At 44.8% G+C, this 144,179-nt stretch overlaps 2 protein-coding genes, 1 non-coding gene and 1 pseudogene across 3 annotated transcripts; 1 reads left to right on the forward strand and 3 right to left on the reverse strand.

Annotated features, from left to right (window-relative positions):
- The first annotated feature begins 22,323 nt into the window (after positions 1–22,323).
- CCDC149 (coiled-coil domain containing 149) lies at positions 22,324–118,615 on the forward strand. The gene is given in 14 exon segments (XM_033421598.2): positions 22,324–22,578; positions 55,665–55,826; positions 57,284–57,322; positions 69,700–69,807; positions 87,374–87,490; positions 88,309–88,481; positions 89,195–89,267; positions 90,675–90,759; positions 92,988–93,132; positions 101,410–101,486; positions 102,818–102,850; positions 107,576–107,692; positions 115,782–116,167; positions 116,170–118,615. Coding segments are annotated over 14 exon segments (1,608 nt in total). The 5' UTR covers positions 22,324–22,530; the 3' UTR covers positions 116,215–118,615.
- TRNAQ-CUG (transfer RNA glutamine (anticodon CUG)) lies at positions 44,965–45,037 on the reverse strand. Its single transcript has one exon. It is a non-coding gene; the product is annotated as a tRNA-Gln (tRNA).
- LOC117200085 (uncharacterized) lies at positions 76,156–76,333 on the reverse strand (annotated as a pseudogene).
- A 5,947-nt stretch (positions 118,616–124,562) lies between the features above and the next one.
- Positions 124,563–130,286, reverse strand: SOD3 (superoxide dismutase 3). Its single transcript, XM_004266200.4, has 2 exons — positions 130,131–130,286; positions 124,563–126,266 (listed from the first exon to the last, which is right to left on the reverse strand). Exon 2 carries the CDS (start codon positions 126,248–126,250, stop codon positions 125,516–125,518), a length of 735 nt encoding a protein of 244 aa, XP_004266248.1. The 5' UTR covers positions 126,251–126,266; positions 130,131–130,286; the 3' UTR covers positions 124,563–125,515.
- Positions 130,287–144,179: the final 13,893 nt, after the last annotated feature.

Below are 144,179 nucleotides of genomic sequence, written 5' to 3' on the forward strand. Positions count from 1 at the left end.
AATGTCTAAAACAGAACTCTTTATGCTTACTACCCCTTACCCCAAACCTGCTCCTCTTATGTCTTTTCTATTCCAGTAAATGGCACCATGATTAACACAGCTATTCAGGTCAAAAATTTTGAAATCAACCTTAATTCTGCCCTTTGTCTCAGTTCTATATCCAATCTGTCACAAGCCTTGCTGGGCCTAACTTGAAAATATGCCCAGAATCTGACACCTCCATCACTTCTACTATACTCTCAACCACCATCATCTCTCCTGGATGACTGAGGAAGGCTCCCTGCTGGTCTCCCTCCTTCCACCTCTACTCCTTTCCTCTAGCCCATTTTCCACACAGCAGCCGGTGTGATCCTTCTAATACATACACCATTTCATGTTACTCTTCTATGAGAACTTCTCATTATATTTGGAACAAAATATAAAGACCTAGCCATGACCTTCAAAGCCCCTGGTAATCTGACTGCATCTCTGTCTCCTTCAATTGCCTACTTAACCTATTGCTCAGTCTTCTTTAGCTACTTTCCCTGCATCTTTGACCTCTTTGACCTTTTTATTAGTTCCCAAACACATTGAGTGTATCCCATCCAAAGGCCTTTGTCCTCATGGTTCCCTCTGTCTAGAGCACACCACCCCGCCCCCTTCTTTGCCATGGCTCAGCCTCTCTCTTCATTCAGGTCTTTGTTCAAATGTCGTTTCCTAAGATCATTTTAACTAAAACAGCCTGGTCCCCCAACTCCAGTCAATTTCGGTACTAGGCATTTTCCAGCGATGGCTGCCATAGACTCTGCCCATCAGAAGGTAAAGTCTACCCTTGAGTCTGGGCTGGTCTTGTGACTTGCTTTGACCAATGAAACACAGAAAAGGTGGCAGAGTGCCCGTTCCAGGACTAGCCTTTAAGAGATCTGGAAGCTTCCACTTTTGTTTTCTCAGAGGAAAAAACAAGCTGCTATGCTGTAAAGAAGATCAAATTGGCCTCCTGAATACCGTGTAGAGAGACAGCACACATAGAGGAGCATCTAGGCAACAAATGTAGGAATACATTCTTGGACCTTTCAGCCTAGTCCACTGCCAGCTGAATACGACCAAGTGATTGACTCCAGCTGATGCTACATGGAGCAAAAAAACCAGCCACCTGAGCCCTTCCCAAATTTCTGACCCACAGAATCATGAAACATAATAAGTCATTGTTTAAAGCCAGTAAATGTTGGGATATTTTGTTACAAAGCGATAGATAACTGAAACACTTTCTAATTCCTCACTCTGTGATAGATTGAGTTTGTCCTCCCCAAATTCATATGTTGAAACCTCTTCCCCAGTGTGATGGTATTAGGAGGTGGGGCTTTTGGAAGGTGATTAGGTCATGAGGGCAGAGTTCTCATGAATGGGATTAGAGCTCTTATAAAAGAGACCCCAGAGAGTTCTTTTGTTCCCTTTCCACCTTATAAGGACACAGGGAGAAGATGGCCATCTATGGACCAGGAATTGGGCTCTCACCAGACACTAAATCTGCCAGCACCTTGATCTTGGACTTCCCAACCTCCAGAACTATGAGAAATAAACTGTGTTATTTATAAGCTGCACAGTCTACAGTATTTTGTTATACCATATGTTTATGTATTTTGTTATAGTAGCCTGAACAGACTGAGACACTGCACTGCTTGTCTTCTTCATAGCAATTATTTCAGTAAGAAATTACACAATTATTACTTTATCTGTCTGTTGTTTATTATCAGGCTCTCCCTCAGAATATAAACTCTTTGAGGAAAAGGGCTTTGTTTTTTTTTTGTTCACCACAGCATTCCCGGTGCTTGGAACAATCCCTGGTCTATTTCAGGACTCAACAAATATTTGTTGAATAAATGAATATACCAAGAACCTGACTGTAGTGATAACCCTGACAGCTGGTGGTTTATTTTTTCTTTTTTGTATTGCGACTGCCTGACTTAAGCTTTGATTGCCGAGGCATCCACTTCAAAGAGGTGACCACTTCTAAGACGTGACCTCCAATAACACATTGCCAGCCATGGACTTGATAGAGAGGTAGGCCACCTCCCCCCACTGAGGTTCCTTTGCTTTAGAGATCTTGACTGGTTTTCATAACTGACCATTTGGGCCGCTTGTTTTTCTTCTCTTCCCATGCTCTAAATTCCCATGCTTATATTTTAGATTCACCAATAAAGAGTGAGTCTTCAAAACCCTAGGCCACCACCGTTGACCCCAGTAAAGAGTCAGAACCCCAGGCCAATGCTCGGTTTCTCTCTCTCTCTCTTTCTCTCTTTACCCCAGACCTCACTGTGTGGCCCCAGCTGTACTGTATACTTTCTAGGTCCTGTAAGTAATAAATCTTTATTTTTTCAGTTTCCTGATGGTTATTGCTGAAGAGCATCTTGCAATTATAATAAGAACCACAAGGGCTGGTCCAACCACAACACTGGTTATTGACAGCCTGAGATGGACACAGAACGCTGATACATCAGCCTTCCTTTTCCCCAAAATTTATATCCATCTTATGGAAACATTTTCTTTTAAATCCCTACAGCCAATGACATTTGCCTTTTAAACCAGAGATCTCTATCAGGTTACTATTAAAATATCAGGAATTTTTTTTAGTCCAGAAAAGACATTAAATAGTCTGCAGTGCATTTTAAGATGACTTGGACATTAATACCATTCACTGGATAGTGCAGAAGAAACCTGTGGGTGGTTTAATGACAAAGTACCACTTAGTCCCCTATTTTCCCAGGATAGACTTCTGGTGCCACCAACCCCTCCCATTTAAATACATACAAGTCCCCACTTACAGGATAAAATATCCGAGCAGGGGCTGATAGCTCCTTACTAATTCCTGAGATCCCACCAATTTTTCCATCAAAACATGAGAACAGTCCCTCTCTGTTAGTCACTGGAGATCCTTTTCTAGCGATTTTCCTCCCTGACTCACCGGCCCTCACCGTGCATGACATCGGACGCTGTCTCATTGGGGAATGCCTTCCTCTGGAATAGGTTTTACTGTGATTTCTTTCATGCCTGGTTGGAACACAGAGTCATAATTAGAATGAGGCTCTTCTCCCAGCTCATTGCTCTGATGCTTCTAAATTGGTTCGCACAACCCTATTTCTTTCTAAATGAACAAGATCTTTGCCTTTCTGATTGTAGACGTGTGAGATTGATCGAGGGTCCCTGCCACTTCCCTCTGATGAACATTTTACCCCGTGTTTTCAGGTACTCTGCCCCGTACATTTCATTTGGGGAGCCACATTGCTTGGCTGTAATTTAATTTTTCTAAATTTAGTTTGTAGAAGGTTCACGGCCAGTGGAAGGGGATTACAGTTTACTGGGAATCCACAGTTGAGCAAAGGAAAGTCCCCTCTGGGGATGCAGATTTATTTACGGGGTTTGGGGGCTCAAATGAGGACCACATAGACTGAGGAGCCACCCTCCCTGCAGCTCTGTAACAATCTCTTAAGCACAAAATCAAACACAACATAAATAAAGTGGCTCGAGTCTTTCCTGAGTGTCTTACCTTAACTTCTTCTGCCTTCTGTCTTGCTGTCCCCTAGATGTCCCCAAAGACCCCCTTCTATCTTCTTGAAAACCTGTAGCTGTTTAAGGAGAAACAACTGCATCTCCTAAGATGCTTCCTGATAACCTTAGAAGCAATCCAGCAATGCAGAAAGTGGAACTACTAAAAGTAGACGTGTTGAAGTAAACTGGCTGGGCTAGAATTCTGTTAGAATACTTAGTCTTTCTGTGCTTTAGTTTCCTTACTTGTAAATCAGAGAGAGTAAGAGTAGCTACCTCATAGGGTTATTATGTGGATTTAAATGAGTTAAGAAATGTCAAGAGGAGAGTGTCTGACATGTAGTCAGTGATTTCTATTTTATATAGATATAGATATGGAGGTGGGTATGTGTGTGAGTATCCATACAACTAGTAAATACTTATTACAAGAAAGGGACACGTACAGTGCTCTCAGAATTCAGAGGCAGGAGACGTTGTTTGCAGATGGAGGGAACCAGGGAGGCTTCCTGGAAGAATGGCAAAGACATTAATGTTCACTCAGTATTACATTTGCTTTACCTACTTTCCTGCTCTTTGGTCAGGGTCACATGAGAAGTCGAGATATGTGTGAAAATGCTGGGCTTATTTGGTCCCTCCTCTCCTGCTGCAGTGAAAGAGAAGGCCACCCATCCCAGACGCTGCAGCTATAAATGGTGGAAAGGCCATCTGCCTGGTGCCTGAGGGCTGGTGGGGAGTAGGGATGCCTCCCCCAACCCAAACACTCATACTCAGCCCCCGTAATGGACGTGCAGCACGAGCAAAATAAAAACCTTTTATGTGCTAAGCCATTGGGACTTGGTGCTTAGCTTGTCACTCTAGTGCAACCTAATCTGTCTTGACTAAGGTTTTAGATATACATATATATATCCTTATGTAATAGATATAAATGTTTATTAACCTTATGCATATAACCTTATACACATAACGTCATACATATATGATGGCGCTGAGCCCAAGAAAAAGAATGGAAACAGGGCAAAGTCCAGCTTATTGGACAAATATTTGCTTGACTGGAAAGAAAAACTGGGGTCAGATCATGGAGGGCCTTAAATTCCAGGCTAAAGAGTTCAGACTTTAATCCATAAGGCAACAGGGAACAATGAAGTCTGTTTCCTGGGATAATTACATTGGGCAGATAGTAGCAGAGAGAGCTCTTTGAAGAGCAAGAGGCTTTCATGAAGTCCAATAGTTTCAGGTGGTACCTGCTTGGGCCAGAGGTTCCTCCCTTTCCCAAATACTAGACATTTGTTCTGTAAGTCAATACCAAAAAGAATTGGGTTTTATGATCTCAAAGATGGATTTTTTTTTTTTTTTTTTTTGCGGTACGCGGGCCTCTCACTGTTGTGGCCTCTCCCGTTGCAGAGCACAGGCTCCGGCCGTGCAGGCTCAGTGGCCATGGCTCACGGGCCCAGCCGCTCCATGGCATGTGGGATCTTCCCGGACCAGGGCATGAACCCGTGTCCCCTGCATTGGCAGGCGGACTCTCAGCCACTGCACCACCAGGGAAGCCCTAAGACAGAAATTTTTTATCATGATTCCTCACCCATCTCCATAAACTCTCCCTGTCCACAGTAGAAGGAACCCTCTTTGCGTTTGCTATCCAAACTGGGACAACATCTCAGTATGACAGCTTCTAGGAAGAGTGACCCCAAACTGTCATGCTTCGCTTCATTGGGTAGGAGCATTGCTGAGTGAGCACGTGTCTGGAAATGGAGTGGTCTTTAAATACCTCCCTCCACAACCAAACTTAAAAGGGGACATATTTGTGCCCAAAGTGGGAAACCAAGTTGCTTAAGTACCACCAAGAATCATGGGTTTTTTTCTAGAAACACTAAAACCTATTATATTGGTTAAGGTAATCCTAGCTACTATAACAAATAAACCCCAAACTGAGTAATGGCTCAAATATGGTAGACATTTATTTCTTACACAAAATCCCAAAGCGGTGTTCCTGACTGGTAGGGGGACTTCTCTCCACGTAATGATTCAAGAACCCAGGCTCCTTCTAAATTGTGGCTTTGTGATAAACAAGCTGGTTTCCGAGGTCACTGTGCTCATCTGTATCAAGCTGGCAGAAGGGGAAAGAGAACGGAGGGTCGTACGTGGAGGTTTAGTGGGCCACGCCTTGAAGTGGTACAGAGCATTTCTGCTCACGTTACACTGACCAGAACTTAGTAATCGGGTTTCTTCTAACTGCAAAATAGGCAGGTAAATGTCATTGACCTGTGTGTCCAGGAAGGAGAGGAAAGATGTCTGGGGAATAACAGCAGGCTCTGCTACAGCTGGCATTGCTCCCCCCAAGCCCTTTCCTCTTGACTTATGTCCATTAAAAGAATGAGTTAGTAAACTTCTGGTTTCTCATTCTTTCAACAGACATTTATGGAACACCTACTCTGTTCAAAGCACACGCTTGATGGCTCGGGCAAGGGAGAAGAATGCAAAGAATGTCTTTCAAGGAGTCAATAATCTTTGCAGAGAAGGATGCAACGAATGTCTTTCAAGGAGTCAATAATCTAGTAGAAGGAAAAAACTATATCTCTATCTATCTTCTATCTATCTAGCTAGCTAGCTAGCTAGCTAGCTCTATCTGTCTATCTGCCTATCTATCTATGTATCCATCTATCTATCTATCAATATCTATGGCATACAATGACAAAAGCTCCAAGAGAGGTTCAGATAGGGCTTTTTGGGCATTCAGAAGAGGAGTCTGTGATGGGAGTGGAATACTACAGGCGAAGCAGAAGCAGGGTCACAGAGGTAGGTGATCAGGGAGTCTTTATGGTAGGAAGTCAGAGATTCAGTTTGACTGCGCTGAAGGGTATAAGAAGACGAGAGAGCAAGTTTCAGTTGGAAAAGTTTCTTGGGGTCCAAGAATGCCCTCTAATTCTCACTGATCACATACGATCACGTGCATTTCTGAGAGAGGCTACTCAGTCACCTATCTTCACAGTTTCTATTTTTTCCCCATTTATTTTTCATTAAGCAGGTACCCTGCTTCCTTTCCACTTCAAATAATTATAAAGATGATTATGGAAATGATAGTAGTGGTGGGGCTAATGATTAGGAGGGAGAAGAGATTCTGTAAAATTTCCTAATCTATCCAGAAATCTTTCCGTCTCACTCTAAGAAGAATCCTTGAGATCATCATTCATGAACTGCCGTGGGCCGATTTCCGCTCCCTGGGAGCCCACGTGAGAAAAAGTGCAGCAGATTCTGGACTGCTTTTGAGCATCAGCAGAGCAGGGCTGCTTGGCAATCCATCTGGAGAACACAGAGGTCACAAAATGGCACACTCAGGTCAGGTCTGAATGGGACCAAACATCTTCACGTCTGATGGGACTGAAAACCACTGCTGTTGAGACTGGTTTCCTCCACCATCAGCCTTTCAAAAAAGCACCAAAGAGCGCTATGCTAATAAGGGTGCTTATTCATTTAAATGAGGCAGGCAGACCAGCTAAGTGCATGACACTGTAGCTACCTGGAAGATGAAGCTTAGCAATAATTCAAGATCATTTCCGTTGACCACACATGTCACCTAACAAAAGGGTGTCTGCTGAAATAGAGTTACAGATGTAGAAGACAAACCTATGGTTACCAGGGGGGAAGGGGGGGGAGGGATAAATTGGGAGATTGGGATTGACATATATACACTACTATATATAAAATAGATAACTAATAAGGACCTACTGTATAGCACAGGGAACTCCACTCAATACTCTGTAATGGCCTGTATGGGAAAAGAATCTAAAAAAAAGTGGATATAGGTGTATGTATAACTGATTCACTTTGCTGTACACCCGAAACTAACACAACATCGTAAGTCAACTATATTCCAATTTTAAAAAAGGGTGTTTGCTGCCCAGGCTGCTATGTGTAGAGCAACCTATTCCTCTTGTTCTTTGCCTTCCTTGCCTTCTAGACTCAGTTCAGCTCCCAGACACATTAGGGAATGACAGGAAAACATCTCTATTCTGTGAAGACCATGGCGCATCTGTATGAGTTTTCTGGGGCTGCCACAACAAAGTACCACTAACTGGGGGACTGAAAACCACAGCAATTTATTCTCTCACAGTTTTGGAAGAGCATTCAAAGCAGGAGGAACAAAAATGCCAAGGCGCTGAGGTGGGAGCGTGCCTGGCCAGGGTGATTGGAGCAGAGAAAGAGAATAAGAGCAGTGAGAGCTGAGGTGAGAGTTCTGCGTTGCTCAGTACTGGTCAGGTTCCCACACGGGCAGTGATAAGGAGTCAAGGAGTTCATTAAGAAAGGGAGAGAAATTCAGGACGTCAAGGCAAAGCCTCCTTTCTTTACACATAGCATCCACTCTGTTGGAATTCCTAGGCATCCTTCCAAACCAGTCTGTGCCCACCTCCCCTGATTCTGCCCCCTCCCCACTTCTCTTCCATCACCTCCTCCTTGCTGGGCATCTGCCCCATCTACACACAGGACACCTCTTGATCTCTTTTATACCAAACCATCCAAGGCACATATGTCTAGAAAAGCACCTAGCATGTTGCTAGAGACACATTAAGCACTGAATGGTGTTTCCCTTCTTACCACAGCTGTAGGGATTTTCACTGCAAATCGAATTGGAACTGAGTTTTCAGAGAAGGTCTTCTGTGCAGAGAAGTTTATGTGCAAAGACATAAAGATGTAACAGCATCCTTACAAAGAGCTCTCTTGCTAATGATAAGTCGTAGGCAAGAATGCATTCCTGACATGTTCAGCTTCTCAGACCAGAGATAGAATATGATCAAGGGGGGGAAAGGGGTGAGCGGTTCTATGAGGATCTTTGGTTCCATTCTTCTTCCAGATGAAATCTGTATTCATGGGGCAAAAGGAAGAAATTCACATAGAGTAAAATAGACCTCATGGATGTCCACAGGTGTATGTGTCCTGACTTTTGTCCAAGCCAAGTCTTAGCTATGGAAAATGTACCTTTTCTATAAAGGATCTAAGGGATCCTAAAGGGCTCCAAGGGGATATAGGAAAGTTCGTGTATGTGAGTGTGTGCATGTGGAGAGAGGAGAGACTGAGTTCTTGTGTGTTGGAGATCAGGGGACGGATGAGGTTGGGGGAGGCGGGCAGGGAGGTTGGGTCAAGAAAGTTTAACAGGCATTTGACTGCTTAGCCAAATATAGAAGCGGTACCTAGAGAATGACGTCATTATACGGGAAGGGGATTGTTTATAAGTGGAACACTTCAGACTAGGAGGTTTCAGCACCTGCTTTAATCAACCTTACTACTACTTTTATGATGATTTACACTTATAGAAGTTTGAGTAGTTTTCTCGAGTTCCTTCCCTTTGCTTATAGTTTGGAATTTTTCCATGTTTTTGGACCCAAATAAATGCAGCTGTTTGCTCTGTGAGAGCTGTGGAAAACATATATTTATGCTGCATTTGTGATATAGAGAATGTTCAATTGAAACTGAATTTGGCGTCTTGCCTTATGTTTCAACTTTTCTTTTAAATAACATAAGGACCTTCATTCATGCAAATAATGCTATTGACTCATCAGCACGGTACAGCAAAAGAACGGGGCTCTGGGCTTAAAAACCGAGTTTCAGTTCTGCTGCATCAGGAATGACCTTTCTGGATGGCAGATTACATTTTCAAAAGATGGCCTCAAAAATCTCACATCCCATGTACTCTTTTACAATGTGTCCTTGACACTCTCCCATCAAGAGGAAGAGTCTATGTCCCTTCCTTTAGAAACCAAATGGGCTGTGACTTCCTTATAACCAATGGAATGTGGCAGAAGTGCCCATACATGACTTGTGAAACTGTGTCATAAAAGGCAGTGCAGCTCCTGCCTGTTCACCAGAGAATTTGTACCTGGAGCCAGGCTGCCATGTAAGAAGTTGACTATCCTGAGGCTGCCATGCTGTGAGGGAGCTAAGCAGTGTGCAGTAGCCACACGTGGGCCCTCCAGTTAAAAGTCCTGGTCTTTGGGCTTCCCTGGTGGCTCAGTGGTTGAGAGTCCACCTGCCGATGCAGGGGACACGGGTTCGTGCCCCAGTCCAGGAAGATCCCACATGCCATGGAGCGGCTGGGTCCATGAGCCACGGCCGCTGAGCCTGCGCATCCGGAGCCTGTGCTCCGCAACGGGAGAAGCCACAACAGTGAGAGGCCTGTGTACCGCAAAAAAAAAAAAAAAAAAAAAAGTCCTGGTCTTTGAGTTCTTCCAGCCCAGGTGACAGACATATGATTGAAGAAGTCTGCAGATGATACAAACTCCCAGTCATGGAGTAACTCCCAACCTTCAAGTATTTCCAGTTAGGGCTCCAGACATGCAGGAGACAAGCTATCCCTGCCATGCCCTTTCTGAGTTCCTGACTCAAATTATCTGTTGGCACAGTATTTTATGCCACTAAATTTGGAAGTAATAGGAATAGAATTGGCATCAATAGAAACAGAAAATTTGGAATCTGGAAATGGGGGCTACTGTAACAAAAACCTAAAATCTGTGGCATTAGCTTTGGGACCCAGTGGCAGATGGGTCCCAGGAGCCCCTTGCGAAGGCAGTTAGCGCAAGCTGGAAGGGCCTCAAGGAGAGCACTGATGAGGGTTTAAAGGAAAATGAGGGACATGTTATCAGAAACTGAAGGAAAGGAGATCCTTGTTATGTAGTGGAAGAATTTCAGCAAAACTCTTCCCTGTGATAATGTATAAAGTAAAAAGTATATCTAGTAAATTGACTTCCAGGCAGCGTACTGAGGGTGCTGCCTGACTTCTTCTAGTTGATGATAACAAAATGAGAGAGGAGTGAGATAGGCTAAACAATAAATTCTTAAGTTTTCAAGTGTAATTTGGAGACTATATAGAGGTCCCAGAACAGTCTCTTCAGCTAGAAAGTATCTCAAAGTAAGAAGTGGCTTCTGGGACAATACAGATTCAAGATGTGGCTGTAAGATCCTTTGTTTAAATCTCAGAAAGATCTAAGGTGCTACCTCAGAGATTCTTCCAGGAAGATAAAAGTCCTTCTAAGGATCTTACTGTGTATCTTGTAGAACTTCTTCATTAAAAAATAACTTCTAAGAATCTTGAGGGTATTGTCTCACAATAGCCACACAAGGGCCCGAGAGAGAAGGGCCTGACTAAAAGAGATTTGTAAATGTGGTTTTGTCTAATGCAGTACATTACATATTGATACACACATACAAATTATATATTTGATACAAAAAAACCCATGAAGTTTTTTTTAAACTACGCAGCTTTGACTGAAAGGAATAGAGACAGTATAAAATGAAGAGAGGTTTTTTTGACTCCCAATCTTTTAAGGACAAGAAGCAGGCTGAAAGGCTATTCAAATTCATGCACAAGTCATTCCTTATGGAAAAGGAGAGATAACTCAGAGGGCAGAACCAAGAGCCATGAAGAAAAACCCAGAGAGTAGAGCTAAGTCCTGATATGAGCCCAGATTTCAGAATTGTTATGGACCAGTGACCACTGATCCCTTCTGTTTTCCCTACTTTTGAATGGGAATGTTGACAGCAGTTATACAACACCTGTCCTACTCTTGTCTGCTGCTTGTATGTGGGAGAGACAACTCATCTCTTTAGTTCATAGATGTACAGTTTAAGAGGATTGGTACTTAAGGAGATCAACTTAAAAACTGTACCTGAGGAGCATCATCCACACTTGGACATGACTTTTCATGACTTTTAAGATGAGATTCTGGACTTAAAAACTGATGCAATAATGGGATACGACTTTGTGCATCTTGGGAGAGAGGTGATTCATTTTGCATGTGCAATGGGCATTGCGGCCAGTGGGTGTGGTCACTGTATTTCCACCAAGTTTGCTGGAATAGTCATCCTTGCAACTCCACAGCCCCACGTGAGAAATCTCCACCCTGAGGCTGCCGTGCTGTGATAAAGAAAATCTACACAGAGAGATCACATGTAGGCACTCTGGTCAACAGTCTTAGTCCTGTAAAACTCTAAGACTAGAGGACTTAGTCTTAGAGGACTAAAACTCAGGCATGCAAAAGAATGAGCCTTCAGATGATTCCTGACCCACTGTTGAGTCACTCTGCCTTTGAATCTCTCCAGCTGAGACCCCAGGCATCACAGAGGAGAACAAGCTGGCCCTGCTGTGCCCTTTCTGAATCCCTGAACACGGAATCCGTGAACATAGTGACATGTTTTACATCACTAAGTTTGGGATGGTTTGTCTTGCAGCAACACTGACTGCTGCAAGAGAGCCCTGACCTCGTTTTGTTTTCACATCTGTAATTTGAAGAATTTGGTCTACATGACTTGCAAGATCCTTTTTCAGTTACAAGAACTTGAAAATCTGATCTTATCACTTAAAAGCCTTTGGGTCAGGTTGCTTGCTGGCTGTTCCCCTCACCCCAAATCTGTTTTCTTCTTTATGGTCACAAGACCCCTCTGTTATTTCCCAGGCTCCTTTACAGTGGTATGTGACCACGATTCTAAGTTCTCATTGAGGGAACATGAGTAGAATGGATATCTACCACTTCCCTCTCACTTGCTTAGAAAAAAATCACAGGCCCTGGACTTTTTTCCCTTCCCACAAGCTGGAGCACAGTTAGGCCAGCAACTCAGCTTCAAACCTGCACTTGAGGATGGTGTCCTAGGTGAAGGAAGAACCATAACATGTAAGGAACCCAGGACCCTGAATGGCTTTGGGAGCAGGGCTGCCTGCCAGCCTGTCATGTGCAGGAGAAATTAAATTCTTTCTTATTCAACCCACCATATATTTGGGTCTCTGTGACTGAAGCTTCACTTTAATCCTAATATACCCTTCAAGGACTCCCAGTGCTTGTGGGACAAATTCCAACTTCCTTAACATGGCTAAGGCTCTGGTCCTCCCTCCAGCCAGATCTCCTGTCACTCACTTCCCTGCTCTTTGGTTAAGCCAACGGCATGAAGTTCTTTTGTTCTCATGTTGTTGTCTCTGCGTGGTTGGCACATCCTCTTGCCTAGCTAACTTTTACACACCCCCAAGGTCTTGCTTTAAATGACACTCAACTTAGATTCCCTATCATGTTCTCTCAAAGCATTCCTGTATTTTTCTTTCACAGCACTTATCACCTTGCTACTTAAATAATCCTCTGTTTGATATTTGCTTCACCATGACATTGTAGACATCATAGGGACAAGGCTCATGTCCTTCTTGTTTCTTGCTCTATTCCCAGTTTCTAAACTGTGCCTGGCACATAGTAGGTACTCAAAGAGTATTTGTTGAATTTTATTGAACGAACTTGTAAGATAGCTGATCAAGTTTTGCAGTTTAGGCTTGTGGTCAGAGAAGTAAGCAAAAGATGAAACTGCCCATATGGGTATCAAGTTAAGACCTTGGCTTCATGGTTAATTACACTCACAAATCAGCTGAGCTCACTCCTACCAGGCTATGGGCCTCCCGAGTTTGCTCTCTAAGGGCCATCTTGACTGTCGTCAGGGATACTTCTGATAATAGAATCTCTCTCTTTAAAAAATTGGTTTATGGATGAAAAAGTCCCAAGTATATAGGATGCTGAGTTTAGCAGAATCTGTATGTAAATTGGTATTTTGCTGGTGATCAATCTTGTGCTAAAAATGGAAAATCAATACAAAAAAGAAAATCTAAGGGGAAAAATAAGTTGTAGACATTTTTGGTCCAATGAGTTTCCCAGTCCGAGGACACTGCATCTGAAACCAAGGTTACTGTCTGTTTCAAAGGCATGTACGAAAGCAGACCAGACCACCCTCTCACATACAGAGAGTAGAACTAAAGCTCTCAGTGACAAAAGAGTTTCAGATAGCACTTCCTGGGAAAGGCCTTTGCAGTAACTCATTGAGACTAAGAAGGGGCTCATTGTACATGAACTGCAGTTCCAGGGTCTCTCGAGCTGCAGAGTTCACTGAATGGCTGAAGGGACAAGTACTAACCTCATGCATCCGGCAGTGACTGCAGAAACAGCCACGAGCCCAAGGACATTGAAATCGCGTGAAGAAGAATAAAAATGAGCAAAGAACACCTCATCTCAGAGCCTTCAACTGGACATCAGAAGGGGTTGGCATAATGGAAAGATATGGACTGCATGGGGAGAAGGGCAAAAGTCGCTGAGTCAGTATCAATTCACACTACTTCTGATTGAAGTAAAGGGGGCCTTGGCAATGGTGAAGCATGAATTGGGGAGCTAGCTGACCTATCCATCATGGACTTTCTCCAGATAATTTATGTAGACACCTAATTAACTTTGTTACACAAAGATGAGGAAGTTGCATTACAAAAAAATTCTGTTCCTCCCCCCAAATTCCTATGTTTGAAGTCCTAATCTGCAGTACCTCAGAATGTGACCTTATTTGGAAATAGGGTCATTGCAACTGTAATTAGTTAAGATAGGGTCATACTGGAGTAGGGTGGGCTCCTAATCCAATATGACTGGTGTCCTTGTGGAAAGGAAAATTTTGGACACAGAGACAGACAGGCGTGGAAGGAAGACGATGTGAAGAGACACGGGGAGGGAATGGCCTCTAAAACCAAGGAGGGAGGCCTGGAACAGATCTTTCCCTAACAGTCCTCGGAAGGAACCAACACAGCTGATTTTGATTTCACACTTCCAGCCTCCAGGTCTGCTAGACAATAAAGCTCTGTTGTTAAAGCCACCCAGTCTGTGGTCCTTTGTTAGAGCAGCCCTAAAATACTAAGATAGTAGCTTAGTACAATAGCAGAGCACGTGGTGCTAGAAGGCAGTTTAGTCCTGGATCCACCTCTCACTAGCTATGTGACTTTGGTCACGTCATTTAAAAACTCTTTAGAATTCTCAGCTTCTTTTTCTATCAAATGCAGGTAATCAAGAGTGATATTCAAAATACCTAACGGCCCATAAAGCACTCTATAGAGGCTGCCAATCCCATAAGTGGCCGCAGGGCCTCCAGCACATTAGTTCTTGAAGATCCATCCATCCATCCATTCACTCTTGAAGATTCTTGGTTGGATGGGCACCAAGCACTTACCTGCTGAGGCACCAACACAACCACCAAGCTCTGTCTACCCCTTCAGCATGCGGTCAGCTTAGAACAGGGAGACACGCGGGGATGGGAGCCAAGGTGGGGGAGGCATACAGGGCTTCAGACATGATGGGGGTTCCCCCTTGGCTGTGCCCACCTGGGTCCCTCTTGGTCTGGGGTGTTCAGTGGGGAGGTATAAAGGTCAGTGGTTTATTTCAGGGGCACAGAGCAGCTGTTATTTACCAACTCATATGGAAGTATTTTACAATTTCGACAACTAATAAGGCCTTCCTGGCTTTTACCTACTGAATATCAGGCCTGGGATAATTACAGATAATTATACAGTTTTGTGAAGATCAGACGAGGTGACACATGTCAAGTATTTAGCAAAGTGCCTGGAATATGGTAATTGCTCAATAAATGCTAGTTTACGTTATTACTGAGAAGAATGGTATTTAAATAGAGCTCAAAACACACTTATTAAGCACCTGTTATGGTTTGTTGCATAGTAATAGATAACCAGAATCCTGCTCTTCAGGAACCTCAAGCTTCAGGGCATCGTGAAGCAGCCAGGGCATGGGAATTGGAAGTTCTGGACTCTGGCCACAGCTCTGTCCCTAACAAGCTCTGTGACCTTGGGCACAGTGTTTTATCACTCTGGGCCTCTACGTCTTCTCTTGTATAGTAAGGGGTCCAGCTATCTAAGATTCCTTGTCTTTGTAACACTTTATGGTGCTGTAATCTTTCTTTGATGATATTAACAGTACCTTCACTACCCTTTTGTACAGAGTTCTACCCAAATGTAAAATTAGGCTTAATTTCGTGGAGTCATAGACCTTCAAGGTCATCTGGCCTGATCTGCTCATTGTACAGTTAAGTCACAGAGAGATGAAGATACCCCAGCTCCCAGGGTCACTGCTCCAACCTACTGCTCCCTTTTGAAAGTATTTTTTGTCCAATTAAAACTTCCCTTAACCTAGGAAAGGGGTCACTGCTTCTTCTTTTTCAAATGTTCTGGGACTTGATGAGTAAACTCACCAACTCATGCTTTCTGGGTCTGTGTCACCTTTGATCTTGCCCTCTCCCAGCTTGCCAAATGGACCTGGTTTTTCTTTTTTGTGTTTTTTTTATTTTTTCAAGTATTTTTTAAACTTTTTTTTATTATGGTAAAATATATATAATATAAAACTTGCCATTTTAACCATTATAAGCATACCAAATGAACCTGGTTTCATGGTTCATTCCCAGTCCCTGAAGATGCTGACTATATGATGTATCATAGTTGAAGGGTCCAATTCTGGAATACTTCTCCATGTTCTGCAGTGTTCAGCTGCTTGGGGAACTCAGCTACTAGACTAGGAGCCTCGAGGCTGGAGTGGGTCTTAGCCTCCTCGTCATCCCCACTGACTAGCTCAGCATTTAGGACAAGCTCAAGAAATGTTTGTCACGCGAATAAACAACCCTGCATGTTAAAGGAGACCCTCCTCAGGCTCACTTGTATCACCTTAAGATTATTTTTCCTGTCTCGTGGGAACAAAGAGCGTTAATAAACGGCAATCATTTGTGGGCATTTGTGTCACATATGGGCATATAAGGGGCATATATGTGCCTCTCTCCCCAGAGGTAAACTGCTCAGTGAAACAGCAGGGGCATGATAAGCTCGTAAATGCCCTTGTTGACAGTCTCTCTTTAGACATCATGTTTACTTGCCATGTTGTGTTCCTGTTAGAGAACAAAGAGAAATTTGCCCTTTGGTGACTGAATGAGGTCAAAGCATTATAAACAGTGTCACCAAGAGCTGACAGTTTCTACCCCGTGGATGTAATACAAGTGAGCAGATCACTGCCATCCTTGGAAACATTTGCTCAAATACACCCACAAACCATGGCTGTGGGCTGTAGGCAAACGCCTCTGTCTGCCCCCAGACCAGCTGAGCACGGCAGCTCGGGACCTCACAACTGTTTGGATATTGAAAGGAATCCCTGCTTTGGTGGAAAGCGAGAACCAGTGCCAGTAAACTTTATCTCTAACAGGAATGAAGGGGCTCTAAAACCATTTGGCCTGGCTTTGTATCTTGGTCTCTTGAATTTCTTGTCTCATTGCAACTGCAAGTTGCAGAGTAAGGTCTGGCTCAGAGAAGCTATTCCTAAGCTGTGAAAAGTTCTCTTGGCTGTCAGGGTCACGGCCAAGCCAGAGAGGCTGCTACCCACTGGGAGAGGCACATCATTAGACAAATGCCATGACCTGGTATGAGGGGGAAAGATAGAAATCAACATCCAGCGTTCCGAAGGACAGCCTAATGGACAATAAATATTTGACCAGCTCCATCCATTTGTATGGAATGCCACCTTTTCACCCTCTCTAGCAAATTGTTTTCTTTCTTTCTTTTTTTTCTTTTTCTTTTTCTTTTTTTAACCCCAGGCCCCTGATTCTTCCACAGTACAGGAGGAAAAACACTTGTGTCACTTCACTAGCGAGCTCTGTGCACACAGTTGGTCCTAGATAATGTTAATTCTCTTCTTTGTTTTCCTCCCTTTCATTGGAATAAGCCTGCTCATCTCTACTGGGTAAAAATTCTTCCCCCCACCCTGAGACAAAAATCAGATAAGAAGACAGTGTAGGTGATACTATTTTAGACAGTCATTAGCCTTTTTTTTTTTTTTTTTTTTTTTTAACTAAGCCTTGCAGAGCGACAGGGTCAGTCCCTCTCTTGGCCTGTAGGAGAGGCCAGTGGCCCCCAAGTCAGACGTTTCTATTTTCAGCTCCCCAAGTCCAGAGAGTGGTAACCTCCACCTGGGTGAAGGCCGAGCTGCTAACCCGCCAGCAGCAGGGCCTGTAGCCGCTCTCTGCATTTCCATTTCCATAAATTTACATCAAATTTGTGCTGAATCATAGCCCCCCATGCAGAAGAAATGAAATACATTATCAATAAGTACAACAAATTTGAATAATCTGAGAGCAGACTCACTTTCCCTGTCTCTTTTCCATTTAACTGCTTCCTTGGGCTACAGCTCACTCCACTCCCCCCATGGGCCAGGGTTGGATTTACCCCCATCCACTGCTGTGTCCAATGTTTTCCACTCTTCTCTTGTGGGTTGTTTTTTTTTTAATACATATATACATTCTTTTTTATATTCTTTTCCATTATGGCTCATCCCAGGACATTGAATATAGTTCCCTGTGCTATACAGCAGGACCTTGTTGTCTATCCATTCTATATGCAATAGTTTGCATCTACTAACCCCAAACTCCAGTCCATCCCTCCGCCACCCCCCTTGGCAACCACAAATCTGTTCTCTGTGTCTGTGAGTCTCTTTCTGCTTGGTAGGTAGGTTCCTTTGTGCCATATTTCAGATTCCACATAAAAGTGATATCATATGGTATTTGTCTTTCTCTTTCTGACTGACTTCACTTAGTATGATCATCTCTAATTGATTTCTCTAGTTGATTTCTTGGCCTCTTATCCGGAGCGCAAGCCCTGCATCTACCTCTGTCTCTCCTTTTCTTCCTTTTCTTCTCCAGCTCAGGGCCCTTTCCTCCTGACATCTTCCTCCCCCTTGTCGGGACCCTTCCACAGGTAGAGAAAAAAGCTGCCAGTCTGCCTCCGCCGGTCCCCAGCCTCCTGCCCTCAACGCTCCAGTCAATCACGCTCCGCCCCTTCCGGGGATGGCAATTGTGGGTCCACAGGCCATCATCAGCCCCACTCAGTCATTTTGAGCACCTCGGAAGAGATTCAGCGGGGAGTGGAACTTCCTGCCACCTGCTGCTGCCCGGCTGATTGGCAGCTGGCTGGGCTGGGGGGCAGGGTGGGGAGGAGTAGCATGCAACTGATTGTTTGCTGCTGGGCAGGGAGGGCTTGGTGACAGCACAGAGACGGGCCAGGAGTTCAGGGGGCTAAGAGACAGAGAATGCTCTGAGTCAGGAACCCAGCCAGAATCCCCTGTCTGTCTGTCTGTCTGGTGTGTGGCTGCGGGCCCTGGTAGGGAAATGATGGATGAGGCCCTTTGCAGAGTATCCCCAGGTAGGGGAAAAGAAAGGAAGGGAAGAGGCTTACCTTTTACAGAATTGAGGCCAGTGGCCCAGAGGACCTCAGGTCTCAGGGCTCTGCAGGAGGCCTGACTGCAGTGCACACTGGGACCTGCAGTTCCCTGCCCTGGGTTAAAGTCACGAACAAAGGAAGCCATTTAGCAACCCGGTCATAGGGACTCCTGGCAGGACCTGTCAAAACGGCCCTCCCTTGACAAGAGAAAGAATTGAGGATCTTGGCTCATATAGAGCTAATTAATATATACATTAAACATACACACACACACACACACACACACACACACACACACACATACCACTATAAACCACAGTCATTAAGAATCATTTTCTTCCCAGGCTCATCAGACTGGGTTTCCTAATTCAGGCAGGAGAAAAGTGACTGGAGAAATGAATGGCCATAAATATTGACCCAATTGTACATTTCAGAGAAAAGCTGAGCCAAAAATCTCTACTGGAGATTTGCTCAGTTTCCTTTAATGAGAATGCTGACATCCTGGCTTGGGCGGCCAGAATTTGAACTGAAAATGCTGTCTGGAGAAGTTGTATCAAAAGCTTTAGGGCTTTCCCGTGTGTCTGAGGCTGCTGAAACTTAGCCAAAGTTATCTTGCAAGTCGATAGAGAACCCGTAAGGAGAGGCTACGTTTCTAACAATAACTTCAAGCCATCCTTTCTTTCCCAGTCTCTCCAGAGATTTGTTTTGTTTTGTTTTCATCAGTATCAGTATCTGCTAGTTCAATTTCTTAGATTAAGCTATTTTGGAGTTTCCATATCTAAAACCCTCCCAAACTTTTGAAAGTTTAAAGCATCGCTCAAAAGCACCTAAGCACTTTCTTCTAACTACACGTGCAAATAAATATTGATAGAATTGGCCCTGGGGCTCTGAATATATATATAAGAAAAATTGGGTCCCTAGAGATTTGTCAGAGAGTTAAGGGGATGTGAAAATAGAGGCTGAAAACAATGTTTCAACAGTTAGTGTCAGGGTAGCAAATTTAAGACCAGGGCCCCTGGTTTTAAACTGGTCCCACGCAAATGGACTGTGGGATGGAACATTTAATGTACTGCTTTTATCAGAGGTGAGGACAGTTGATGAGCAGTTTTATTTTTTCCTCTGAAAAATGTAAACCACAATAGTATTAGCTTCGTTTCTGTCAGCCTGGGCTGCTGTTGATGAGGTGTCTAGAGGCCTTCTGGTATAGGTGCCTGAAAGCTTAAACTGCGTTTAATTATTATTATTACTCAATGTCAGGCTACATAAATGAAAAGAGATAAAAAAGAATCGTTCACAGCTACATTGCCGTGGTTTGTGATTTCATCACATCTCACAAGCTAAGCAGGTTCGACCTGGCACTTGGGGCATGAAACCTCTAAGGGAAACCCAGGCAACTGGAGGTGCCGTTTCAACTTGAGTTGAAAGTTTCTCCACACACTGGGGAGGGTAGAGCCTTGCCGCTCTTTGATTTTCCTCCCCAGTTTTATTTTTAAACACCTTAATAACTGGCTGACTTACTTCAGAGAAGGAAAGCAAGTAGGCGCAAAAAGTCGTCCAGAGAGTTGTCGCAAAGGTACATGATCCCTCTCGTGAAGGTCCCTTGGCTCCCAACAGCTTGCTGATTGTCCTGCTGCCTGAAATACCAGTGAAGGCTCCAAAGCCACAGCAGTACTGAAAGCCTCAGCTAAACATAGTAACTAGAAGGGGCGGGCTGCTTTCCCACCTGAATGCCAGCCGAGAGCAAGGCGCGGACCTCGAGGCAGCGGAAGGCAGATGGACCAAGTTATGCCCACTCTTCCTAAAGTCTATCTCATTGACAGGTTGGAATGAAACCAGATGGTTTGCCAGAGGGCAATATATTGGCAGACAGTACCTTTCTTCTTAGCATGAGACATCGATCAGGCTGTTAGGAACAAGTGTTTGGTGCTGAGTTAACCCTAGACATTCAACTCAGGGATGACCTTCTTTCCACCCTCTTGGATTACAAAGAATGGATTAGGTGGCCCAGCTGGTCAGAATACCAGAAGCATTAGCTGTATTCTAGCCCCTTCTTTTTCTCTTGTTCCCTAGAGCACTTGTTTGCAAAACTTTAATGGTAAGCCTTGCAAATCCTCTAGGACAGGGACCGTGGTCTGCAATGCTATTGAATGTGTTCAGGATGAGTACAGGATTTGTACACAACAGGCACTGAATAAAAGTGCTACCTACTAGACTGGCTCCTTCCTGTAGCCCCTGGTCTGCCAGAATCTGCTGTAGAATCTTCTTTAGATGAGGACCCAACAGGTCATGATGCCAGGGCTTCCAGAGAGTTCAGGCCATCCAGGCTCCTCCTTAGTGGTGTCACCACTTATATCAGTTATCTGTTGCTATATAGTAAACCACCCCAAAACTTAGAGGCTTAAAACGACAACAGCTTATTTAGCACGTGCTCTGTAGGTCAGCAAATTGGGCAAGGCTCAGCTGGGTAGTTCTTCTGCTGACCTCAGCTGGACTAATGCAGGCATCTGTGGCCGCTGGGGGTCAGTGGCCTCACTCACATGTGGTAGTTGGCTGGTTGTTGGCCATGAGTCCTTCATCATCCAGCAAGCTCTTCTGGGCTTGTTTCTATGGTGGTGATCAGAGGTTCCTAAGAGCGTAAGGAAGAATAAGCCCTACTGCACAGGTATTTTACAAGCCTCTTTGTGTAGCACACTTGCAAACATCACGTTAGCCAGAGCAAGTCACATGGCTGAGCCTAGAGTCAAAGACAGTGGGTGCGACATGGGAATTATGGACACCATTTTGCAAACAGCCAATAAAACAAGGCCAACAATAGAATGCAATATTTCCAACTCCCAGGGGTAATACTTCATTTTCAGGTTTCCAAGAGGCTGGGAAGTGTCTCTAGGAGCTAGGAGTCCTAGTTGAGTCTCTGTTTCTCCACCTTTTCTCATAAATGGAGGTAACATCCATCCTGCAGGATCGATTCAGGATCAACAGGGACTAAAACAAATAGATGTTGGTTGCGATGTGTCCACAACTAAAATGGGTTCACAACTTCTCAACCTACATGCTCATCTCTACAGGCAGCGCTTCTGCAAGTATGGAAAGCTCACTACTGGTAGTGGTTCAGGACAGGATTTTAGGTGGCTGGGGAAAACCACCTTGAATAATATTGACTCGTGTGAAGATTCCCCTGTCCTCTGTAATGTAATTCCCTTTTAGCCCTTCCTCTTAGGAGGAAGTCTCAGTTTGATGCTAATATGTCTTCAACACATCTCTTGACCCATGTTAAGCATCACACTCAGAGCTTTCGGTCCTATTTAGAATTCATTATCGTTTTATTTTCAATGTTTTTATTTATGACAGCTGATAATTTAAGAAATAGAAATAAACATTAGTAGCTTAAAAAACCATGTTAAATATGTAAGAACATGTGGTTCATTCATCCATAGGTTCAGCAAATATTTGTAGGGCACCTACTGTGTGCCAGGCCCTGTACCCAACATTCATCCGAGAGGGAAGCAACCCTCTGCCCAGGTGGGGCTTACATTCTAATGGTGAGAGCCGTGATAGTGGTCAGGGAATGGCTGGATTTGGGGATTTACTTCTAGTGGGGGACGCCGAGCCGCCTCCCGCCGGGAGAGCAGTATTCCTGCGGTCAGGACCTCGGCCGCCACGAGCGCAGGGTCCGGGGGCTGCGCGGGGCCCGGGGGCTTCGTGGCGCGGTCCTAGGCCGGCTCGGCGGCGGCTGCGGCCCGGCACCGACCGCGGCTCCTCCTCCCCTTCCTCCCGCGGAGGCTGACGTTGAGTCAACAGCGCGGGCGGCCGCAGGAGGCGGCGGCGGCGCGGCGGCTCGGAGGCGCCGGGCCCTCTCGGGGCCGCGCGGGGCCCGGGCGGAGGAGGCGACGGCGGCGGCGCGGCGGGAGGAGGAGGGCGCAGAGGAGGAGGGTGGCGTCCATGAGGCCGGCCCGTGCCTGGAGGAGGAGGCCATGAACGGCGACCGGACCGAGAGCGACTGGCAGGGGCTGGTGAGCGAGGTGAGGCCGAGGCGCCGGCCGGGCGGGATGGGCCGGGCCGAGCGGTCCCCAGCCCCGAGCCCGCGCCCCCCGGGTGGCCGAGCCGGGCGGGGACTCGCGGGGGACGGGCACCCCGCGGCCTCGGCTGGCTGCTCTCACGCGCCCCGCCAGGTGCGCCGTTCCTCCCGCCCTTTGCGGTCTGCCCGGGAGCCACTTTCTTCCAGGCCAGCTGGTGCCAGCCTTTGGGGAGGGGCCTTCCCTCCGGGCAGGGCTGGGCACTGGATTGGCGAGAGGAGCGCGGGGATCCGGGAGTGGGAGCCAAGCCCCACCTGCCTTCTCGGTTGCCGCTGTTTTGGAGCCAAGCGATTGGACGCCCAGTGCTGAAGCGGAAAGGTGGTGCCAGGGGGAAATCCGGGTTCTGGGGCCACGGCCGGGCCAGGTGGAATCACCTGCAGCGGAGCTTTGTGGGGGAGGGGAGTTCCATAGGGTCCTCCGTAGCCTTCGTTCATTCAGTTATTCAATTAAGTCAACACGTTTACCGTGGGCCTTCTGTGTGTAAGGTGGCGCGCCGTTTATCAAAGGAGTGAAACACTGGTGCAGAAGTCATTCGATTTGTGGAAGCAGAGAATACCGTGCCTTCCCCCCCACCCCCGCCCCCCGGCCCAGCGATTTTGTCAGAAACACCCCTGGGGTCGGCTTTTGGACTCCTATGCTCTTCCCTCTTCAGCCCACCCTAAGAATGGTTTGGCCTGGGAGAGGCTGCCTGACTTCTCCAGGTGAGAGAGAGTGCTGGTGTCTCCCTCTCACAGGTAAATTGTTCGTCCTGACTTACCACCATTTGTGATGGCGTTAGCCACTTACCCAGCTGTGCCGACCACGCCCCGGAAATTCTCCATTCTCTCCCTCCTGAGAACCATCCCCGTCCCCAAGGCCAGCTTGGGCCTCCGTTTTCTTACTTCTATACGCACAATGCAGGGTGTAATGGTTTGCTGGCTTCCTTCCCACGTTGGGTGCTGGAAGGGAAACGTTGTACCGTCTTTCTCCTTTCACCATTTCCTGGGCCTCCAGGTCAGTCTGATAACAGTACTTAATGTCCAGTGTATGCAAATTGTTGTATTTCTGAAGAGGAATGGACTGTCATAGCTTCTCCCCAAGTTCAGTTTGTTCCCTCTTGATCTGTATGTAATAACTGGACAGTATTATGATATGTTGTCATGCAGCCTGTCCCCATCTCCTCTGTCAGGCTTTATGTTAAGGGACAGATCCTCTGGGGATCTTTTCTCTTGGCTCGTCAAGAATCATACCCAGTGGTCAAGGAGGCTGGAGGTGGTTCTTCATGGAAGTCCAGTGCTGGGCTCTGAAATAGCAGAATGTTCACTACTCCAGCAGATACTTGTCGAATGCCTGTTAGGAGTCAGGTACATTGCTCGGTATTTGGGATACAATGGCCAGGAAGACAGATGACCCCTTCTGCCCTCAAAGAACTCCTGAAGCATATGGTATAGTGTGGAAGGAGAGTCACACCATAAACACTAAGAGAATCCTAAAGGGTGGACTGGGAAGGATGGGAAACCAAAGAAGGAAGTTCTTATTGGCATGGCTGTCCCTGGACCGAGGGTGCCTCTGTCTTGCCCTGACCACACAGTATTGCAGTCTAATGGTCTCCCCACTAGGCTGTGTATTTTATTTGGCTTTGTCCCAGGTGCCTACACGCTGAGCTCCATACACAGCAGGTGCTCAAAAAATGCTTGTAGAATAAGTCAAGATCCGGATATGGGTCTTTCCGTAGTTGTCCTGCCTATCCCAGCTCTGTATCTCCAGAGTAATGCTGTCTTGCCTTCAGACATTCGTTAAAGCTTAGGACGCAGAGGGCACACAGCTCAGGGCTGTGGGATGTGAAAATGAATGCAAGGCGCTTCCCACCTTCATAAGAGCTAACGGCCATTCCCCAAGTCCATCCTTCATATTTAACATTTACACAGCCTCATACTCACAATGGTATAAGGTAGGAATTATTTCTTATCTTACAGATAAGGAAACTGTGGCCCAAACATGCTAAGGAACTCGCTCAGAGCCTCACATCTGGAGGGGGCAGAAGTTGAACCCTGGTGCCTGACTCCAGAGCTTGGCATCATTAGGCCACACTTTGTATCTTTTTTTTTTTTTTTTTTTTGCGGTACGCGGGCCTCTCACTGTTGTGGCCTCTCCCGTTGCAGAGCACATGCTCCGGACGCGCAGGCTCAGCGGCCATGGCTCACGGGCCCAGCCGCTCTGCAGCATGTGGGATCTTCCCGGACCGGGGCATGAACCCGTGTCCCCTGCATCGGCAGGCGGACTCTCAACCACTGCGCCACCAGGGAAGCCCCACACTTTGTTATCTTAATCACCAGTTCATCTGTGTGTATCTTCCCCTAGACAGCAGATTCTCAAAGGAGGGGTCTATGTCTTATTCATCTTTGAATCCTCAGCAACTGGATCATTGTTGCTCAGAGGACGATTTACAGATCATCAGAGTCATTTTGGGAGCAAAGAGTAAAAAGAGTCACTTGGCATTTGGGGGAAAAAATACAAGTTTCTGGGTCTCTCCTCAAATCCACAGTAGTGCACTGAATTGTGTTCTTCCCCCCATGGCTACATCTAAGTCCTAACGTCCCAGTAGCTATAATAAGCCCTTATTTGGAAACAGGGTCTTTGCAGATATAATCAAGCTAAGGAACTCAAAATGAGATCATCCTGGATTTAGGATGGGCCCTAAATCTAATGATTAGTGTTCTTATGAGAAAGTAGAGATAGATTTGAGACACAGAGATACAAGGGAGAAGCCTATGGGGAAGCAGAGACACACAGAGAGGAAGTCCATGCGAAGAGGCAGAAACTGGAGATGGGCAGCGACAGCCAAGGGATGCCAAGGGCTGCCAGCAGCCACCAGAAGCTGGGAGAGGCTTGGAATAGATTCTCCCTCAGAGCCTCCGGAAGGAACCAATCCTGCTGACACCTTGATTTTGGACTTCTGGCCTCCACAACTGTGAGAGAATACATTTCTGTGTTACAAGCTGCCCAGTTTGTAGTGATTTGCTGTGGCAACCACAGGAAACGAATTCCCTTACTTCATGAAAGTGCCTGGGGGTGTAGCCCCAAATCTGCTTTTGTTGCAAAGGGAGCTCACCAGGGGATTCCCCTGCACGCTCAAGTTCAGTTGCCTGGGCTTCCGTGGGCGTGGAGAAATCGTGTTGGCCCTAGGCAAGTAGGATTCAAGGAAGAGAATGGTCCGTGGCTAGTGGCGTTTGAAAGTGACTTTGGAAGCCAGTGGAAGGAACTGGGGAAGGCATCACCACCCATGTGACCTGGGTCAAATGGGCTCCAGTCTGTTTCTACAGAAGTCCCCGGTTCTACCTCCCACCCTGGGTCCACACTCCATGGCCCTTCCTGCCCAGAGCCCTGTGCTCTCTTTCAATCAGTTTGCTTCCTCGGCTTGCCTCTAGGAAGCAGTTTTCATTTAAATGATCCTATAGAGATCAGTTTTATTTTCACATTTTTAGCATAACAAGCTGAAATTACAGCCTTCTCTCAGGTCGTGAAGTAAACACGGCCATGCGTGTAAAAGGGGTGTGGCTTCTGTTCTATTCTGGAAATTAAATGTCTGGGGAGGGGGAAGCATTCCTCTCATCACCACCTGAGGTGATCTTTCAAATCAGGGGGAAATCTTGAAATGCAATCGTGCAGACAATCCGTAACTTTATTTCTAAGGTAAAAATCCTGGTCATCTCTCAGCCTACTGCCCTGTGATAAACCATGACTAATTCGGTTTCACTATTTGAATTTTGGTGAATTAATTAGATAGCAATCGGTCCTGTATTCCGTGAGCATGCTGTATGCAGTGAGTGACTAGGAGGCAGATATAGAAGATGGTTAAGCCTGGGCCTCTGCCCGAAGTAGAGCCGCTGACATTTGGGGAGGGAAGCTGAACAGGCTTGCAGTCTGAGCCTGTGGATAAGGGCGCAGCTTTGGGTCTTGTTTGTTGACTGAGAACTGAGAGTAAGTCTTGGCGGTACTTCTTTCTCGGTGCAAAACCCAACCCAAGCGGGTTCAGCTCAAAGGGAATTTATCAGCTGATATTGTGGGTTGAATTGTGTCCCCAAAAAGATATATTCAAGTCCTAACGTCCTCCCCCCAATACCTGTGAATATGACCCTATTTGGAAACAATCTTGCAGATGTTCTCAAGATGAGGTCATTTGAGTGGGTTCCTAATCCAATGACCAGTGTCCTTATAAGAAGAGGGAAGTTTGGCTGCACAAAGGGAAGACGATGTGAAGACACAGAGGAAGGAAGGCCGGGTGATGACAGAGGCAGAGATTGGAGTTATGCTACCACAAGCCAAGGAAAGCCAAAGATGGCTGGCAGCTACCAGAAGCTAGGAGGAGGCAAGGAAGGGTCTTCCCCTAGAGTCTTATTAGGGATCCTGGCCCTATCGACACTTTGATTTTGAGCCTCTGACCTCCAGGACTATCAGAAATTAATGTCTATTGTTTCAAGCCACCCAGCTTACGCAGTTTGTTGCAGCAGCCTCCAGCAAACTAACACAGCTGCCGTGACTAATCATTCCAAGATAGGGGTGGTGTGGGGCACAGCTGGATTCAGTGCTCAAACAGATGCTTTCTCTCCATCTTAGGCTCTGCTTGGGGCCTGACTTCAGTCTCAGCCTCCCACCCTCTCAAGCTCAAGTCCAGAGGGGAAGACAGAAACTCTTTTGCAGGAGACCCCATAGAACCCCAGGAATCACTCCCTTTGCACCCACTTAGATCCCCCACCTGCCCTGGAAGAAGTTACTCAGGAGCCCGGTGACCTGTCTCAGGCCTGCAGTTGTGCACGGGGCCCTGCCCAGGCCACATGGACTGAGAGTGGGTCAGGGGGGTGGGAACAATTGCCAGAAGAAGGGGAATGGCTGTTGAGAGAATCACCGTGCCATGCAACTCCTCCGAGCCTCATTTTTCTCATCTTTAAACAGGATCGTAAAGCACCTACTCGTAGGTGCTCTAATTTGAGGATCCAGTGAAATCATGCTCGTTCGTGTTTTGCTGTCTTCCTGGCAAGCAGTAAATGTTCAGCAAACATTAGTACAGTGAGGGTGGAGCTCAGGGCACAAACTCAGGTGTTCACAAACTGAAAACTTTATTTTGCTATAACACCTTAATTATGATTACAAACTCCCCTTGTAAGGCGGTGGGGGGGAACGTAATCTGGATTGGAATCACACCTCTGCCTGAACTTGTATTTGAGTTCTAGGGGTGGGAAGTAGTACTCAGCCACTGGCAGGGGTGATGGGGTAGGGGGCACACAACTGGTCTGGGCTAGTTTTGTTTAGCCACACTCTCCTTATTTCAGTCTAGCATCTCGTCATTGGTCACTGTCAGTCACTGTTGTGTCTGCCCTTGTTCCCCTCTTCTGGCCCTTTGGTGTCTGTACCAGACCCATGCTACTTTGGGTGAATGAAGAACAAGGTGACCTACTGCTACTTCACTACTCTGGGCATGGGGGGCTTTGTTCCTTGCCCAAGGTGGGGGAATTCAGTCGTGTTCTGCTGTCTCTGAATCACTCCTGAGCTGAGGGAAACTTTGAGAAACCATGGTGCAATTTTCCACATAGACACACCACACCACACAAGGCTGGGTCCGGGGAATTGGGGATTATTTTTTACTTCCTAAGAAAGAAGGGTATATTTTTTAGGGTAAAGTCTAAGCCGCTTAACAAAGATACCTACTCCCAAAATATAGTGGTTTCAGTGAGGTAGATATTTAGGTCTCTTTCGTGTCATAGTGTGGTGGTCCAGGCTGGGAGAGCAGCCCTGCTCCATGAGTCATTTAAGAACCCAGGTTTCTCCCATCTTGTTTCTCTACTGTTTCTTAGGGGATGGTCCTCAACTGTATAGTTAAAGCTAGGTTGTTGCCGTGTTTTGTCCCAGTCCTTGGAAAGGGGAAGGAGAGAAAGGGGAAGTCCAGGGCAAAGGGCTTTTCTTTAATTAGGGATGACTAGAAAGCTATACGTATCACTTCTCGCATCCCATTTGTCTGAGTGTAGTCACATGGCCACATGTAGCTGCAAGGGAGGCTAGGAAATGTCATCTTAAGCTGGGTATGCCCAACTTAAATTTGGGAGGGTTCTATTAAAAAGTTAGAAAGGTATACAGGACAGGAAAAACACAAACTTATAAAGGGAAAAAAAGGATAAATTGGACTTTATCAAAATAAAAAATGTCTGCTCTTTGAAATACTCTGTTAAAAAAAAATGAAAAGACAAGCCACAGATGAGAAATTTTGTGCAGAACACATATCTTATATCCAGAACATACAAAGAACTCTCATAACACAATAGTAAGAAAACAATCTAATTTTTAAAATGGGCAAAAGAGTTAAATAGACACTGCACTAAAGAAGAGATTCAGATGGTAAATAAGCACATGAACAGATACGCAGCGTCATCAGCCATAAGGAAAATGTAAGTTAAAGCCACAATAAGATGCCACAACGAATCTGTTAGAATGGAAGAACAGACACAGAAAGAAAAAATGGGAAAACCAAGTGCTGATAAGGATGCAGAGTGACTGGAAGTCTCCTACGTTGCTAGAGGAATAAAAAATGGTACAACCACTTTTGAAAACAGTTTTACAAGTTCTCATAAAGTCAAACCTACACTAAACCCAACAGCCCAGCAATCCTACTCATAGGTGTTGACCCAAGAGAAATGAAGACACGTGTCCACACAAAATCCTGTATGTGAATGTTTATAGCAGTTTTATTTATAATTGCTGAAAACTGGAAACACAACAGTGTCCACTAACTGGCACGTGGATAAATTGCTACATCCACATCATAGAATCCTGCTTAGCATTAAGATGCAACAGACTACTGATGCATGCAGAAACATGTCAAGTGAAAGAAGGCAGAGACTCAAATGCACTGACTGTAAGATTCCACTTATATGAAATTCTTGAAAAGGCACAACGGAAAGGACAGAAAAACCAATCAGTGGTTGCCAGAGCCTGGAGTGAGTGAACAGATTGACTGCAGGGGAACACGAGGGAGCTTTTTAGAGTGATGGACATAGTCTATGCCTTGATTGAGTTGATGGCTACATGATTGTATAAGTTTGTTAAAATCCATAGATCTGTACACCTCAAAAGGGTGATTTTTTTTCTCTACGTAAATTATACCTCAGTAAACTTAAGTCTTTAAAAAGGGGCGGAATGGATATTGAAGACAGTCATCACTATAGAGAGCTTTACTCTTTACCTCTCTGATTCCCCAACTCATCAGGTTTCCGTCAAAACTAGCCACGGCCCCTACAACTCAGTCCCACTGTCCTTACTCCACTCTCCTGACACCAGGCTGATAAGTGTTCATTCTTAGACATTCAGTGATAACCAGGCTCTCTTTCCTTGCACCCTGTCTGCCTTTTCCTCAAATTTGGAGATCTTTTCTAGTCTTTTGGAGAGTCATGGGGGAGGGAGTTATGGGGAGACGCTTCTTTGCTCTGGTATCTTCTGGTGAAGGACAAGGCCTTCAAAACTGAAAAGCCAGTCACTTTGCTACCAGTGTTCCGCTGAGCACTCTCTTCCTTGGAGAAGGCAAAATGTCTGGCTTTTAAAAGGGAGAGAGAGGGGCTTCCCTGGTGGAACAGTGGTTAAGAATCCACCCGCCAATGCAGGGGACACAGGTTCGAGCCCTGGTCCGGGAAGATCCCACATGCCATGGAGCAACTAAGCCTGTGCACCACAACTACTGAGCCTGTTCTCTAGAGCCCGCAAGCCACAACTGCTGAGTCTGCGTGCCACAACTACTGAAGCCCGTGTGCCTAGAGCCCATGCTCTGCAACAAGAGAAGCCACTGCAATGAGAAGTCTGCACACCGCAATGAAGGGTAGCCCCCGCTCTCTGCAACTAGAGAAAGCCTGCGCGCAGCAACGAAGGCCCAATGCAGCCAAAAATAAAATAAATAAATATATTTTAAAAATAAATAAATAAATAAAAAATAAAAGGGAGAGGGATATGTGGAGAGTAACAGGGTAGGAGTTATAGGAATTTGAGGCAAGGTAAATAGAGTACCATTTAATATTTCAAAGCATTATTCACATTCATAATATTAAATGAAAAAACAGTGCAAAATAATGAACAATGTATCTTAGATACATATATAGGCAGTTGGTGAAGCTGAAGAAGTGGGGAAAAGCTTCTTAGAAGAAGTAGAACTGGGTCCCTCCGCTTTGGCTGAAGAGAGCATGGTGGTGGTGACAGGAAGCAGGCCTGAGCACTGGACTGGTGGTTGGCCTTTGAGGAAATGCTCCAGATAAAGCCTGAAACTAGTGGGTTGAGGTATAGCAGAAATGGAGGTTGGATAGCCAGGGTAGACCAGATGGTGAACAACTTCAAAAGCAAGACGGAAGGGTGTACTCTAATGTAGCTGGTAATAGCCTCTGAAAGTTTTTTTAGCTAGAGTGTAAGTTGATGAAAGTACTTGGGAAAGATTCATTTCCACTGAACTCAGTAATCACCGAGCCTTTGTCATTCACAAGGCACTGTGCCAGGCAGCGGGAATATAAAGACAAATTTGGTAGCTCTCCCAGGAGTCAGGGAAAGACAAGTGAAGATGAGCTACCAGTAATCTAGTCTCTTCTCTGTCACCATCAATATTCCCAATTACCTCTATTGCACCTAGGTCATACCACTTATCATATGGTTCTCTGATAAACCCTTGACTTGTCTCTCTCTCCACTGGGCCCAAAAGATCTTGAACTCCTTGAGGGTAGGGACCATATGGTATTAATTTGTGACCTTAACGCTTCACACTGTACCTTGCCCTTTGTAGGTACTCAGTGAGTATAGAATATGTGAATGCTTGAATATTTGAATAAATGAAGTGATAAGGAGTTATGGCATCAGTGGAGAGAGAGAAAAAGGCATGGCTATGAGACAGATTTTAAAGGAAGACCCATACAGGATTTCATAGCCAATTGGATTGGGAAGATGCAATAGCATGAGTCCAAGATGACCCTCGAAGTGTGGCTGGAGAGTGGTGGTGATGGGTCTGACAGAGAGTTGGGAGTGACTGAGTCTGGTGAGAAGAGGACAAGTTCTGCTTAGAGCTCCGCATTGTTCAGAGTTTCCTAGGAGCGCTTGAACTCTTGCGAGGCAAGCTTAGTGCTTCCTGGGAACATTTTTGATGAGCAGCTATCCTCATAGTGGCAGGCTAATTTTAGAGTAAGTTTATTAAAATTAGCATGTGGGGGAAAGTGAGCACAACTGCTATTTTTAAGTAATGGGATTCATGTTCTCTCCTGTGCAGGGAAATTCGCATATGTGCTTCTAAAATTGACAATTGCTACTCTTATCATGTTAAAAAAATTAATTTAGTGACTTTCACATTGAATAAAATACATTGGCTGAAGATAAGAAGAGGACTTTGGCTAGTCCCTGAATGAAAATGACCAGAGTGAGCAACGTTTCTTACCCACTGCCTGGTTTTCCACCAATAAAACCATAGCGGGGCTTTGGGTGCCTCCTGGCAGAGGACTTTGCTTAGTTGAGAGTCTGCATCTCTTTCTGGTCCTTCAGGTAAAAGGGCACAGGTGGTAGGGGACACCTGGTCCCCAAGGAACACGAACCTTTGGCAGATTTTTTATTTTGAAGTCTTCTCATTTTCATTTCACTTCTTCTAGGCTACTCTGTTTCCATTACCTTATGGTATTTTATGGTATATTTATTGTAATGAACATCTTACGTTTGTTCAAAATATCATATCTTCTTCAAGCCAATATACCTTCTATACGACTAGCCTATTAAACTACCTTAAAAAAGATACTTCACCAGGACCTCTTACTCAGAAGCCTTCAGTGGCTCCCCATTACTGGGTATTCAAGGCCTGCCCCAAGCTGGCCTATCTTTCTAGCCTTACGCCTCGTTTTCCCTCATAAATTGGTTGTTCCAGCCAAACTGATCTGTTCCGCATTCTGGCTTCTACTTTATTATCCTGACCTCATCTGGGTGGGCCTTCCACTTCTTCCCTGACCACAGCCTTTACCAGTCCTTCCAGATGGAATAGACACCAACATCCTTCATAAAATCATCCATGACCACCCAAGCTTGAAGTGAGCTCTTCATCCTGTTGCCTTATGTAGTGTAGCTTACAGACCACTCATGTAGAATTTACATGCTCCCTGAGAAAGGAAAGGACCTTCTCTTTGTGTGGATCTTAACTCCTACACAAATTAGTGAGCTCCTAAGAGGAGGGACCATGACCACCTGTGTTGGCATAGGAGACAGGAGTTCTAGAATGATGAGGCTTCGTGCTATGACTCAAGAGGTGCAGGACCTGAGTGAGGATACTGAGAGAACATCCCCCAAATGACCTAGTTCTGGCCCATTTGCAGGGCCTCGACTTTGACTTCACATTCTCATTTATGGGAAGAGAATCTTGGACGTGCCTGCCCACCTATAGTTTATTAGTGACAGACACACAGGTGGGGAGTCAGTGATGTCAGGATGGATCCATCACTGTGATAGGTTGGTCGGTTGGCGTAAAAGAAGAAAGAGACACAGCCCAGAGGTATTTCAGTGGGACAGGTGGATAGCAAAGAAGAAGGTCAACTATGTTGTGTTGTGTTGTGTTGTGTTGCACACAACTATGTTGTATGCATAGCCTTGTGCTTTGCAAGGAAGTTCATTTGGATTGGGGGATTGAGGAAGGTTCTTGATGACGGTAGCACTTGGGCCAGGAAGGTTAGGCAGGACTTCTGCAAGTGGAAATGTAAAGGAAAGGTGTTCTAGGCAGAAGGAATGGAGATAGCAAAAGTGCATAGATGGCAAAATACAGGGCTTGTTTGGGAAATCCCAGATGTGTTTCTGTGATTGGAGACACACAGTGGGGCATCAGCTGATGATTGTTAGGCTGACCTTGAATGCCCGGTTAGCTGTCTAGAGAGTGCTGGGGTCCTGAGTGGCCTTCATTCTAGAGGCAACTCAAAGGGCATGACTGTACGCTTTGAACAGGGAGAAGCTGCCTGGGGATGAGGGCTGAGCAGGACCCAGGAGGCCCCCTGTACCTGCACCTGTCCCTCTGTGCCCTTGTCCTCCTCCACTCTCAACCCGCCTGAGCCTGCCTTCCACCCCACGTTTACTCCTGAAAATGCTCTTGCCAAGGCCGCCCAAGACCAGCCTCCTACTTGCCACATACGGCAGTCTTTCTTCAGTCCTCTACCTACTTGACACCTGGCTGTGCAGCCTCTGACGCTCCGCTGTTCTCCCCCTACACGCTGGGCTTTGCATCCCTCCACAGGGCTACTGGACGTGTCCCCCAGGCACCTCGCACTCGGCGTGCCCTGAACTGAATATACCCTCCCTCTGTCTTCAGCCCTTCCCATCTCTCTTCCCTTCTTCTATCCCATAGTGAATGACATCACTGTGGAATCTGCCTTGATTCTTCTTCCCAACTGACCCCACACCCATCTAATTATCTACAAAGACCCATATTTTCTGCTTTGGTACAAGTCCTTAATAAGGGCTCTGTGTCACCTTTCCTACTATCCCACCATGGCCCAGGTTCTCATCCACTCTTCCCAGAATATCTGCATTAAGACCCTCTAAGATCTTCTTTATTCCCTGCAGTTACTTGAGTTGTCATTCCAAGCGCTGAAATGAGTTACCACTCCTTTGCCTAAAGCCCCCGATGGCTTTCCAGGGCCCGCAGAGTGAAAGCCATTCCTCAGGTGGCCTCCAAGGGCCTGCTCTCTCCTCATCTTCAGTAACTCCTCTGTACCCCTTATGCTACCGCCTCCCTCACGCTCTATAGAATTCCTGTTACCAGATCATTCCGTACCCTGAGACATCTCTAAGCCTTTGCTTATGTCCAAAGATGATCTCCCACTCACACTTTACAGCCCAGCTCAGATGTCATAGCCTCCCCTTGGGTTTCCTACCTCTTGTGGGTCTCAAGAGATCGGGAAGTGGATGGTATATTTCAGTTGGGAAGCCCGTGTGGGGCCTTGTGAGCAGGTATGGCAACTGGGGTTCCTGAGGATGGGGGACCTTCAGAGGGATGGGAGGTCACCAATGTCTAGCACAGTGCCTGGCACATGATCCTTGGCAGGCACTTGTGGACGAAAGGAAGGGAAGGAGGGGAGGAATGAAGAGAAGGAAACAAGGAAGGAAAAACGGTTCACCTCGTCATTTTCAACATTCTCTTTGAAGCCAGCCCTACTCACCTGCCAGTGTGCCCCACGTCCAACGTCTCCCCGGGCTGACCATGGCTGTGAAGGAGCATGAGTGTCCACATGGCCTGGCAGATGCCTGGTGTCCTGGGCAGCTTCCGGGTGTCCCGGGCAGCTTCCTTTCTCAGGCAGCAGTGGGTTATGTAAGTCATCAAGCTCCACCACTACGTAGCTACACGGTCTTGGGCAAATCACCTTACTTGTCCAGACCTCAGTTTCTCTGGACTTTGTACAATGAAGATAACAATACCTGCCTTGTGTCTCTCATCTAAGATGAGGATAAAGTGAGATGATGTACGTGAAAGTGTGTTTTAAAGTCCCCCCACCCTCTACAGCTGAGGGGGTGGTCCTGTCCTTGCCTAGGCTTTAGGAAGAGGCTTCCCAGGGCTTCAGGGATGGTTCAGCCGAGGGAGGTGATGTGTCAGCTGCCGCTGTCAACATGATGCCATTGAAAATTCATATTGATGAAGTGCAGATTGACGTACCTGCTTGCTCTGCCGTCTGTAGACCCCACGACCAAGGAGATATTGGAGATGGCAGCGATGGGACTCCCTTTTATTTAAGCCAGTTCCAATTTGCTTTTTAATTTGCTCCAGACTGGTGAATGCTGTCAGGGTCAATCTGTAACCTTTTCTGCTTTCCCAACAGTCTCCAGCTTTGCCAGACCTTCTAATGTGTTTGCAGACTGCTCGATCAATTCCTGGGCAACTTCCATCCCATGGCCTCTTCTGCGCTCACCTTGTTCACCTTGTGACTTTGCACCCTTCTCACTCTCCCTCAGTCCAGTCTCCTGCTGACCACTTTACCTTCCTCATTTGTTGGAGTTTTGAATAAGCCTCGTATTCAGCCGATTTCGGTGCCCGAGACCCAGCACTTGCTCACAAAGAACCAGCAGTCAGCTCCCCACCCTGGATTCTTGCAGGTGCCTCCTCATCAACCTCCCTGCCTCCTGCATCTCTTTCTGCCTTTCCTTCCAGTCCATCCCTGCCTGGTCAAGGGTCTGGAAGCAGGACCGTGATCCTGACCTTCCTCGCTCAAAGCCCTCCACGGTCCTATTGGCTCTGCCTTTGGCTCGGACTCCACTGTCATTTAAGGCCTTTCTTACTTTCATCCAAACCAAACATTCCAGCCTTATTTTGCGTTTCTCCATATTCCTGGCAAACAGAACCACTTTGGGGGTCTTTGCTGGAAGCCTGTGTTTCCATGCACCTGGCCTTTGCTCAGGCTGTGCCCTCTGCCAGGAACTCTTGTTCTCTCACTTCTCCTCACCCTTCTTTCAAGGTTTTGTCATGACCACCTTGACCCCCAACGGAAAGGTCTCTTGCCTTCTGCAATCCCAAGCGTCTAGACACACCTCTGTGACCAGCGTCTGCCGGGTTGCCTCACAATGGAATTATTTATGTATGTCTTGCCTCCAGCCTGGAGTTACTCAACGCAGGATGGGTACATTCATTTTTTTAATTTCCCACTGTGCCCAGAACAATGTGCTGCATATAATGAACAAACGTAAAAGAGATGACAACCCCACTGGATTCTCAGCTAATACTTGAATTGAAAAACTGCTGAATTAAAACAAGGACATCTTTTTTTTTTTTTTTTTGGTCAGAACAATATTCATATCTCTTTTTCTCCCCCAAGTCCCCTTATCTCCATTTGATCTTACAGGCCTTCTGACTCTCAAAATATAGATTGTGGTCTTTTAAAGGTAGTTAAGTCAAATCTCCTTTTAATAAGCTCTAAGGGATTTATGAATTTACTAGAAGTCAAGTCCCTCCCACTCTCCCTCCCACCTTCCCTTCTTTTCCTTCCTTTCTTTCAAACTGGAATTTTATTCTATCAGATATATTGCTTGAAAAGAGTCAGGCAGAAGCTGCGGGTGGGAAATCATTTGGTTATAAAGAGCTACTTTCTGTATTGGACTCTGACCTGTACTATAGTGTGTCTGAACAGATGCCAGCCTTTAACTCTGCTCTGGACTAGAATTTAAGTTTGTTCCAAGATTATTTGCCACCCACGGTTGACTCTCATGCAAAGAAAGTGTGCGATTATTTTTTTTTTTGGTCCCTGTGGCCATCTTCTCATCATGAGCTGTAACAAATAAAAATAATTCCTTACACTTGCCTTCCCTCCACTGATATTTAAGAGGATTAACTATGTCCCAGGCACTTTGCTAAAAGTTGGGGTACAAAATGCAACACGATGTTGTCACCCTCCTCTGTATTCCTTAATCAATGTCTTATAACTACTTTACCAGTTAGCATGAGCAGGGGGTAGGGTCTTTATAGATGAAGAGATGGAAATTCAGAGTGTTTATGAAATATTCAGAAATTGAGTCCTTTTTTATGGTCACTCAAAAAGAAGCAAGTGTGTGGAGCTAGGCTTTTAAACTTGAAGGTTAGAAGGTTTTCCCTCTGGGAGCCTTGGGTTCAGACCCTCTGTACACTCACGTCAGCTGACCTAGCTCTAAACCTAAAAACCTGAGCTGAAAAAGAGGCTTTTTAGGTCTGGTTCCAGACTCCTGCCATGACTTCAATTTCAGTTGGAAGTTGAGCAAAAGTGGTGTCAGGAGACCTGCAGTCGTAACCACATCCCGAAGGACGGGCAGGACACCACCTCTGTGCTGTGGGTGGAAGGCAGGTGTGCCAGGTGACCCAGCCCTGTCCAAGCACTGGCTCTGTGGAAGTGAGGGACTCCAGCCTTCCACCCCTGCCTGTTCACCCCCATCACAGAGTGTCATCATCGCAGCAGCGAGTCCCTGCCCTTGATGGCCTGAATCTGTGAACGAGGAAAGGTTGGGGAAGAAAACTGAGTGGCTGAAGGTATTATTGATGCCTAGAGATGATAAAACCTTGAGTCGTGGTGGATGTAACTTTAAATATCCAAGTAATCTTGAGTTCACTGCACCCCTCCACGCCAAATTTGGAAAATATAGATATGTGATATGGGGGCTAACCATTTGTCAGGGATCCAGGCACCTTCTGTCTCTCTACTCTATCACTCCATTCCAAGAGTGAGTACTGCCTATGTTTTCTTCTAGAAGTGTTGTGGTTTCAGATCTTATACTTAAGTCTTTAATCCATTGCGAATTTATTTTGCATATGGTGAGAGGAAGTAGTCCAGTTTGATTCTTTTGCATGTAGTTGTCCAGTTTCCCCAACACCATTTATTGAACAGGCTGTCTTTTCTCCATTGTAAATTCTTGCCTCCTTTATTATAGATTAACTGCCCATATAAGTGTGGGTTCATTTCTGAGCTGTCTGTTCTGTTCCATTGACCTATGTGTCTGTTTTTGTGCCAGTACCATATAGTTTTGATGATGTAGCTTTGTACTATAGTTTGAAATCAGCTTTGTTCTTTCTCAAGATTGTTTTGGCTATTCAGGGTCTTTTGTGTTTCCATACAAATTTTAGAACTGTCCTAGTTCTGTGAAAAATGCCATTAGTATTTTGGTAGGTCTTACATTGAATCTGTAGATTGCTTTGGGTAGTATAGTCATTTTAACAGTGTTAATTCTTCCAATCCATGAACATAGTCTATCTTTCCATTCATTTGTGTTGTCTTCAATTTCTTTCATCAGTGTCTTACAGGTTTCCAAGTACAGGTTTTTTTTACCTCCTTATTTAGATTTATTCCCAGCTATTTTATTAGTTTTGATGAGATTGCAAATGGGATTGCTTTATTAATTTCCTTCTGAAATTTCCTCAATATCAGTTGTTTGGCATATCAGTATATTATTTAGGATTAATTTTAATGTAATAGAAATAACAGTGGTTTAAATAAGATAGAATTATCTGTATTTCTCACTCACATTGTTGAAGGTCAGAGGGAACAAAAAATGCCCACTGAATTGAGAAGGCATCTGGAGACCGAAAAAAAAAAAAAAAAAATGAGGCAAACAGCTCCATACAGTCAATGGATCAGTTTATTATAGGGTAATTTACTCACAGGGTGGGATGAGTTAGGGGACAATGATCTGGAAGCATTCACAGCTGCACCTGCACTGCGTAGGGGCCATGGGGACAGTTTTATAGTTAAAGGGGTATTGGGTTAGGTGCTGGGAAACAGAACGTGCATTTCTAAGTCAAGATTCATGAATGAGTAACTAACGAGTCTCGTGGGCACAAGGAATATGTCAGTGAAGGTTTTCATCATTGTTTGGGGACTAACAGAGCATAGAGGCCACCTGGTCCTAATGATTATTAAACAATATCTATTAACTATCAATACAAAGCCCTTGATGACAAAGAAGTGACTTACTGCACAGTACAGTCCTGGGTAGGGTCAGCAAAAGGACAGGAGAAACTTTAAGGGCCCAAGATTGCCTCAGTTATGCTAACAGCCATACACACACATGTACAATAAATTTGGAGGTAGACAGTTTGGGCTGATATGGCAGCTCACTGTTTGTCAGGGATCCAGGCACCTTCCATTTCTCTGCTCTACTGCTCCATTCCAAGAGTGAGGTTTTCTATCTTGTGGACCATATATTTCAGGATGAGGAAGACATGCAAGAGTGTACCTCTCCCCTTAAGGCAGCAGTCCCCAACGTTTTTGGCACCAGGGACTGGTTTCGTGCAAGACAGTTTTTCCACGGACAGGGTTGGGGGGAGGATGGGTAGCAGCAGACGAAGCTTCGCTTGCTCGCCCACCACTCACCTCCTGCTCTGCAGTCCGGTTCCTAACAGGTGCGGACTGGTACAGGGGTTGGGGACCCCTCCCTTAAGGAAACTTCCCAGAAGTCCCAAAGGACACTTCTGCTTCCATCTTACTGACCAGCACTTTATGTGTATATAGGGGATCATAGTAGTACCTACCTTGTAGGGTCTCATGGTGAGGACGAATGAGGTAATGTGTGTAAAGTGCCTGGTGCACCGTCACTGATAGAGGAGGGTCTGCCCTCTGTGTTTGACTGACGCTTCCATGGTCATATCTGGGTCTCAAGATCAGGGTCTTCCTCAGCATATCCGCTGTCCTCCATATACTTTTAGGTCTCTCTGCCTCTGAAATGTCATCGCCTTTTGGAGCGGTCAGCCCGATCATATATTTAGCAATTAGCAATTTGTTGCTGCTGTCTGTGGTGATGCTGTGATTATCACTGAATTTTCTTTAGTGAAAGAGAAATGCCCAAACCTGGATATTACCTGCATCGTGATGTCTGTGCGTCCTTCTCCAAGGAATATCTTGAGTGTCAGGTCTTAATTCTGTACTAGGAGAAGAGTAATCACTTTATTGTCATTTAAATGCTATCCTGAGGAACGACGATGACGGAGGTAGTGGTGTTGGTGGACCAACTGACTGTCAAGGAAAGCAAGTACAATTATACCCAATACTGCCTTGTGGTCCATTGGTGATTTGTAGCTAGTGAGGATTTTGCCATCTTCCCTGAAAGCCATAATTAACTCAGGTCGCCCACGGGAGCCTTTCACTAACATAATCAACTCATTTGCACAGTTATCAGCCAGAGAAACAGACCTGGACAGAGTCCCCGCCTTAAGAAGCATTTACAATTTAGTCTGGTCTCTGAGATCTCTGGTGATTTGAACCACCAGGATTGCACACCCATCCGTGTTCCAGAGTGAAGCTCCACCTCACTTTTTGCTGTGGGGCTGAGTTCTGAGCTGACAGTTCTTGGGGAGGAAAATTTCTCACTAATCAGTACTGCCTGGAGTTGGTGGAAAGGAAGTAAGAACAACAAAGATGAAGTTACTTTGAAGGAGCAAATTAACGGCTTTCAGAAAAATGTGAGCAAGGTGTAGAGAGGGGAGAAAACAGCTCCGAGACACATGCTTCAGCTGGGGACACCTTCATCCTGTAGGCGGAAATTTGGGCCCAAGTGGCCCTTTAGCAATGACTCCACGGTTCTCATCCAGAAAGAACTGCTGGGGGAGCTTAATGAACACGACTGGTTGAAATCCTGGCAGATGGTGGTAAGAGCTCTATTTACTTGGATAATTAAAATGGTGACGGATTTGCATGGCTGATTTCAAGATCTCTAGTCTGCAGATGACTGCCTTCTGGGGCAGACGGGGAGGGGACACCTCCTTGCTTTAGAGCATCTGCACCTGACGCAAGGATCAGAGAGAAGGGAGCCAGGGAATAGTCCCACAGAACGCACCATCTTGAGCTGACTCTTCATCTTGAGTACTCTGGCCCTCTTATGGAACTATTCATCCCAGCAGGGAGCTAATATTTTTCAGAGAGGCGAGGTCTGCTGACAAACTTAGGAATGGAGATTGTTTTCTTTCTTTGAATAGGGCAGACACAGTTCTCTTGATTCTTTTGATACTGTGATAATAAGATTGATGCCTTTAGACTTTATTGAGTGCTTTTTTTTCTTTTTAACGTGCATTGCCTTATAAAATCCTTAGACACTTCTGTAAGAGAGGCAGTGCACTGCAACAGAAAGGACATGGGGCAGACTTGTGTTCAAATCCCACCTTTGTCACTTACAGGCTGCACGCCTGTTTTTTAACCTCTTAGAGCCTCAGATGCTGTATGTGTAAAAGGGGGTAATGACATCTCCCTTTTGGAGTTGTGATAAGGATTAATGATTTATATATGTGAAATGATGACTCATCTTTGGGCACTGAGTAGCTTCCATAAATGATGGTGGTTATTGATATCATCATTTATAAAAGAGGAAACTGAAGCGCAGAGTGGGTGCGGGGCTTCCCATGGCCCAGTGGTAGGTGATGGCAGTGAAACCCACATTTCAGTTCTAAATCCCACGTGCCACGTTGTTTCTATTAATGGCTCCTTTGTCTCTGTATCTCCCGAATTCCCTCTTGTTAAAGGATGGTCCAGGAATCAATTCTTGTTCTGCAAATGCCGCCAGTTAGTCCTCTCAGCACCTCATATATAAAGTGAAGACATGGCCACAGGTCCCTCTGCTCCTGGTGTTTCGGGGCAGAGCTGAGAGGTTAAGAGCTGATAGATATACAAGGCGGCGCTTTATTGGGGAACGTTAGGGTTTTTTATGATTTCTTTTTTGAGACAAGGGGAAGTAGAGCCACAGCATTTTTACAGTTTTGACAGGCAGTTTGACCGAAGTGTTGTCCATGCTTTGCTGGCTTTTTGCTGCCACCCAGCCCACAGGGGGAGCCCTCTGCAACTGAATCGAATTATTATCATATAATGACGTAACCAGCGAATCTATCATTACATTCCATATGTGACTGTTATATGTTATAATGGGTCATTGCATATGTGGGGGTTGGTGACGTGGGCTGTCACCTTCATGCAGCATATCCCAGGCTCTTGGCAACCTGGATGGAAAAGGGAGAGCCTCAGATGCACAGGTAGTTTTTGTGCTCCATCCTGAACACCCAGTCTCTGAAACGAACCAGAGTTGCACGCTCCACCCTCAGCATCTCGGCCCAAGGCAAGGTCGGATCAGCCTAGCACAGGGGAGAGACCAAATTCACTCCAGGCAAGGGATGATTTTTAAAAACATATGCTCTCTTCAGCAAATGCGAGGGGGTTTCCTAGCCCATGTACAGCCAACTATAAGGAAACCCAATCTTCTTCCCTTGCTTTTTTCTCATCTTTATTGGCCTGAAAAGAATAAGAATACACTCTTTGGAGAGAAGATGGGTAGAGGGAGGAAAGGAGAAATAACGGGAGTGAAAGGATTGAAATAGATATTCAGGCAAACCTTCTTACTCAAAACTGCAGTTAACCAAGACTGTCAGTGAATTTCACATACCCCCCAGCTACAGTGGTTCACATTATAAACTCTTCCAATTACCTGAAATCTCACTTAACTTAAATTTCAGCACATCCCCTGGGGCATTCAAATAATCAAAGTTTGCCTGTGGAGAGTAATACCAGAGAGAGGAAACTGCTATGGTGACTCTGAGAAAGGTAAATCATAAAAAAAAGAAAAAAAAGAAAAAAAGTCTTCTTAGAGAAGAGCATTAGAATCATCATTAGGTTACAAACTTGAAATTGCTGAAATGTTATCTAAAAATCACAGAAGCGAATGCAGATTTAGAAGAAGGCTGTGGACTACTCAGGGAGCTGTACAATTGGAGACAGGAGATAGGCATGGACAGGAAAGACTCACACGAAGGCACCAGCGGGTTAGTGGTGCGTGGCTGGGATCGCCGCAGCTGGAGGACTTCAGCCAAGTGGACATCAGCGTATGGTAGGCCCCAAATGGCATGTACGCTGTAGATGCCCAAACTTGGTCTGGTGGAGTTCTAAGTATACACACGTGTATCTGCAGGTCACAGTCCTATATTCTATCTAGAGCAGTGATTCTGCAAGACTTCAAACAATAAAGGTGGTGAATGGAGTATATGCCCAGATGATGTAGGGAAGTGCTCATTTGAAGTGATAAAAATGAGGTTAAATACAAACACCATTTTGCTAATTCTATAGGAGCTATCCTGTGCCCTTTCCATACACATCGAGTTTATATAAAACTGGACGTTTTTCCCCCAAACATGGTGCTAAAATGGAATTTAGAGATTTAAGCTTAATAAAAATTGATGGCTATCTTGCTAAAAATATATATTATAAATATCTATAAATAAATTTATAGATAATATGTATATAAATATTTTTCAGCTTCATGGAAACTGAAATTCATTTATTTCTCAGATATTGTGTGGGTATTCACTCTGGGTCAGGAGCTGTGCTTGGCTTTGGAGATGCAAAGGTGAATGAGTTGGCTGCAAAGAGACCTCAGTCTGTGGGGAGGCAGGTGGGTGGGCAGGTGACAGTGATGCAGCGTGTGATACTCTAATCAAGGTGTACCCAGAATGCCGTGTGGCCGCCAGCTCTTACTCTGCCTGGGGATGGCAGAGGGCTTCCCAGTCAGGGGCTTGTGAGCTGGGTCCAGGAGCTGACAAGAAAAGAGAGAGGTTAGGGAGAGCGAGTTTGGGGTAGCAGTAAGTGGGCCTTGATAGAAACATAGTGGGCGGGAAAAGTCAGGGAATTGGATTTCAGCCAGACATTGAAGGGCTTTTGTTTGCCACTCTCCTTAATGGAGATATTTTTAAAGAAGAGTGGCAGGTCCCAGTTATGGTTTTCAAAGGGACTGGTACCTGGACTAGACAGGTAGGCAGACAAATGATGGTCCCAGCTAGCGATCACTGAGCAGCACAGAGTAGGGGTTCCAGGAATGGAGGGAGTAGCTTTTTGAGGTTGGAGCAGGTCTGTTGATTGTTGAATACTGTTTACCTAGCGCTACTTAGTGGATGGGGGAGGAGGTATCCCTGAATGGGGGAGAGAGGGTAGGGTAGGAAGAGGAAAGTAACAGTAGAAAGCAGAGGGGGACCAGGGGAGGAAATACCTCTCAGACTAAGAGTGAGTGTGCTGTTGAGAAGTTTCTAAATTATTCCTGAACATGAACCCTTCAGCCACATGTGTTTATCGTCACGCGGAGAAGCCTTTCTGGATTAGCAAGCCATGTTCTTGCAGCAGGTAATGAGAGCTAGCCTGATCCCATCAGTAAAAGCCGCCAAGGACCATGAGTCATTGTTTGACAGAGAGGGTCACTTGGCGGAGAGGTCCCCTCCCTGACGCCCAGGCTACCTTCATCTCTCTCAGCCGTTATCTGGTTGTAAAGCCATCCAAATAGTAATGTAGTATGTCAGATAGTCCTTTAATTATTATGATCTTCCTTGTAGCAATTATGACTTGCTTTATTGCAGATAACAGTAAATGGGTAGATAAAAGCCACTCAGTGGTGAAAACAGTGGGTTTGGGTTCTTGAGAAGCACAAGGCTACCTTCAGGTGTCTGCACGTGGGCATGAATTAACATCGACAAATGAGCTATAAGCTCTGCTTTAAAAATATAATTGAAATGCAATTCAAAAGAGATCTGTTTTTGAGAGGATAATGAAAACATTTCATGATATCTAGTATACATGCCCAAAACTGGGCATTATTTTACCAAGTTTATTCCATTCATGTTTCACTGATTACCCATTGTACTTGGTGGTGTCTTCTTTTTTTTCCTTTCTCCAGTTAGTAGGTTTATATACCCACTGGAGCCATGTAAACTTCACCACTGTATCTGTGTTTCTGTGTATGATGAGTAGAGCCTCAGAGGTTAGTTCAACTAAAACTTGCTATTAAATGCTCACCATTTTTTTTTTTTTTTTTTTTTTTTTGCTCACCACGAGGCTTGTAGGATCTTAGTTCCCTGAGCAGGAATTGAACCCGGGCCCTCAGCAGTCAGAGTGCCGAGTCCTAACCACTGGGCCACCAAGGACTTCCCTAAAAGCCCACCATTTCTTTTCCACCCTTTATTCATGAAGCACTGGAAGGGGAACCTTAGCAAGGTTGAGAAATAAGGTCAATAGGATGGATCTACCTAGGTGTATGGTCAGGCCACTCAAGATGGCTGTTCTCTTGCTCCCTGTGCATCCCCTGCCCAGCCAGTGCCTGCTTCACCTACACCCTCCTCATAGGACTGACCTTCCTACACACTTGCCCCAGGTCCCAGCCAGCGATTGTTCTTATCAAAGGAGTGGTGAGGGATGTGCTCCTCTGCTGGTTTCCCTGGTAACCGATGAGCCAACCTGACATCAGTTCCCCCTGTAACTGGCAATCTCCCCCTTCCCCCTCGGAGCGAAGCCTGCCGCCAAGTCCTGCCTGCCAGCTGCTGCGCACAGGGTGTTGCTCCAGGACCTTGCTTCAGATGTGTGAGCTCCTGCATCCATTAAACCACTGATGTCTCTGTTGCTGACTCCGGGTTCTTTCTTTGGTCTTATGGGCCTGCGGGGAGCAGCCCAACACTAGGTTATCGTGGTGAACATTTGCTGTTTTCTCACTTCCCAGCATTCATTTGTCTTTCTCAACAGCACCCCAGTTTGGATGGTATTACCACTGGGTATAATCTGGAGGGACAGGTTGGAGGGATACAGTCTGGGTGTCCTGTCCCCCAGGCAAAGGATGGCACGTGATCAGCATTAGGCCAGTTGGAGAAACACTTGAGCAGAGAGACAAGGAATCTGAAACATAACGGAGTTCATCTCTACCCCATTCAGTAGCCTCTAACCCAAGCTTTCTTGCACTGAGACCTGGTGGTTCCTGGTCCTGCCTCCAGAATCACCTCAGTGCCTACCTGTTTCTAGGTCTACTTCTCTGTCTTCCTGCCAATTCTGTGAGTTCCAGTATCCTTCCCACATGTTCCCATGAGAGAGTGTGAGTTACTGTTGCCTACAACCGAAGGATCCTAACAGATACATGCAGAGAACGGTCTGCTCGGCTACTGATTACCTTTGTGATGAAGGATAAATTGACCTCTTTGAGAGCCTCAGTGTCCTCAGCTCAAAATGGGGCTAATCAAACAACCTATTTCACAGGGTTAAATAGGATGTTTCAAATAGAGCGTCTGGCACAATTTGGAAAATAGTAATGTTCACTAAATAGCGGCTGCCCCACTTACTCTTATCATCAAATAAAGGTCGTCTTCTCATTATTATTACTCCTAACAGTGTCTAGCACATAGAAGACATTCAAAAAGATACTAATTTGTTTTCTCCCTCCCCTCTCCTGAAAACAAACCCTCCTTTTCCAGGGGAGAGAAGAGTGCAAGTATCCCTGGTCTGTACACTACACATGAACTTGACAAGCTGAATTACACCTTAACTGTAGAGCAAAAATGGAGACCTAAGGAGAACCCAGTGTGTATCCCTTGGTCCCACCCGAGTGACCACAAAGTGCTGCATTTGCCTGTTCAGCTGAGCCCTTTGGAGTGTGGTTGGGCACCCACTCGCCCACTGATGTGATTCTGATGCCAGCTGCTGAGGCTGAGGCTAAACCCATGAGTGCATCTGGTTGCCCGGGTAGCACCCTGCCTGTCCATATTGCATTAGACAAGGTGATAGCAGGCCCCGCATTAAGAAACAGCAAAGCCGGTGCATTCTTTGTAGGCCCGAGAGTTTGGATCAAAACGCAGGATCCAGAGTTGTGTCTACACAGGGGACCCTGAACCTCAAATCCTTTCCCTCCGCTTGTGAGCTTGGCAACCAATTCTACCCAAGCTGTATAGTCCAAGATAATTTCCACCACATGATGTCAGGATGAAACTGTCTTCCTAAAAGGATTCTTAGTGTCACTCCCTTCTTCAGAAACCCTCGGGGCTCCTGCTTGCTGACAGAATAAAATCTGTACTGCTCAGCAACACTTCCAGGCCCTTTCTGACCCAGCCACCATCTATCTCTCCTTCTAGCTTTATCTCACACAGCTTTTATTCCCACCCCTCCACCGAAGCCAGCCCAGCGCGTTGCTCGTTGCTTGCTGTTCTGACAATCTGTCTTCCTACTTCTCACCTTTGTGCTTTGCTGTGGCTCTTTCCCTGCCAGCAGTATTGTTTTCTCATCACCACTACCTGTCACAACTCCGTCTATCCCCAAACAAAACACATCCTTCTACCTATTCTTTGGAATCCATTTCAAATGTTCACATCTTGCTCCAACTCTTTGAGTACCTTCTTTGCCAAGCTATGATCACTTGCCTCGTGATAGAAATAGTAGTAATAACAATGAATGTGGATACAGCACTTACTATTTTAAATGTTTTACATATGCAAATTCTTTTAATTCTCACATCTGCCCTGTGAAGATACTATAATTATACCCATTTAATAAATGGGGAAACTGAGGCATGGAGAGGCTAAGTAATTGATAGCTAGTGAGTGGCAAAGCCAAGATTTGAACTCAGGCATTCCAGCTCTTTCTGCCATGCTCCCAACCATTACGCTAAACTCCTTTTCTCTGTGTTCTGGGAGCTTTGTTTTCATCTCTTTATAGAACTTAACATACTATAGTTAGTAAGTATTCATGAATGATCATTTGGCCCCTTACTATCATCTATTATTATCTATTTTATTGTAATAATTATTATGACTATAAAAAAGTACCAGGTACCCTTGTAAGTTTATAGACATTATGTCTCCCCAGCCAGGAATGTGTACCTCAACTTGGTAATGTGAAAATTGTGCTGAACTTGGAATGAGAAGAGTCCTCAGTTTAGGTTTTAACTCTGGGGCCTACTAGCCAGCCTTGGATAAGTCAGTTCACCATTCTGAGTCCCAGTTTCCTCATCTGTAGAATGAGGGGCCTGACTTAGATCATTCCTGAGGTCTTCACTAGCTGTGAGTTTGAGAATCTGTAAAATGGGTACCATACCACGTGTGTCACAGGTATGTTGACGATGTAGTAAGATTGAATTTTGTCATTCACCAGCTATGCACTATGTGCTGTTTTCAGCACTGGGGATCTGGGATGAAACAGCACAATTCTTGCTGCCATGGAGTGGGACATGTTGAAAGTAAATCAATAATTAGTTATGTGTAACTCAAGGTCAAGTAATAAGTGCTGTGAAGGAAGGTAACACAGTATAAGGGGATTGAGAGTCTGCGTGGTGGCAGAGCTTCCTGAGAAGGAGACATTACAACAGAGATTTGAACGAATCCAGGGAGGAAGCCACACAACCTAAGCAGAGGGAAGTGCAAAGGTCCTGAGGTTGGAATTGGCTTGATGTGGTCAAAGCTAGCAAGGAGGCTAGTGAGGGTGGAGAGCAGTGAGCAAGGGAGAGTGGAAGGACTTTGGATTTTGCTTTAAAGGTGGTGGGAGGCCATGGGGGATTTTGAGCTACCACATGTTGCCATCATTTGAAAAGCATCTTTCTCGTCACTACTTGGAAAATAGACTGTAGGTGGGTAGAAGCAGGAGGTAGAAATAGGAGGCTAAGGCCACAGTCCAGTCAGGAGATAATGGTGGCTTGAAGGAGGGTGACAGTGGTAGAAGTGGGTGAGAAGTATTCGAATTCAATATGTCTTATGAAGGTAGTGCCCATAGGATTTGCTGATGAATTAAATGAGGGCTGGCAAAGAAAGAGAAGAGGCAAGGATGCTTCCAAGGTTTTCATGGAAAACCAAATATGGTGTGTACCACTTATTTACCAAGAGGGAAGTTTCGGGGCGGGGCAGGTCCGAGGGAATATCAAGGGTTCAGTTTAAGATGCCTCTGAGATGTTCAGATAGAGTTACACATTCATAGCAGAGCAAGAGGTACAGATGAGAGGTCTGGGCTGTGATATCAGTTTGGGTGAAATCAGCACAGAGATGAGAGTGTAAGTCATTGGACTGTATGAGATCACATTGTTGCAGGGCTGGGCAGGGGTAGAATTCGAGTTAGCCAAGAGGGCTAGGGCCTGAGTCACAACTTAGACAATTATGGGTTCAAGTGCTCTTTGAAAAATAAAGTGTCTCATGCCCGTGATTCAGCTGATGAAGACCCCAGTGTGGTGAACTGCCCATCAGCCGACACTCGGCTGGCCAGAGCACTTGGGACATGGAGTTGGCTGACCACTGAGCAGGACTCTAGGTGGCCTGTATCTCCTCAGCCGCTCCCCATGGAATATGATTGAAAAGGCCCCAGGAGGGCTGCCTGTCTTCCAAACAGGGTCTCAAAATACTGTGAATTAAAATGCATTGCTTTCAGTTACACAATTATCTCCTAGAGTGTCTTGTTAAAAATATAGTTTGACCCAAGAGAGGTAATTTGTGGAATTGCTAATAATTTAATTGGTACCAATATAGAATACTAAAAACAGCCTGGAATTTGTAGTTAAGAGCCCTAGTTTGAGCTGACAGTTGTTAGCTTTTTGACTCTGGGAAAGACAATCTCAGCTATCTTGTCTGTAAAATGGGAAAAGCAGTTTTTGTCACACTTGTCATATAGTGTTGGCCATCGAACGAGAGAGTCTTTGGGAAAATGTTTTGTAAGTTTTAACTGCTGTAAAAATAATGCCTTTAATTTTGAGAACATTTCCAAAGCCAGACTTTAGCATAGTACGTTGGATTTCAAGCTCATGGTAATCTCAGTAAGGTGGGCAGAGCAGGTATTAATTAATCAGAATTGGGCTTCAATCCCAAAGAACTGGTTAATTATTTCTATTACATAATGGCTTTTATTCGGGTGCCTTTTATACCTACTCATCTCTCAAAACTCATTTCAAGCATCATCTCCTCTGTGTAGCTTTTCTTTCCTGCCCAATACCTACCCCCCAGCCCCCCTCTTGCCTCTCGTGGTGCCTTTTACTAACTATTTGTTGAATGAATGAATGAATAAATGTGCAAAGTGGCTTATTATAGAAGAGTCATTTCCAAACTTTTAAAATGGCAGTCCACCATAAATGTGTGAAAACATACATATATGTATGTTTATTCGTATACACGTATGCAAAAAGAAAAGTTTCAGGAAGCAATGCTTACCTTTACTGCATGGGATTCACGCTATTTTCTGTTCTTTATTTTTTAAAGAAAATGAGGGTTGCAACTGAATTGATTTCACCACCCAGACTAATGTATTGTGACCCACAATTTGGAAGACACTATTATGGAAGATGCTGGCAGCTGGGAACCTTGTTCTTTGCAATTGGGCAAGTCACTTGGGTTATCTGGGAGGTTTCTTTTCCACTCCAGCATTCATGCTAATTCTCAAGAATAAAGGCATTGTGAGGTGATGGGAATAGGCACGTAAGCACTGTGGCAGCTTGAACATTTACTGCATATAACACACTTTTGGTTTTTCCTGGCCTACATGAGGAAGTCAAAATCTAATAAATTCTTAGGTTTTGGACAATTGCTGCTTGAGAAAGATTTGATTTTAGTCACCAGTATGTCTTTGAGACTATACAGAGATTTGCAAGGGTGACTTTCAAATAATAGGCAGGTTCCATATCTGAAATCCTTGGGCCCCAGATATGTTTTAGAGGCAGGAGTTTTGGTGTCTGAAAGGAAATGTAATAAGTGTACTGTATATCGTGTATCAACCCCAGTAGAGTTCTGGGCAGCAACTGGAAATCAAACACATTGATTTGTCTTCAGCAAATGTATGAATATTCACAATCAGTGGCATAAATACAGTAAAAACCCTCACATAGGCTGAGGTCACTTACGGGATGCGAACACATTTTCAGTTTTCAAAACTTTGGGGGTTTCAGAAAAACCCATAGGGAATTGTGGAAGTTATATTTTGTTATCCAAGTATCATGTTTTTCCATTTCAAAATCCCCAGGACCATTTATCCCTTTAGGAGACCAAATGCTTGGCTCAGTGCCTAACACATAGAAGGCACCCAGAAAATATTTGTTGAATGAATGATTGAGAGCAACTACAGCTTATAGAAAATTGTTAGGACCAAGCCACTTTTGAGAAAACAGCCTCTAGTTTTATCCCATGTCATTTAAGTGGATGGAAACCTTGTTGCCTCTACTTGGCTCCCTCAGGAGGAGCAGAGGGGAGAGATGCTCGTGGATTCTTTGTTTATTTTTTCCTTCTTTCTTCAGGCCTTGCATCTAGTTTTGGAAGGGGGTGGGTCAAGAGATTCTAGGTATAAAAAGTAGCCAAATTTAAAATTCCCTTTTCTTAGCTTCCCTATGCTGAAAATACCAAACTAGATGTAGTAACCAATTCCCTGAATACTCTGGTTGTCTTTTCACTGAGTGCTTGGTTGGTCAGGAATTGGGGTTCCACAGGCTTGGCTGTACAAAAACCTGGGCTGGAATTCTAGCTCTGCCAAACCCTTGGCATATTACGTAAACTCTTTCAGTCTCACCTTCTCATTTAGAAAATGTACATGATAATAACACAGTAACCCCATTATGGTTTTGTGAGGATTAAGGAGATAATACATGGAAAGCATTTGCCGTACAACTTTCATTTTTGTTATTAATAGTAATAATAATAGTGCTAATGTTATTCCTCTTCATCATTGTGGTAACTCAATAGAAGCACAGAGCAGGGGCAGCTATGATCTCTATCAGCCTTCCTACCCTTACACTTTGCTATGGACTGTGTTAGTCAGGATGGGCTAAGTTATGCTCTGATAACAAACACCCCCAAAATCTTTGTACCTTAAAAGTACAAAAGTTTATTTCTGGATCACACAAATTTCTCTGTGGACCCAAATGACTCTTCAGGGCAGTTGTCTGCTGTGCCGGTTCCATGATCCAGGTTCTGCTGGTAGTTCATACCTTGACTCTTGAGAGCTTCTACCCTGGAAGTGACTCATGTTCCTTCCAGTCCCTCTCTATTGGATAAAGCAAGATACATGGCTCTGCCTTACTGCAAAGCAATGGGGAAGAATAGTCCTTCCGAGCACCTGCAAGGAAAGGAGAACTAGAAATACTGGAGAGGGGCACTAATGTTGACCCCTCAGACATTTAGCCTTTTCTCACTCTATTGTAAATTGTTATTGCAAACACAGCTTCAGCCCCAGCACCCTTTCCAACCAGGTGGCTGCCCTGAAGCCGCAGCTGTCTGGAGATTCTGGAACTGCCACTGCTGCAGGTGATATTTGGAAATCATTGAGCTGGCTCTGTCCTAGACAAGGCAGAGGAAGCAACTTCTAGGTGCTTGAAGTGAGTCATACCTCCTGGCCTGGAGCCCCTCCCCGCAGTGTTCTCCCCAGCACCCCAGTGATATTGGATGGGATGTTAAAATCATGGGTTCCTCAAGTTGGAGGGCACTCTGGGAACCCCATTCATTTTCCAAGTGTGGAAACTGAGGCCCAGGCAGTGTGACTTTGTTTTGTTCCTTGCGTTCTGTGGCTTTCCCAGGGTCCCAACGGTTCATGATTAGCCCATTGGTAGACTTATATCTGGACAGAGGCCTCCGGACTCTGCCTGATGATTTTCTGCTGTGCACCCCCTCCATCGTCTACACTTACTCATCCTCCTTTAGAAGCGGACACGTCCCAAGCGCAGTGACTTGGCTTGTCTCGCTTCCTCTTCTATTTCCGGTCCCTTCTAAGGCAGAGGCCGAGTCCATGCATTTGCTGGTTGTCCAGAGCTGCCAACGGAAAAGGATCTTCAACACCTTTTTCTCTCTTTCCAGGCTTTTGCTTGTTTGTTTCCAATTGGAGGGATAGAAAATGGGACAATTTAGCAGTTGCCACCACAGGGACTAAACTGTCACCATTTTAGAATAATAACAAGAAATTCCATCCCATTCTCTGCTAACACTCCCACTGCCCACCCCCCATACACATCCCAGAGTTTCTATTGATATTTTAATGAGACTCTGCATGTTTAGACTCTTTGGCCAGATGGTAAAATGTAGTCTGTGCTGTACTTGTTCAGACCCCTCTGTGCTCCGACAACCCTGGAATGGCTCTGAGACGGAGCCTTGCCCTGAGCTCCTGAGCTGCCGCGGGCCTATCGGTCCCTCCAGACTATTTTAATTGTTTCTAACTTTCGAGACACCATGAAGCTGGATGCCTCCAGGGCTTGGGTTTTCAAAGTATAGATGGAGTAAGAATCACCTGTGCCATGTGCTAACTGCAGATTTCTGAGCCAGCCACCAGAGATTCATGATTCAGGCAGTATGGGGGTGAGCTGAGGGTGAGTAGTCTGAGCTGGGGCCCAGGAATCTGCATTTTCACAAGCATCCCAGGGTGACGTAGAGCAGGGCTCCTTGTGGATGCTGCCACGCGAGGGTGGCAGGACTACAGGGGAGGTGTCCCGTCTTCAGCCAGAGCAGCGCCCCTTTGAGCTGTTTATAAATGCGGCTTCAGTCTAAGGTTTGTTCTGCTGATCAAAATAAATGACGCAGAATAACATTTTTGAAATTCGCTGTTCTAGACCACACTAAGCAAAAGAAAGAACAGTCCAGCAGTGGCTTTCTAAAGACCGCCCTGTTCTTGGTGTGGCTTCATCTTCTATACAGAATCAGTTTCTTACCCTTTGATGGAGCTTATAATTGTCCTGTTTTCATGCCCTAAGGAGACCCGAAGAGCAGTGATGCCACTCCTCAAATCCCAGGTCACTGGGTCTTAGCAGAGGACTCTGTGCCTGTTCATCTGCCAGGTGTCTTAGACCCAGAGGGAAGGGAGGCCTATTACTGCCCTTTAAGCAGCTTCCAAGGCCCTGTTTGGACCATGCCTTGGGAGAGAAACGGCTTCTCTCTTGGACCGTAAGAGATTGCAGTTCAAGGTCAGGGAACCCGAATTCTACTTTGCCCATAAGTGGTGACCCTTCCCTGGTCCCCTTCAGTAGACTGGATGTGATTCTAATCTTGCCTGCTGTCCTGTACAATGCCTCCGCACTATTGCGATTTTCTTCCCTGAAGTTGGAAGACACGGAATATTTTTGAGGCCTTAGATTTGGATCTGATACATTGAAGGGACAAAGGTGACTGTTTTTGTGCCACCAATGCCAATAGCACTGCCAGCCGAGGCCGCTGATCACAGGCAGAGAACTGAAGGCACAAGGGCAGCTCTGTTAAACTGTGTGTAAATGGTATTTTTTCCTGTGAAATCTCAATACCTCCCTTAGGACATTGCAGTTCAGGTTTTTGGGCTACTCTCCTCTGATATTTACTCGTTGGGGATTTTACTCTTGAGAAATCGCTGTGGCAACAGAACCGTTTGCCTCCACGAAGACGATGTCAAAGTGTTAAAATCCAGGATGTTTTAAGGCAGGATTCCAGCCTCATTACTGCCAGGAATAAGATTCATCCAAGGTGGAAGTGTCCTCTCTTAGAACTCAAATCCGTCTCAGAATGGCTTTTCTTTCCCCTTTGTTTTTGAAGCTAAGCAATTACTTTTTTTTTTTTTAAGGAAAAAAAATGTGCTAATGCACAAAACTCTCTTTTTCCCCTTTCATTTATTTGAAATTGAACTTAACAAAGTCAGTTCCAAGCAAGCACTATATATGAGTAATGCTTTTTGTCCATGAAAGAGCGTTGACTCAAATGGTATGGGAGTACTGATCCTGTCTCTGCTTTGTGTGAGCATCCGTAATGACAAAGTGCTCGTGTCAGAGTGTATAATGAAACTATAAATTGTTTTCGTGAATGCTCTGAATTTGGTCTTTTACGGGGCAAATTCAAAAGGTATTTAAGTTCCACATTTCACATATGTGAATAACACCAGATGGTACTATAGATCCAATAAAAGGACAGAATCCCAGTCGGGCTCACACTGGTCCAGGTGGTGGGTGATTGTCAGGTGAGGGTCGGTCGCAGTGTGGGGAGTGGGGAGATGGAGGAACGAAGATATCCCACAACTCTGAGGAAGAATTCCAGCAAGATACACCCAACTTTGGGGGGATAATTCAAAGTGTGACTAAAATACTTAGCTCATAAACTTGGTCTCTGGGTGGTGGGTGTCTGTATTGGAATCATAGGAGAAGGTGCACACCTCTGACCGAATTTATTGAACAAAAATTCTCAGGTGAGAAAATGTCTGCTGGGTTGCATGGGCAGGTACAATCTATTGCAGTAATTTATGGTTCAATTAAATTATCTTTCATTACATTTTTGGTACTTTTTTTTATTATAGAAGCCATATAGGTGTGTTCTATAACATTTAGAAAACACAGAAAAGTATAAAGGATAAAAAAAATGCAAATAATTTTGCTCCCAAGAGATAATTCTTCGTAGTATATACAATTTTTATTAAATCTTTCCGTGTTATATCATTTGGTAAAATTTTAATAGAACTTTACATCATCTTACCTGGATATCTAAATCCTTTTTTTAAAATAAAATTTTGGGTCCATCTATCCATTTATTTAGCTATCTGTGTAATTGTCAAAAAGGATTCTGCTTTTTAACTTATTTATCAATTATTTTTCCGGTCTCAGTTGGCCAAAGTTCATGAATGTCCAAGGTTTTGGTTCTGTCATGAGGGGACTATGTCGGGTGCAGTAGCAGCCTTTAGGCTCACATGTCATTGACTGACAAATGATTCTGGGTATACAATCTCTTAAAACAAAAAAGGCAACAAAACCGACTCTGCAGGGTGTGTGAACCCCAGCGCAGGTGAGAGGAGGGAGGCCTGTTGACGGTTCTGAGCAGTCGCCTGCCTGTGTTTGTTCTGCAGTACCTGGTGTGTAAAAGAAAGCTGGAGAGTAAGAAGGAAGCCCTGCTGATCCTTTCCAAGGAGCTGGACACATGCCAGCAGGAAAGGGACCAGTACAAACTCATGGCCAATCAGCTTCGAGAGCGCCACCAGTCCCTAAAGAAGAAGCACCGTGAGCTGATTGTACGTATTACGTCACGAAGAGTTCCAAAGTGGAAAAATTAAGACTTGAAAGTCTTCACCCTACTTATTCCACGATCCAGTCCCACTTGCTAGTTGATAAGTACATGCTTCCGGATAATTGCTCCGGCGCCCGTGATCTTACACGCATATCTGAATGTGTCTGTGTGTGCCTATTTACTTAAAACTGTATGGAGGTGTTTTTTTTTTTAAAGAGGATTTGTGTTATAAATCTGCACTAATACAGAAGCCACTAGCTGCATGTGGTTATTTAAATTTCATTTTGAATTAATTAGAATTAAATAAAATTGAACACGGTCTCACTTATCACATCTCATGCCCTCAATCGCCATGGGGGGCTGGTGGCTACCGTATGGGACTGTGTTGATATAGAACATTTCCATGGTGGCTGCTATATTGGACAGTTAGCTGTAGGACATGTCCCTCATTGCAGAGAGTTCTATTGGACAGCTTTATATAAATGTTGTTCTAAAACTTGCTCTTTTCGCTCAGCACTTTATTTTGGACATCTCTCTAGGCCATATATACAGATTTAACTCACTTTTTAAAACAGTGCATAGTAATATTTCCATAATTTTTAAACCTTTCCCTTTCCTGGGCAATTAGATTTTCTCTAGTTTTCATATGGCAGGATTTTTCAGGATGCAAATGTTACTGAAATGGAGGATACCAACTGCATAGCGCTATTTTGCATTCTCACTTAGTTCTTTCTCACGGATGCCATCTCTTTTTTTAAGTGCTGACACTATTGCTTACGTTTAACCGTCTGTGCTGGGGTCATTGAACTGTCCTGGAACACAGAAGTACAGTAGAAAGATTCCTGAGGTTAAAATAATGTTGACTTGTATGTGGACAGCATCAGATAGAGAAGTACTATTTCCTGAGCATTTATCATTCACCTGACATATTTATGTATTCCCAGATGGCACACGAGGGAGAGGAATTGAATCCTTTTAAGACAAAAAGTCTGATAGGACTAGAAGTTCTCAGTTAATTTTCTTTTATTTTGAGCATATCCTATCCCCACCCCCCAAATTGTTCTGCCCACAGAGAAAACTCAAGTATGTGTCCATTACTGTTCCTCTGGATCTATTTAAAAGAGGAGCTCAACTCAAACCAAATGAAATACTATTTCTGTTTAGGCTCTGCTCAAAAGTAATTTTGATAAATCCAGTTTATTTATTTGGCTCACATAGGTTTAGAAAATATACAGATTGGTCCTAATTGGAAGTGATTCCTTAGAGGTTTTCCCAAAATGACTCTGGTTCAGTTTATAGTTTAAAATTTTTTAAGTATATTTGAGTTTGGTTCAGCACATTGTTGGTTGCAGGGGGCGGGAGAGGGGAGGGTCTGAATTTAGTTCATAGTTCGGTTCAATTTCTTGAATCTACACGCATCTAATTTTTAAAAAATAAAATGTAACACTGGTTTCTTTGTAGGATGGAGATCCATCACTCCCCCCTGAAAAGAGGAAACAGGTAAGACTTATTCCTGATCTTTGACAACTCTCAGAATGTTCGTATTGGTGCCTTTCAACAACTGGGGGATTAGGGAATCCCAAAATGTATAGAGAAATCTTCTACCTTCCCAGAATCATTCTGTATTACTGGGGGGAGTGGGTGCTAGAGAAATACTGCCTACAGAGAGGGCCTAAGGACTGGGCGAAGGAAACGCAGTGAAGTCTAACAGAGTGGAAGAGGGCACACCAGTTGACTGTGCTCCCTTTCTTGTTGGGACTCCTTTTAGAAAACCACAAGTTGAGAGCACACTGCTAGAGGACTTTAGCTTACTGTTCTGTGGATGGATGCCGTTCTGCTATTCAGCTCCTGCCGCTTCAGACTTTTAAAAGCCATCTCACTAAAACTCATAAGCCATTTATGTTCTTTTCTCCTAAATGGTAACCAACATCGTTTATTGAGTATCCATTGTCCCCACGGATTTTGGAGGCCCACTTTTAGCAATGGACAAATCCGTGTGTGTGTGTGTGTCTGTGTGTCTTTCTGGACTTTCTGTTCTGTTCCATTGAGCTTCCTGTATTGTCCTGTTTGTACCACATTATTCTGTTTTTTGTTTATAATACTTGTAATAATACCTGTTTGGGCTATTCTCCTTCCCTTTGCTCTTTCTTTTCAGATGTTTCTTTTTTTAGATATAACTGACAAATATTTTATCAAGTCCTCCTCTGATTCCCCCCCCCCCCAAACCCATCCCTATTGGTATTTTGATTGGGGTTTTGTTAAATGTATAGATCAATATAGGGACAGTTAATACTTTTATAGCATTATGTCCAGGAATATCGTACATCAAATTTTTTAATCCTGTTGCATGCATATATATAGATATATTGCGTTTTAACACTTTCCTCAACTTTACAATTGTTCTGTACTGACATGCCCTGACTTACAGCCTTTTATGGGCTTGAGGGGAGCCTGGATGATGGTGATGTTAGTGCTGTGTGTACCATGTTATGGGAAATGCTCTGCATCAGAACAGGACTTCAAAACTGGTGGATGAAAATAAGGACGCAGGAATTGTTTGCTGTCTTCATAGCTGTAAAGGCTAAGACAACATCCTATTTTTGTTCATCAATCATATACCTGGCACGGCATATAAACTCCTTGGATTCATTACCTTGTGATTTTTGATGCTGAATAAACAGTAGACGCGCATGCACACATATGCGCGCGCGCGCGCGCGCGCACACACACACACACACACACACACACACACACACACACACAACGTTCACCCTTAAATAACAACTCAGTCCTATGGCTATCCTTTCAGTCATTCAGTTCTGCTCACTCCCGCACTCCTTTCCTATTTTATTTGATTATTTTGTAATGCTCCAGGTTTGATTTAAAGTCACAATTTTCTATGGAGCTAATTGATGTTTTGTTTTTTTTTTTCCTAAACAAAATGACACGGAAAGTTAGCATAAATATTTAAAAATTGGGATCCTTAATGTGGAATTGCTAATGTTTTTGTTTCTGTGTTTTTGGTGGCTACGAGCCGTCATCTTTGCTGCGATTTTAGAGTTTGTTAGTATTCATGAAGGAGTTTTACAGTGTAAGTGGATTCACGTTCCGTGACTTTATAATAAAAAATTTACATTGACTGAAGAGAATCTGATGAATTCCAGTAAGTCTGTCAAGCTGCATTCTTACAGCTCTAAAAAACAAACAAACAAAACAAGTTCGATGTCCTAAGTGCTGGCTTTGTAGCTTTTAATATGGCATTTGGTTTCTGTCCCTTTAGGATTTAGTGTGGTGGTGTAAGCTTGGTCTGCATTCTTCCTGCCTGGGGTGGATGACATAGGACGGGCTGGGGTGCAAGTGACAGAAATTCTAAACTGCTGAATCAATAAAGGAATCGATGCCCTTGCATAACCACAAGTTGAGAGGTAGTGGAGGTCTCAGATGCTGTACTGTCATCATGTACTCATTCTTTCCTCTCTACCACACTTAGCAAAGAGAAATACAGGATACCCAGGTGAATCTGAATTTCAGATAGACAATGAATACTTTTTTAGTATAAGAGTATGTACCATGCAATATTTGCGACATACTTATGCTAGAACATTATTGATTATTTATCTGAAATTCACATTGAGCTGGGCATCCTATATTTTATCTGACCACTCTACCGTTATGCCGATTTTAACGTCAGCTTCCTCTTGAACTTAACATCAGCTTTCCTCGGAGCAGGAAAGGCAGGAAACCCAGCCATGGAATGTGAGTCCTTCCCTCCAGTTTCATTGGGCCATTGTAGGACATACTCCCATTCCTGGTCTACTAACATGCACTGGGAGGGTACTATACATTAATTGGCTTAGATTAATCACCTGGGATAGAAGGGCTTAGGGAGCCAGCAATGACACCCGCCAAACTAATGGTGTGGCCTTGGGAAGATTCCTTTGGGTGTCTGAGACTCAGCTTTCACATCTACAAAGTGGGAATAAATATGGTACCCACTACATAGGGTGGCTGTGAGCAACAAATGAGATAACGTACGCAAGTAGAGTCCCTAGCACGGTGCCTGGCACCGGGTGAGCGTCAATAAATATTTATCATCTTCTCTTCCTTATCATCTGTTTCTTTTTTAATCAATCATATGTTAACGTGCTGTTGTCAGGACCCTTTTGGCTACCCTTGGCAGCTTGAAATAGCTTGGGCCAAAGAAGAAGTTCCTGGCTCATAGGACCTCAAAAGGGTTGGGTAAGCAGAAATGCAGCCCGGCCTCAGGGCCAGCTACCACCTGGACTCGGGTGCCCCCAGCTCTCTCCTCTGCCCTCAGCATTCTCTGTGTCAGCTGTCATTTCTTTTTCTGGACCTGCTTTCTCTGTAGAACAGGAAACGTGGCTGCTGGTCACATGAGGGCTACAGACCCCACGTCTTTGACCTGTAGGAAAAAGCTGCTCCCTGAATCCCAGGGGAGAGCTCGCCTAGGCCAGGCTCAGGCCAGGGGTCCATTCGAGTCAGCTGGGCATGGCCAGGCATCCTGTAGATACAAGGCTGCTTCTACTGTTGTCATGTTGACGGGGTGCTGGGTAGACCATGTGTTAACCATCTGCTGTACATGCCTTCTTGAGAGAGTCTTGGAATGATAGGTAATAACGATGGCAGCCAGTGTTTCTGAGTGCTCACTCTTGCAGTCTGTCAGACCCTGTGCCCAGCATTGCAATGAGGATGATCCCATTTGATTCCCCCACAACCATGGGAGTCGGCGGTTATTATGATTGCCATCAGACAAATGAGGAAATTTAGGCCTATGATGGTCAAGTAAATTACCCAAGGGAAATAACGTAAGTAATTGGTGGAGCCAGAGTTCAAAGTCGTGCAGTCCACTCAGAGCTCATGCTTAGAACTCGCCTTGTAGCTCGGGCGACCAGACCTTCCATTTACTCAGGATCGTTGCCATTTTTACCTCTTGTCCTGGCATAATCTGTATTAGTGCTCCCTGTACTCTCCAAAGTGTCTTGGTTTGGATGATAAATAATATAGTCACCTTATTCTAGTAGGGATGCTATGAGCAGACAGTCAACAAAATGATTGAAATATATAGGATGTTAAATGGTAAGCAGTGCAATGGAGAGAAAAATATAGCCCAAAGCCAGGGAGGGAATTCTGGCTTAGTAATGGAAGAAACATCTCGATTAGCAGTGGAGGAAAATAGTTCCAGTATTTGGAAAAATAATCTTACCTGTTTAAAATATATGTTTTCAAATTTTATTTACATATAGTTAGTTTATTTATAAAAGCATGGGGTTGGTTTTTGGATGAGTGAGGGGAAGTGTTAAGATGTCCTCTTCATTAGCTCAGTGGGGGGAAGAAAATGCACCATTGAATCTGCAGGCACTGGTTACAATGAAACTTTCCATTTAGCCTGAAGCAGACAGCTTTGGCATCCATGTATCCGGTACCGGAAAGGAGAGGCACAGTTACCTTCTTAACTTTTTCATCGGCAGGAACAGGGGTAGAAGCTTGCACCCTGACCTGGTGTCTCCTGTCTTATATCACATGTTTATCCCAAAGGCAAAACAGTAGGTGAAGTATTTACCCCTCCAGCTGCAAAACAGATGTATCTTGTGTAAGCGGAAGGCACTGGAACAAGAACCAGCTGCTGGGGTAACAGGTGGGGCCTGGGGGTCAAAAGATCCACATATTGGAAAAGGAAAAGATGCCACATTGAGCATCTTGTTGCCCATCAGCCTTGAAACCGTGGCTTCCTGTTCTTGACCTGAAGGAGGAATTTCTATGGACTCCTCCCCTGTTCATTTCTCAACTCAGGAGAGATTACAATCATCACTCTGTTTACATCCCCCCAAATTCATATGCTGAAACTCTGGTCCTCAGTGTGATGGTATCAGGAAGTGGGGCCTCTGGGAGGGAGTTAGGATTAGATGAGGTCATGAGGGTGGAGTCCTCACGAGGGTTCAGTGTCCTTATAAGAGTCACAAGAGAACTTGCTTTCTCTGCTCTGCCCTCTGCTGTGTGAGGACAAAACAAGAAATCTGCAACCTGAAAGAGGGCCCTTCCCAGAACCTAGCTGTGCTGGCAGCCTGATCTCAGAGTTGCAGCCTCTAGAACTATGAGAAATAAACTTCTGTTGTTTGTAAGCCACCCCGTCTATGGTGTTTTGTTGTCATGCTCAAGCTGACTGTAAATGTATTGAGGGTTCTTCTCAAATATAAGTAGAAACAATACCCCATCCTCAGGCTTGGCAGTGCTTTGTGCGTTTCCGAGACCGCGTATGCATGTGTGTATGCACGTATATATCTATGTATGTGTGTCATCTCCCAGCTGTCTTCTGCGGCCACACTGCAAGTTAGGTCTTGCATAAAATCTCAAGGCAGCGTCATGGATGGCAGTAGATAAAAGCTTGGGTTCTGGCATCCAATTTTGTGATTCAAATATAACACTTCCACTTGCTGGCTGGGTGATCTGGGGCAAGCTGTGTTACCTTTCTGAGACTCAATTTCCTCCTCTCCAAAATGAACAAAAGCATGAGATATATTCATAAAGTTTTTATTAAGAGTCGGTGTGATAATGCTTATCATGCCCATTGCCTTCTACTTAGTGAGCGCTCAATGGGTGTTGGCTATTTTTTTTTTCCTGTGACTTGTCCAAGGTCACACAGCAGGTTAATAGAGCAGGCCTAAAAATCCAAATCTGCTCACTTGTTGTTCAGTGTTTTAGTTCAGGGTTTTGTTCCATATTTAACTCTTAGGCTGTTTGAATGGGGAAGAAGCATAATCGACATTTAATCCACCCATTTTGGAAGTTCAAAGGTGAAGTGCTGTATCTGAAGCCCTCTGCTTAGGAGGGGTTGAGAAGCAGAAACTGAGCTAGGAGTCTTTACCCATTAGGCCAGTGTTCTTTCCTGTGGCAGCCAATGTCTGGCCATAATGTCTTCCTGCTTTTTTGTCTCCTCCTTACAGGACAGCCAGAACTTTCATGGTTGTAGTTCTAGAAATATGGTTGTCGATCGAGGCTCCCTTTTAGAATTTAGAATCCTTTTTAAAACAACTCAATTTCCAATGGCAAATCATCCGTTGAAGAAGCTGTGAAGAAATCGTGACAACAGTGATTTCACTAATAGCTTCTCGTGGGATATTGAAATGAAAATTTCTTCTTGATACTCCAGGCAGAACTGTACATAGAGCACCTCTCTGCACTGCAGTGAGAGATCACCAAAAGATCTCAAACGACCCTTTCAGTATTTTTCTTTTGCAAAACAAGCAATTCCTCCAAAGGAGATAAAGGGGAATTTAAATTATCCTGGGTTAATCTTCTTATAAGTTGGGATTCTTTGGGGTCACAGCAACACATTTTTCCCCATGCAAACTCCTCCTTGAATAAACAATCAAACACATCTCTGTCTTTCCCTGTTTTGATTTCAAGCCGAGGTACCACGGGAGGTATTCCTCCCGGTCCAGGAGGGAGCCTTGGCTTTCTTCCCTTAAAAAGTGATGACTTATTTAGATGGTGACATGCACCAGGATGACAACCCTGGAGAAATCAGAACACAGAGTGGCCCTTTGTGGGATGGGAGGGAACCTTTTACTTCAATAGAAAAGTCTTCTTGGTCAGTCTTATTTTAGTCCCCCGTGACCACAAATCAGAGCCACTTTGCATATGCATCTCAGTTTGATGCTCAGAACCTAAAACTTCCTTCAAAGATCTCAAGTGCTTTGGGATGTTTCTTTTTATACCACTTCGAACAGTACAACTTCACTGTTACACCAGGGAAGCTGGGAAGAAATCCAGGGTTCAGCCTGCGGGAGTCCTCCCAAATCATAATAACAGTAATTTCATTCTGAGCATTCACACCTCCTGCTCAGAAGCCCTTCGGATCCTTGCAGTGATTTTTGTCAGGAAGGTGAGAGCATCCCCCAACTTAAACACGGAGGGATTTAGGCTCAGTGCATCTAAAGAACTCGGGAACTATTAAGGGAGCCACTAAGTGGCAGATGCGGAGCCATAATGGCCAAGATTAAGCAAACATTTATTTAAATAGCAACCTTCTAAACCTACCGAAGAGCATTTGCCTGTGGGCCTGGAAATGCCTGCATTGGCAAGTGTGTGCTTGGAGACTGTGGGGTGAGAGTAGGCTGCCGAGGGCTCCTTGCACAGCCAAAAACTGTGTGTGGAATGAGTTCTTGGGTGGTTGTTTCTTGTAAATAAGAAAGCTGTCACTGTAGCGGAGGTCATCGCTTGGGCAGTTGCTATGAATAGGGGGCGCTTGCTCAGCAAAGCAAGTTTCACTCTATTACTATTAACACAGAAGTCGCCGTAGACCAAAGCAGCGGGGTAGAAATTGCAATTAAATTTGCTATCAATCACACTGCTCAAGTACACTCCATGTTTTATCAGACATTTTTTTTTCACATATTCTTGCTTAATCGAGTACTTTACCCTATTGAAGGTGTGAGTTTAAAGGATTCAGGGGTCAACACCATGTTGTTGAGGAGCATTTTATAAATCTGGTCTCCTTTTCTCTCTGACACTCTTTTTTTTTTTTTTTCAAAACAAAACAAAACAAACAACAAGCAAAAAACTCTCCTTGAGGAAGTGCCTAGGCCAAGGTTTTACCTGTCTCTCTCATTTTTTTCCCCTCTCATTTTTGCATTGAGTTTTAATATGTCAGCAAGTTGAGAAGGAAGTTATAGGATTTTCCGGTATACATCATTTTTACATTATGATGGAAAATGACTTTTCCATGGCTAGATTACTGAAGTGGTGTATATCTAATAAATTACAAAGATTTCAGGGTGACTTGAGGGATAGTAACTGGAATGTTGCCCCTTTCCCCTCCTGGTGTCTGGGCTGAATTATTTAAGGACTTAGGAGAAAACACACGGCCTTCCCGTTTTACTGCCCTTCCCAGTGTCTGGCTAGTGCAAGGTTTGAAGGTTAATCTTAAACTTTTCATCACTTTCTTTCATTTTATTTTTATCTGTTGGAGAGGAAAAGCTTTTCCTCTACCCTCTTAGGTTCAGTGCATGGAGGCCTGCAAATTTAACTGACAAAAGACAGATTAAAAGGAGAAAAAAGCAAACAATTTCATGAATATTTTACATGCACAGGAGTCCAGAGAGGAGAAGTGAAATTCAAAGAAGTGTTAAGACTTGGGGGCTTATATAGCATTTTAATAAAAGAGAGGGGGTTTGGGCCTTAAGAGATGATAAATTTTGGGAAAGTGACTAGGAGATATATGGGAAACTAATGGAAGATAGGGTTTTATTTTAGTTAGGTTTGTTTATGCAGACTCATCATGGTACCAATGCTCTGTGTCCAGTGATTAGAGTTGCTATTCTCTTCCTGGTACGGAGGGGATGGGACAACTCACAAAGGGAAATGTATGCCCTTATTTTTAGGCTGAAAAGGGGAGGGAAGAATATTCTCTGTATCTTCTGATTCTCAGTTGCCTTCAGATCAAAATAATCCTCATGGTAAAGGAGCATATTTTGGGGTGGCATATTCTGATCTTATCATATCCAACTTTTCATTTCTTACATCAGGGAGGAAAATGGTATATAGTGGATCCTTTTCTCCCCATCTAAAAGATTTAGGGCTGTTTCTTACAACTGGTATCCTGAACTCCCCCTTCCTTGTAAACCAGTCTTCGTTACTTGATCATTGAAAACGGAGTTCCTTCACAGAGACTGTCATTGCCAAATGTGATGTACCATTAAAAAAAATCTCCTGGGCTTCCCTGGTGGCGCAGTGGTTGAGAGTCCGCCTGCCGATGCAGGGGACACGGGTTCGTGCCCCGGTCCGGGAAGATCCCACATGCGGCTGGGCCCGTGAGCCATGGCCGCTGAGCCTGCGTGTCCAGAGCCTGTGCTCCGCAACGGGAGAGGCCACAACAGTGAGAGGCCCGCGTACCGCAAAAAAAAAAAAAAAAAAAAAAAAAAAATCTCCTCCCACTTCTCTTAAGTTTCAAAAATGTATTGCATCTATAGTATAAATTTGGATGTATTTTGTGACATTCATTCATAAGGGAATTCAAATACAGTGGTAGAGGCAAGATCTAGAGTTTAGGATGCAGCAGGACCTGAAGAAAGGGAGATCCCCTTGTCCCCGTTACTAATCTACCTCAGTGAGAATTTCCACAAAAAGGCAGAGAGGTTGGGGCGAGATGCACACAGTTCTCTCAACTCCCAGATCTCTGCCTTTGCAACAACTGTCAGGACGTGTAGTCTTCATCTGTGTGCAGAGAGAATTTCCCCGAGCCTCAAAGTCCCCACGCCAGGGGATGGCCTTGGCGGCATACTTCTGCAGACATCCGTTGTGATTGGGGGTTGACTTGATTCTTGACAAAGGAACATGTGTTGGAATGGACAGCTGTAACGTCCTTTTGGCCTTGAGCCTCCCAGCTATGTTTTCATCAAATCTGTCTTCTCTCCCTTCCCCATCACAGTTTTAATAGATAAACTCTGAGCTAGAAAGAGTGACTTAAGTATATAGATTCTACAATATACTCCAGGATATTCAACATCCCACTATTATCTGAGAGAAGATGTCAACCTTTTAACGTCAGCCCTGGCTATATCTGAATATTTAAAAGAGGCTTCTTTTGAAACCTTTTCATGTTTTGCTATTTATGCTACCCACCCTGCCCCAGAGATTTAGAGGAAATAATCTCTAGGTTTTGTTTTCCTTCCCTGTGAAATCCTTTCGAGTGTTAGACGGTCTGCCACTTTTTCCCTGACATTTTCTTTACATAGTGCTGCTATTCTAAACTGATGGTCACAGAGTCCTTCTCAATAACACAGAGACAAAACGGTCTACATAGCTGATAAATTATAAGCAGGCGCCGTGTGTTAGCTTGATGGGTGGTTATAGTGAATGTGTGTGAGTCATGGGGGTTTTTTTTGGTCAAAAGATTTACGTGAATTTTTCTCCTCTATTTTGAGTGCTTTGAAATGTACTACTTTTCTTCCTTTTCTTTTCTTTCTTTCTTTCTTTTTTTTTTTTTTTTTTTTTTTTGTTCTTTAAGGTGTATGTCAAGGAACTAGGCACCGTATCAGAATACTCATTTTCTAGTTTTCAAAGTTATTGTTTGGGAGTTGAGGAGGTGGAAGGACTGAAGAGAAAAGAATTGTGTGTTGACAAGTAAGCCAGCCTGTGAAATGTGAAAGAAAATTACAGTCACCTGCTTTAAAAGGGGGGGTCTCCCTCCCCCTGCCCTCCCCCAGGGGGTCACTTTGAAATCTGGGGTGGATTTACAGTGAATCCTCTTGGAGGCGATGTGATTTTAATTAACCATTGCTTTGCAGCTACTGTAGAAATGCTTGAGTTTATTTGGGTAGATTTCTACCCTGACGGTGGAGACACTGGATATCCCGATGGATGGAATATGGGAGAGAAGGCAAAGTGAGGAGTCCAGGATAAGCCAAGGTTTAATCTCTATATTCTTTCACTTGATTCCCTTTTGATTACCTAACATAACTCAGTATTCCCGAAAGCATTAGCATCAAAGTCTGGAGATTTAGCCACTATAGTTGTACTCATCTGCAATGTCTCTGGATTTGGGTTTCTTCAGCTATCACATGGAAGGAATCTAAAAGATAACTTTCAAATCCCTTGTGTGACTGTTTCTGAAAGATTCCTTTTTAGGAGTCACATTCCGATCGCTGGCTTGCTTCCCTCCCTCCTTCTTTCCTCCATTTATTCATCGTGGGTCTTTAAAACATTTGCTGGGACAAGAGCACTTCTTGGAGCAATGTGCGTGGAGGCTGAGAAGGGAGAAAACGAGAATCTCTGCCTTTCAATAGCTCATTTCTTCTTGCTGAGGTTAGATAAGAATACAATAAGCAAGGTGAGAATTAGAGCAAATTAGCAAAATTCAAATAGTATAGAAGAAGCAGCCGTGGAGGTAAAGTGGAATAGTGAGTTAAAGGCTTGAGTGGAAAAAGCACGTAGATAGTTTGGGAGCATATGCAGGTTCAGGTTCAGGGAACCTGAGAAGGGTGAGAGCATGGTAAAGGGTGCTTGCGTGCTCCCGGGAAAGGGGCCGAGATGTGTCGATGAAGCTGGACTGAGAAGGGGAGGGGGTGTGGTGGAGAACTGCGCACGGGGGCCAGAGGGATCTGCTCTGAGCAGGAGGAAATCTGAAGGAAGGGCTGACATCATGAAGATGGACTGGAAGGCACTCACCCTGGCTGTTTGGTACTCAGGAACTAGAATAGGGGAATAAGGAGGTGAGAAAAACAGCCCAGGAGACTGTTGAATTACCTCTGGATTCTGATGTCTGAAATCGTGACACCTCACTGGTCTCTTCTCTGGCTGACAATTTTGATCAAAATTCTGGGCATTAAGGTGGCAAAGAAAAGTTCATTAAACACGATCTATTTGAAGAAAAAAAAAACTATCCAAACAAGGAAATGAAATTATCCAAACAAGGAAATGAAATTTTTCCTATATTGTGGATCCAAAGTTAGAATTGAACTAAGACTACTTGGAAGAGTTTTTGTGAGGAGCTCTTAAATTAAAAAAAAAAAACAAAAAAAACCCAACTCCTCCATCACTTGTCTGTGAGCCATTCTGGAAACAAAGAACATCCCCAAATTGAGGTTCACGGCCAACTTATTTCTCTCCATGCAGTTGTAGTGGTGTGATTTGCACACTTGCTGCATTCATACATGTGTTTATTCTAATGGTTCAGCTGGGCTTGGATGATGGCTGCAGTAAGCCTAAGAAAGCCCCGCATTTCTCCACTCCTCCGTTTCTGATTATATTTCATAATGTGTTAATATTTGCAGGCTAATCTTTTTTTTTGAAATCTAACTTTTATTTTTATTTATTTATTTTTAACATCTTTATTGGAGTATACTTGCTTTACAATGGTGTGTTAGTTTCTGCTGTATAACAAAGTGAATCAGCTATACATATACATATATCCCCATATCCCCTCCCTCTTGCGTCTCCCTCCCTCCCACCCTCCCTATCCCACCCCTCTAGGTGGTCACGAAGCACTGAGCTGATCTCCCTGTGCTATGCGGCTGCTTCCCACTAGCTATCTATTTTACATTTGGTAGTGCATATATGTCAATGCCACTCTCTCACTCTGTCCCAGCTTACCCTTCCCCCTCCCCGTGTCCTCAAGTCCATTCTCTATGTCTTCGTCTTTATTCCTGTCCTGCCCCTAGGTTCTTCAGAACCCTTTTTTTTTTTTTTTTAGATTCCACATATATGTGTTAGCATACGTTTTTCTCTTTCGGACTTACTTTACTCTGTATGACAGACTCTAGGTCCATCCACCTCACTACAAATAACTCAATTTCGTTTCTTTTTATGGCTGAGTAATATTCCATTGTATATATGTGCCACATCTTCTTTATTTATTCATCCGATGATGGACACTTAGATTGTTTCCATCTCCGGGCTATTGTAAATAGAGCTGCAATGAACATTTTGGAACATGACTCTTTTTGAATTATGGTTTTCTCAGGGTATATGCCCAGTAGTGGGATTGCTGGGTCATATGGTGGTTCTATTTGTAGTTTTTTAAGGAACCTCCATACTGTTCTCCATAGTGGCTGTACCAATTCACATTCCCACCAGCAATGCAAGAGTGTTCCCTTTTCTCCACACCCTCTCCAGCGTTTATTGTTTGTAGATTTTTTGATGATGGCCATTCTGACTGGTGTGGTTTTGATTTACATTTCTCTAATGATTAGTGATGTTGAGCATCCTTTCATGTGTTTGTTGGCAATCTGTATATCTTCTTTTGAGAAATGTCAATTTAGGTCTTCTGCCCATTTTTGGATTTGGTTTTTTGTTTTATTGATATTGAGCTGCATGAGCTGCTTGTCAGTTTTGGAGATTAATCCTTTGTCAGTTTGCAGGCTAATCTTGCACAACTATTGAGAGATTCTCAGGACCGAAATAAACGTCTGGGAGAAGAAATTAAAGAACTTCAGCAAAGGCTTGGAGAAGTCCAGGGCGACAATAAGGTACCGTGAATATTTAAAGGCAAAAACCTCTCTTGAGCAATTTTGTGCCAGAGGTTTATGTATGGTGCATCAGAAGAATGTAATGCAGCATTTGCGGAAAAATTTGTTATAGATTTTTACATTTGCAATGAAAATTCACAGTTTAGCATTTCTTATCTTTATTACCTTCCCTTCGCGTGTGTGCATGCACACGCGTCTGTGTGTGTTTCTGGGTTGCTCTAAAATGTTGTCACAACCCATTGTAGAAGTTTCATCATGTTCAGCTTGGTGCTGAATAACATTGTGGTTGAGGGCAAAATAAAACCCAAATGCTATACTTTCTCCTTCTATACAGATAATGGATTTGTGGCTCATATGATTTGGAATTATTCACATTCGGTTTTGAATTTTAAGTAGTCATCCTACTAATTATGTTCACATAACCAATTTATTTTATTGCTAAATTTGGCAATTTGTATGGAACATTGCTCAAAATCCACTGCTTGGTATTAATCAAACTCCCCTGTTGGCAACGTTAATTATAAAATATGAACTCATAAACTCCAAGCTAAATGTGAGCACTGTCTCTCCCAGCTGAAGCTGTGAACAAAAGTACAATTGAGAAAAGGAAGAAAAACTACCGAAGTTCAATTCCATTGCCCCCAAATAATTTCCCATTTTGCCAATAGATTCAATTTCAACTTCTTGCCAGAGCCAGCTTTCCCAACAGGGATGGCCTTTGGAGTTTCACTCAAGCAAACTACATGGCGGGGAGGAGGTGCTTTCTTGGGCAATGTCTTTTGAACGGTACCAAATTCCCTGACAAATGATGGGGATGTTTGTTGTTCCTGGGAATCACTGGTTTTGGAAGGCGCCATTTTGAAAGATGCTCATTCTTTTAAAAAAAAAAAAAAATGTATGGAAGTGTCTGGATTATCTCGAGAACTCTTCCATGACAAAGAGCAGAGAGGATTGTGTGCTTACTGCTGGCTTAAGGGGCTCAATCTAAGGGCGTACTGGTGGGACTTCCCTGGTGGTCCAGCAGTTGAAACTCCACACTTCCACTGCAGGGGGCACGGGTTCAATCCCTGGTGGGGAAACTAGGATCCCGCATCCCACGAGGTGTGGTCAAAAAGTAAAAAAAAAAAATAATAAGGGCATACTGGGAAGTCTTCTTTACATAGCCTCTTGTCCACTTAGTCTGCCTTTAAAAAATTTTTTTTAAACCTCTTGGATTTAACATACTATATTTGAAAAATATTTCATGACTATTCTCTGTCATGAAATAGGGAGTGGGCGAGAATGCTAAGAAGGGTGCTAATTAACCCTGGACAAGCTAATCGGGCCTCTCAAAAGGATTTCAGCTCTGTAACCTAGGTATTTGGTCAATAATTAAAGGCCAGGCCTTCTTAGGTGTTATCAAATGATAGCACCAGGGCAAGGTTTTCTAGAGAGTAAAATCAAGTATGTGCAATCATTTCCTTTTAAACCCATAAAAATACTGCAGGAATTTTGGAGAAGTTATAAATCCAGAAAATACTGAAACATTTTGAGATGTGATTTTTGGAGTCATGATTCTTCTTGACTGATTTTTTTTCTTCTTCTTCTTCTTTTCTTTTCTTTTCTTTTTTCTTTTCTTTTTTTTTTTTTTTTTTTTTTTTTTTGCGTTACGCGGGCCTCTCACTGCTGTGACCTCTCCTGTTGTGGAGCACAGGCTCCAGATGCGCCGGCTCAGCGGCCATGGCTCACGGGCCCAGCCGCTCCGCGGCATGTGGGATCCTCCCAGACCGGGGCACGAACCCACGTCCCCTGCATCGGCAGGCGGACTCTCAACCACTGCGCCACCAGGGAAGCCCCTTTTTTATTTTCTGAGGTACCCGCCCCCCCACCTCCAACTGTCCTAGACACACCTCTGCCTCATCTTTTGGTCACTTTTAATTGTATCGCCTTGTAGGCCTGAGATATTTTAGGAATTGACATTTGCGACTGATATTTCAGGGAAAGAAAAGGAGGGTATGTGTGCGTGCGTGTGTGCGTGAGTGTGACACTGAGCGCAGGTCTGGGGCTGCTTTTGCATCGGCACCATCTGAGTGTCATGATTTGCCTGCATTCTAGGTCTTTATTCCAGTAGCTGGACACATTTATCAAACTTGGTTTTCTCACTCAAGGTTTAGAATTTAGTGACTCATATTCAGGGCCTGTGAAGTAATTTTCCTGCCAGCAGATGCAGGCAAGATGGTAAAACGTTCAGTAGACCCTGTATCTCAGTCTCCAGTCCTCTCCTCCTCAAAAAAGACCAACTGCAGTGAGCCCCAGAGACTCTGTTTATTCTCATTTGCATCTAAAGTTATAGGGCTGGTTTATTTTCATCCCCCTGTGAGTCACGGTCATCCTCCCCCCCACCAACCCCCAGTCATCAACACTAAGGCCGGATGACTCATTCAGTAATGACACCAGCCATCTTGAGAAACACAGAGGCCTCTCTTGAAGGGTGGCCATGACTGTGTGGTGGAGAATGGGTTAACCCTTCCTTTGCTCTTTTATTCATCGCGTCACAGCTCCAACCTTTCCATCGCCTTTGGAATCTAGTCCCACCTCCTTACCATGGTGTGCTTGGCCCTCCATTATCTGGCCCCTCCTGATTTTTCCAGCCACATCTGTTGCCATTAGTCGCCTCACACTTCATTCCTGCAGGACTAATTTCAGCCCCTCAGCTGAGCCATACTGCAGTTGTGCCTCAGGGCCTTTTGCACCTGCTGTCTGCTCTCTGGAACACTCTTCCCCTTTACTTCCGTAAACTCCCGCTCACCTTTCAGGTCATAGGTCAAATGTAGCCTTCTCCGACTCTCAGGGGCAGGTCCTGCACACACCCACAGTGCCCTGCTCTTTTCCCTCTGCTTGTACTTGTTTGGCACCCCTCCCCCAAAGGTAAACTCTTTGCAGGCCAAATTCCTGTATCCCTAGGAATTTGCATCTTAGTTCGCGATGCACAGACATTATTTAATAGATCTTTATTGAAGGAATGGAATAGGATAAGTGAATGAATGAGTGAATGAATAAAGGGAATGCAAAAAGCTTCAAGAAAGAGGAAGAGGAAAAGAAAAAGGAAGAGCACAAGAAAATAGCAGACTGACTGCCCCTGTGGTTGTCATCACTAACTCTCCTTGTGGGGTAAGGAGTAGTTTAGAAACCTGGAGAAAGGAGTTAGAAAAGCAAACTATTCCATCCAAGAAAAAGCAGAAGAAAGCCAAACCTAAGGTGTGAGACCTTAGGAAGCCCCTGGGAAGGTCAGGGGGTCTGATGTCGAGCCTTAGTGGATGTGGGGTAAGGGTCCTGCTCCTAGGCTGGCGCAAGCCTGTTAAATTCAATAATACTTAATAATGGATGTTGTGGGATTCCTAACTCCCCCCATTCCGAACAGAAGGGCTTGTGGCATCACTTTATGAGCAACTATTGAAGTGGAAGTTTTTTATCTCCAAGTTGTCATTTTAACTGATGACCCTTAGCCATATTTTGGGAAGCCCAGATTCTAGATGTTAAGAACATTTAAGAAACAAGGTGATAGGAAATTACTTGCCTTGGCTATTTTAAGGTAGACTAATTTTTCCATTTGTTCAGCTAGAGCCTTGTAACCCTACGTGCCATAAAGCATTTTCAAACAGCCTCTTGAAAGATGTGTTACCACCCTGTCTTACAAGCAGCTTAGCACTCACACAGGGTTGGAGGTGGAGGGTGGGATTCCATGATCAACAAACCTATTATCTCTCTGAGAAGCACCCCAAGAATTTCTTGAGGCTTCTGGACAGACACAAAGGCCCAGTTCAAACCAGAGGAGGGGTGGGAAAAGGGAAGCCTAGTAGACACCCTCCCCTTCCTTGCTAATAATAACTCTGAAAGGTTAAGTGGGGAAGGGAGAACTCACACCTCCACAAATCACCCTGGAGAAAGCTTTTCATGAGGGTGGATTGCCCAGGGTTCTTTGTGTGGCAGTCTGTGAGGAATAAGGACCAATTACGTGGAAAACCCAGGCAATGCTAGGGCCTCAAGTGTGGAGAGCAACCCACCCAGAGAATTACAGCTCCCCTTCTTGCTCCAGAGGTATGCCTGCTTCCTCTTCTGGGCATTAAGAAAAGAGTGGATTTAGGGAAAGGGGACCGGGGGGGAAAGGAGGCCTCTGAGAACTTAAGGATCAGTAAGAGGCAATCCACAAAACTAGCAGAGCACACTTGAATCACAGATATCCAGAGGTGAGCTGGTGAACCAGCTCTTCTGAAGAGGAAGCCTGGCTGGTAGCACTTTACCAGTTTCCGTGGTGTAAATACTGATGCCATGGCATTTAAGCATCAGGCTAGCAAAGTGAAGTTACTGAACTGGGAGTTAGAAAGCTTGGGACTCCAGAAAGAGCTAGCTCCAGCCTCCCAGTGCCAAGTGGTATAATCTAGAATAGTCCAAGAGGTCCATCTTTAGAAACTGCTAGACCCAGGTTTATATTCTCACTCTGCCAGTTATTATCCGTGTGGCCTTGAGCAAGTCAGTTGTCTCTCTAGACCCCAGTTTCCTCATCTGTAGAATGGGAGTAATGATACCTCACATAGAATTGCTGTCAGGTTTCATCATTATTCATCAGTACATAATTGGGGACTCACTGTGTGCTGATTAATGTTCTAGGAGCTGTGACTACGTCAGGAATAAGAAAGACAAGGTGCCTGTTCTCACAGAGCTTACAGTCTAGTTGGGGAGACAGAGAATAAGAAAATAAAATACTTATGTAAGATCATCAGACAGTGGTTAGTGCTGGGAAGAAAAGAAAGCAGGAGATTTAATGGTTGGGAGTGTGTGTGTGCATGCAATATTATGTTTATAAAGGGTGTAGCATAGTAAGCATCCAGTAAGCACTCGTAAAGGGTAAACATTGCTGGTATCTTTAGCACAACCTGGGCCCAGATTGGCCTAGTGTCCTCTTGTATCAGAGTTCCACCAGGAATCTCAAGGTCTTCCTTTCTGTTGATCAACTGTTTCCAGTGAACCCCGGGGGTATGTGCCTCCCAACAGAGACAGAGATTGGGGGTAAGAAGCCTGGCATCTGGCATCTGGATCCCCAAAACTCAGCCCTCCTTATCACCACCCGACTTTATTATTTATCACCACCCCAAACGTCATTGCTTTGGTGTCACGCTCCCAGAAGCTTCCTTGCATTTTGTGTACCCTTGTGGAATAAGCACCTAATAGAACAGGCCGGGAGCAGCATCTCATGTTCCTGCTGGGTTTCCTTGTCTGCTTGCTTTTATTTTTCCTTCATTTTACAGACTATGGCACTGTAAGTGCAGAAGAACAATAATGCAATGCGAAGTACTCAAAAGCAAGGAACTTCAGGTGGACAGTGTCAGGCAGTCACACTTCCTGGGCCCCTGCTGGCCAATTTAAATGTAACTGTTTGCAGTGGCGCATAAACACGGGGTTTTGCCCTTAATAATGAGCTTTATGTTACACCAGCTGAAGGTCTTTAAGTACCTCTGTTTTATCTGGTGTTGCCCCATAAAATGATAGACCCCTTCTGTGAACGTACCTCTATTGATGTGGGACTTCTGGAAGGATTCAGCAAGCAAACCAATTAAGTCAAAGCCACCAGCTAATTCAGGCAGACCAATGAGCATGCAGGTGACTAACTGAAGTATACTCTGTTAAAAAAAAAAGTGTTCAGCTTGGATGTTGGTAACAGTCCAGGATGAGGGATCAGAGAGCTCTTTGTAAACATTTCCTCTTTATGCTTCAGAGGAGCACGGAGGTGCCCTAGCTTGTGGGAAACCCACATGAAGAGGGCACTCTAATGAAAAGCTCTCACCTTGGGGCATTATAAAAATTAATTACAAAGAATTAAAGTGAGTGATAAGGGCCCTTTACCTGCTCCAGCCCCATCATATCTTATTCTAACTGGGATCTTGATGGTGAAACACAGGCAATGCTCAGTTCAGCAAGCAGCCAGACTAGTGCACCATTTCCTCATGTTTTATTGTCAGATGAATTAGACAAATGAATTTGGTCTCAGACACCATATTTGAGCTTGTTCTGGCTTATATGAGCACACGGTCCGGGTAGACCAAGCGACCAAAACAGTGTGGTTTTGGACATTCGTCCCCTAGACAATGCACTGTAATTACACTTTGTAGAGAACTGATTCTGAAAGATATCTCTGCCTAAGACTTATTTTATAGTATACCATACCCAAATTACACTAAAATGAAAACAAATTGAAGCACCTTTAAACTGCTTGGTGCGGGCTTCCCTGGTGGCACAGTGGTTGAGAGTCCACCTGCCGTTGCAGGGGACACGGGTTCGTGCCCCAGTCCGGGAAGATCCCACACGCCGTGGAGCGGCTGGGCCCGTGAGCCATGGCCACTGAGCCTGCGCATCCGGAGCCTGTGCTCCGCAATGGGAGAGGCCACAACAGTGAGAGGCCCGCATACTGCAAAAAAAAAAAAAAAAAAAAAAAAAAACTGCTTGGTGCAACTCTCTACACTTGATCTTAGCCAAAAGGCCGAGAAGCGATTGGTGCAACTCTCTAAAGATTGTCGCTCTGGGAGCAATGTGTTCTGAACTATCTGAAGGTAATTCAGGGGCTTCCTAGCTGTGTAACCTTGGGCCAGTTGCTTGACTTCTCTGTGTCTTCAGTTCTCATCTATACAATGGAGATAACTTGCCTATGGAGGGTAGTTCAGTTCAATTCATTTCAATACATCTTTACTGAAGACTCAACTCTATGGCCTGGGAATAGGGTAGTAAACAAAAACCAATGAGTTCCTGCCTTCATGGAGCTTCTATTCTAGTGGGGACAGATGGGCAGTAAGCAAATAAACAAATTAATATATGACATTGCACAGATTCTGAGAGGCACAGGCTTTCAATTTGAACATCTCTGATGTAGTTATTGGTATCATGTAGTGATGACTGGTATTTTTCAGTCTTTTTGGTCATGCATAGTGGTGGGTCTTAGAGTTGATAGAGTCTTATATTTGATGAAATACAGTATAATATGTCAGAAGGTGCTAAGTGCTCAACAGGTTACTGCAGGCTAGGGGGCTGTACAGTGCAGCCTGGGCTGCCGGGGATAGGGGAGGGGGGCAACTACTTATACTGGGTGGTCAGGAAGGCATTTCTGTTGACACACCCTTTGCTCAGAGGCCTGAAGGAAGTGAGGTGGGAGGTGGTCAGATAACCAGGGGATGAGGTGCAGAGACCCTGAGTGAGCGAGCTTGGGTGACACAGGCACGACATAGGGGGCCAGCGTGCCTCCTGTGAGGATTAAATACAGGAAGTTATACAGGGCACTTAATGCAGAACACCCTCCACAGGGGGAGCGCCAGGCAGTGAGTGCTATCGTCGGTGTGGAGAGAGGCCGCAGAGCATCCACTCCAGAGCCCTCGCCTGCCTGGGGTCAGCTCCCGGCCCTGCCATTTCTAAGGTCTGTGACGTGGGCAACTTACTCCACCTCTCTGTGTCTCTGCTTCTCTTCTGACAACGGGGATTGTAACAGTGCATCACAGAGTGTCTGTTGGACTTACTGGGGCAATGTGCGTAAGCACCTAGGACAGGGCTTGTTGTGTTAAGGGTGAGGGGACACTGCAGCCTCCTGATCTGAGCATGGGCCCCAGGCAAGGAGCCCTGGTTTCAGAGCCCTGCAGCAGCCCCTATGAGCTTCTCCCCTATGAGGAGGACGGGGCAGTGTCTGCCTCCCGGGGTTGGGAAGCAGCACATGAGAGACTTCCTGTATTTAAGATGTATCTGAGGACTCCCTGCGGTTAGCCAGACACTGCTATGGGTGCCGGCTATTTCAGTGCGTATGAACAGCCAGGTTCCTGCAGTGGAGCTGACAGGGGGAGGGACAAGCAGATGAGCCAGGTGATTTCTAGCAGTATGATGAAGGTAGTGGGGCCCTTGAAGGTGAACGGCTTCAGCGACAGTGTCCAGGGAAGACCTCTCAGAGGAGGTGACATTTGATCTGTGACCTGAAAGAGACAAAAGAAGTGGGTTCTGGATAGACCTGTGGGCAGGCTGCTAAAGGGCAGAGCAAGTGCAAAGGCCCAGAGGCAGGCAGGAGCAGGTTGTGCTTGAGGCACTGAAGGAGAGCCAGTGTGGCCAGCAAACAAGGGAGGTGGTTGGAGGTTGGGTTGGGAGGTGGGCAGGGGCAGCTCATGCATCAGCAGCTCTCATAAGGGCTTTGCAATTTATTCCAAATTTATTCCATTGCAGTGAAAAGCCACTGGAGGTATCGTGTGTAAGGAAAGCGTATAGCATGTTGTTTGGCCCAAGTTGGGTGCTCGTTAACTGGGAAATATTGACACACGTTAATGAGTGTGTGCATGATAATCTCCAGAGTCTGGGAGGAAGAATATGAAAACTGCTGGGTTTCTTTTTTAAGTGACAAATTCTTTTGTTTAAAGCTAGAACTAGATTTGCCATATAGGTTTAGGAATTTGAACTTTGGTATACACAATAGAGTTGCCTACTTGCAGCCTTTTAAAGCTCTCCTGTCTAATTTTATCAAGGGTATTTCAAAAGGTCAGGGGGCAGTTGGAGAGGATGTGGAAAAAACCAACAGGAAAAGTAAAGGAAAGATAGGCAGGACCTTGTTTATTAAGTTGCCCAGCACAACACTGGCAGATGAATGTTTGATCAATGGCTTTTGGTGTTGACCTCTCCCTAGGCGTGCTATTTGCAGCAGTACACAAGGACCGGGGGTGAGGAAGGGCTAACATCCACTCCTATTAATTCTTGCATCTCATCTTCCCAGTAACTCTGACAGATAGAGAGTCACTGTATAAGAATTATAACCATACCAGCCATAACTGGGGATTGTACTTTTAAAGCTCTTCAGAGAGTGATTATTGCATTGTATCTTCACATTGCAAGGATGGAAACCCTGAGAGCTGGAGTTGTGCAGTGCACAGGCCGGGCAGCCGTACATAGCTGTTCTGTCTACAAGATAGCTTTTATTATTACTGTAGACTGAATGTGCCCCCACCCCAAATTCATATGTTGAAACCTGATCCGAAATGTGATGGTATTAGGAGGTGGGGGCTTTGGGAAGTGATTAGGTCATGACAGCAGAGCTCTCATGAATGGCATTAGTGCCCTCATAAAAGAGACCCCAGTGAGCAATTTTGCCCCCTCTGCCATGTGAGGACACAGTGAGAAGATAGCTGACTATGAACCGGGAAGTGGGCCCTCACTAGACCACGAACCTACCAGTGTCTTGATCTTGGACATCCTAGACTCCAACTGTGAGAAGTTAAATGTTTGTTGTTTATAAGCTACTCAGTCTATGGTATTCTGTTATAGCAACCTAAACAGACTAAGACAGGAGTTGGTACTAAGATGTGGGGTGCTGCTATAACAAATACCTAGAATGTGGAAGCAGCTTTGGAACTGGGTAGTGGGTAGAGGCTGGAAGAGTTTTGAGGTTCCTGCTTGAAAAAGCCTGTTGTCCTTCACAGCATTGCTGTGAATGGACCATTAAGGGCAATTCTGGTGAGGACTCAGAAAAAAAAAAGAAAAAAGAGAGCTGTGGAGAAAGCATCCACCTTCTTGGAGAATACTTAAGTCATCCTGAACAGAATGTTGGTAGAAATATGGACAGTAAAGGCCATTCTGATGAGGCCTCAGATGGAAATGAGGAACACGTTACTGGATGCTGGGGACAAGGCCATCCTTGTTATAAAGTGGCAACAATCTGGCTGAACTGTGATTGAGTTCTATTGTTTTATGGAAGGTAGAACTTGTGAGCAATGAAACTGGATATTTAGCTGAGGAAATTTCTAAAAAATGTGTTGAAGGAGCAGGCTGGTTTCTCCCTACTGCTTATAAAATGTGAGACGAGAGAGATGATTTGAAGATGGAATTGTTCAGCAAAAAGGAACCAGAATTTAAAGGTTTGGAAAATTCTCAGCCTGTCCATATTGCAAAAAATGAGAACGCTAAGGGTGTTGGCCAAACAACCATGTGGTAAAGAGATTAGTATGGATTAGAGGCCGGCCGCTATTTTTCAGGGCAAGAGAAGAATGACACGGAAGCTAATTTAGAGCCCAGTAAATCTGCCACTCCCGCCACAGGCCTAGAGTACATGGCTCTGGGGGACAGATTGCCTTCACCTGGGTTAGAATGGAGGGGGCCTCCCGGAGCCCCAGGGCTGAGACCGCAGCCCAGTAGAGCTGCAGGGCACCAGAGCAGAGCCACTGCAGGGCTGTCCTGCCAAGCCTTGGCGGTGATGTTGCCAGTGGGCCTGGAAGGCAGAGCATCGAGCCAGAGGATTAGTCCTAAGCCTTAACATTTAACGTTGTTTGATCTGTTAGGTTTTGGACTTACTTGAGACCTGTCACCCCTTCCTTCTTTCCCATTTCTGCCTATTTGGAATGGGAATGTCGCTCCTGTGTGTGTCCCACCTTTGTATTTTGGAAGCACATAACTTGCTGGGTTTCACAATTTCACAGGAGGAGAGGAGTTTGCCTCACGATGCATCTCACCTTGAGTTTCACCCATACCTGATTTAGATGATATTTAGATGAGGTTTTGGACTTTAGACTTAAGAGTTGATGCTGGAACCAGTTAATTCTTTGGGGGTTATTGGGATAGAGTAAATGTATTTCACGTGTAAGAAGAACATGAATTTGGGGGCAGTCAAGGGTGGAATGCTATAGACTGTGTCACCTCCCAAAAATTCATATGTTGAAACCTCCTCCCCAGTGTGATGGTATTTGGAGGTGGGAGCCTTTGGGAGGTGATTAGATCATGAAGGTGGAGCTCTCATGAATGGGATTAGTGCCCTTATAAAAGGAACCCTAGAGAGCTCTCTCACCCCTTCCTCCATGTGAGGACACAGAAAAAAGACAGCCATCTATGAATTAGGAAGCAGGCTCTCACCAGACACCCAACCTGCTAGCGACTTGATCTTAGACTTCCCAGCGTCTAGAACTATGAGAAATAAATGTTTGTTGTTTATAAGCTATGCAGTCGATGGTAGTCTGTTATAGCAGCCTGAATAGACTAAGGCAATCTCCACTTTCAAAAAACACTAAAGTCACTTGGGGCTCAGTGAGGCTAGATGACAGCCAAAGACATGTGACTAGGATCCACAGATACAGGATCTGAACACAGATTACACCTGGAGAATAATAGCTGCTCCTGCTGCCAGCTGTCTTCCTCCCACTGTCTGTTGGGGAAAATGGATTCAGGCAAATGAAAACAAGAGGAGGGGGAGACTGTTGAGGGCTATGAGGGATGAAGCCCAAGAAGAGATCAAGGAAGAAGCGAGTCATTCCGACTGGGGGGCCTTGGCGGGACCAGAGTTAGAGCAGGGCTTTGGCAGAGGAGTTGGACTCCATCGGCAGGGTGGGGGGAGAGCGCCCAAGAGCCCTTTGTCACATCGTTTTGCAGCCCTGTCCCTCAGCCACATCCCAGCTGCAGCTGCACCTCATCCATAAGTGGACGATTCACACCCATAATTCATTCATAAATGTTTATTTCCATCTAAATCAGCAAATGGATGCATCTCCTGGTGGCCGCGTGCGTGCCTCTCAGGGCACTGATCCACTTCAAGCGTTGGCACAGGGAGGCTAGCCGTGCAGTGTTGATGGCCCCATTGTAGGAAATCAAGCACTCCAAGCAGTTGCTTCATAGAGCTTCCAAGGTGGGAAATCAGCCTCACTGCCTGCAGTCTACAGATAAGGTTGGCTCAGCAGCTCGGCTTCCTCCAGCTTAGAAGAAAGATCGACTTCCCCAGTGGGCATATGTGTGGGGAAACTCACGTGGAGGAGGACACCAATGAGCACAGCAATAATCGTAATAGCAGCTGACATTGATCAAGCACTTTGTATGTTCCAGGGGCTGTGCTAAGTATGGTAGAGAAATCTCATCTTCTTTTACTTGGGACTAGGTTCTAAAGTCAGCGGGTAAGAGGCAAAACCTTGTGTCTAGCAGAAATTCACCTTGACGGTCTCTTAAATTGTCCATGCAGGTCAGGGCAGGTGGCCATGTGTCTCCTGAATAGGAGTCTTATGTATAAATATGAACGGTATGATTTTGTCTAAATGTATTATCAGTCCCTCTCCCACCTTGCTCTCAGTCTGGGACATTGAAAGCAGGGGGGGTAGAGCCGCCAATTTAAAACATTTTTATTTCTCTCCCATCCCCTCTTCTCCATCTCTCTCTTCCTCCACTTGGTTCTCTCCGTCATCTTTTTGCCAAACACACACATTTGAATTCTCCTGAATTAAATGCTCATTTAATACAACGTCACTCTCTTACTTCGTGTTTAATGTTGGGTAGGGGAAATTGCCCCCTCTACTCCTCTTGATTTCTCTGTTTTTTTTTTTTTTTTGGAGTCCCACACGACACGCAGGATCTTAGTTCCCCAACCAGGGATTGAACCCTGAAGTGGAAGAGCAGAGTCCTAACCACTGGACCAATAGGGAATCCCCCGCTTCTTGATTTCTTGTGGCTGGACATGAGACAGATTAACAGGAGAAAAAGAAACACATTTTAAATTCATGCTGGTCCCATAGACATGGGACCTAAGAAGTGCCCAAAGCAGATAACTTTTATACTTTTTAGACAAAGAAATAATAAATTTGGGAGGAGTTGACAGGACAAAGAAACTTAGGTTCGGGGTGCCCAATTAGTGACGAATCTAAACCGAGTTTGGGCTTGGGGTAGTAAATTAAAGCAGTAACAGGGTTTGTTTATACTGGTTTCTCGCCCAAATCCCCATCTCTGGCGATAAGGGCATCCTTCTACCTCCAGATGCAGGAGGGCACCCTTCACATGAGAGTTTTTTTTTTCCTGCTTTCAGAGTGACAGAAAGGAGGGTCAGAGTGTCCCTCGTGTGTTGGGCATTTCTTAAGTAACTTTAATTCAAAACAATAAATATGCCATTGAGGCACATTTGGGGGCAGCCTACTCTGGGCCCCAACAGTTACAGCAACCTTGGCCAGGAAAAAGCTGTACTGTTACTGTCGTATTCTTACAGTGAAGGATACTAACACTCAGAGAAGTTCAGGCATATTTCTGAGATTGCACAGCTCTCGAACTTGGCCCCAGAACACCCCACCTCCCCCGCCCCCTGGCAGATGGACTCCAGAGCCCATCAGCTGTCAGCTGGGAAGGCAAGAGAACTCTCCCTGGGGCTGCCATCCCTATTGCGATGGCCTCCTTGGGCCCCTTCAGCTGATTGAACTTGAGTGTCAGACCCAACCAGTGATCCAGCTTTTACCAACTTGGGCCTCACTTTTAAAAATAAGTGTTTCATCTAGTCCAGCCCTGAGATTTAATAGCCGATATTGTATGCACATTGAACACCAAATGATTGTTAACATGTTTATTGAAGCTTAACAGGCATCCAGTATATAAAAGATGACTCTCTTATATGGCTGTCAGACCTCAATAAACATGTTTAATAATTAATTGGCATTAAGCAAACATAATTGTGTGATTCTAAATTAAGTGTTCGGCGAAGCGTACTGTGAATGGAAAACCTCAGTGGTGTTTTATTACTTAAAGTTCAGGCTGTCAGTCTGGCTTTTCACATACGAGGAAAAGCGTCCCGCTTTCAAAGCCGTGTTGCAGACCTCCTGTTGCCTCATGCCAAAAGTGGCACAGGCCTTCTTGTTCCTAGACCCTTTCATCTGAGAAATGTTTCTTGCTTGGTTAGCTGTTTGTCTTTCTGTGTACTCACCTGGGGTTCTGAAAGTCCTGAGCCAAGACTGTGATGTGAAAGATGTTTTCACATATCGGCTTTCAGGTAAATTAACCAGTTCTGACATAAACTCCGTTCCTCTCACAGTACAGCCGATTCTTGACATTTGCTATAGTTACATTCTCTAAAATCACTGCAAACACTGAATTAGGGAATATTGAACCATTGTTCCTAGGGGAAATAGGAGATTAGGTTCCTCTGAGCCTCTGGTCACAATATTTTTGTCACCTGATCAATATAGAACTGTTTTATATGTGTTTCTCTTTAAAGTCACCTTATTTAATTTATATTGTTGTTTCTTTAACATTGAACTCACAGCCAATAGCACTGTAACTCGTGCCTGAAGGAAGCTCATCTAACACACGTATATTCTCTGTAAGGCGCATCATGGCCTCTCGTGCTCAGGAACACGAGACAACACTCCAGCACTGCACAGGAGGGCCATTCTAAATGGCAAAACACCAACAGAAAGCACAAAAATGTGAAAAAAAGTGGCACGAAAGAAACCATGAAAAGGACACTTGTTTACAGTATGAGCTAAAACAAGAAAGCAGAACATTGCCTTGTTCCACTTTAGCTGGGAACGTTCCTGTGGGATGCTTCCCAGTTTTTGCAACTCTGTGTTTATCTGCACATGTCCCCTCATGATGCAAAAGCACCATGAATGCTGATTTCGAGACTACAGATAAATTTGCATTAGGCAAGTATACAAATTCAGAATCCTTGCGCTTTGGAATGGGGATTCCATTAAGCACGGCCATCTGTGTACCTAAGTGCCGTATGTCCCCTGCTAGGCCTTTGTACAAGCTGTTCCACCTGCCTGGAACATTGTGTGCTGATCCTAATGATGCATTTGCTCATAGTAGATGCACAATAAATACACGTCCAGTTCATCTGACTAGTTTTCAAATAAGGACCCCAAATATATGTCATTTGCAGGAATAAAGACACAGACCTACTAGAGAATGGACTTGAGGATATGGGGAGGGGGAAGGGAAAGCTGTGACAAAGCGAGAGAGAGGCATGGACATATATACACTACCAAACGAAAAGGTAGATAGCTAGTGGGAAGCAGCCGCATAGCACAGGGAGATCAGCTCGGTGCTTTGTGACCGCCTGGAGGGGAGGGATAGGGAGGGTGGGAGGGAGGGAGACACAAGAGGGAAGAGACATGGGAACACATGTATATGTATAACTGATTCACTTCGTTATAAAGCAGAAACTAACACACCATTGTAAAGCAATTATACTCCAATAAAGATGTAAAATATATATATGTGTCATTTGAAAATGCTCTTTACTTTTCAGTAGTCATCAGTTCCTGCACAGTTCATTGCTGTTATTTATTATTCCTATATAGTTAATATTCTACCTTGGATTTTAACTTTCTCACCTGCCCCTAAATCCTTAGGGACTTGAAAAATAAAGCCATTCTCTCTATTGGCAACAAATCCCTTAGGATCCACGCAGGAACGAGGGAGAGCATACCCCAGCAGGTATTCCTGGATGGGTTGGATCTATGTGGCAGCAAAAAACTGTCCCCAGGATTTCATCCATATATGAAGCCCATCTGCACACACCCTACAGGGAGGTGGAAGAATCAGTCTTGTGACCTCTCTCGAAGAAGCATCAGCAAGCAGTGCTGTAAAGTCAAAAAAGCACTTTTTAATGGCCACCTGCTTGGCACTGAACGGCATGTAGGGGATGCTCTGGGACCACTGGACCTTCCTGGAGTCTCTAACATAGTTTCCATCATGGCCCTACTGGAAAGTTTGGAGCTGCACATGGAGCTCGGCCCCAGAGACTGGGAAAGCCAAGGGTTCTGCAGGGATGCTTTGGAAAATTACACTTTTAGGACTAGAATTTAGTTCCTAGGGATTTTAAAACATTTAAAAAGTACGTTATGAAAGTCATGTATACTTATTTTAAAAGTTAGAAAACAAAGAACAGATAGCATACACAGTCTTGCATCACCTAAACTTACACACACACATTTAAGGGTTTTAATGTATTTGGTAATTTTTTTCTTTTGTATGTGGGTTCTTAGTATAATTTCAATCATACTGCATATTTTGTTTTCGGCTGTGCCGCACGTCATGTGGGATCTTAGTTCCCCGACCAGTGATCAAACCCGTGCCCCCTGCACCCCCTGTATTGGAAACTCGGAGTCTTAACCACTGGACTGCCAGGAAAGTGCCTTTATTTAAACATTTTTTAAAAATATTTATTTATTTATTTTCTGGTCGCACTGTGTGGCTTGTGGGATCTTAGTTCCCTGACCAGGGATTGAACCCAGGCCCCCAGCTGTGGAAGCATGGAGTCTTAACCACTGGACTGGCAGAGAAGTCCCCAAACTGCGTATTCAAGTTAGTTTTCTGCTTTTTTTCCCACTTAGTGTGGCAGCATCCGCATGTCCATGGTACTACATAGTTCACATCAACCTCATTTTAAACAGCTGGAAATTTGCTGTTTGATTGATTGATCAAACAATCAATCAGTTGATTGATTGCATTATCATTTGCTAGCCATTCCACTATTGTTGGACATTGTTTCTATTGTTTTTTTACTCTTTCTATAAATAACAGCACAGTCTACTTTTTTCTTTTTTCCTAAAGCTAGTCCATGTCTGGGATTATTCTTAGCCCAGATTATCAGAAGTAGAGTTACTGGATCATTGGATAGGGACATTTTTTTTTTCTTTTTAAAACTTTATTTCAACATAACTATGGGTACAGAAATACACTCATATGGGTTAATAGAATGCAATTTAACTTATACTACACAATTTGGACCAAAAACCTGGTACATGGTTTGCTTCAAAAAAAAAAAAAATGGGGTTTGCAATCTGGTTTATTTTTCATCTGTTACAAATGTATATATATTTAAAAAGATCCTCCATCAAATGCTGCTAAAGCAAACAGCAAGAACCTAGAGAAATTAACCTTTGGTTTGTCTCTGAAAAGTAACAGGTATTGCACTGTAAAACTTTACAGAACTGGAGCAACAAAAACATTGGAATGTTTCAGTGTCAGTTCACAGAGTTCAGTAACTAATGGATGTTGATGAGAGTGAGGAGAGCCTATGTATACATGTGAAAATATAAAAGGTATCCGATCTAGTTAATATTGCATGTAGATCCCGAATCTACTCAAACCAAGATTCAGATAATTTCTTAAATCTGAATTAACACTGTCAGTCCAGTTCATCTGCCTAGGTCAGAAAGGAAACTCTGCACAGCAGCTGTTTTCCTTAGTTGTGCAAAAAAGAAAATTAAGTTTCTTCCCCAGCGTTTTAGTCCAGAACTACAGTAAGGTATTTCATCCATTGTCAACATTCATGGGGTGAGAGGCGATGAGGTTACTTAGGCTTAAATCTGAATTAGCACTCAGATGCAAGAGTCAGATAGGGACATCTTTAAGGCTCTCGATAACATAGCCTAATTGTTAAGAATGTGGGAGCATGCCCATCTTAGCAGATACTTTACAACATTGTATTATCATTTTTTAATCTTTGCTAAGTTTAAAAGAGACACAGAGTTTTTTCCCTCACTATGGCAGGGCTAAACAGGCTATCCCCCTTCAGATGCCCAGGCCTGTGTTCCCGTTAGCCTTATAGGTGTGTGTGTGCACACATGTATCTGTACATACAATATGGATTTAAAAAATTTTTTTTAATTAATGATATTGGCAAGGAATTTCTTTGTCTTGTGCCTTTCTCCAGTATTTCTTGGAAAATCTTAACTTCCAGCACTTTCTGCCTAGTATGCTTGGGGTTTCGTTTGGATCTCTTCATTTTAACTCTCTCTCCCTCTCTCTCTTCTTTTTCTACCAATGGAAAATGCAGCTCTTGAGAATGACAATTGCCAAACAGAGGCTGGGAGACGAAGAAATCGGCGTGCGGCACTTTGCAGCCCATGAGCGTGAAGATTTGGTTCAGCAGCTGGAGAGAGCAAGGGAACAGGTTATCGCCAACATCTGTTATGAGTGGGGGATATGTTTGCACAGCTGAGCGTGACACAGAGAAGAGTAGACTGTGCCCCAGTTTCTCAGAGACTGTGGGGTGCTTGGAACGCGGTTAGAGGAGGAAGGAAGATGCAGTTTGAATGCATTTACTCCCTCTGTTCTCTGCTAGGTTCCCAGGCAGCCTTTTGCATTTCTGTCTTCCAGCAGGTCTGCTCTCTTACTTTGGGTGCCATTGTTCTGAACACAACAAGAAACCTCCCCCATAACCAGGATAGACAGGGAGAGAACAAACATGACAGACTGGCCTTAATTTGCAAGTTTCCGCTGAAATGCTGAGTGGATGCTTTTTAGGCAAAATCTCAACGGGTACCAAGCCCTAGTTAGGGAACAGCTTAGAGAGCCTAGGCTTCGTTTCTCTCCTCTCACTAATTGGTTTTGAAGAGCAGAACATGATTTCTGGGTCTAGAGTGGTTTGAAAAAGTATGTATTTGTAAGACACCGGCTGTTGTTCCCAATATCTGGATTTGCCCTCTCCAAGCCCCTGGCTTTAGGGCAGGCTGCAGTTGGTAAGTGATCAGTTCTGTGTTTCCAAGCTGCTGCAATCCATCTCATCTTGGATATAGTAAGTGTCTGGCCAGAAGTTGTTCCTTGCTTTCAGCTTTTATCATATTCCGATGTGTGGCGCTTACGGTTTTATAGCAGACGCTGGTATTGATAAGCTCTCTAAAAGTCAGTCAACCAAGTGGAAGGCTCGTCTCTAACCATAAGGCTGATGCCTGCAGAATACCTTGAGTAAGGGCACTTCTCTGGTTTCAGATTGAGTCTCTGGAGCATGACCTGCAGGCCTCTATGGACGAGCTTCAGGATGTTAAAGAAGAGCGGTCTTCCTACCAGGACAAAGTCGAGAGGCTCAACCAGGAGCTAAACCACATCCTGAGCGGCCACGAGAACCGAATTATTGACGTGGATGCCCTGTGTATGGAGAACAGGTAAGTGACCAGTCCCAGGCTCGTACTGGGGTAGGATGCTGGCTCTCCACTTGCCTGCAGGCTGGGAGTTATTTGCAGCCCTGTTTACATTTAAGAAAATAGCCTTACAGTGAAAGGAAAGTCTCAACCCTAAAACAATGATATTAATGTCACACGTTAGTTGTAGCAGTAAGAAAAGAAGAACCACATGCTTACATGCCTACATCCATACCCTCTTTCCCCCTGCCCTCCCCGGTTGGGTGAGAAGGGTAGGGAACCAGTGAAAGCTGCTTATTATTGCTATCAAGAAGACAGAAAAGAATAAGAAAATAAATTGAGAAATTCCCTTAGCTGTCTCTGTTCCCAGAGGCAAATTTCAGTGTGTGTATGTGACTAACTTAATGCTGTGTCTGGTATTGCCTCTTGCTGCCTTGCTTCCCAGTGGAATCATCTTAATGAGAATTATGTGAAAACTGTGTTGATATCCCTTAGGGGATCTCTGCAGAGGGCTGTCCTAAAGTGAGGTTTCAGTGATTTGGGCATACTTGACCTTGATCACATCCATTTAAGAAGAGGTCACCAAGGTGCACTTTTTCTGCTTTCGGTGGTGGGAAGGCACTGTAGGTCAAAGGTGGCCCTTTGGGTGTGTGGTTTTCTTTTTATCCTCTCCTACTTGAGTGTATGTTTTTTATTTTGCCTCCAAACTCTTCCTAGTTGTATATATTCTTTTTCAGGTACCTTCAAGAGAGATTAAAGCAACTTCATGAAGAGGTCAACCTCTTGAAATCTAACATTGCCAAATATAAGGTAGAAAATCATGACGGTGACGGTGATGATTCACTATTGTACATCTAAGTGTCATTCTATTTTAATTCCCTTTTATGTGCCAAAGATACTCTAGTGCTTGCCTGCCCTCCCAGATAGTTCAATAAGAGCTTTAACTGAGGAACCAGTGAGAATTAAACCCCAAACGGCAAACACAACAAAAACAGGTTTTGCAAGAGCTGCTTCTGTTATCTAGACAGGGCACACTGAGACCACCAGAATCTGGATGTGACCACTATACAGCCTCGGTCTATATTAAATTAGGTTTCCTATCCAGCTTTTCTATAAAGTGTTCTGTCATCAGATGTTCTTTGTCCCCTAATCATCCATAAGAAAATGATTTCTGAGCAATGAAGAAACAAAGATTGGGAAATCACAATCTAAACGATAATGTTCACGTCACACTAAAAGGACAGAATGTTTAAATTCTCCCCACTGTTATTTAGTCTAATTCCAGTGCCATTCGTTAGATAATATGTTTCTGCAGATGTTAGTTGTAAGTGTTATAATTAGCAAAATCTCCTGGGTTTCTCTGCTTTGAAAATAGATTGATTTCTCTTCCTGAGGGTGAAGTTTTACAGCCGTCTCTGTGCTGGGGCAGCCATCTCATATTCCTGGCTTTTGACGTTCACTTTTTTCTCAGAAGTCTCCATGCTGTTCCTCCTTTTCCAATCTGGGGCGGGGGGGCCCCCCTTGAGTTTACACCCATCTATATATACACACACAGCCAAAGAAGAATACAGCTCTTAAAGTTGTATAATTAATACATGATTTAAAAAATGTGTATATGCATTCACTTAACAACATTTATTCAGTTCTTCTATGTGCCAAGCACTGGCTGTGTAGCACATATCAATTTTAATGTAACGTTCTGTTCTAGGAATGACACACATGCACTTCCTTAACCTTGAGTCCATGGCAGATTTCATTAATCAATCATGGCTTTTCTTCCAGTCCAGCCACAGAAACCTTCCAGACACCACTAATGATCTTTTGGCATTGCGCCATGAAAGTAAACCTAGTCTCCATCTCATGTCTGTTTGGAAGGGGTTTCCATAACTAGTGACTTCACACATTAGACTGAGTTCTTGCTTCAGATTTGATTTAATTTAACGAATATGCATTGAGTACCTTCTATATATAGGAGGATATAATTGCTGTAATTCTGCTGGGCACCAACTTAAAAAGAAAAAAACAAAACTCTTTACCAGGTCCATAAAAATCATAACTCTCTGGCAGGGACTCTGAATTTTAAAAGTTGGGCTAGCATTTGGAGTTTGTAAAGAGTTCTTGTGTGCTGGATGGGAGGATGCATCTACTGGAATTAGGTATTTTTCCATTATTGGCTTTTCTGACAGAGGTTTTTGTTTTCTCCCAATGCTGCTTTAGAATGCTCTTGAGAGACGGAAAAACTCAAAAGGCCAGGGTAAATCCAGCAGCAGTGCTCTGACTGGAGTCCTGTCTGCAAAGCAAGGTAGGGGTCATTTTCTGGGAGGGACCACCTATGATCACAGAATGCGAGCACTGTGGGTCCACATCTCGTTTTTTGAATTGGGAATGGAAGTGATCCTTAGAGCAGTCACCCCCAAACTTCCACCTGCATCAGGATTGCCTGGAGGGCTTATTAACACACAGATTACTGGGTCCCACCTCAAGAGTTTCTGATTTACTAGGTCTAGGGTGAGCCCGGAGAATACACGTTTCTAAAAAGTTCCCAGGTGATGCTGATGCTGGTTCGGGGACCCTGCTTTGAGAGCCGCTGCCTTAGAGGTCTCTCTAATGACTGGACCCCATTTGCATCTATTCCCCTAACTATGCTCCTCTTTCCAGAATGTTTTCCCTTCTGTAATCACCAGGTTAGCATCTCCAAGTGTCCGTTCCATCCTCATTGAGTGTCTCCTTTTCCTGGCCTCTGTGATCAGACTAGAAAAGTCTCACAGCTGCTGAAGTCATTTTACCATGGCACATGTGCCTTTTTCAAAGAAGCTTTTATTTTTTACTTTTTTTGCGGTACGCAGGCCTCTCACTGCTGTGGCCTCTCCCGTTGCGGAGCACAGGCTCCGGACACGCAGGCTCAGCGGCCATGGCTCACGGGCCCAGCCGCTCCGCGGCATGTGGGATCTTCCCGGACCGGGGCACGAACCCGTGTCCCCTGCATCGGCAGGCGGACTCCCAACCACTGCGCCACCAGGGAAGCCCTAAAGAAGCTTTTATTGATTGCAATTTTGTTCCTCCTTCTTGTCGATTCCAATGAAAAATAATGATCTTCCAGGAACAGTCAGGGGAAATAAATAGCAGACAGCTTGCTTCTGACACTTAGTATTTGGGAATTCAGTTCTAAACATGACCCTCAAGTGGACCGTGCTGGACTGGCCTGTTTTGGGCTTGTTGGCAGTGCAGACCAACAAGGATCATGTGGCAGTCCTCATCAGAGCTACGGGGGATTAAAAAATAATGGTGAATCTCCAGACTACCTAATAATCAAGGCACTTTTCCAAGCAACTTCTTTTTTTTTTTTTTTCTTTTTTCACTCAACTAGAAAAGAACACCCTCTATACAAACGTGAAGTAGCCCATCTAAGTATAGCTCTGGATATCCTTGATAGCCTTTGAATGTTGGATGTTTGAATGTTGAGACCCAGTCCTGTCACTGACCTGGGGAATGCTAGCCACACTCAAACACGCTGGCAGAGCCGTCAACCAGGCACAACCTTTCTAGAGAACCATTTGGTTCTCTGTTATAAAAAGCCTTAAACTGATCCCCTCTGAGCCAACAAGAAATGATTACAGACATGTGCAAGCATTTTGCTTCAAGAAAGTTCTTCCTACGTTAGTTATAATAAAAAACATTGGAAACAACATAATTGTCCAGGAGTAATTAAATAAATTACTGTAGATCTATGCATGGACTACTAAGCAGCCGTTACATTTTATATTTTAGTAGATATTCATGATGAGACATAAGGTTAAGTGAAAAAAGCAGAGCTTTTTCCCATTTTTGGAGAGAAATGTGTGAATTTGTGTGTCTACATATAGGCATATAGGAAATGGTGTTCAAAGATATATAATGAGAGATTTATATTATTTCTTCTTTTTTCTGTCTCATAGGAATATAAGTGGTTGTGGTCTTTTGGGGTTATCTCTTAGTTTCTAAAAACATGCATATACAAAATATATTTTGTGTTCTAAATGATCTCCTACATTATCTTACCTCCCACCAAGGGTACTGTGGGAAGCTGTGATATAAAGCCAGGAGCTCAGGACTAGAGCCATTTGCATTTGCATTGCTGTGTGACCTTCAGCGAATGTTTTTAATCCATCAGCACCTTGCTTTTCTGTCCATGAAATGGGAATAAATAACATTTTCCTTGTTCTTTTTAAAATTTGAAGCCTCAAATGAGTTAGTCAGCATGAGTGTTTCAAAAGCATAAAATACTGGACAAATGCAAAAAATTATTATCCTTTAAATAAAAGGTGTTGCTAAAAGTCCATGAGTACTTCCTCCTTTCTGTTTAACCCTCACACTAAATTTTATTTTTTTTCACTTTTGACACTTGAAGTGGACCCTTCAATTACAACACAGTAGCGTGTGGAAGCCGGGAACTGATCCCAGCTTCATTATCCAGGAAGAACTGACATTGGTTTGCATTCCAACGTTCCAGAAGGATTTAAAACTGAGTTGTAAATTTTATATCCCACCCAGTTCAGGATCTGTTATCTGAGGATCACGGGTGCAGCCTCCCAGCCACTCCACAGTCCATTTCTGATCTGAAATCTCTGGCAACAGCCCTGTTGGAGACAATCCATGAGAAAAACATGGTGATCCAGCACCAGAGGCAGACCAACAAGTAGGTGGCTGGACCCTGGGGTGCAGGGCGGGCGGGAGATATGTGATACAATGACTCTCAGCAGTGGGTGGCAACCAGGTGGTGGGCCTGCCGGCCTTAAGGGAAGAAGAGCCCTTAAATCTGGAGGGAAACTTACTGAGCTAGAACTGTGCTTCTGCATTATGACAGCATCTTGGCTCTCAGCTGGAACCAACATGGAAATAATACTGGTTCTTGCTTATTGAATGCTTCCTCTGAGCCACTCACAGAGTAATGCATATTACCTGGCTGATTTTGATGGTATGCTTGCCCGGGGGATCTTAATCTACTCTCCTCCACATCTTCTCTAGGGGAGGCACCTCCTCGTGCCATTCTAACCTCACAGCACAGCTTTCTTGGGCTCTGAATAGCAGGAACACCCAAGCATCAACTTTCAGGCAGCTGGGCCTAGAATGGAGTCTTGTGCCACTTTTCCAGATCAGCAAAAAACAATAATTAAAACAGAATGTCTTATTTGGTTACTATAAATATGTTGACTATGTTGGGCAAAATCAAGCAAGTTAAAGTAGCAGGTCAGGACAACAGAAGCAAAATTGGAAGAGTTCAGAAAACGGTGAATAAACAATAAATTAAAGCAAAACACATTGCAAACAGGGCCAGCTTTGAGGACCAGAGACTCATGCAGTCACACATGGCCCAGTGCCCAGAAGGTCCCTGCACTTGGTCTAATCAATGCTTTGCGTCACCATTTCGAAAATCTTAATCTTTTTTGAATAAGGGGGCCCTGAGTTTTCATTTTGCGCTGAGCTCTGCCAATTACGTAGCTGGTCCTGCTTATAAGACCTACATGTGGAAGCAAAATGTAAGCGTGGAATACAGGAGCAAGTGCCCAAGGCTGGGCTTCCAGCACGAACAGGGAGGGGTCAGGGAATCGGGGGCCCGGCAAGGCGGGGTGCAAGGAGAGAGGCAACTGGAAAATGATGGAGAGTATTGTAAAAACAAAATAACAAAAAGAGAGGCCGGGAGTAAAGGGAAGATTGAGCAGGAGATTAAGATATATATAAAAGAAGGCAGAGAGCAGTGGAGGGAGTCTGGGCAATCTCAAAGGGATGACAGGGGTAATTTATTGACAGAAGAAGTTCTAAAAATTCCTTTGAAAGAAATCTTAATCAAGGACTGAAACAGCCAGATGCCAAAATGGAGATATGCCTCTGGGGGAGGACGAAGAAACGGGAGTCTCCCCAGAATAGGTACCAGGTCTGTTTTATTCAGGTAGAATCCCCTGCCCCCGGCAGTGTCCCCAGGAGCCTTCTCTGTCCTCACCAGCTCCCTATGAGGCACCCACTGGGGCTCTTTCAAACCTCCTCAGGTCTTCTAAACCCTAGTCTGTTCCCAGCAGGTGACTTCAGCTCCTCTTTTACTGAGAAAACCAAGCCTGCCTGTCCTGAGCCACAAGGCTTACTGCTCCCGCCAAAGCAGTGTCTTCCATCCTATCCCTCCAGTCTCAGGGAAGCACACCAACACACTGTCCTGTGGGTCCACACCGTCCTCCCTCCTTTGGGGCCCAGCTCTCCTGTGACCTCCTCTTTCAACCTCTTCAACTTCTGCCCCTCATCCTGCTTCTGCATCCTCACCCAGAAACCTCCCAGGTCTTCCTGAACCCCCCAAAGTGTTCCCGTGAGCTCCACTCACCTCCAATCTTTGTGAACAAGAGGCCACCTCTACTTCTTCAATAGCCACCCCCTCAAAGTGTGTTCTGGGGGGCACCTGTGTTAGAATTACCTGGAGGGGGTGCTTGTTTAGAAATGCAGATTTAGGGGGGTTTCTGGAGGGAATATCAGGATTCTGGATTTTAGCGAGCCCCCAGTGATGCCACTGGGCAGGAACAAAAGATCACCTCGCTTCAACACCTCCCAAGCCCTCTTGTGAATTTTCCATAGCAGTCTTCCTTTGGAGGTCACCAGTACCCCCAAACCCCACTTTCTCACCCTCATTGAATCACTCAGATTCAATGAGTCTGGAGTCTGGAGTATCCATCCCTTAGTACATTTTAAATACTGTGAAATGCTTGTGCCCTTTGACCCAGAGGGTCCGCTTCTAGGAATTTATCCTAAAGAAAAGAATCAGAATGATGCCCTAGATTTATACATAAGGTGGTTCACTGTGGATTCATTTATAAGGGTGAAAAAAATGGAAACAACCCAAGTATTTTTAAATTGGAGAATGGTTAAGATTACCGTAAATCCGTAAGGCACAGTACCATGCAGCCATTTAAAGCGTGATTTGAAGAATATTTAACGTGCTCTGCTCACCATCCTAATACCTAGGTTTGTCCAACTTCCACTTCACTCAGGTTGAAGCTGTCCCAGGGCCAGTATGTTTGTCCACTTTGGTCACTGTTCTCTCCCAGTATGTCGGATAGTGCTGGGCCCAGTGGGGGCTCGTGATTACCTGATGAATGGATGATTGAATGTCCTCTAACCCTTTGTTCCTGTTCCCTTAATACTCACATGCAAACAGGCATTAAGTTTTATGGTTTTCATGCATTCATTCACTTATTCAGTATATATTTCCTGAGTGCTTGCCAAGGTCCTTCAGTGTACATCTCCTACCTGCCCCTTCTTCTTCCTTCCCACCAGACCATTACCTTGTCCTTGGGAAGATCCTCCCATCAACCCTCCATCCTCAGACCCCAGCTCACCTCCTCCACTGCTTGCCCGGCCACACTCAGACCCACCTGCCAGCTACAGTGTCGATCACGACACAAGCCTCCACCGAAAAGCCCAGCTGGGTCCCACCGCCTGCCAAACTCAGTATCCCCAAGCTGCTGGCCTGACACTCCCGCCTCTTGTGACAGATTGATTTCCTTATACGTTCCTCCCATACTCCACTGCAACCACACACATCCCCAGGTGCCATGGGCTCTCGCCCTCTGTTGAGAGAGACAGACATTTTCATTTTGCTGGCTTTATTTTTTTTAATGTACCTTTCCATTTTTAACTACTATTTAATAATTTTGAACCATCTGTTGATTTATGTTTTAAAAGGTTGAGCAACAATATATCTCCAAACTACTTTTATCTCTCAGCCACGCGATTCCCCTGCCTGGAAGAAACCACCATTCCTCCTTTTTTATGTATCCTCTCCAAGGATGCATATATAAGCAAATGCATAGTACATTTATATAGACACACATAAATGCTCATATATATTTATATAGACATAGATTTTCTTTTTTTTTTTAGTTTTTTTTTTTTACAAATGGCATCTAGTATTCATCAAAAAAGTTTTTTTCACTGTCTTCCACCTTGCTTTCTTCTCTCATAACAATAGATCTTGAAGATTGCCTCATATCAGTACATAAAGTACCTAATGTGCCATTTTTAATCCTTTGAGGGTCTTAAGTTTCACACTTTCAATAAATGTTTTATTTGGGGGCATGGAAAGAAACGAATTATACAACAGATGGAGTGAGGGCTAAGAATAAAATGTGCATTTGGTCTGCTTGCTGTTGTCCCCCATGATTTAGCCTTTTGTACCTAAGATTTAAAAATAGCTTTGTTTGTCTGGAGCATTAGAAGTAGGGATACAGGTGCTCTGTTCTGTAAGAGTGTGCTCCCCCTACTGCTTCTTCACTGCCTGGCACACCCCCCCTCTACCCCCACCACCCCCCCACCCCCCGACGCTGAGAAGGCCCAGTGGAAGCCATCTTGGAGAACTGATGAATAAACCTAGGACTTTATATTTTGAGAGGAAGTTCAATTAATAAGCATTTTACTTGAGGGACTTCTTGTGAGTTTGCAGTTGTCTAGCTACGGTTAAAGAAGGGGCGGGGTTCACGTGTCTTAGAAACAGGTGGCAAAGCATTAATGAAGAGACAGACGTTAAGAGTTATATCTCACAGCACACCACCTTTGGTCCTCCAGCCCTTCCCAGCAAGCCATCACTCTGCCAGTGCTGGGGTGATAGCCGTGGTGGTTAGTATGTGAGGATACGCTGGCCTTTCGCTACCCTCTGTGCTTTGCCTAAAACTCTTCACTGCTCTCCCCACTCCCTGGCCAGTGGTAGTTCAAGGTAGTGGTAGTGGTGGCCAGTGGTAGTTCAAGACCTTGGAAGTTCAAGGTCTTGGAAGCAGCGGGAGCTGTCGGGGATCAGAGCAGAGATTCAAAAGAAGGTCCCGTGGGATGGAGGTAGGGGGGCACGGTTCTCTGCAGTCTGCGGGGGGCCACGGCCACCTCTTCCTCTTTGGGATCGGGCTCCCCCCAGGGCCCTCACTCAGAGATCCTTGCTTGCTGTGTTGTCCAGAGAGCAAGGACAGCGGCACAGTGGTGGCCGGCTCCTGGGTTCGTTCTGTCTTTGCAGATTTCCTGTGATGTTGCTATCATCAGAAACTACTACTGAAAATCTCTCTAGAAGCCTGGCATCTGGAGGATTTTTCTAGACTACTGGGTAGACATATGCTGAAATCTCCCCTATCCTAAAACAAGCCATCGCTAAATAAAAACTTTATTTTAAAATCTCTCCCGTCCTACAAAAAAAAAAAAAAAAAAAAAAAAACTCTCTCAAGCCTGTTTATGCCTCAGGCTACTGCCCTGGCTGTCTCCTTGGATTCCCTGCTAAACTACTTGAAGAGTCATCTATATTCACTGCTTCAACCTTCTCATAGGCAGCTTTTCCCACCCCTGTCACTTGGATTCTGGATTTCACCCCTTCCTCTGTCTTGTAACAGCTCTCTCAGGGTGGGGCATGTCTTCTTAGTGGCCTTTTTCATCCTGTGTGACCACCTTCTAGAATAAGACGATACTGACCATGCTGCCCCACCGGGAACCTTCTCTCCCTTCCCCACATGCCCCTGGCGCTCCTCTCCCCTCTCCACCTGTGCCTCTCTGGTCCTTTCTCACCTTCCGCGGGTGGTGCTCTGGCCCTCCCTTCTTCTGACATCTCACATTCTGCTGGGGAGCAGACCCACCCCCAGCGTACACTCTCATCTTCGCTCTCCCAGTTCCTCCTGTCTCCCAGTTCTGCAGCTGTCTACCCCAATATCCTGTAGGCATCTCCAACTTCTCATCTTCCTCCGTATTATTACTCCATCCCTTTGGCTTCCCTGCATCCCCTCTGCCTCCTTTGAGCCATCGTCATCACTGCCCAGTACAGCACTCTCCTAACTGGTCTTTCTGCTTCTACTCATCCTCCTTCCAGTTCATTCTCAACGCCACATCAAAACCAGTTTTCCTAAACTTCCTTATGCTGCTTCTCTGCTTACAACCCTTCAATATCTCCTTGTGGCCAATGAAAAAATGTCTCGCCATTCTCCATATGGAGAAGATCATTCATGATCTCGGTCCCTACAAGCCGCTCTGGATTCATCTTTCATTTAATCTTCACAGTCCTCTCCACAGTTCTACTGAAGGACTTGTGTATTTCCAGGCTCAGGTTTTGATTCCGGACCCTCCACTTACCAGCTGTGTCACCCAGGGCAAGTTAGTTGGCCTCTAATAAACGTAATAAGAGCTACCTCATCTATTGTCACAAGGGGCTAAGGGAGATAATATTTGTGCAAGGCTTAGAGTAATACCTGGTACAGAACAAGTGATTAATAACTATCAGCTGTTGTTGAAGCCTTCCACTGTACTGTACTGGTGTGTGTCTGTCTGTGTGCATCTGTCTGTCTCCCACCAGAATTTTAGTCCCTAAATGCAGACACAGGGTCTGCTTCTCTTCAGTGTCCCCTACAGCCTCAGTAATTGTTGGATTGGTTGAACTTCATTGAACAGACCCTGTTTGTACTTCTACTGTCGCCATCTATGAATACTGCCAGCTATTGAGACTCAGATAACCCCCTTCTCTCTGTGGGCTGCATCACACCACGTTCAGTGGACCACCTGCCATATCTGTTCAGTGTGAGGCCAGTTAGAAGACTCTCTGTCATTTGAAGTATCTTGGGTTATATTTTGCAAGACCAGCTATGGCTGCATCCGTATATCAGTTATGAACGGTTTTAAAGAGACCTTGCTTTAGGTGTGAGAATGCTGGTTTTCTAGTGCCATTAGGGGGTTATTGGTTAAGAGCATGCACTTGGGAGGTAAACTGAGGTATAGGTTAAAAATCCAGACTCATCACCAGCTGAGTCCTACATGAGGTTTTGGTTAAGTTAACTAACTTCCCTGCCTCTGTTTTCTAATGGGAGGGGTCAAGTGTGGTGGGTGAGAACACTGGGGGTTGGGAAAAGACACAGCTTTGAGATGAACTGTGTGTCCTTGGACAAGTTGCTTACCCTCTCTGTTTGTTAGAGTTCACACGTGTAAAAGGAGGATAAAAATACAGTCAACGCTGCAGAGTTTTTGCCAGGTCAGATTAAAAAATGCATATTTAGTAGGTGTTTGGCATAGGCTCTGACTCAGACCTGGGACTCAGGAAAGATTAGTTGCTATTTGTGTTAACTGTAGTGTGGTTGTTATTGTTATTGATGGTATTATTGTTACTATTACTACTACCACAACTTCTGCTGGGTCCATTTTATCACCTCCAGCCCTGCATCAGATGCTTATGTCAGGCTAAAGAAGAAAGCAGTCAGCCCTGACAAACTTAGGCAGAGTCCCTGAGAGTAGGTTGTTAGGGACCCCAGCAAATTCACCTCAGTGCATTTCTGGGAGACATGGCTGCGTTATCCAGGACCATCAGAAAAAATGCAGCCAAATGTCTCTGCACCACGCCTTTGAACATTGCCCTGACGGCATCCTTCATTGTCCACAGAAGAGTTAAGCCTTATCTTTTGTTTCCAAGAGGCAGCCACATACAGATGATCTGATCTCGCTAAGAAGCAGGCATCAACTTGAACACTGCTGTGATTGCATCTCAGACCCATCAGCTGGTGAAAAGGGAGCTCGGATCAGAGGGTCTGAGCAAAATATTGAAAGTGAGATTACGAAAAGAGGTGTTTATTGAGGGGTCAGAGACATGAAAGCAGAATAGACCCAACACATAGAGTGAAAATTGAAAGTAATTGATAACGACTATGGAGAATTTAAGACTTAAGGAAAAGAAGAAAAGAAAACTCTAAGTACCTAGATGAACAAAACCACATAGAGTCATGTCAGAGAGTTTTCTGTGAACTCAAAGGGAATATTAATTAAGACGCCGCAAGTGAATTCAGGTAAAATAAGGATGAATTCAAAGCCACATATATATGTGCAGATATATACATATTCATGTCTCGGTATGTATGTGGGTGTGTGCAGCTATGTCTGGAATATAAAGAGAGGTAGGAGAACAATTCTGGTGTTCTGGTTTCTCCTGCTGAAAGGATTTGAAACTTGGCTATTAAGGTGATTTCTACATCATTTTAGCACAGCAATGCCAAGAAAATCCGCCAAAGATAAAGACTGGTTTTTCAATTTCCGGGCCAATGGAAAATGATTGAAGTTTTAGATGACTATCAAATCATTTCCCAACTATATTTAATTCTGTGTAGAGTGAAGGAGGGAAAATATATGCCCACATTTATGTCTTTCCATGCATATAGACAAAGTTTGGCTTCCAAGTAAACAGAGTAATCTGTTCAAATACACATTCTAGATCTTATACATCACAGTGAGTCACAATGGGCACCTTGGAAGGCAATGTAATTATTCTAGTGATTCTGTAATTTCTGAAAAGTTTTGATATGCCTATTTTTTAATTCTCTCCGGAGATCGTTACAAGCCATGAAAAAAAGGAAAGCATTTATTTAATCAAATATATTTATTGAGCACCTACCATCTACCGGACATTATGCTAGATATCAAGGATATGGACATCTGTAAGCCATAGTTTAGGTCTAAGAAGGCAGATCTTATTATTTTATTACCTCTAAGTAACATTACCAAGCATGTTCTTTCATATTATTTGTTAGACTTGGTTGTTTCTGAAACTCAGATCCACCCTCAAAGAATCAGGGCGTGATACTTGTAAGAGTATTCAAAATTAAGTGTCATCTTTAGCATTGAGCAAATAGAAATGATGTAAGATGTCTGGGCAATGGTAGAATCATTGTTTGGCTGTGCAGCTACCTTTGTGTGAGAAGATTCACTTGAATGGCAACATTTCAGTAATTTTAAAATCATTTTTAATTATTCACTTTATATTTTCATATGTACTTCCAATAGAGTGTGTGTGTGTAGCAAACACACACACACAGTTTTTAGCATATATCTTAAGTCTCAAAACATGTTCTCTCTATTAGGGCACTAGGGGGCTTCCCTGAGAGCTGATGAGATCCATGTTCATTGGTGTCTATTGTCATTCTCTCCCCTTTTCCAGAATCCTAGGGAATCGGGTGGCTGAACTGGAGAAAAAATTAAGAACTCTGGAAGTTTCTGGTTTGTGGAGTCTTCCAGGTAAGTAGAACTTCATGAAAATTTTCTTTTTTTGAAAAAAAAGTTTCTTGTTTTGAAAATTTGCAGAGCAGACTTTACCTTTTTAATGTTCTTTTATTTGATGATCGTTGCTGAGAAATCTACAAGTGTTTTAAACTTAGAAGCCATCATTTTGGAGGAAATCAGAAAAAAATAATAAATATGCAAGGTGAACTATGAAGTTTTGCTAATCTAAATTCTGAAATTGTCATTGTATATGTCTGTATATATTTTATTTTTAACTTTTATGAGTATGGTAAATTGCTTCATTTTTTTCCCTGTAGGTGTCTTATAGAGATGTATTCAATTTAATCATCACCCCTAAAAATGAATATAGGAACTCACAAAAATTTATTCTAGTTAATCATCAGTTCTAAAAATGAATATAAGAACCAACAATTGTCTATCCCAAATGCACTTTATAACCTCCTTCTCTCTTCCCCGCCCCCCATCCCATTTGTTACATAGATCGAAAATCAAAACTTCCTCTGGAGATTACTTTTTGCAGTTGTACAGGGTGTGAAGAAAGTGATGTTTCACTTTAATTAGTTATATTTACCCATTTGTCCTGGTAAACTACCCCCTCCATGAGACCCCTGTCAGCTATTCTTTCTCTTCACATTCTCCAGAAAGTTATATTTATCATTTCCACCACCTCCTCTTTCCCTGGAAACAACTTTGTACGAATATTTTTAGTTACTTAACCTTTCCGCACAAACCCTTTTCTACCCTTGAATCATATTGGTTGCTTCCTTGTAATGGATGAGAAATTAACATTGCCACGGGGACATGGACAAAACCACATGCTTTCTTAACATAAATCTGAATAGCCACCTTAGGTTGCCTGGAAGTGTGTTTCATAAATTGGAGTTTTTAGTAGAGATTCCTTGAACTTGATGTCAAAAGACCTAACAGACCTAATTAGTGGCGGGTGCCATCCTGGGGATTTGAATGATCCATTTTGCACAAGAACATTTTGATGCAGTTAAAACCTTATCTCCTTTGAAGGCTTTTCTTTTATTGCATTGAATTTCAACACAGTCAGGCAAATTTTTCGTTTATTTGTGCAGTCAGATTGCTATTTCTGTTCATGTACTGGAGTTTGGATTTTTTTTTTTTCTCTCTCCAAATGACTTAGTGAGATTTCACAATGTTTTATTTCTACAACTTATGTAAAAAGATGGAAGTTGAATAAATGAAAGAATGCTGAGAATTTCCTATCTCTGCTGTTGTTTGGTCTAGGTTAGAATGGCTATTATGCAATAACAGTTGTTTCTTTCCTTTTTTTTTTTTTTTTTTTTTGCTGCCTGAAGGCCTGAGCTACAATGTTTCCGTAGGATTTGGGAGTATGTTCTATTTGAAATATCTTTGTTTGTGGCTAATAGCAGTGCATTAATATCATCCCTGCATGTAAATAAATAGAAATGCATTCTCTATGTATCCTTGCACTTTTCTGATTAGAACAGCCAATTGAAATAGAGAATTCAATTAGCACAAAGCAAATATTAAATGGTAAAATTAGTTTGGACAGCAGTAACTGAATGGATTTTACGCCCTAGCTATGTTTGTTCTAATCTCTGGCCTCCACATAGATACAAAGTGGGAAGACAGAAATAAAGAGCGGCAATTCCCCCTGATCTGACACAGTTTATGTAATGGTGATAGCATTACCCTGGTGCAGTGATGAAGGGGGTTGTAATGAGGTGTCACCTTATGATCATTTTCAAACCATGGTGAGATTGGGGTGTGGGGAGTGGCCTCTTTTAATGCAAATCAGACCAGTCTCTCCTGTCTGCTCATTGTTCTGTGGTCTCCATTTAACCTTCTGAATAGTGGGGCAAGAGGAAGTATGTTCTTTTTTCCTTCTCTTCTTCCTCTTCCACCTCCTTTTCCTCTTCTTATTCCACTTTTCTCTTCTCTTCTTCCTCTTCCACCTCCTTTTCCTCTTCTTATTCCACTTTTCTCTTCTCTTCTTCCTCTTCCTCTTTCCCCAAGTAAGAGCCAAATCACAGGATTTCAGCCAACTGGAGGGGATTGAGTCCCAGTGGTTTCAGAGAATTGCTAACTCTCTCTTATTTACCAGCAACTTGAAAGGATCAGTGGCTCCTCTAATAAATCAACCTATAATATACTGATACCTTTTTGAGCATCGGCTTTGTGAATTCAGTCCTGTACCAGGCATTCTAGACATGCCCCTCTCCCCCTCCAAGAATCTACAGTCCCACTAGGGAAGTAAGATGAATATGCATCAAACAGTGAAAAGAAAGCACAAAATATTACATAATTAAGTATCAATTAAGTGATAAAGATGTTAGTGTGTGAGGGAATAATGTGCCAAGTCATCGAATGCTGGACTTAGAAGGACAGATGAGAGCAAAAAGTTCAAGGATGGCAAATGCTTGGTGTATATAAACACCATTCTCATGCCAGTGGCAGGCATTGCTAATCAATCACATCACTCCTTGCCGATCTCACATGTGGCCCTAAAAACAGTCTTGCATTTTTGCTTTCCAAGAAGCCACCTCTTGGTCAGAGTAGATATGTGAGAGAAAACATATTTCCCTTTCCTGATCTAGTCTGATCCCCTCATTTTAGATAAGGAAACAGAAGCTCAGGAAATTAGGTCATACCTAAGACCACAGAGGCTGAACTCAGGTGTTCAGATCTTCATTTCAGTGCTCCACCTGCACTGGGGAAGTACAATTCAGAGAAGAGAGACATACACAGGGGCTGGGGGTTGTAGAGTGTAGATTAGATCAGCTGGGGATTGGTTCTCAAAGCAAGCTGAATTGGAGAAGAAAAGTTCAGAAGCTGGAACCATCTATCCTGAGACTTTAAAGGACCATTGTGAAGGAGCCCATCACTCATTACTATAAGGCAGAATTCCTCTTGGACTTGGAGCATGCTATGATTTTCCTTTGACTCTCTTCTCCCTCCCTCCTCGCTCTCTCAGCCAACAATATATAGCTCTTGATGGTGTCTGATAAAGTTGGGGCAAATGTGTGATCTTGCTGGGAAGTAGACAAGTCTAACAGATGTCACAGCCCACATGGAAAAATCATCTGGAAAGCAGAGTGTACTCCAGACTGTTTAATGGGTCCCTGAGAAGTGGGAAAGGCACGGGGCTATTTTGAGGAAGCCAGGGGGTGGGCTGGTTGGCCATGCCCTTCAGGGAGGAATGACCCTCCACCTTCCTCAGCCCCTACCTGTCAGCCTCATTCTCCCAGCCTTATGCTAGAGTCTGCAGGTGAGAATCATGCTTGGGGGGAGGGGGGGACTGGGGAGATTTCCTGGATGTGCTCATGCTCTGGAAAGAAATACTGAAAGCCAGAAAAAAACCTGGCAAGAGCAGAGCCTGGCTCTTTGAGCTTTTTATTTGAATTCTCTGTTCTCCACTCTCAACATCAGCCTGAGGAGGAAAATGTGCATTTTGAAAGTAACTGGCACATTTTGGAAAAGGGGACGAGGGACGTTGTATTACAGGGAATGAGGAGGGCTTCCAGAAACTCACACACCAGTTGAATGGAAGGGCCTGTGTGACCTACATTGGTTGTGGTTCACATCTAGTTCGTGGATCTCCCTCACCCCACTCCCCAGTCCCAAGAACCAAAGTGCAACTAGGAGATAGCAGACCATCAGTTTAGAGCTCAATTTAGTCAACACAGATAGAATCCGGGCTTAGTTGGAAACAGTAGAACTGAGAGCCTTCTAAGGAAGGTCTTTGAATTCTTCAAATATTTTGCAAAAACCAAATCTTGGCATCTTACCATCAGATAAGGAAATGATCTCTGCAGGCAGGGATTTAGGGAGGTTTTTAACTTCTCCCCAGCCCCTGCTTTGACTGGAAATGGATGAATGGCGGCTTCTGTTTCCCTTGTCTGCATGCCTGTTGCTCAGATCCTTGGAGAAGTTCTATGTGCTGGTACCAGTGTTTTTGAGGAGCCATTGCGGAGTGGGTAATCCCTGTGGTTGGAAACAGCCACGGAGACATCCTGCCCTGGAGAATTCCTCACAATAGGAAGGGCCGAGGCTCCCCGCACCATCCACCTGGTGCCTTCATCACTCGGCTACAGCCAGCTCCCAACTCTGCCCATAATTCTGATTCCTTGGCCACAGGGCAGAGGGGACTTGGAAGGTTTGTTGGGACACAGAGTGCAGAGTGTGCCTCTTCCTGAGTCCCCTTACAGTTAGAGAGCTTCCAGCCTACCTTCTAGAGAAAGATGGTTCAGGAATTGCAGTCCCGACCCTGACTTGAGAACAGTAACTGTTGCCTTGGTGGAGAGAAACAAAAGAAGCCCACCTGTGGCATCTGCTATGGCTTCATAACGACCATTAGTTCCTCATGGTGTTTCTAGATTTTATCTTTGCAGCACAAAAGAGTCCTGACTGGGTTGACTTCATTCTGAGAGCCTTTTAAAATATCCCAAGGTATAACTCAAATGATTCTCCTTGGGAAACCTCTCCAGACTGTGGTCCTGAAGATTTCGGGACTTTTTCCACTTGAGACAATAGCTGTGCTGGTGGAGAACTTCAGGGTCAGCTCCTAACAGATTTCTCTTCTGGGATGACCCTCATATAGCGGAAACCAGAGACCAATGGCTGCTAGTAACATACTCCATCTGCCTGTGGCAGCTGCAAGCCCCCATGCCCACCAAGACATCAGGATTTCCCAGAATGCATCAGCCATTTTATGCACAGTTATCAGCTGTGTATGAAGCACCTGCCATGTGCCAAACTCTCTACTACAGTCTTGGAAATCAAGTTAATAAGACGTGCGTGGCCTACAGGGAGGGTAGTATTATAAACAAGTTGAGGGCTCCGAGGTACAGACCAAGGTTCACCTGGCTATCCAAGGGAGTGGACATCTTGACCCAAATACCATTCTGTGCTCTGCACAGAGTACAGAGTAGAGCCATAAAACTTTAGAGCCTCTGATCTGAGCCCCAGAGACGTTCAAGTGACTTGGCTTCAGATAAGGTCTCATCCAAAGTCAGACCGTTGAGGCTGGAGCATGGGCTGGGCCATGGCCCCCAGGGTCTTTGCTGTTGGCATGGTGGTTCCCACCGAGAGAATCTTCAGGGCTCATGGGCAGGAGTTTGGGATCCAATCCTACCTGCAGGGCTCTCCTCATCACTGGGGCAGCATCACTTCCTGTGTACGTGTCTTGTGTCCATGTGTCTGTGCTCATCAGCTCATGTTTCAAAGCCACGCTTCCCTCATCCTCACCCCCATACCTTGCCATGGCCTCAAAAGTAGAGTTGTAGTGGTTTTCCTTTCCTCCTTCTCTTTGCCTCAGGCTTTCTCTATCCACTCAGGGAGTTCATGTGAATCCATAAAAGGCTTTGGCTGGTGCAGGTCTCTATGTCCTAAGTAGAGTTTAGCTGTGATCATTTAGGGAACCTGATGCTACCTGCCTTGTGACATACTGATGATTCGATCTAAATGACCAAAGCTAATTAAATCAGAGATACGTGGAGGGCAGTTCTGTCTCCACCATAAAGTGATAATTCAATGTGTGAAATTTATTGAGCGCTGACGAAATGCCTACGTGCTTTACATGAATCAGTTCATTTTATCACTACCACCCCATGAGGTGGGTGCTGTTATTCTTCCTTACTTTACAGATGAGGGCTCTGAGGCTCAGAGAGGTTCAGTGACTTGCCCAAGGCCGCCCAGCTAGCAAGCGATGGGGTCCAGGACACAAGCGCTACAGCATGGCTCCAGAGCCTGCGCTCAAAGCACTCTACTGCTGTCGTTATTATTGTTATTGTCTCACCCAGATCAAAGCCACTCAGTTTTTGGCAGACATAGCAGGCTACCCCTTAACGGTGGCATTTGTGGGCAGCCATGTCCTGAGCAGACTCTAGGACTCATAGACGGCTGGCCCTGGACCTTTCTGCCGGGTCCTCGCACTGCAGAGAGGGCAATGCTGGCCCTTTCCCTCCCACAGCACTCCCTACAACTGAAGAAGGTGCCTTGTTCACCCAAACAGCCAGCCCCTTGTGTGGGATGAGTGTGACCGTGACTCCAGTGGTGACATAATATGTCCATTTTCCTCTTTTCCATGACAGGAGGCAAAGACACCATACTGTTTGGTGACCCCGCTCTTCCCACCACGCAGAGGTCGAGATCCCCACTGCTCAAGTTCGTCGAGCAGCTCACTGAGAACAAAGCAAGTCCCAAGGATGGTAAGCGGCCCTTGATTTCTTGCTCTTTCTTTGCCTGGCCAAGCCCTCCAGGGGCTTGGAGGACATCAGTCCCTCGCCTTCCTGCAGCTTCTGTGGCACCGTTGGGTCATCCCTCATGTTTCTTCTTGTTGCCTGTGTGGGTTTGTCTCCTTTGGAGCTTCCTGCAGAAGAACAAGCGTCCCTGCACTCTCAACATGGTGGCATAGAGGTTAAGAGCGAGGGTCAGGATTTGAGCAACCTGGGTTCATATTCCAGCCCCACGTCACACTGGCTGTGAGAACTTGGACTGGTAACCTCAACCTCAGTTTCCCTACCTATAAGACGGTGAGATGTGGTACCAACGTCAGGGAAATCTTGGCACATTGCCTGGCAATGTGGTAAGTGGTCTAGGAATCAGTTGGATGGAGAAAACAATTTCTTTACCAGGCACACTTTCTGGAGGCAGTGTGTTTTGAAGGGGATCAAGGGCCCATTTAAGGTGCCAGATGAAGCAACAGGGTCGAGAACCAGATCTCTTCCCAGGTGGCAGTCTCATTTCCCTGACTAAACTATCTTTCACATCTTTCTGAGTTTTGCTCATCTGCTCCCTCCGCCCCCAGTGTGGTTACCAGCTTCCAAGATGGCCCCAATTGATCTCCACTTCCTGGCAGTTGTGCCCTGTGTAGTCCTCTCCCACACTGTATCAGCGTTGGTCTGTGTGACTGATGGATTACAGCAGAAGTGATGGTATGTGAGTTCTGAGGCCGAGTTACGAAAGACTTGTGGAATCTGCCTTACTGTCTCTACCTGGGATCATTCACTCTGGAGGAAGCTGGCTGCCATGTCCTGAGGATTCTTGAGCAGCCCTACATGATCTCACGTGGCCTGGAACTGAGGCTTCCAGCCATCAGCCACATGAGTGCGCCATCTTGGAAGCAGATTCTCCAGCCGCAGACAAGCCTTCAGATGACAACAGCCCTGTTTAACATTTTGATGACAACCCCATTGGAGACCATTCACAAGAACCACCCGGATAAACTGCTCCCCGGCTCCTGAGTCTTAAGCCGCTAAGTTTTGAGACAATTTGTTAGACAGCATTAGATAACTAATATACCCAGCACACGGGTGTCACGCTTCTTTCCTGGATTTCTACATTTCCTCTCCATCTTCTCTTGCTCAGAGTCATGCCTGCAACCACACCTCTATGAAAATATTTTTGACATTTTTTCCCAGTGGGTCCCCTCTGCAGAGTTACAGTCCCATATTTCCCAAAGCACAAATTTTCCCACCTGCATATTCTGTGGACTTCTCAAGTATGACATCACAACTCTTCCTGCTTCCTCTTTTTGTCACTTAGCTATCCAACAGAGTCATCGTCAACCGCCGTCCACGTTCCTTCTCCATCCACATCTAGTCTGCTGCTACTCTTTCTTCAGAGCTTCTTGTATCTCCATTTCTCCCACCTCTGGCTTGGCTTGGGCCCTCTTGACCTTCTTGGCAAGGCTTCCATCCTGGTGTTCCTGCCTCCCAGAATCTCCTTCCTCCCTTCCCGTCCTCATCCTGCTGCTGTGGGATGAAACTTCTGGAGCACTGCTTTCCATCAGGGTTGTACTCTGCTCAAAAATCTCAAGTGGCTCCCAACTGTCTCTTGTTAGCTGTTGTATAATAAAACACCCCAAAGCTTAGAACTTCAAGCAACAGCTATGTATTATTTATCCTGAGTCTTTGGATCCGATGGGTGGTTCTGCTAATCCGAGCTGGGTTCAGCAAGGCTCACTCCTGCTTCTGTACAGGTGTGTTTTGAAGCCTAACCAGATCACTCATACTAGTGCATGGAATGGTAAGAAGAGAAGCCTGGACGGGTCTAGGATTTCAACAGAGAGGTTCCCCAAGCACACACGGGAAGAATTCCTGGAGAGAGCTCCTGACTTGTGGGGTTCCCACACTGGCCAGAAGACGAGGCGGGGACTTTCTAGCCAGCAGCATGTGGCTGTTTGCAAGGCTGGCCTGTGACACACCGTAGCCCACTGTGCAGTCTGGAACATGTCTTGGCTGGAGGTCATCCCATGCCAGCATCCAGTGTCCCCATGGAGATCCAAAGCCCTCTGTCTGCTGTGGCCTGCTGAGCCCCCGGGCAGGCCCAAGCCTGCTAACCTGACATGGAGTCTGAGCCTGGCTTGATTTTCAGAAGGGTAGCGTAAGTAATGGCCTGATTCAAAATGATAGCTTTCAGAATTCCATCATTAGCTCTCATTGTTCCAACCCTGTCCTTCGCCAGCACGGGTGGCAACAAGGAAGCATTTATGTAACTGCTGTCAGTGTCTGGGATGCCCTCATCACGGCTGCATCTCTGATTAATTCCAACTGAAAGCAGCTCACACTCAGGAAGACAAAGCCCATCAGAGACCCGTTAACAAAAGAAGATGAATGTGCCCTTCGGGCCAATGTTAGGGGGGAGGGAACACATTTTTAGAAGACCAGCAATCCTGTCTACAAAGAGCTACTGTTTTTTTCTTTTAGAGAAAATATTTTTTCTTTCTGCACTATTTGTGTCCTAATGCATTTGTATCAGTTGATTGCCTCATCATTATTGATATGTATATTGTTATTAATAAGTATTAATGATACTAATTCTGTTTGCTAAAGCAGCACGGAATAATTACTATTTGGGGGGTAATAATATTTTCCAATTCTGAGCCAATTCAGAAATCTTTCTTTTATGGAAATGGCAAGGGCTTCCCTGGTGGCGCAGTGGTTGAGGGTCCGCCTGCCGATGCAGGGGACACGGGTTCGTGCCCCGGTCCGGGAAGATCCCACATGCTGCGGAGCGGCTGGGCCCGTGAGCCATGGCCGCTGAGCCTGTGCATCCGGAGCCTGTGCTCCGCAACAGGAGAGGCCACAACAGTGAGAGGCCCGCGTACCGAAAAAAAAAAAAAAAAAAAAGAAATGGCAATGCTATGTGTCTGTTCTCAAAGGAGAAATAAAACTCCCACAGCTTAAGCATCAACATTCCAGAATCACAGAGTTAAAGGAAGATTCTGCTCCCACAGCAAATAACCAGAGGTCCTCCTTATTAGCTCAAGAGTTGTGGTATTTTCAGTAACTTTTCTTTGTCTTCTGATCACTACTTGAGTGTACTTTTTAGATATCTTTTGGATAAACAAAAGCGAGAAGAGGATTGGCAAATCCTGCTGTTGAACCATAAGCCAGTCTCAGAGCCTGGTCTCTATATGTTTACGGTCCTGAGACTCTGAAAATCTAGGCTTTCTTGGAAAAAAAAAAAAAATCCACAATAGGACCAGACAAGAGAATTACAGCCATGTCCATCCCCTTATTGCGACTGTGCCTTGATCTATAATGATGACAGCAGTGTGGCCCCTGTTCCCCTCACCACCCAAAAGTTGAAAAGTTCTACCTGGTAATCTCAGAGGTTTGCCATTTTAAAAAAGATTCATACATTTGGATGTGAGCGGAATGTCATCTAAAAAAATGGCACAAGGCAAAGGACCGGTGAACCAAAAGGCCCCAGTGTAATTTAGACCACCCTCCCTTAGATGTAAATTAAGGTAGAGAAGATTAACCTGACCTACAGTAAAAACAGCGCAAATGGTTTAGGGGTTAGGTTGTTATGGATAAGGTTAATTAATTTTTCAGGGGCACCAGAATATACTATTAAGTGTCCTGGAAGAAGTAATTTCATAAGAGTAATTTCCAGAAGGAGTTTATTCATCTCACGTTGGTGAAAAATTTAGCCGCAGAAAGGACCATAATTTACTCCTTTTGAATAAAGCTTCTTGCACTATGCTGGAAACTGGCTCATTTTGACTCCGTGTTTCCCCGTGTCTCCTGTATAACCACTATAACATTCTTTCATTTGTTAGTATGAAAATTATGTGATTGCTTCCCTGAGCTACCACAGATGTAGCTAAATGATTGTGTGAGTTAGAAATCTTTTTTTCTCAAAGTGCCATTTTAAGAACTTTTAGTAACCTGAACCTGGAACAAATAAATCCAAGGACTGCTTTCATTTATTTATGGATGGTATTGAAATATATGTACAAACATATTCATTTATTCATGCATTCATGTATATGTCTATAGATTCAAACATTTAATAAGCTATTTACTGAGCCCCCCCTTTACTGGCAAAGGTAAAAAATTAATCAGGTAAGATTTTATACTTCAGGTGCGTTTTATAAGCTAATTATACATAAGTAACAATTTAAGGGTTAAAAAAGTAAGAAGTATGAAGTTCCCTTGGAGGTTCAGACACAACCTTGTGGGGATTAGGACAGTGGAAGGATTTAATCAAACAGCCTTCACGGCGGAGGTGGAGGTGGGGCTCACTCTTGAAGCTGGTCATCTTGACGCATCAAGGAATGATGGTCACGGAGGCATCAACCATGTAAGCAAAGACGCAGAGGGCAGGGCTGGGTGCCGTGAAGGGTTCGGTGTGGCTGGAGTATAAGGACACGAGGAGAAGAGTTGGCATGGCAGGTAAATGGATGTTGGGTCACTGAAGGTCTTGAATGTCAGGAGAAGCTAGGGCTTTGTTCTCGGGGTGGTGGCGGCCTTTGGAGGTTTGAGAGCTGGGGAAAGGCATAGTCATATTTGTGTTTCAGCTCTAGTGTGTCTCACACTGTCACGTGCAGCCACATCGCCTGCGATCTTACTAAAATGCAGATTCTGAACCAGTAGGTCTGGGGTAGGATACTGCATGTCTAACAAACTGCCAGGTGATGCCACTGCTGCTGGTCCACGGACCCCACTTTTAGTAGCAAAGCCTTAGGGAAGGTTCCTCTCCTGATAGTTGGAGTACAGCAGGAGGAGCTGGGGAGCACAGGAACCTATTAGGAACTAACGTACGTTATCCTGGCTGAACAGATCTGAAGAGTTACTTTTTTAAAAATCAAGGCTTGCTTTCGTCACTCATTTATATATTCATGAATTTCATTTAAGCACAAGTAATGGTCTCATTTTCAGGTACAATACTTACTGAAGTCAATGAGCTCTTAGGAAAGTAATATGTAGTGGTCCATGACTAAATACAGGCTTTAGAGTATATACAAGATTTGGTCGAATGTCTGTCCCTGGGAAATTTCTATGGTCATTAAAAGGACTTAAGAAGGAAAATGGCTTCTTTTGAATGTGAGAAGCAAATCTGTATCAGAACTAGAGGCTTGGGGTGTGGGGACAGCAGTCAAGGTCTGCCTTGACTTCTGAGAACCACAGGGTCTAGTGTTGAACACACATGTCTGGGTGCCAAGAGTTCACTCCCCAAGTGCTTCCCAGGCATGCAGAGCCTCTTTTGCTTGTTAGGTCCGGAAGGGCCATCAGAGAGTCCTGCCCCTCATTTTGTATCTGAAAAAAAGAAGGCCATGCTGCCAGAAAACTACTAGAGCTAATCAGTGAATTTGGTAGAGTACCAGGATACAAAATTAGTGCACAGAAATCTCTTGCATTCCTATACACTAATGATGAAAAATCTGAAAGAGAAATTAAGGCAACACTCTCATTTGCCACTGCAACAAAAAGAATAAAATACCTAGGAATAAACCTACCTACAGAGACAAAAGACCTGTATGCAGAAACCTATAAGACACTGATGAAAGAAATTAAAGATGACACAAACAGATGGAGAGATATACTATGTTCTTGGATTGGAAGACTCAACATTGTAAAAATGACTCTACTACCCAAAGCAATCTACGTATTCACTGCAATCTCTATCAAACTACCAATGGCATTTTTCACAGAACTAGAACAAAAAATTTCATAATTTGTATGGAAACACAAAAGACCCCAAATAGCCAAAGCAATCTTGAGAAAGAAAAATGGAGCGGGAGGAATCAGGCTCCCAGACTTCGGACTATACTGCAAAGCTACAGTAATCAAGACAGTATGGTACTGGCACAAAAACAGAAATACAGATCAATGGAACAGGATAGAAAGCCCAGAGATAAACCCACACACATATGGTTACCTTATCTTTGACAAAGGAGGCAAGAGAATACAATGGAGAAATGACAGCCTCTTCAATAAGTGATGCTGGGAAAACTGGACAGCTACATGTAAAAGAATGAAATTAGAACACTCCCTAACACCATACACAAAAATAAACTCAAAATGGATTAAAGACCTAAATGTAAGGCCAGACATATAAAACTCTTAGAGGAAAATATAGGCAGAACACTCTATGACATAAATCACAGCAAGATCCTTTTTGACCCACCACCTAGAGAAATGGAAATAAAAACAAAAATAAACAAATGGGACCTAATGAAACTTAAAATCTTTTGCACAGCAAAGGAAACCATAAACAAGATGAAAAGACAACCCTCAGAATGGGAGAAAATATTTGCAAACGAAGCAACTGACAAAGGATTAATCTTCAAGATATACAAGCAGCTCATGCAGCTCAATATCAAAAAAACAAACAACCCAATCCAAAAATGGGCAGAAGACCTAAATAGACATTTCTCCAAAGAAGATATCCAGATTGCCAATAAACACATGAAAAGATGCTCAACATCACTAATCACTAGAGAAATGCAAATCAAAACTACAATGAGTATCACCTCACACCAGTCAGAATGGCCATCATCAAAAAATCTACAAACAATAAATGCTGGAGAGGGTGTGGAGAAAAGGGAACCCTCTTGCACTGTTGGTGGGAATGTAAATTGATATAGCCACTATGGAGAACAGTATGGAGGTTCCTTAAAAGACTACAAATAGAACTACCATACGACCCAGCAATCCCACTACTGGGCATATACCCTGAGAAAACCATAATTCAAAAAGAGTCCTGTACCACAGTGTTCACTGAAGCTCTGTTTACAATAGCCAGGACATGGAAGCAACCTAAGTGTCCATCGACAGATGAATGGATAAAGAAGATGTGTCACATACATACAATGGAATATTACTCAGCCATAAAAAGAAACAAGACTGAGTTATTTGTTGTGAGGTGGATGGACCTAGAGTCTGTCATACAGAGTGAAGTAAGTCAGAAAGAGAAAAACAAATACTGTATGCTAACACATATATATGGAATCTAAAAAAAAATCAAAGGGTTCTGATGAACCTAAGGGCAGGACAGGAATAAAGACACAGACGTAGAGAATGGACTTGAGGACACGGGGAGAGGGAAGGGTAAGCTGGGACAAAATGAGAGAATGGCACTGACATATATACACTACCAGATGTAAAATAGATAGCTTGTGGGAGGCAGCTGCATAGCACAGGGAGATCAGCTCAGTGCTTTGCAACCACCTAGAGTGGTGGGATAGGGAGGGTGGGCGGGAGAGGCAAGAGGGAGGGGATATGGGGATGTATGTACACGTATAGCTGATTCACTTTGTTATACAGCAGAAACTAACACAACAATGTAAAGCAAGTATACTGCAATAAAGATGTTAAAAAAAAAAAAAAAAAGAAGACCAAACAGGTCATCCTGACCACAAAGCAAGCAAATAGGAAAATGGGGTCTGGATGCTGGCTCTCAGGGCCCCATGCTCTCTCCCATCCCCCTCCAGTTGCAGTTAGAGAATTTCTGTTGTACAGGTTTAGAAAGAACAGTTTAGAGAGGCGGGGTAGGGAGCTTGAAGTTGCTTTTGCATACAGCACTTTATTGAAAGTGAGAAAGCACAAGTGGTCTGCATCGAAGAATGAGGTGCTGATGGAGATGGGGGTGGAGGTGCTCAATCCCTCCCTAACTCTCCTTCTGTTTCCCACACAGAGAGCAGCGAGAACCTCTTTTCATTACGAAAGAGCCCCAGATCTTCCCGGAGCTACAGAACCTACAAACCCTTTGTCCTCAGGTTAAATATTTCATGGGCACAAGGAACCACCATCAGAGAGCGAAGCAGGCGATAACCAGGCGCCTGGAAAGGAGGGGTTACAGACATGGCCCACGTGATCCCTTTCCCTCCATTAATGACACAGGAATCACCAGAGTGGCTGTTTTCTTTTTTGTGGGTCCTGTGTTCCCTTCAGCAGGATTTTCTATGTCGGAGGCCTGGCAGCAGTGGGCCTGAGGTTGGGAGGAGAGGGGAAGTAAGGGCTGACTTCCAGCCAGAGGTTTGATGCTGTCCCTGGTCTGTTTCAGGGGAGGCTCAGAAGCAAGAACGAGATGAAAGTCGTGCCGCTGCCGAGGCGTTGACAGTGCGGGAGGATGCTGGGATTCCCGCCGTTAGCTCCCCAGCAAATCAGAGTCACAGGAACCAACGCAAGCACTTTCATCCCTCATTACCCCAGCTACCTTCTGAGGAAGAAGTAAACAGGCTTGGAAGGGAAATCGTGAAACTGGCAGAGGAGCAGGCAGCTGCCAAACCAGAAGGGGTCACAAGAGAGAGTCCCGTGGAGAGTCGGAGGGACGAGATGGGGCCATCCCCGCCGGGCCTGGCCGCCAAGGGGTCGTGCCCCAAACCTCGCCCGGACTCTGCTGAGTCCAGCCAGCCTGCAGCAGAAGCTCCCACCCTGGAAGACGGCAAGGAGAGACCCCCGAGAGTGGAGGTAGAAGGAACACCATGAAAACTTGAAGGGGAACGAGGTCAGGCATGATGACACATTGAAGGCACCCGGGTCGGTAAAGAATTAAGCATCAGCTCACCGAAGTCACTTTCTCCTAAAACACCTCCAAGTCTGCAAGTGAAAAAGGACACACAGCTCCTGCTGTAAACTGTGAATATCCTGATGATGCCAGCACAGTTCGATTTATTAAATGCGGGTCCTCAAGCTTCTCAGTGTCATCTCTCTCTGCGGAAGCTGCACGCTGTGAACATGGCCAGGCGCGGAATCGTGTCAGCCATATGGCTGGTTTTCGACATCCATCTTTCTGTCAGCACTTGTTTTATTAGAGATAAGATGTTTTTCTATTTGCGGTTAAAGTTGTCGATCAGAATTATGGGAAGGGCTTGAAATGGATGGGGTTTTTAATCAGATCCCGGTCTTTGTAATGATTAGGAGGCTGTAGAGTAAGGTGTAATTAAGCACAATGGGTCCAGAGGGCCCCCGGCTCCTCTCCATCACGTCAGGGCCCAGTAGGACCTCCCAGCGTGGGTGTTCTTGGCATCCTGCCCGCAGCGCTGTCTGTAGCGGCACCGACTGGCAGGCGGAAAGGGGCTTAAGTGGGCTCAGAAGGTTAGGCTTCCGGTCTGAAATCCACAGCCCCTGTTGAGACCTGTCTGCTGACTACTAGAGCTGAATTTTCCAGCCTGTAATTCTAGAGGATTAATCGACCTGGAGTGACTGGGGAGGGCAGGACAGGGGGGAGTGGGGCGGGCTGTGGATACACAGGGAGGATGGGGGGGACTCCAGTGGTGTTTTGATGTTTTGTTTCTGAGATGAGATGAGAGCCAGAACCTGGGAATGCTGGTTCTCTCCCTTCATCCCAGGCTACATATAGGGTTTTATGGTTTTATGGTTCTGTAGGGTTGGGGCAAGATATAGCTGCTTAGGGGCCAACCCACAATCCCCCCACCACCTGAAACCTCTAGCATCACTCCTCCAACAGAATGCTGCGGCTGCTTCCCCCTGTGCTGCCGGCTACTGGGGTTTTAAAGACAGAGCTCGTGGCCCTAGAGTGGAAAGAAAGGGAAAAACAAAGTAACTCATTACAGCCTTTGTGATGATGGGGAGGGGAGGGGACTAGGGAACCAAGTTCAAGCTCCAAGAGTGGGAAAGCAGAGAGTGGTCACCCCCACCTGCTTCTTTCCTTAGGGATAAAATTAACTTTTCTAGGTGGCATCTGGCGCTGCAGCACTTGAAGCCTCATCAAATGACAGACCTTTCTTTGTGCTGAACGCAGTTCATTTCTCCAGGAAGACCTAAAACTAGATCGCAAAGCTCAGAACGTCCCTGAGAACCAGAATGACTCCTTTGAGAGACTCTCCTGCAGGGAAAAGAGAAGTTCCCAAGGTGGGAGAGGTAGAAAATTCATCAATTCATCCTAGAAATCAGAGGTTTAGACCAGGCTTGGGATCCCAGGTGTGAATCCTGCATGCATGTGGGTGACCAGCCACCCGCCCCCCCCCCCCCGCCCCCAAAACTTCCCTGCCACATTTATCTCCTGACATCACTCTGCCCGCTGGGTGGGATCCATCAGACTTTGCATGTCTTGCTCTGAAGGAGGGCAAGGTGCGGACCAGAGGGTCCCATCCTCTGCCAAATGCACCCTGGGTGGACCTCCAGCTGCTTTCTTCCCACTCACCTGAGTTCGCCCTCATCACCTAGAGGGATGCAGGCACGCCTGAGTCAGAGCACTGTGGCTCCCGGTGAGCAGGACATGACATCTACCCCTGCCCGTCAGGCCCCAATGCCCCATTCATCCCCCTATGCTCCAGCCTCTCCCCCTTCCCAGACTCATCCCCTTACCTTTCCCTCCACAGAGGTTGCTTCTGCAGCTGCAAAGCTTGCCCAGGCCAGCAGCCACAGAAATCACTTTCCTGCTGCACCAGGCCTAAACTCTCTGCAAATGTTTAACACTACTGCATAGGACGCCAAAGCCACCAAAGGAAAACACAGCCAGATTTAATACAATGATAATAACAAGAAAAATCTCTCCCCACGGAAGCCTTGGTTTTGACACACGATTGGCCAGGTGCCTGTTTTTAGGGCCCATTCATCACCTTCTGGAAAGCAGGGCTTATAATAAACTCCTACACATTCCATCATGGGCAAGAAAACTGCCATGAGTCCCAGAGTATGGGGTTCAGGGCAGGGGGTCATAGGGAGCGATAACATAAGCTCTGTGTATCCAATCAGCCTGTGGCGGGGGTGGGTCTTGTGTTATTAGATGGAATTGGAGCCAATGAGATGATCCTGTCATATTTGTAATCTTGACATTGCCCTGTACATACATGTGACACTGTCCCACCTCTGCTATCCCAACTCAACATGGTTCTTCTGTTCCACAGACATTAAAAAGAGTTTCAGCAATTACTTATGGTTGTCTTTTGTCTTTTTAAGAGTCATTGTGAAAATGTATTGCATTCTGTGCCCTACTCCACCAGATAACCCTGCATCAGTTGGGGTACTCTCAGCTACAGTTCACACTTTAAGAAACTTAAACAATAAGGAATTATATTTCATAACAAGAACTTAAGAAGTAGGGAACGCCAGGCAGGGCTGGTTCATTCAAGAAAGTTATCAAGGATCTGAGTTTCTGTCTTCCTGCTTTGCCTGCCTTGGTGTCATCTACTCCCTCATGATAACAAGATGGCTGCAACAGCTCCAGCCATCACCTGTTCTCACATCTGTGTCCAAAGGCAGAAGGAAGTTTCTGTGTGTGTGTGTGTGTGTGTGTGTGTGTGTGTGTGTGTGTGTGTGTTTTAAGAGCAGGTAACCCAGTTCTTGTCACATTTCATTGGTCAAAATTGTCACATGTCTATATGACCATGTCACATGTCTATGTCTAAAACAGTCCTTAGATGAAATTACTCTGATGGGCTTAGATTCATCAAGATTATCCTCTGAATTGGGGAGGAGCCTTGTCCCTGGACATGCAGACTCTAAAAGGGTGAACACTAAAACAAAATCAGATCTTGGGAAGTGTAGCAGAGTGGGGGATAGATTTGAGTAGATTTGAGTAGGCCACCAATAGCATTGTCTCTGAACCCCACATGTCTGTTCTTGTTTTATTTTTTCTTTTAAAAACCAGAATATTGCATTACTGATGAGTGTGGAGTTGAGGGAGGGGTGGTTGTTACTTGTTTGTTTGTTAAGAAAAATGCCATCTCATCTCTCCCATTCCCTGACTTCTTTATTACCTGTCCTATTTTGCAGCTGAAACGTTCCCACCTTTGTTTACCTCTTCAAGTGTATCTGTCCTTCCATTATTTTTCCAGCTCAGTTGCCAGCAGAATGCTGAACAGTCTGGATAAATGAAACCGAGCTGACAGGTCTCTTAATGAAAGCTTGTTTGCACACTCTGCATTTCTTGTGATCGCTCTGTACCTGGGAGCCTTTAGGTGTGGATTTTTACATATGAGTGTTTGTCATTCTTTTAATTAAGGCCTGTGGAAATGGATTGGTTTTTGTAAACCAGACATTTCTCATCCCTAACTCCTCTTTCCATGCCTCCTCTGCACCTTCCTCTCCCCCTCCCCCTTTCTCCTTCTCCTGGAACAGCCTCTGTCGTTAGGAGGCCCCCGATGGCATTCAGCTCAATCCCTGCTGGAACCTGCTCCCAGTTGGCAGTCTTAAGGAAGCGAAATTCATTTTCCCATCATTTTTCCTCTTTCTGTGCCCTCACTCCCAGACACACACCACCATCATGACTTGAAGCTCTAAAAAAAGAGTTCTAGTATCAGTCATTCATGTGTTGGAGTGAATTTGGGGATGTGTTATTCCTTCTGGGAGCATTTGCACCCCAGCTCACCATCTGAATTGTTCCAAATGCATGTCCAATCTTCTCTCTAAAGAATTTCGAAGACCAGCTACTTGCTCATTGGGGTTACCTTTTCTGTCTCTTTCAAATCACAGCATGCCTTTGCCGCTCTTGGTTTCCTCTAAAACCTGTGGCTCTCTCCTGGCTGGTTTATTTCCTGTAGCCCTGTGACTTGATACCTTATTTCTCTTTGAAGAAGGTCTCTATTTGAGTCCCTTCCATCTCTGCCCTCTGCTTTCATTTTGGAAGCCTCCATTTGGAGCAATCTTCCTCCTTAATAATACTGAGGGTACCTTCATATGGCTCAGTTAGGATGTCAAAAAGCCAAAGGATTCCCCTCAACCCACTACATTAATATATTCCTTGTTTTCCAGATGTCTTTCTGAACAGAGAAAAAGTTGTACATTCTACAGATGCAATAGAGAGCGAGGCAGTGAATCTAATTAGAAATAAGCAGAAAAATAAGAAGGACCCATCTCTCGATATTACAGTTGTTCACAAAAACAAAACAAAACAAAACAAGCTGATACAGCCTGAAGGTAATTTAAAACGATAGATACAGATGTGTCGCCTTACATTTCATAACACCTCTTTACCAAATGAGGATTTTTTTTTCGGATTCTTAGGGCAAGTTTGCATAATACTGACAAGTATGATTTTCTGGAATCTATATGAGCCCAGGAATATATTTGGGGATCTTGGCAAAGGCCAGTGATAGCCTATTAAATTTAAAACAACGGACTTAAAAAAAAAAAAAAAAAAGCAGGTGCTGTTTTGTAATTTGATTTAAACAAAGTAACTTCTATTCAGTTGTAGACCTTGATTTAGTGGATCTATGATCATCATGTGTCATAACTGTATCTTTTTTGTTACCTGAAATTAAAATGTAATTAACCTGATGTAGGCGATTAATCATCGGTATTATTTACATTATCCTCCTCCCGCCCTCGCCGAAAGCCGAGGCTGGACTGAGCATAGCTTTTAGCATATTGCAGCAACTTATCACTTGCAATCCGTCCCTAAAATTTTTAGATCATATGCTAGTCGTGAAAAATATGGAGAATGTAAAGATTTTATGCATTCAGTCAAAAACGCCAGATCTAAAATCAGTTAGTTAATTTCCTGCCATCTTTCAAGTTGACCAAAGCACTCACTGATTTGCTCTATTTTCTTACGTTTTTAGTATTTCTGTATATACACGCACTGAAAAGCCCCACTTGGAAGAAAAATTCACTGCAATTCGGAGAAAAAGCTTATCCTAAACATCTAAAGATAGCGTTTCTAATTATTGTCGACATTGTGTTTAAACTGTGCAAACTGGAGCATTATTCTCACTTTACCAGCTGCGTCTAGGTAGAGTCATTACATCAAACGCTTCTAATTTTACAAAAAGAAATCAAAACAAGTGTGTGTTTAAGTCTCAGTGACAAACGCAAACCCTGTGAGTCAAATAGGCAAACTGATTAGCAAGCTGGCTGGGAAGTCAAAACAGCAAATATAAGAAGATTAACAAAATAGATCTGTAAGAGGAGAGGAGTAAAAATAGCCTCCAGGGGCCAAATGGGGTCCTGTGGGCGGGTCTGGTGGCACACATCCGGTTCTGTGCAGGAACCAGATGCCTGCCCTTATGGGCACCAGTCTTTCCTTCATCTTGGCCCCTCCCCCCAAGAGTTGGGATCACAGAATTCATCTCAGCTGGCCTCTTAATGGATGCGGAAATCCTTCTTCCAAACCGAAGAGGTAGCAGCCTTGCCTTTACTTGAATCCTTCTAGTGACACGACACTCACTACCTTTCAAGGTCATCCAATCCATGACTAGGTAGCTATTTTTGACCTTAGCCATTCATTAGCTCCTTAGGCCTTCACGCTATGCTATACACCTCTCATGAGTAACTCTTGATTTAATCTTCACAACAGTCCAATGCGATAGTCTTATTTTACAGATGAGAGAGCTCAGGCCCAGAGAGGTGAAGTGACTTGCCCAGGTCACACAGCTTATAAGTGTGGCTGAGCTGAGGTTCCAAACAGGCCTTTCTACCTCAGCCTAAACTTTCAGCCCCTGTGCTGTATACATTCCTGGCCCTTACAGTGAACGGTAACTTGCCCCTTTATTATTTCCTCTCTTTGTTTCTTGGCTCTGGAGGCCCATAGAATAGTGTATCAATCCCATTCCCATGAATGGACACGACAGAAATGAAGCAGATCTGCGAGGGTATTTCTTCAGTCTGGGGGGTGTCAAGGGTAGTGAAGAGAGAAACTAAAAACAGAAGGTGCTGTGGTCTGAATGTTTGTGTTCCCCCCAAAATTCATATGTTGAAATCCTAACCCCCAAATATGATGGTATTAGAAGGTGAGACCTTTGGTAGGGGGTCCCAAAGTCATGAAGGGGGAGCCCTCGTGAATGAGGTTGCTGCCTTAAAAAAGGCTTGAAAGAGATCCCTCATCCCTTCTACCACGTGATAACACTGCAAAGAGGTACGGGCTATGAGTCCCAAAGAGGGCTCTCACTGACGATGCTGGTGCCCTGATCTTGGACTCCCAGTCTCCAGAACTGTGAGATAAATTTCTATTGTTTATAAGCTACCCAGTCTCCAGTATTTTGTGACAGCAGCCTGAACAGACCAAGACGGAAGACAAGCGATGAGACGCACCAGCCCCCTTCTGAAAACTAAGTGCAAACTTCCCTTGATGATCCTGAATTAACCTATAATCTGGGCGGCAGAGTCGAAGATGGGGTGTTGGTTTTTATTCCTGTCCATCGTGTGTTCCTATGTAATTGCTGCCTTGTTTTCACAACTTTTAATTGCGGGGGTAGGCAAATGCCTCTATGTGAAATCAGGATATTTAAAGACTCAGTTTGCTAATTCCCTTTTCCGTGCTGACCCGTACATTTCAAGTTAATATTTCAAACCATTACTGAACCAAACTTGGTACCACTCGTCTGACATGCGGTAAAGCCAATCTACGGACACTGCCTCGTGGTGAGGGAAAGTACAGTGTTTATTGCAAGGCACCCAACGTGGGACCAAGCAAGGAGCACGGGCAGCTCATGCTCAGAAGACCCAAAGGCCCTGATAGCTTTCAGGGAAGGGTTAAAGGCAAGGTGAGGGAGAGGGTCACAGGGTGCACAATCAGCTCATGGACATCCTTCTGGTTGGTTGGTGATGAGGACGGGGTGATGTTTCAGGAATCTCAGTCATCAACCTTCTGGTTCCAGCCGGTCTGGGGGTCTACGTGCTGGTGGTCAGCATGCTGTTAACTTCTTCCACCTGGTGAGGGTTTCAGTATCTGCAAAACAGCTCAAGGATATGGCTCAGGATGTTCTCTATAGCACTTGAGGAGGAACTAAAGGTCCTTGACTTTGTTTTATAACTAGACTATTATTGTCTTGCTTGACTGTTTTCCTTTGTTTCTGCATTTTCTCACTTCTCTGATTAAATTTGCTCTCTGGAACCTGGGGAAGGCCTAGGAGGCTAGAGCTTTTATACAAACTGGTGTGGGGGTGGGGTGGGGGGGGGACACAAGGGGTCTGTCCCTGGGAAGGCCTCGCAGAGTCCTGCTCCGTTTCAAAACCAGTGAGAACCGGTTGGTGGAGCAAATTCACCAGGCAATAGCCTTTCTTCCCACTTGTCGCTTGGGCTCAAGGAAAGGGTTTTAAATAACAAGGTAGTCCTAGTAAGAGGTAAAAATAACCACTGGGGATGGCTTTCTGGCTAAGGTTCAGTTTGACTCACTGCCTTAAGAGTCTGGGAGAAACAGAAGCTGCCTCTGAGGAACCAGGGTGGGAAAGCCACAGCTAGGAAGCGGGTCTACCCCAGGATGGATACTTCAGTAAATGAAAGTGAATACACAAGACTGATCTAGTCTGTGTATAGATTATAATTTTCACAGAGAGAGGCAGAACCTCCATCAAGCCTTAATTAAGACCAACCTGCCTGTGGACCCCACTGCTTCCAACTGCTTTTGTATCAAGAAGTCAAGAAGGGCATCGTCCTGGCTGTGGAGAAAGCTGACAACCTTAGCTACCAACACCAACCTCCCTATAACTTGCCCAGGGACACTGCCTCACTGGCCCTGTCTCCGCCCTCCGGGAAATGGACCTCAGGCTTCCCACAGAGGCAGATGTGAGAGGCCACTGGGCCCAGTGAGTTGGTGTACCGCTCATGCCAGGCCAGTGGCTCCAGCATCAGAATCACTGGGAAGCTTGTTGCAAATAGATTTTCTCCTCTCCCTTTGGATTCTACAGCTCTGGCATGTGGCCCAGGAAGCTGTATTTTTTTCCCCATTTCCCTAAGTGATCCTGGTTTCCTCCCTCTTGCGAGGCACACCCCAAAGGCATGATGATCAGTGACTGAGCCTTGCAGCCAACAGAGCTGGGCAGGGGAGAAGGAGAAGTCCTAAGAGGTTTGGGAAACATCTTTGCCATTCCCCAAAAAATAGCTGAGTGGGGAGAGAAGCCTCAAATAAACCAAAACAGTAACCAAGGCCCCCATGCAGTACTGAATTGCTAAGTTTTTAATGTGCAACACGAAGACTGCCAAACAGCCCACAAAGGAGCAGCTCTCTGGGGTGTGGGGTTGGGGGAATAGCTGGAGACACCGGGCAGGGGCGCCAGGCTGCACTGCACATGCTGGGGAGGGGGAGGGGGAGAGGCAACCTCAGGAGGGGTCTCAGACTGCCTAGGAGGAACCTAAAGGGGGTGGGGGTAGGTAGGTTCTTAGGGCATTGAGGGATCTCAGGGCTCACAGGGTGAGGGCAGGGTTGCCAGGGTGGAAGGGGGGGAGTCTGGAAGACCCTCAGGGTAAATGAGGATATTTCAGTATCTCTGGGGGTCCTCAGAGCTCAGGGTGCCCTCTGGATGAAAGGGGGTGTCTCAGTATACATGGTTTGAGACCTCAGGGTGGAGGGGATTTTCGGGGAGATCCTAGCCATGGCAAAAGTGGTACCTCAGAGTAGGGAGTGTCTCTGGGAGCAAAAGGAGAAAAATCAGGATGAGAAGGTGGGGACTTGGGTCACACGGAGGGGATCCTGGGCACTTGGAGAGGTGTCAGGGTGTAGCGGTGTCCCAGGGTTCTTGGAGTGGTGTCAGGCATGGAGGGATCCTGGGATGTGTAGACGGGGTCCTGGGTCACATGGAGGGCATCTTGGGCACTTGGAGGAGAGTCAGGGTGTCGAGGAGATCCTGGGGCACTTGGAGGGGTGTCAGGGTGTAGAAGGGGTCTCAGGGTGCTTGGAAGAGGTGTCACAGAACAGACAGATCCAAGTAGAGGGGGCCCTGGGCCACATGGAGGGAATCTCAGGAGTTTGGAGAGGTGTCAGGCGTAGAGGGGTCTTGGGGTACTCGGAAGGGATCTCAGGCACTTGTAGGGGTGTCAGGGCGTGGAGGGGCTCCCAGGGCACATGGAATGGGTCTGGAGCGTGCAGGGAGCTCTCGGGGCGTCCGGGTGGGGGGCTCAGCTGGCCTTGCACTCGCTCTCTCGCCGCCGCTTCTTGCGCTCCGCGTGCTCCTGTGCCTGGCGCGCCCAGGGCCCCGGCCCGCACAGGCCCACCACGCAGCAGGCGAGCCGGCGGCCCGCGTTGCCGTTCTCCAGGCTGGCCTGGTTGCCACCGCGGCCCAGGTCATCCTCGCCCTCGTGGATCACTACGGCGCGGCCCGCGATCGAGTGCGGGCCGAAGAGCGAGGCGGCCAGGCCGGAGCGGTACTTCCAGATTTGGCCGTCGCGCACCACGAAGTTGCCGAAGTCGCCCGGGTGCTGCGGGTGCGGCACGCCCAGCGGGTTGTAGTGCGCGCCGGTGGAGTCGCAGCCCTGGCTCAGGTCCCCGAACTGGTGCACGTGGATGGCGCGGCTGGTGCCGTTGGGCTCGGCCGGGAACCCCTCCAGGTGGAAGAAGGCCTCGAGCAAGGCGCCGGGCCGCAGCTGCCGGAAGAGCACGACGCCGCTCACCCGGGGCTGCGCCGCGTCCAGCGTGGCCGACGGCAGCACCGGGCAGGTGGCGTGGAGGGCGGCGTCCTGGCTTCCGCCCGCCGCCCACCACTGCGTCAGCTGCCGCCAGATCTCCGTCACTTTGGCGTGCATGTCGCGGATCTGCTCCTGAATGCGGGAGCCGGGCTGCTCCATGTCCGGGTCGGCGGAGACTTCCGAGGCGCGGGATGTCAGGAGCAGGTAGGCACAGAGCAGCGCCAGCATGGCCGGAGTCGGGCACCTGCGGGCACCCCCAGGGGGTGGGGGCAGAGCGAGATTTAGTCACTGGAAACCTGGAATCCCAGGGACCCGGTGCCCTTGAATCCAAACGCTGCCTGCCAAGGGGCTTCCTTGCCTAGCGTGCTTTTTGTTCTTTCGGCCCCTGTCTCTTCAGGGCCTGCTGCGTTCCAGGAACTGTGTTAGGTGCTGTGGTTGTAAAGATGGATGGGACATAATCTCAAGAAACTCAGGAGGGTCTTTCTGAGCCACAGATCTGATCACGGTCCTCCCAAGTCCCATCTCCATTGCGTGGGGAGTCCAGGACAATTGGCCCGGGGTGGGGGGCTGTCTCAGGATACGCGAGCGAGGCTCTCATGGCCCTTTCAGATGTCCTCCCTCTCCTTATCTCTGCCCCTCATCTTCTGCTGCTCTCTTTCTGCATCCTCTCTTACACAGGCAGCGTAAGGCTCGCTGCCGTGCTCCTTGCACTTGTGGTGCCTTCTCTCTGAAGTGCCCTATCCCTTCTTCTCTGCCATGCTCAGTAGACTAAAGCTAGAAACTCAGTTTTATTCATCAGTGTCCGTAGCATCTGGGCCTGCACTTGGCAGTAGGACATGTTTAATATGTGAAGGTTGAATGAGGAGTTCACTGACAGACAGATGTGTCATCAGATCATTCCAATGCCATCCTGTAACTGAAGATGGAGCCTTGTTCTGGGGAAGGACAGAGTAAGGAGTGCCCATCTCCCTGGGAGACTCCAGGAGGGCTTCCCAGAGGAGGTGACTTTTAAGGGTCTCACAAGACAAGGAGGAGTTTTTCAGCCAAGCCAGGTCAGAAGTCCATTTCAGGCAGGAGGCACAACATGATGTGTTCACAGGCTGTGAAGGGACACAGTTCGTTTTGGGGATGGGGTAATTCAGTGTGGCTGGAACTGGGCCTGTGCCACCGGAGAGGAGTCGAGGCTGAAGAGGGAACGCTGAGCCAGGGATGGAAGGGCTGGCTTTTCTGTACTAAGGTGTGTGGTTATTAGCCAGGAGGCTAGTGCTGGTGGAAGTTTTTAAGCAGAAAAGTGAGTGTTGAGATAGTTTTTAGTTCATTAAGTCTGGCAGGAGAAAGGATGTGGGCTGGATTTGGGGAATAGAGAGGACAGGGGAGAAGGACAAGAAGAAATGGAGACACAGTGGAGAAATAGAGGTAGTCAGAGGGTGATGAGTTAGGAGGCAGCAGCAGCGATCCAGACCAGAAAAGGTGAAGGCTTTTACCAAGGTGGAGGCAGCATGGATACAGGAGACATTTGCGGAAGAGGAGTTGAGGATGACTGAGTTCCCAGCAGGGGAGACTGGGTGATGGATGGTGGTACCAGGCCCCGAGAAGAAGGGAGAGAGGACAAGTTCAACCCGAGCCTGCTGAGATGCGAGATCCCAGGTGGGATGTTCAGCAGATGGTTGTAAATGGGGCTGCTGGCCTTTGTAAGAGGCAGTGTAACAGGGAGGGGTTCTCAGTGTCGGCTGCACATCAGATTCTGGTTCTTAAAGTTCAGACGCCCAGGCACCACCCTAAGGGATTCTGATTCAGTGGGCATGAGTTGCTTTGTTTTGTTTAAAGCTCCATCAGAGATTCGGGGACCCAACCAGGAATGTTATGGTGAGACGCATATACCATATTGCATAACCGCAATATCATGGGGGAAGTTACTGACTCTCTCTTAGCTGTAAAACAAGGCTGGTAAGACCACCAAGGGCCACCAGGAGGTGTAAACGAGATATGAGATGCCAGGCTATTTTCACATTTTTCAGTCTGCCCACAGGGATCAATGCTGCCTCCAAAGAGCTGGTTTGAGGGTCAACTGCACTTTCAAAGGCCTTCTCCGACCCCCAAGCAGGTGCCATTTTAAAATTAAATTCTGGGGTTGAGTGTTTATTCTTTCCGTAACCATTACAGGAATGCAGTCTAGTGTGGTGATTAAAAGAATGGATTCTGGAACTCACTGGACCTGAAGCCTGACTCTGCCACTTCACTTACTCTTTAAGAGTTAGCATAATTGTTATTTTGGTTACAGCGTAGCAGAGAAAATGCTGGACTGCAAACTCTAGTTGGGCTCCCCCTCCTCTCTGAGCCTCAGTTTTCTTATCCGCAAATAGAGATAATAATACTTACCTTGGAGTCTTGCTGTGAGGTTTAAAAGACACAATTAGAATTGCCAGCATTTACTGAACACGCTTGAAGGCACTGTTAAAAGCACTTGGCATGTGTTAATTCATTTAAGTCTCACAAAAACCCTCTGGGGTTTTTGCCCATTGTTATGCCCATTCTAAAGTGCAGGAAACTGAGGCACAGAAAGGCAGGTGTCCTGCCTGTGGTTACACATACAATAATAGCTGAGGCAGGATTTGAAAAGGTGTGGTCTGCTCCAAGCCCAAGGTTTAGGCACCACACTGAACAGCTCTCATCAAGGCACTTAGCCCAGAGCCTGCTACATAGAAAATTCCCAGTAAATGGCAGCTCTTAGCTATCAGAGAGAAACTGCAGATAGGGATTTCAGGACCATCAGCTGAAAGATGCTATTGCAGCCCTGCGAGGAGGAGGTGGCCAGGAAAGGCGCCAAGAAGGAGTGACAAGTAGGAGGAGAAGTCCAGAAAGTGACATCAAGGGAACCCCCTCTGATGTGGCCTGGTTACTACGCTGAAGCCCCAGGGAGTGGGGGTGGGAGTGGAGGAGCGTCCCTGAGGCCAGACCTTGGCTTCAAGGTCTCCATCATCACCCACCACCCCTCTCCTTCTGAACCGGTCGTGGCCCTCAGGTGGGCTCTGCCGATCGGATCGGAAGGTACTTCCTTGAAAACATACAGCAAAGACAGATTGTTTTGGGTGTGTCCACAAAGCTTTCTTTTCCAAGAATGCTTGGGTCATAATGAACACTTGAAGGAGATGTTTTTCTCTTAAAAAGAGAATTCTTCTTAAATCCCAGGTAACCCCTGACTCCTTGGGTCTTATTAAGCTTTTCACTCTAGCCCTCAAGGCCCGCCTGCATAAGGCTCACCCTACTGGCTCAGTCTCTCACTCAGTTTGAGCTGTGGACGACCGAGTGGTTTTTGGAGGGCCCACTTGGTCCAGAAGGGAGAACATAGTTATCAGAGACAGGGGACAAAGCAAGCCTCCGGGCCGGTGCCTCCTTCCTGGGTCTGGGTCTGGGAAGACTGCGGCCCCCGCGAAGACTGCGGTGTGTTCTAATGCCTGGGCGCCCTCCGAGAAGGGGTCCCAGCTGTGCGCCTGAGGCAGCCAGGCCCTCCCTTTGTGCCTCCCCTAAGCAGGTGGCTTTTCCTCACCACCCATGCAGGCAACATCCAGAAACATCCGCCTTCCTCACTCCAGATTTCTTTTTTCTCTAACCCGGAGGACGCTGAGGTCCTCTTGGTCTGGCATTAGCGGATCCGAGAACAGTCAGTTTCTCCTCCCCGGTTGCCCTCCTCACCCCTCTCCCCACCTCCCCACTCCTCTGCTTTACAGCAGCTGGGCTCTGTCAAGAAGCGTGTTTAGATAGCCAGTGGGAAGCAGCCACCTAGCACAGGGAGATCAGCTCGGTGCTTTGTGACCACCTGGAGGGGTGGGATAGGGAGAGTGGGAGGGAGACGCAAGAGGGAGGAGATATGGGAACATATGTATATGTATAACTGATGCACTTTGTTATAAAGCAGAAACTAACACACCATTGTAAAGCAGTTATACTCCAATAAAGATGTTAAGAAATAAAAAGAAGAAGAAGCGTGTTTCTCTCCCACGAAAATGATCATATCCTTCTCCTGGGAGAGGCTGGATGCCCCGCCCCAGTTTCAAACTCAGTAAGCACACTCCGAGAAGAACGAAATGAACCTCGACTTCGCACTCACCTTCCCAGCTCTTCCAAGAGAGCTTTCCCTCCTGAGACCTGGGGAGCAGTACCCCGCCAGCCGCCAGCCGGTCACAGGAACTCGGAGCGGGCTCCTGGGCTGTTTGTGGCCGTGCAGGGCAGCCTCGGGGGGAGTGGTCACCGCGAGGAAAGAAAGTCATTGGGCCGGTTTAGGGAGGGAAGGCGGCTAGGCAGTCCTTGTTGTGGAATTGCCTCACCTCCTCCAGCGCTGTCACCTCCCCCCCAGCCCCGCGTTCCCTAGCCAAGTATTCCTTTTCGTGACTTCACTGGTTTGTGCAGACGTAGCAAGTGACCTTCAGGGTGTAGCAGCGGAATAAAAAGTAGACCGAAAATAGCCTGTTTGGAGACGTGTACAATGGTCTCTTTCTTGAGAGGCCCTTTGCTCTCCCCTGATTTCCTCAGCTATTGATTTATTTTTGCTGGATGCATCTAAGATGGAAACGCCCACAAATATGCGTGATGTTTCCTCCAGAACTGTGCGGCCACACCTGTGAGAGGTGAGACGCAGGCGGGGACTCAGGCTGCAGAGTGTCAGCTGTGTCACTTCCTAAGGATGTGCTCCTGGACCAACTCCCTGTGCCTCTGTTTCATCATCTGTAAAATGGGGAGGCAAGGCTAACCCGATGCCCCAAACGTTATCACTCTCATCCTGTTCTCGCTTCCTTATTAAAGTTATGGAAGAGTCTTTTAAAAGAGTGTGGTCTGAGGCACCCATGAATCTTTCTTCCTTTGCGGCCATGATCTTTTCTCAATCACAGCAGCTCTTTCCAAAAGGAGCTTTTTTCCCCAGAAAAGTCCACATGGGAAAAGGCAGCCTGCCTGTCTGCTTGTCTGCCTGCCAACCTTCCTTCAATAAATGCTTAGTGGGTGCTCGCTCCATTGTGTGCTGGTACCCAAACCTGGGAGAGTCCCTGCCCTTTGGGGTTCATACTCTGGGGAGGGAACAGCAGTGTCAATAGATCCATCCAGTACAGAGTGGGGACTGTAGCTGGGGAGGGATGGACAGGGTCCCTAAAGACCCAAACATTAGTCCTGGCCGCAGGACAGCGTGTTCAAAATCTAGACTTCCAGGCACCATCGCAGGCTGAGTGAATCGATTACCAGCAAGGGCTTTCTGGAATCATCTTTTTAAAAGCTGGTTATTCTGGGGTACAACCATGTTTGGGAACCTCTACTTGGCAGGAAGAAAAACTAAAGATCTTTGTCCCGGGACAGACATTTCGCAAGATAAGGTGGAGACTTCTGAGAACTCAGAGCCTCCAGCCCTCTGTCCCCAACATCAGGCTCACTGGGAACTCGGGCACCATCAGCTCAATCCATGCCTCTCTGCGTTCTGTTGATGGGCATAGGTGCCTTTGACTAATGACTTTTCCAAGTTCCAGATGCTGCCCGCCACTCTGCCCCACCCTGAAACATCTGGTTTCTCTTTGTGACTCTTTCATCCGACTAAAAATAATCTGTATTTCATTCAGTTCTTGAAGTAATAATTATATCAGTTTGTAACTACTGTATCCGGTGGCACTTTCTTCACTTAACCTAATTTTATTTCTTTTAAGGGCCAAGAAAGATTTCCTCCATTATGGTATTCTAGGATTGATATTAAAGTCCATATTCACTTTCCTTTCTATGGCATTCTAGGGGAAATTTGCTTTTTCTCCCACCCGACCCCACCAACATTCATGGCCCTTTCCTTTGGCAACTGCACGCCAGTTTCCTGCTTGGAAACCACTGCGTTTTCAGTCCATGCAAGTGGTGTTGATTAACCCCTTGCTCCAGAGGTGGGCTCCTGACCAGTCATAACATTGCCTTGGTTCTGGGATAATCCATTCAGAGCCAGTGAGATTCAATGACATTTTTGCTGGGACTGTTGTAAGAGAGGTATCTTCTCTTTCCCAGTGGACTTGAAACTGGAGGAGAAAGAGTGGAGTTATTTCAGCCCCTAAGGGAGAATCTGTCTGAGGATAGGGCCAATGGAGGGAAGTGGAATAAAAGTAGAGTGAAATTTGGACCTAATTGCAGTGTTTGAGCCCCTGGATCCAGCTGTACCTGAAACTCTGTTTTCTTTATGTGAGTCAAATATATTCTCTTTTTGCTTAAGTTGTTTGGGTTGCATTTTCTGCACTTGGAAGTGAACACTTTATTTAATGCTTGCAATAATTTTGTGGGATGGGTGTTAATTTGCCTACTTTGTAGATAAGGAAAGGAGGTTCAGAAAGAATAATTATGCTTTCTGAATAATAGGTCAGTTATATTTCAATTAAGAAAAAAAAAAGAAGTAATAGGTCCAAAGTTTCAGAGCTATAAAATGGCAAAGTCAAAATTTAAATTAAGATTCTCCAATTCCTAATCCTGACCCCTTAATCATTACACTTTATTACCTTCCAGTCCAAAGGGGAGATGAAAGAAAAGTTAGAAACAACAAATGAGTCTACACCTCACAGTTATCTCTGTAACATCAGTGACTGCCTTGCAAACAAGACACCTACACTGACCTCTGTTCTTTCCCCAGTGTTAATGTGTAATACAACAGAAAATCAAGCAAACGTTGTAAATCAGCCATTATTAGGAGATGCATTCAAAAGCACTTCTATCTGTATAGAAGAGATCTCTGCTAGAGAACTTGGTAGTTCTTTTATGCAGGGATATCAATTGTATATAACTTCCTTTTCACTGTGTTCAAAAAACTGATAGGATTAAATTCTACCAGGAAATAAAGTGGTTACCATGAGGAGAAAGCTTTGAAAGCAACAATTACGGTTGCAGGTTGCATCCCTAGAAGGCCAGGTTCTGTGTGATGACAGTTTATCCAACCAGAGTAATTCAGACATACCTGAGAAAACTTCAAGCGTGTCTTGCCTGCCTGAGGTTCTCTCAGAAGCCCCCCAGAGAGTACGAGTGGGACCAGTGACCTGTGTGGTTCAATCTTGGATCCTGTCATTTTGTCCAAACACGTCAGGGTAATATGGAAAAAAGGAGATGCTATTGGCAAGGTGGGCAGGGAGAAAAGAAACATCTTTCTTATTAACAGTCATAAAATCATACCATCTCACATGTATTCAGTGCCTCTTGCATGCTGGGCACTTGTTAAATGATTTTCATGCGCCTTTTCGTTGCATTAATAACACTGCTTTTCAGTGAAGAAGAGAGATTGCATTCTGTGTCCATGCCACATTCTGGGAAATTTCCTTTTCACCGTGAATGTGTCACCCTTCTGTTCAAATGTGCGTGAATCACAAGGTAATGGAAACCAGTCAGAACCAGGAACTTCTCAACTAGTTACACTTGGCTGGCCATGTGAGGAGAAGACCAATTGTAGCACACGAAAGCAATGCCTTTCTGATCAGAAGGTGAGTGTGTGCAAAGTATTCTCTCAGGAAAATATCAAAGTGAAATCCCTCCAAGCTAAGTCCTTCATGAACTCTGACCCTGCCTCTAGTTCCACTTCCTGCCCATACCTGCGAGGGAACACATAGGTCATTCCTGTTTTGCCACATAAAAAAAAAAAATAGCAGTATGAATAATTTAAAAGCATACCCAATGAAGCTCTTCTTTCCTCAAAATAATTGCATGGTACATTCCACTTGGGAAAAGAGAAGCATTTTTTCAGCTTACTTTCTAGTCGTATTTATTTTAAAATATTTGTTGACCCAATGGCCATATTGACCCCTCTTCTTGCTGCCTCCCACTATAGAAGCTGGAAAACCAGGCACTAGCTTTCCCAGCATCCCTTTCAGCTAGCGGTGGTCATGTCACCCAGATATAGCCAATGAGACATAACCTGATGTGGCTCTGGGGAAGGCTCTTACTTTCATTATAAAAGAGACAGAAATGGTTGGTGCTGCCTCTTTCTCCTTCCTCTTGTCTTGAACATGTTTTTGATGCCTAGCAATGTGGCAGCTCCCTTGGGACTATAGTCGGTGAGAATGAGAACAAAAGCCAACATGCACAGGATGGAGGGGAAAAGAAGGAGAGAACCTAGGTCCTCAAAAACTTCACTGAAAAAATAAATTAAAAAATTAAAAGCTAAAGGGAGGGAAAGTGTCTCACTGAGCACCTTAACCAACACCAGTACAGTTGTAGTTTTCTCGTAATAGGAGAATATAACCTTGATGTGTTCCACTATTAGTGGGTTTCCGTTCCTAGCAGCCAAATTCATGCCTAACTGATACAATTATGTGCCACATTCTGCACTGGGCATCGTGACTGTGAAGATGTAGAAATCATAGCCTTAGTTCAGGTGGCTTATAATCCATTTGAAGAGACATATATATGAAGGACCATAGATCCTCCCCAGTGTCACTCCCATATTTTACAAATAACGACACTGAGACCCACGGTGCTTAATTGACTTGTCCAGTGTCACACCTATTAGGTGCAGAGGAAGAACTTGAGCCCAGTTCACTGAACCTTCAGATTGGTGACATTCTATCTCACCAGTTCTGAGGCTTCATAGACCATCTCTTCACCTTTGCCCTGCTGACCTCTTCAGACACACACCCTGAAACCTCACCAGGTTCTGGTGAATATATTCAGGAAAGAAGAAAAACTCTCTGCACTCAGATGGCCAGCCTGGCGCTGTTCCTTTTCTCCACACCTTCAGAACAACCAGACTAACGAAAGAAGATGGACAGAAAACCCCCAGGGAGCTTGTACAAAATACACAAACTTGCAACATGTAGAGAATAGAATCTAGGGGCAGAAATGATATAACATTCTTTACTCCCAGGATTATAGAAAATTGATGCTGGAAGAAACTGTACAGGAGAGGTCCTCTGACTCAGCCTCTACTTTAGAAAAGGAATTAGGAAGTCTAAATGCTGACAGAATTCAAAAAGCCTCAGATCTGAAGCCCAGGGAGGAAAATAGAGAAGCAGCCATGTGTCTCACTTAGAAAATGAATCCAGTAGGGTTCTGGCCCTTCTTAAGTGACGGTCTCAAATGGAGTGGGTAGCAACTCCCATCACAGCCTCCAAACCACCATCACCCACCAAGGCCACCCAGAGATAAATCCAGGGGGGCAGCAGCATCTGGAAGATTAGATGGTCCTGCGTTAGGGCCCTAATAGTATACTTTGACTTTCATTTCACGGAATTTTGGAGCAATCTTATAAAGCAGTCAACCTCCTGACAGTTCTTCTGGGCCCAGGCCCAGCTGTGCAGGATCCATCTTGCCCTTCTTGGAGAGAACAGAAGGAGTAGGGTTGGGTCTTAGGACATCCTCCTTACGGTGGTGATGTAATAGGAACTGTTGGCAGCCCCAGCTGGGGACCAAAGCATGGAACTTTTTGAATGTTTCTCCAGCTTTTGTCCATCTTAGCATCAGAAGCTTTTCACACTGGTCTTTCTTCACAAAACTTTGACATCAGAAGCAGGAGTTTATCTCTCGTTGGCCAATTTCCCTCAAAGCCAATGCAGAAGAGCTGGGATCTAACTATTGGCTCAACTACTTTATTTTACTTATGGAGACGTGTTTTAATAGTCAGAGCATTGTTCTGGTTGGGTATTATTGATCAGAATAAAGTTATCTGCTTATTTGTGAGCATATGTTTATTATACACACACTAGTATAGACTTGACATTGTTTTTAAAATGCATTACTGGGAGAGAATAGCCATTTGTAAAAGAAAATGCCTATGTCTAGGCTGAAACCATCCTCTCTTTTTTGAATTCTAATGCTCAAAGTTATATCATCTCAAAGAGGACTTGAGTATTTACTACAACAGGAATTGAAAACTCCAGCACTTGTGGTAGCCAGACAGGCTGCATCATGAATAAAGTGGGCCAGGTACGTGTTGTCTCCTTTTTGTCTTTAAACATACAACCTTCCTATCTACATTTTGTGTTCATATTCTAGTGGAGATATTTGCCTGAAAAAATATTTCTTTTCTATGAGAAAGACAGCAACAGCCCATTAAGACATGGCAACTCAGCCCCAGTGTCTGGGAAACACTAGAGAAGAGTGGGGACTGGAGAGAACATTCTGAATCTATAGGGGGGCAGCAGCTGCCCAACCAGACGTTGCCTATGGGAATGCTACCTATTATTGCCAGATCTCAAGAGAGGCCAGAGATTCACATTTCTATGTGATATTTCTTGTTTTTTAAATGATGGCTCAATAGTGTTATTTACTGCCTGTAAGAGATATACATCAAATATCAAGATACAGATAAATTGGCAGTAAAAGGATGAAAAAAGATTTACCATGCAAACAGTAAGCATAAGATGAGCATGATTATATTAATATCAGACAAAGTAGATGGCAAGACAAAGACGATGGCTGTAGATAACCTCAGCAACTGGACATTTCATGATGATAAAAGGCACATTTATTAGGAAGACAATAATGCTAAATGTTTATATACCCAATAACAAGGCATTAAAATACATTAACAAAAATTGACTAAAGAGAAAAATAAGTACATAATCATAGTTGGACATTTTTTAACATACTCTCTTATTAATTGATAGAAGAAATAGACAAAGCAGTTGGCATATAGATTATCTGAACAACACTATCAACCAACATGACTAAAGTTATATTTTCCCAACGATTGCAGAATAAATGTTCTTTTCAAGTTTACATGAAATATTCACCAAGATAGATCATATCCTAGTCTATCCTGGTTTCATTATATTTAAAAAGGTTAAAGCTTTATAGACTATGTTATCTGATTATAATGAAAGAAAAATACAAATCAATAGCGATGAGATATCTAGAAAATCCCCAAATATATGGAAATTAAATAAGGCACACTAAATAATCCATGAGTCAAAGAAGAAACCATAAGGGAAATTAGAACATATTTCCAAGTGAATCGTAATGAAAACAACAGATCAACATTTGTGGAATGCAGCCAAAGCACTTATTAGAGGAAAATATATAACTATATTAGAAAAATAGAAAGGTTTAAATGTTAAGAAGCTAGAAAAATCACAGCAATGTAAGAAGACGGAAAGAAATAATAAAGAACAGAAATCAATGAAATTGCAAGATAAACTTTACAGAAAGTTTAAAAAGCCAAAAGAAGATAATCTTTGTGACCTTCAAGTAGGTAAAGTTTGCTTAGTAGAACAAAAAAGCATAAATCATTTAAAAAATGGACAAATAGCATTTCATCACAATTAACAATTTTTGCTCTTCAAATGACACCTTTACAAAACTGAAAAGGCAAACCACAGACCAGGAGAAAATATTATTAATACACATATCTGTCAAAGGACTTGTATCCAGAATATGTAGAGAATGCTTACAATGAAAAACTAAGAAGAAAGCTAACCCTGTTTTTAAAATGGGATCAAAGAATTTCACCAGTGCTTCAGTACAAATGACCAATAAGCATCTACATCGGTCATCAGGAAAATGCAAAACAAAACCACAATTGAATGTCACTGTACCTCAATATGCTTGGCTATAAAGAAAAAGACTGATGTAAATGTTGATGAGGATGTAGAGTAGCTAGAATTCTCCTACGTTATTGGTGAGAGTGTAAAATGGTGAAGCACTTTGGAAGAGACTTCAGAAGTTTCTTATAGGGTTAAACATTCACTTAACATGGGATCCAATAATTTCTTTCCTAGATATTTACTCAAGAGAAATGAGGGGCTTCCCTGGTGGCGCAGTGGTTGAGAGTCCTGCCGATGCAGGGGACTCGGGTTCGTGCCCCGGTCCGGGAAGATCCCACATGCCGCGGAGCGGCTGGGCCCGTGAGCCATGGCCGCTGAGCCTGCGCGTCCGGAGCCTGTGCTCCGCAACGGGAGAGGCCACAGCAGTGAGAGGCCCGCGTACCGAAAAAAAAAAAGAGAAATGAGAATGTATGTCCACACAAAGACTTATACAAGACTATGCATAAGAACTTTATTCATAATTGTTCCACTGGAAACGTCACAAATGTCCATGAGCAGGTGCATAGATCATCTGTGTTATATTTCCATAATCGGACGCTATTCAGAAAGAAGAAGGAATAAACTGCTAGTACACATAACAACATGGATTGATGTCAACAACAGTACCCGGAATGAAAGAAGCCAGACACAAAATAGTACATATTGTATGATTCTATTGACATGAAGTTCCAGAACAGGTTAACTAATCTATTGTCATAGAAATCAGAACAATGGCTTCCTAGGATGGGAGTTAAGGGGCACTGGGTATGGATGTGTGTCAGAATTAGCTACAAAGAGACGTAAGAGATCTTTCTGGGATGATGGAAGTGGGGTGATCGAGATGTTCTATATATTGATATGGGATGCTTACATGAGGGTTCATGTTTGTCAAAGATCATGCATGTTTATTGCTTGTAAATTGTACTTCAATAAATTTGAAAAGCAAAGACATTTGTAAACATTAGCAGAATAACCAGCTGCTGCCTGGATGAGGATGGAATACACCACTGTGTGATAGGCCCACCCCTACCAGGAGCTGGGTCAGCATCACCAGAACCACATGGGGAGAACGAGAAAGACATAGTTCCCCAAAGGAAAACACAGATGCCACTCTGTCAAAATTCTGCACGTCTGGCAGGTGGCTCCCGGAACTAGGAATTGTTCTCCCCGACGGATGCCACACTGAGTACCACGGTGGATTACGCACAAGCAGGTTGGTGTTCCGAGGAGAAATGAACTCCTGTGAAGCTGCCTACACATCATGTGATCCTTCACTCAGTTTTCACATCTATTCCCAGTGAGGTGCCAGTTGTTAAAATTCTTAAGAACCTTAGCTCCACACTGAAAAAAAGACTATTTCTAATAAGCATCCATGACTATGTCTTGTTATTAAACAGACTTTGGAATCTCTTTCCATTTAAACAGAGTTTGGGTTTATTCAATACTACCAGTGAAGGTGGCTTAGTTGGGAGGAAGAGAAGGAAGGAATTGTTTTTTTTTTCAAAGATTCCAATTTTACAAGCGGGCTGTTTGATCCCTTGGGATATTTTAATTACTTCCTGTTATGAGACCAGTCAAATGGGATGAATGAATCAGACCATTCAGTTGGAAGCCGTAAATGTTAGCTGAATAGACAAGAAAACAAGCCCTCTTTTTTTTCAAGTGGCAGCAGAAGAATGTATTCAAACTAATGCTGGCACTAGGCTGGTAGAATCATCATCATTTCGTACTTTGGGACTTTCCGCATTTTGCAAAGCATTTATCCAGCATGTGTGTCGTGGACCCTTTGGTTTGCTATGATTATCAATCCCTGCTTTTCCTTTCTAATAGGCATCCATTTTGTCCAAGTATCTAACTCTACCCAACAGGGTTCAGGGGGTCACCAAGGATAGTTCCTGATTAATTTACTTCAACGAGCACATGGGGTTCCCCAAGGATAGTCAGGCAGAGAGATGGAATAATCTGGACTCCTAAGGCTGTGATGGTTCTTCACCTGTGTCTTTTTTACCTCTGGACTTTCTACTCTGTGATTTGTTATATAAGTTAGTGCAAGTCAGGAGTTTCTTTTATATGTAGCCCAAACTAATACAATGTACCATACCCTGTAAGGAATTGCCCTTCATTCAGGCAATGTCCAATTAAGAGTGCTTCTTCCCTAACCTACTCTGGGCACTAGAACCCAGACTGTAATTTTCAATCGGATCAACCCAAGAGTAACTGCCAAGAGTGCTTTCGGCTGCAAATATGATAAAAAGTTGCTTAAACATTTAGATGTGTGTCACATGGAACAAAAAGTTCACAGCTGGTAGGGTGGCTTTACCTTACCTTTGGGCTCGGGGCGTTCACATCTTTCCTTTCTGTCTTCATCAGCAGTGCGTAGACTTCTGACCTCATGCTTGTAGCCTCATTGCTGCAAGTTGGCTTTTATACCTCCAGAGGTGCGTCTGATTCAGGAGAAGGGGGGCAGTGACAGCACTGGCAGATTTCCCAGTTGCCTTCAATTTATGTCTCATGGCGAGAAACGTATCACAGGGCATCCCTAGGTTCATGGGAATCTGGCAGAGTCACTGTTCTTAGCCTAACATCCTGCTACCCTAACAAAACTGAATTTTCCTTATTAAGAAGGAAGAGAATGTTTATTAGGTAGGCGGCTCACAATGACTGCAACACTAGTTCAGATATTTATCTGTAGTTCTTTAAGAAACTAAGGAGGTTCTTTAATTTGAGATTTTTACAAAGACGGCAAGAAGATTAGCTGAGAAGGACCAAGCTCATTCCATGGAATTAACTACTTATAGTTAACTTAAGCATGAATAAAGAAGACCCAGACTAGGAACAGCAACAAAGTCTTGTATATCCCTCCTTACCTGAGGGGGGTGATGTAAACCTTAACCAGGTGCAACTAAAGGAAATGTTTCACCCAGATCTTCCTTCCTCATCATCCTGGTTCTGCACCATTCACAGACCTTCTCTGGGTCTCACAATGTTATATGGTTGTTTCCCTCTAGAAGAGCTGGTGGGCACATTGCACTCTCTCTGCCCATCATGGGCATCTGGCGATCCATCTATCCGTCCATTTATTTATTCAATATAAGTTTTCTAAAAATCAAAGTACAGAGTCTTGTCAATAATACTTCTACAACTGTTAGATTCAGTTTAGAGGGATATTCTTTTCTCTGGCTTTGCTGTTTATGTGTTTATGTTATTTTGTTTGCCATCTGGCTCTACAATAGCGTGTTGGGACGTGAGGAAGTAAAAAAGAAAAAAAAATACTTCTAAAACTTTAGCTCTGCTAGTGATGAGGCTACTGCACAGGTCTGTGTAAATGTTCCTTCAATACGCTCACAAAATTCTTTGTTTTGCTTTCTGTCTATCAGAGCTGTATGGTTGTTTTCTGCCTCCCTGCCACTCTCTGTTTGGAGCAAGCTCCAATCTTCACTGAGGGGGTAGGAGCAGGTTTGCTATCTGCCCTGACTTTTGACAGGAACAGAAGAGCTTTCAAGTTGAGGATTACTTGAAAAGTCCCCTTGGAGAGCTATCACTGACTCTAAAACTTAGGGAGACGTCCAGGGCCGCGTAATTAACCAATGACTCTCACCCCTCTCCACCACCAGCCCTTAAGCCCAGGGTTCTGCTATTTAATCCCACGCGGGTATATTAGTGCTCTGAATTTTACACAGTGGGAAAACAAGACCAAGAGTAACTTAGTATTTCTCTCCTAGCTGACGACGAGGTCTGCAGTCTCATCTCCAAGAATTCCAGTGACTATGATTATTTTGCCAAGAAACGGAGGGAGAACTGCTTCCGTGAGCACACGTGAACACACGTAGAGGATTTTCCCAAATGTGTTAGAAGATTCCTTGGAAATGCACAGAGAGGTGCTCAAGAGTGGGTGAGCAGGGACACTGTCAAGGGGAGGGGCAGAGAGGCGGCCTTTGGGTTATTTATTGCCCTGCAGCACGCACCCCAGCAACCCTTTTATCATGTCTCATGGGTGGTTTTGATAGTGGGTTGGCTGGGGATTGGCTGCTGGCAGTTCCTCTATGGGCCTCGCTTGGCTTCTCTCTCGTACTGCCGTCAGTGGGCAGCAAGGCTGGGTATCTGGGCCTCAGGTGTTCTTCCATGTGACTGCCCTTCATGTGTTGACTCATCCTCTAAGGCCTCTCCCTGTGGCCTTGTTTTCCGATTGGGGTACTCCAACTTCTTACTTGGGAGCTCAAGGCATGGCAAAAGGTTCAGGCCTTCTTTTTTTTAACATCTTTATTGGAGTATAATTGCTTTACAATGGTGTGTTCATTTCTGCTTTATAACAAAGTGAATCAGTTATACATATACATATGTTCCCATATCTCTTCCCTCTTGCGTCTCCCTCCCTCCCACCCTCCCTATCCCACCCCTCTAGGTGGTCACAAAGCACCAAGCTGATCTCCCTGTGCTATGTGGCTGCTTCCCACTAACTATCTACCTTACGTTTGGGAGTGTATATATGTGCATGCCACTCTCTCGCTTTGTCACAGCTTACCCTTCCCTCTCCGCATATCCTCAAGTCCATTCTCTAGTAGGTCTGTGTCTTTATTCCTGTCTTACCCTTAGGTTCTTCATGACATTTCTTTTTTCTTAAATTCCATATATATGTGTTAGCATACGGTATTTGTCTTTCTCTTTCTGACTTACTTCACTCTGTAATGCCTGGGCTCAGAATCCTGTAACGTCACTGCCCCCAAATTCCATTGGTCAGAGCAGTCATGGGCCAAACCAGATTCGGTGGAGGCAAATGTCTAATGCTTAGGAGTTTTCATGCTTAGACTGTCTCAAGGAAGAGAAGGCCCTGAACAAAACTGGCCTGTTTTTACAGCTTGACTTGTAGCCAGTACCAATGTCCCCCAGCAGATTAGTTGATGAGACAACACTGACTTAAGGGACCTGGCTTGTGAAATAGGGTTATGCAAGATTTTGGAGTCAGGCTCAGAGTCAGAGAAGCTCTTCATAACACACTCATTTCCACATATGTTTTTAATAATCCTTTCCTTGGTGTGAAGATAAACCCTGCTTTAAAGCATTTGAAGAACATGCAGAGCCGTGGCCCCATTCTGCTACGGCCAAGGCAGCCTTCACAATCACCTGTAGGAGCACCCTATTTAAGTAAAATGTGTTGATTATTTTTAGCACAACTTAAGCCCCGGGAGACTAATGAGGTGTTAACAGTGTGTGTTAATTATGTGATTTTTGTTGTCCTCATTAAAGTTAAGATTCTCCATCCTATTTGCCACCTGAAATCCCAGAGGAGCCACGTTGCTCTTCTGACCCTGGCATCTTTTAGTTTCCCGCAGTTTGCACAATCACATAAACATATTTTGTTTCCCCTGTGGAGAATCAGATGAGCACAGCTCCCACACTCAGAAGACCTTTGTTACCCCCTTCTTAATTATTATCCGTTTTTAATCACCATTATTAGCGGTTGGATCTTACAGTAATGTCATGGTGCAGGAAGCTAGCGACAGTAGCTCATTTTTCATTGTTTAGAGCTGACTGTCCTTCAACTCAACAGAAAACTGCCAAAGAAGCTGAAAACCAGGAAGAAGGAGAAGCACAAAAATCAGCTTTCATTGCTTTTTGCAGCGCTTTAATTAACCGAGGAATTGTGTTGATTATTTTTAAACTTTTGCAATATATGCTATACCTCTGTCCCGAGTGACAATACATCCCATCCAGAAAAACCTTTTCTCAGGAAGAGATAATCACCTATCCCAGACTCATCTGAAGCAGCAATCAACATCCCTTTCATGACTTTGTCTGCATCGCTGATGTTCTGGGGGGACTTTATTTGGCAATGGTGTTGGGGGACTATTGTAAGTCCAGGAGGTAATGGAGTCAGGATTTCAGCTGAGGATGTCTTAATGATGGCCTCCTCAGGGTGTATGAAGTTGTAATGAAAATAGAAAGTGCATCTGACTGGCAAATAGCACATTGTGAGTCTTCCTAGTAATTAGAATTGCCTAAAAATGGAATGGGCTGTCACATGAGGTGGTGAGCTCCCCGTCAAAGAATCAGGGATGTTGAAGCGAGGGTTCCTTGTCAGGGGAGGTTAGACTTGATACTCTTTGGGGAGTCTTCCAACTTTCATCTAGATTCTGTGATTGCTGTAGGCCACACAGAGCAGTAGCCTTGACTTCGGAAATTTGCAAGTTGGGTCCCATGATGGAGTGTGATGGAGTAGAAGGTCAGGCAATCCTGGGTTCCAACCCCTGCTCTCTTACTAGGGCTGTGTTATTGTGAGCAAGTTACTTAAACTCTCTGTGCTCTCTAAAATGAGGATTGAAATATATTGCTTCTAAGGCTGTTGTAAGAGTTAGAAACAATACATTTAAAATACAAGACCCAAGGTAAGCACTCAATAAATCACAGCTCTAGTTGCTCTTAGGAGTCTAATTCTTAACTTTTTTATTCATTCTCCACTTCAATGATGCAATCTTGATTTGTAAAAATGGAAGAAATGGAGGGCTCAGAAAGATATTGGAGAAAGATCAAGCTTGTAGCTGGACTAGTTGAACAATGAAGGGAGAGCAAACCTTCATGCTGAGTCATCAGGTAGGGTCTCCGGAGCATGCAGAAGAAACCTGCAGCACTGGCCCCTTCCTGGGAAAGGA

The sequence above is a fragment of the Orcinus orca genome, chromosome 4, assembly GCF_937001465.1.
Source record: "Orcinus orca chromosome 4, mOrcOrc1.1, whole genome shotgun sequence".
NCBI classification, from domain to species: Eukaryota; Metazoa; Chordata; class Mammalia; order Artiodactyla; family Delphinidae; genus Orcinus; species Orcinus orca.

Bases quoted from the DNA above. Each gene is read 5' to 3' on its own strand.
- SOD3 (XM_004266200.4), bottom strand. From the start codon at position 126,250: ATGCTGGCGCTGCTCTGTGCCTACCTGCTCCTGACATCCCGCGCCTCG.